Source organism: Podarcis gaigeae (genome assembly GCF_964106915.1).
Source record: "Podarcis gaigeae genome assembly, chromosome: 2".
In the NCBI taxonomy this organism is placed as follows: Eukaryota; Metazoa; Chordata; class Lepidosauria; order Squamata; family Lacertidae; genus Podarcis; species Podarcis gaigeae.
In genome coordinates this window covers 56,702,219-56,818,112 of record NC_139679.1, presented here as the reverse complement: position 1 = coordinate 56,818,112, position 115,894 = coordinate 56,702,219, and the positions used below count along the sequence as shown (strand labels likewise).

The 115,894-nt window shown below is 40.8% G+C and overlaps 4 protein-coding genes across 9 annotated transcripts; 2 read left to right on the top strand and 2 right to left on the bottom strand.

Annotated features, from left to right (window-relative positions):
- The first annotated feature begins 9,652 nt into the window (after positions 1 to 9,652).
- GDF9 (growth differentiation factor 9) lies at positions 9,653 to 30,770 on the top strand. 3 transcript variants are annotated; one of them, XR_014561549.1, is made up of 4 exons: positions 9,653 to 10,975; positions 12,613 to 13,206; positions 14,790 to 14,851; positions 30,736 to 30,770. XR_014561549.1 is itself a non-coding variant. In XM_083728291.1 (2 exons), exons 1-2 carry the CDS (start codon positions 10,573 to 10,575, stop codon positions 13,551 to 13,553), a joined length of 1,344 nt encoding a protein of 447 aa, XP_083584417.1. In that variant the 5' UTR covers positions 9,653 to 10,572; the 3' UTR covers positions 13,554 to 14,727. The 3 variants fall into 3 exon arrangements, 1 of the variants encoding a protein (XP_083584417.1); XR_014561550.1 differs by lacking the exon at positions 30,736 to 30,770 and adding an exon at positions 30,564 to 30,675; XM_083728291.1 differs by lacking the exons at positions 14,790 to 14,851; positions 30,736 to 30,770 and having other exon boundaries at positions 12,613 to 14,727.
- Positions 30,771 to 30,795: 25 nt separating this feature from the next.
- Positions 30,796 to 36,318, top strand: LEAP2 (liver enriched antimicrobial peptide 2). The gene is made up of 3 exons (XM_083728341.1): positions 30,796 to 30,936; positions 31,531 to 31,667; positions 32,259 to 36,318. Exons 1-3 carry the CDS (start codon positions 30,877 to 30,879, stop codon positions 32,293 to 32,295), a joined length of 234 nt encoding a protein of 77 aa, XP_083584467.1. The 5' UTR covers positions 30,796 to 30,876; the 3' UTR covers positions 32,296 to 36,318.
- AFF4 (ALF transcription elongation factor 4) lies at positions 33,027 to 85,502 on the bottom strand. Of its 3 annotated transcripts, none has more exons than XM_083728220.1 (23): positions 85,103 to 85,502; positions 72,596 to 72,683; positions 72,048 to 72,174; positions 67,560 to 68,348; positions 66,145 to 66,189; positions 64,806 to 64,892; positions 61,686 to 61,722; positions 59,609 to 59,657; positions 58,009 to 58,029; positions 57,088 to 57,142; positions 56,472 to 56,509; positions 56,029 to 56,191; positions 53,864 to 54,787; positions 47,754 to 47,842; positions 46,736 to 46,970; positions 43,587 to 43,684; positions 42,696 to 42,759; positions 42,401 to 42,537; positions 42,085 to 42,156; positions 41,503 to 41,596; positions 41,173 to 41,216; positions 40,042 to 40,262; positions 33,027 to 38,630 (listed from the first exon to the last, which is right to left on the bottom strand). In XM_083728220.1, the coding sequence occupies exons 2-23, from the start codon at positions 72,598 to 72,600 to the stop codon at positions 38,512 to 38,514; spliced, it is 3,513 nt and encodes a 1,170-aa protein (XP_083584346.1). In that variant the 5' UTR covers positions 72,601 to 72,683; positions 85,103 to 85,502; the 3' UTR covers positions 33,027 to 38,511. The 3 variants fall into 3 exon arrangements, with proteins under 3 accessions (XP_083584346.1, XP_083584345.1, XP_083584347.1); XM_083728219.1 differs by having other exon boundaries at positions 85,033 to 85,438; XM_083728221.1 differs by lacking the exon at positions 72,596 to 72,683.
- Positions 85,503 to 90,819: 5,317 nt separating this feature from the next.
- On the bottom strand, positions 90,820 to 106,080 carry ZCCHC10 (zinc finger CCHC-type containing 10). 2 transcript variants are annotated; one of them, XM_083728333.1, is made up of 4 exons: positions 105,943 to 106,080; positions 98,310 to 98,468; positions 94,564 to 94,605; positions 90,820 to 92,993 (listed from the first exon to the last, which is right to left on the bottom strand). In XM_083728333.1, the coding sequence occupies exons 1-4, from the start codon at positions 105,981 to 105,983 to the stop codon at positions 92,708 to 92,710; spliced, it is 528 nt and encodes a 175-aa protein (XP_083584459.1). In that variant the 5' UTR covers positions 105,984 to 106,080; the 3' UTR covers positions 90,820 to 92,707. The 2 variants fall into 2 exon arrangements, with proteins under 2 accessions (XP_083584459.1, XP_083584460.1); XM_083728334.1 differs by lacking the exon at positions 105,943 to 106,080 and adding an exon at positions 99,283 to 99,348.
- Between the last annotated feature and the right edge of the window lie 9,814 nt (positions 106,081 to 115,894).

Below are 115,894 nucleotides of genomic sequence, written 5' to 3'. Positions count from 1 at the left end.
TTATCATTAAGGAAATTGTATCTAATTTAATATTGTCATATTGCTTTTCTGCCAAAACACAACCAATACGTTTTTCTACAATAGCACAAATTACATCAAAAATATGTCAGATACCTTGAAACAGAACAAAATTTTAAAACACAATAAAAATAAGCAGCACTATATAAAACATTAAAGCCTTAAAACAGACGACAACAACAACAAGAACAACAACAACAAAAGCATTAACAGAGTGAGGTTCTAATTCTAAACCTTATCTGGAAGCATGTCTCAGTGAACTCCATGGGACATAGTTCTTAAACTGACAGGTATAATAATTGCACTGTAAAACACAGTTCATACTTTTAAAGCTGACTGGAATAAATGGAGTACCGTATCTGCCTCCAGTTTAAAAAAGAGGAAGTCTGGCAGAGTTTCACAAGCAAGCAGCTCCACAAACCTGATCAAGGGTCAGCAAACTTTTTCAGCAGGTGGCCAATCCACTGTCCCTCAGACCTTGTGGGGGTCGGACTATATTTTTTGGGGGGGAATGAATGAATTCCTATGCCCCACAAATAACCCAGAGATGCATTTTGAATAAAAGCACACATTCTACTCATGTAAAAACACCAGGCAGGTCCCACAAATAACCCAGAGGTGTTTTTTTAAATAAAATGACACATTCTACTCATGTAAAAACACGCTGATTCCCGAACCATCCACGGGCCAGATTTAGAAGGCAATTGGGCCAGATCTCCCCCCCCCCCCCCGTGATTTAAAAGAGCCTTGCAGCCTTAGGTTACTCGTAGCCACTGTGTTAAGGATAATACCAAACACAGAGAATAAAAATCCACATTAAAAAAAAAGTGTAGTACACTAAACAAATCAAATAAGGGGCTGATGCTGGTGAGTGCACCTAGTGAGTTTTCTAGGTTGATGTGAGAATACAGAGTAAGCTAACGTGTACAGCTTAATACATTTTGAGAAACACTGACGCAGTGAGGTTACTATAACATCCTAAACACTTCGCCCACAGGGCCAAAAAGTGTTGTTGCATTTGCCAGTGAATGCACACCCTCTCTTAACATAAACATCTGCAAGGACACCAGCAAGTGGATTGGGTTATATGTTTTAATCTCTGGATTTGATTATAACCATGGCCTGTGTTTATATATTTTAATCTTTGGATTTTATTATCTTTCCATTGTGGTTTGAGGATTTAACTAATACATGCCACCCTCCTAGAACAACCTCTAATGTCAGTATAATGCTGCATGGTTCAAAGAATACAGCTTGAGAACTTTTGTCTAAAGATTTTGAAACTACAGATCATCTTCTAAACCAAATCCTCACGTAGGGCATGCCCCAATTTTCCTTGTAGTAATGGGCATCTTTGCAGGCAGAATCACAAACTGCCTGTCCCCACTAGACTTTTCCACTGAGTTGCATATGACTTGAAGTTGCAGGAAGGAATGTTTAGTGATAAGAATCAAACCTTCACCACTCAATGAGTATTACGGCAAGCAGGCTCTGCTGACAGCCTGGCATATGAATGGACTATTTCTTGTCTAGGGAGAGCTCAGCAAATCCCTGGCTTAAGTGGCTCAGAATTTGACTCAAAGGAAAGGATGCAACAGGTGGCATTATCACTGCTAACCTTGCCTGCCCCCACTTTCTTACCTGTTGCAACAGTGTCTTTTGGTTCTTCCATAGGGCACACCTATGACCCTTCTTAAGTGCCCTAACAAGAAAGTAAATTACTGCCTTGTGCAGATTGCCCATAAAGCCTTGCAGGTAGGAGGGGGGGGGAATGAAAAGCTATTTTTGCAACAGTGCCATTCCCTTTCATTAGCAAAAGAAAGCAGATCTCATGAGGTCTGTGGAATGTTAAGGAATGCAGTAACTAATGGGAAGGAAAGCGCTCAACAGATAACATTTGCAGCAGTTTGAATTTTCATAAGACGACCCTGTGAACTAGTATTTCAGAGGCTTACCTATGAAGAGAAAGAAAATATGGGGGGGGGCAGCAAGTTCTGTTAAGTTGTGGGTTGACATAGCAGACGACACAGCGATTTCTCCAAAGCAGCTCTTTATTTGTAAGCTGGAACAGAACTGAACTGAAGGCCTCAGTCAGCCTGCTTATATAGAGATCCAGTACCTTGTTACTGTAACAACTTTCTAAAACTATCCAATCACTGAACATCACTTTCGATCCTTCATTTGCATACAAACTATCCAATCACTGAACGTCACTTTCGATCCTTCATTTGCATAACTATCTACAGTATCCCCCTGCTGGCCCAGGGTGAGAACTTCAATACATAACAAGTTCCACTCTCCTTAACAAATTCAAAAAGGTAGAGCTAAAGGAAAACGCTCAATTCTGGGTTACCAAAACATAAAAATAACATTTTAATATTCTAATAGATAAAATATATGCTACAGATAAATATTTGGCCAATGCAAAAGGACAAAAGAAGTGCAGAACTTCCTCTTCTCACCTCGTTGCTTTAGGGATCCCTTAGGCTGTGATTGGTTTAGAGCCATAGACACATCCCTTCCTGGGTGTGTGTAGCATCAGTCCTGTGCTATCTCGCTATGGAAAGGTCAGGGACACACTGCTTCCCTGCAGTCTAGATCTGCCTGACACGGCTTGTTCACACTTCTGCTTGCCTAGAAAGCATGAGGCTGAGAGGTTTCCCCCTTGCTCTGCTCTTTCCCAAGGAAAGCCCACTCTTTAGCTCTACATTGGAACAAACGTAAATCTGTAGAAAACCTGGTGTGTTCGCTTCATCTGAGCACTGAAGAGCAGTTTTCCCTTGGCAAAAACCGTGGGACAAGAGGAAGAATGGGTCAGTCCAGTCTATCCCTCTCCCCATCTCCATCTGCTCCACTAGACTGACACCCCCTTTGAGTCGCACCAGTCACTTTGCCTTAGAAAAAAATGGTCAGTGAACTTTACTAGCCCACAGCCTGGTCACCAACCTTGCCCCTATGCTCAGGCTCCTGACCAACATCTGCAGATAGTTCAGTTACTGGAAACAAATAAGGATGACCAGAGTCTGTTACTATAATCAGTAAAGCTGTTTATCCCTTGACAGCTTTGACTACATAACACAGCACAGTCACTAAGCAATCCAGTAATCGCAAAGACAAAGTTTGTCTCCAGGTTTTCTGGAGTTTCATATAGTGAGTGTTCGCATACCTGTGTGTATTAGGAAAATTTGGTTTGCAGTAAGGTGCTGGAGGATTTTCAGGAGGATTTTTTAAAAAAGAACCCAAATTCCCAATGAAACCATGTGGAAATGGGGAGGACTGACTTTAAGATTTGAATAGTGAGATACCGAAATGGACAGATTCACACATCCCTATACTGAAGTCAGAACAGCCATGTTAGGGTAGCAACTATCAACCTTCCAGAAAGCAGAACTAGGGAGAAAAATGTTTCGGTATGAGAAATTGGGCTGACAGCTGTTGCTTTATTACACACAAATTTTCAAATACAGAAGCAATACCCTTTTCCAGGTTTCCTAATTAAATCAGCTGTTAAAAAAATCCATAGATAGAAGTTATTCTGCCACCTTTTGAGGGGTTGCAGGGGCATTAAATTTGCCAAATGTAATCCAGAGCTTAAATTGAAGAAAGTAGGAAAAACAACTGGGCCAGTACGAGACAATCTAAATCAAATCCCTTATGAATACACAATGGAAGTGAGGAACAGGTTTAAGGATTTAGATTTGGTGGACAGAGTGCCTGAAGAACTATGGATGGAGGCTCGCAACATACATGAGGCAGCAACGAAAACCATCCCAATGAAAAGGAAATGGAAGAAAGCAAAGTGGCTGTCCAACGAGGCCTTACAAATAGCGGGGGAGATAAGGCAAGCAAAATGCAAGGGAGATAGTGTAAGATACAGGAAACTGAATGCAGATTTCCAAAGAATAGCAAGGAGAGAGAAGAGGGCCTTTGCAATGCAAAGAAATAGAGGAAAACAATAGAATGGGAAAAACCAGAGTTCTGTTCAAGAAAACTGGAGATATGAAAGGAACTTTTCGTACAAAGATTACCATAATAAAGGACAAAAGTGGTAAGGACCTAACAGAAGCAGAAGACATCAAGAAGAGGTGGCAAGAATACACAGAGGAATTCTACCAGAAAGATATGGATGTCTCGTACACCCCAGGTAGTGTGGTTGCTGACCCTGAGCCAGACATCCTGGAGAGTGAAGTCAAATGGGCCTTAGAAAGCACTGCTAATAACAAGGCCAGTGGAAGTGATGATATTCCAGCCGAACTATTTAAAATTTTAAAAGATGATGCTGTTAAGGTGCTACACTCAATATGCCAGCAAGTTTGGAAAACTCAGCAGTGGCCAGAAGACTGGAGATCAGTCTATATCCCAATCCCAAAGAGGGGCAATGCCAAAGAATGCTTTAACTACAACACAGTTGTGCTCATTTCACATGCTAGCAAGGTTATGCTTAAAATTCTATAAGGCAGGCTTAAGCAGTATGTGGACCAAGAACTCCCAGAAGAGCAAGCTGGATTTCGAAGGGGCAGAGAAACCAGAGACCAAATTGCAAACATGCGCTGGATTATGGAGAAAGCTAGAGAGTTCCAGAAAGACATCTACTTCTGCTTCATTGACTATGCAAAAGCCTTTGACCACAGCAAACTATGGGAAGTTCTTAAAGAAATAGGAGTGCCTGATCACCTCATCTGTCTCCTGAGAAATCTCTATGTGGGACAAGAAGCTACAGTTGGAACTGGATATGGAGCAACTGATTGGTTCAAAATTGGGAAAGAAGTACGACAAGGCTGTATATTGTCCCCCTGCTTATTTAACTTATATGCAGAATTCATCATGCAAAAGGCGGGACTGGATGAATCCCTAGCTGGAAGGACAGATCCTGAAGCTGAGGCTCCAATACTTTGGCCACCTCATGAGAAGAGAAGACTCCCTGGAAAAGACCCTGATGTTGGGAAAGATGGAGGGCACAAGGAGAAGGGGATGACAGAGGATGAGATGGTTGGACAGTGTTCTCAAAGCTACCAGCATGAGTTTGACCAAACGGCGGGAGGCAGTGGAAGACAGGAGTGCCTGGTGTGGTCTGGTCCATGGGGTCACAAAGAGTTGGACACAACTAAATGACTAAACAACAACCACAACAACAACAGTAATTAAGCCATCCCAGAACACAAGCCTCTTTCTTGGAAATAACGAGGGAAGAAACTTAGGAAAGGGGTGACATTTTTAGCAAGTTACAACTGACAAGGAAAGGGGGTTATTTTATGTATTATTCTGCTGAAGCAAAACGGGGAGGAGGGAAATGTAAATTAATTCCTGGCTTGTCTTTCAGGGCACACTGCCCTCACAAGACAGCCTATAAAAGGAAATTTTAAAAGTCATAAAGCATCAGAAGCACAATAAAAACAACAGATTACTGTTCAAAACCATTAATTTAAACCACCAGCAGCCAAATGCTTTCAAGCATAGCACATTAATGAAATGTGAGCTGGGATAAAAGCATCCTCAAAATTCTCCTGAAAACCAACAGTGACGAGGCCATACACATCTCCTTGGGGAGGCAGTTCCAAAGATGGGGTTCTGCCAGTGAAGAGACTCATCACGGGTAGACTGCATGGTCTTACTTAGCAGACCAGAGGGCAGGGTGGGAAGAATAGCTTTTCTCCAGGCTTTTCAAAACAGCTCCCTTCTTTTTCCATTCAGAAATCATACAGTTGGGTCGAGATGTCAATCCTTGAAAAGCACTTCTGTTGTTAAACTTCATGCAGCACTCTGGACATGGCCCAGGGTATTTTGGGGTAAGTGATAGAGAAATTTAGAAAATGTAATAATAATTCCCAGCAGGTACTTAAATGTCATTGTATTGTCTCCAGGAGAATGCAGTTCCTCATGATCACCACCACTAGCAAGTCCTTAGTAATTATGCAAGAACAGGGATGTGTTTGTGGGTGTACCTGGGTACCGCGGGTGGCGCTGTGGTCTAAACCACTGAGCCTCTTGAGCTTGCCAGTCAGAAGGTCAGTGGTTCAAATCCCCATGATGTGGTGAGCTCCTGTTGCTTTGTCCCAGCTCCTGCCAACCTCGCAGTTCGAAAACACACCAGTGCAAGTAGATAAATAGGTACCACTGCGGCAGGAAGGTAAACAGTGTTTCTGTGCGCTCTGGTTTCAGTCATGGTATTCCGTTGTGCCAGAAGCAGTTTGGTCATGCTGGCCACATGACCCAGAAAGCTGTCTGTGGACAAACGCCGGCTCCCTCGGCCTAAAGTCACATGAATGCTGCAGCCCCATAGTCGCTTTTGACTGGACTTAACCAGTCATTACTAGGGCATTTGTACCTTTAAGGAGCCTTCCAATTAAAAGTGAACTGAGATCATACTCTTCATATTTTGGTTTAATCCACAAAGGGTCTAGACTTTCTTCATGGTGGCAAATGTTCAATTTGCATGTGCCCAGACTCTCCCAGCTTCTTCTTACACTATTATTAGAAGGCCATTTTAAGTAGCAGTTCACTGCAGGCTGCAATTCATGAACAGTTTTTATTTATTGTTTTTGCATATGGTGGATCTATTAACTACAAAGCTAGACATCTGTATTCCACCCTGCCTCACTTCGTTGCCGGTCAAACTCTCCTGGTGGAATTCAAATTTCAATGTGATCCAAATTCTGAAAGCAGCTGTACTTTTTCAAAGTCTGAAAACAGCTGGAGTTTTTTGGTTTGGTGTGTATGTTTGCCAATAGAGAAATTTCACTGGTGCATCCTCAAGAAGAGCCTCATATAATTTGTTAGTTACAGTCATGCCTGGGATGCCAATAAGAAAGTAAAGGAACCTGGCAATGGGCGCTCACCCTGTCGCACTCTGTCCCAGCTCCTGCCAACCTAGCAGTTCAAAAGCACACCAGTGCAAGTAGATAAATAGGTACTGCTATGGCGGGAAGGGAAATGACATTTCCATGCGCTCTGGTTTTTGTCACGGTGCCCCGTTGTGCCAGACGCGGTTTAGTCATGCTGGCCACATGACTCGGAAAGCTGTCTGAGGTCAAATACTGTCTCCCTCGGCCTGAAAGCGAGATGAGCACAGCAACCCCCTAGACTCCTTTGACTGGACTTAACCATCCAGGGGTCCTTTACCTTTTTACCTTTACCTGGGTAGCATCTGTGAGTAACAGTACTCCCTCTTCTCATGCCCACTCCATGTTGCAGTCTTTAAAATGTTTTTAGTTTATTTCTGTTTTCAAACATATTTATAGATCTAACACCACCCTGAAAAAGAAAAGGGGGAGCATTAAAAAAAAAAGTGGCGACATTCAATAGAACTACCATTTCTCACTCCTCCACCAGAACAGTGCCCTGCCATTTTAAAAAATCTTCTTTCTTCTATTTATCTTTAGGATTCATATTAGTAAAAGAAGAGAAGTGATCCCCCTTGCTACTGCATCTCCCCCATTTTAAAGCATTGTATATCTGTTACCCTGCAGCAAAGCAATCCATCCTTCAGACGTTACTCAGGCTAACCTACTTGTGGATCTTTGTGAACACAAGCACTGTATTTATGAACAAAGTGAAAAATTTAAACATTTCCTGGAAAGGTCCTCCGAAACAAAACAGAGGGTTGGGGAAAATGTTATATTTGCAACAGAACTACCTTGATGAATTTCTCTGGATCCTCTTTAATAAACGGGTAATTTACAGATATTTGTAATGCATCAGAATATCCAGAAAAGCCCTTAAGTTTGCAGCATCCTTAGAAACACTTTGTATTTGCATTCCAAAGTGAACGTTCCTACAGTTACTACAGCGTCCCCTGGTGGCAAGAAGGTGCACCTGCACAATGCAGGATCTGTGTTCAGTAGGTTTGGACTAGATGAACCCCAAGATCCTTTCTAGCTCTATAATTCTGTTATCCCTGCAATGATTAATGCTACATTGGCATAAGTATATTCATATCAACAAACTGCACTGAAGTCATTTATGGCACAATGATCAACAACATAGGCAAAGCTATTTAATGCTAGCACTACAACTATTATGTGAAAATCTAATTCTGCCAATATCTTCAGTAACAATGAGAAAGAAATTTGTTTTGTTTTGTTTTGCAGCTCAGTGCAAACCTATCTATTTATTTCACACCTTCCAAAACAATGCTTAGGCTGAAATAGTTATTCTTTGAAATTCACATTTCTTGAATTTTGCAGTGCAGTTCTCTAATCAAAAACATGTTCAAAAATATTTATACTGAGGGATGGTGTTTATAAAAATGTGCATATATATATATGAAAATAACACACAAAAATGTATAATGTTACAGAAAATTGATTGCAAACATGTATTTTAGTCAAGACCGCATACTGAAACATTAGGGTACAAAGATCATTTTAACAAAACAAAACAAAACACAAACCTGCAAACTGATATGGAAATGTGGCAAACTGAATTATAGACAGGAAAAATGAGAAACAGAGATAAGCCAAAACTGACCGATTTGTCCAAACCTAATCTGCAGGTCTGCTTCAGAAATCAGTGGTTGAAATCTGTGGTCCCTTCTCACCTGGAGAACTCAAGCAACCTCTTTCAGAGGAGGCACACAAAGAAAAGCTTGCAGATTGTAAAAATATTATTCAAATTCATTAAAAAAATTAAATAAGGTTTCAGATGACAAAACCAGGGTTCATGTAGATTAATACAGGAAGCAGCAGTTCTTGGAAGTATTGGTGTTCTTGGTTGCATAAGGCTTTATGAATCAAGTGATCCAACTCAGAGGTTGCAATCCTATGAACAATTACTTTTGAACAAGTCCCACAGAATACAATGTGGCTGACTTCTGATTGGACAGACATGAATTCAAGCTGCACAGCTCCAATCCAGGTTTGTTTGTTTTTAATACTTTCACTGTGCTTCTACTCAGTGCTTTTTTCCCTAGAAAAATAGGTGCCGGTACTCACCATGAAGTTGTTACAGTAAGTGCCACACTTTTTAACAACAAAAAAGAGGTGCCAGTACTGTGTATCCTTGAGCACCCCTGAAAAAACCCCACTGCTTTTACTCATATATTCGAATCAACATTTGATAATGGCTACAAACCAATAAAAACAAACTATATAAATACTTTCAGCAAAACAGAATAATAAGCAGTCATAAAATCCCCAAACTAATCTGATGCACAATTACTTGTAAGCACCGTAGAACACATTGGGAACTACACTAGAGTAAAGATGACTTTATATGCGGTGGCTTTCTGCTCAAACTTCACAAGAAACCTCTGAATGTCAGAGGGTCTTCAAGAGCAGCGTCCCATACAGTGGTTCAGTTAAGTAATTTTGGGCCCTGAAATGAATTGTATCACAGCTTCCCCCCAACCCCTAAGATGGGAATGAATGCACCTGACTTCAAAATGTAGCAAGCCAGCACTCTCATACTTGAGAAGCCCTCACACTCCTTCTGCTGATGAAGCCTGGGATTTCTGCTTCAAAGCCTCCCCCCCACACACACATATCTGAAACCCAATCAACGTTATATGGATTAGTCAATATTTTCTTCATTCCGGGTGAGAGAAATCTCTTTGATGACATCCTCCTGGCATTTATTTTGGTTTACATATGCTTAGTTGATGTTTTTTTTAAAAAGTTGTAGTTTTATTACAGGCAGTATTAATCCCTAAAATTTTAAGAATTAAAAAAAGGGCTACTTTCCTGATTCCTTTTATTCCCTTTACGTGAAAAGCAAAATCAAATAGTTAAGATCCCTTGGTTTCCAACCTCTCTCACGTTTCATGATGTCCTACGCATATCATTGTCTTGTAAGATGATGGGGTAAAATTCAGGTCAAAGACCAGCAACCATATGTGACGGTGTTGTGCACAACTATACAGTGGTACCTCGGGTTACATACGCTTCAGGTTACAGACTCTGCTAACCCAGAAGTAGTACCTCGGGTTAAGAACTTTGCTTCAGGATGAGAACAGAAATCGCGTGGCGTGGCGACAGCAGGAGGCCCCATTAGCTAAAGTGGTGCTTCAGGTTAAGAACAGTTTCAGGTTAAGAATGGACCTCCGGAACGAATTAAGTACTTAACCCGAGGTACCACTGTACAATGAAATGTTGCAACTACAGTACTAAAACTAAGCACATTTCCAGAATGAGGTACAATTTAGTTAATTTGGGGCAAGCAAAACAGTACAATCTATGCGAGTCTACTTTGTAGTAATCCTTATTTAGTTCAACTGAGGTTACTTCCAGCTAAGTATATATAGGGCCTGCAGCCTTATTTCCAGGTAGTTGTGCTTGGGTTTACAGCATTTGCTATACTTACCTAGTTAGCTTAGTTAAGCCTTGGAGTGGAGAAGACCTGGCTTAGCAATCAATTTCACAAGCAGAGACACACGGTGGAGTATTAAGATGATCAGTAAACTGGATTATCTCATCAGGTATATGTTTTTTCCTTTAATGCCTTGTTAGAAAGGAATTACACCTGGATATTATTTAAGAAACCAGAACTGACCAGACCAGAACTGACTGACCAGAACTGCATGTGGAAAGGGTGGTTTCTTTGCTTCGACAAATCCCCATCATGAAGATTTTTGGGGAAGTACTTGTTTGTCTGTGGTCTCTAAGGCTACTTTTTTATGGTGTCTTGTGTTCCCCCAGTCCCAAGGATGAAGGGGGATCTCAGACATTGCTGGTGTCAGAAGTCTCTGAGCTGCCTCCAGTGTTGTTATTTTGTCCAGATGCAGAAAATGGCTACGGCCAGTTGCCTACTCCTTCCAAGTTATTGTCTGACCACCATCAGCAGGAGTTGGAAGATTGTGTGCCAGGACCACGACTGGATTCCAAAGCCCTGAGATACATGAAGAGGCTTTATAAAAGATCTACTACCAAAGAAGGATCCCCAAAGATAAACCATCTCTATAACACAGTCCGACTCTTAACTCCATGTGCTGAAGGCAAGCACCTCACCATAGGACAAACAAAAGGTCAGTGAAGAGATATTTGATGACAATGCCCCCCCCCAAAAAAAAACCCCTCACATATACACACTTGGTGTTTTGGGGTTGAATTATTATCCCATCTGTAGATTTGTTATTATTATCCCATCCTATACTGTTCTTCTTATAAAGGTACAAAAAAATTACAATTTATTGGTCCTGTATTTGTGTCTGTGCAAGTATGCAACCTTTAGAGGTCAATAAGCTCTCTGGTCAAGTTCACATGGATCTTCTCTGAGTAGTTCATGTTCCCAAGCATGCAGGAATGGGAATTTATCCTTTTCTAATGTGTATCTTCATGCTGGATTTCTATTACGGGATTTCTAATGTTACTATTGGGTGTATATCCAAAACTGTATAAGAGCTTTGTTTAATTATTTGTGGGATAGGCCAAGTGGGGATTGTAATAAAGCCAATCTTAATTTTGGCACAAAACTCGGAATGGGTCTGGTCATCTGGCCACAGTTTGGATTACTGTAATGTGCTCTTCACAGAGCCGCCTTTGAAAAGTGCTTAGAAACTGCAACTTGCTCAGAGCTGTAGCCAGACTGGTGACATGCTGGTTATAGGGAGCATATGGCTGCTTCTGGGCACAATTCAAAGTGCTGGTTGTCACATATCAAGTCCTATGTGGATTCAGTCCAGGCTAACCAAAAGACCATATTTCTCAAGAGAACCTGCCTGAGCTCTTAGATCTTCAGGGGAGGCCCTTCTCTTGGTCCCACCATCCTCGCAGGCATGCTTGGGACACAAGAAGAGGGCCTTCTTGGTGGCTGCTCCCAAACTTTACAACTCCCTTCCTAGAGAAATTAGACTGGCTCCTTCCTTGTTGTCCTTATGCTGGCAGGTGAAGGCTTTTTTGTTGCAAGAGGCTTTTGGGAACTGCCCATTTTTAATAAAAGGGATTGAGCTGTGGTGTTTTTATTGGAATGATATGTATGTTTTATTAGATTGTGTGTGCATTCAATTGTTTAATGATTGCTTTTTCCCCTATGTTTTTAGCTGTTTATACTTTAGCTGTAAGCTGCCTTGAGTCCCTGTTAGTGGAAAAAGGAGGGATATAAATAAATATAATAATAATTTTGGTGGCATTTATATAGATCTGTTTAACACTGTGTGTGAGCACTGTTTAGATTTAATAACTTGTAACAATTGAGCCCTAGTTAGGATCCAAGCCTATTAGTCGTACCTTGGATCCGAACACCTTGCAAGCTGAACATTTGGATCTGAACACCTTGCAAGCTGAACATTTTGGCCCCCGAACGCCACAAACCTGAAAGTTAGTGTTCTGGTTTGTAAACGTTCTTTGGAACCCAAACATCCGATGTGGCTTCTCATTGGCTGCAAGAGCTTCCTGCAGCCAATTGGAAGCTGCGTCTTGGTTTCTGAACTTTTTGGAAGTCGAACAGACCTGGAAAGTCAAGAGAAAGAAATGCAAGTTTTTGGCCCCTCTAAAACATTCTGGGGTTGCTCTAGCAATAAACTGCATCTTTAAAGTAAGGCACACAATTGAAATCTTCCTTGATACTTATAATGCTATGGGAAAGCTGGAGTTGCTGCTTAAATAACATATTACAAATAAATTGCTATCATTGATACAAAGTGTTTTTTCTTTCTTTTGGCAGGAGACCTTCGTTCACCAGACTTCCTCTTCAGCTTGGACCGTGTTACTGCTTTGGAGAACTTAGTCAAGTCGGTCTTACTCTACTCATTTGATAAACCATTTCCTAGATCGTGGGCTGTTATGTGTACAGGTAATCTAGTTGTAAAGGCGGATGGTGCCTCTGGTCACGCACACCCCAATATTGAACATGCCACGGCTTTCCATTTTGAACTTGGACGCAAACAGGCTGAGATTGATGTGACCTCTTTTATCTGGCCTCTGATAGCCTCTAACAATAGAAGCGTTTACATGGCTGTGAATATTGTTTGCCCGAATGACCAGCCCTCCAACTCCAAACAGGATCCCTTTAATATGACACGGGCATCGCTTTCTCTTCTCCTGTACCTCAATGACACCAGTGAGCAAGCTCACCCTACATGGGATTTTCTCAAGCACAAGAGAAGGAACTCCATGCGAGCCAGGCTGGAAAGGGGTCCTTTCGCAGGTCTCGGAGGAGAGGCAGGAAGAGACCTCAAACAGAGCGCAAGAAAGCCTCGTCTCCGAAGAGATGGAGATGGGCAAGAGGAAAGCAAACCAGTTTCCATAGACAACTTACGTAAGTACTACGAACGGTTTCTTTTCCCACAAAATGACTGTAAGCTTCACAACTTCAGGCTGAAATTCAGCCAGCTGGGCTGGGACAGTTGGATAATTGCACCACACAGATACAATCCTCGCTATTGCAAAGGTGACTGTCCAAGAGTACTTAGGCATCGCTATAGCTCTCCTATGCACTCGATGATACAGAACTTCATACATGAAAAAATAAACCCCTCTGTCCCCAGGCCCTCCTGCATTCCTGCTGAATACAGCCCCCTGAGTGTCTTGGAGGTAGAGCCTGATGGATCAATTCTGTACAAAGAATATGCAGATATGATTGCTACCAAGTGCACTTGCCAATAAAGCCAGTGCTGATTTATTAATAATGTGATATTTTCCCTTAACAATAGAAGGAAAGTAACCTGTTGGTTTAAAAAAAAGAGAGAGACTTAGAATGGAGTACTGAGGCAGGTATTTTCAGGACAGCATTTCATTAGCCCCCTCTGATTTGAAAGAGGCAAAGTATGGGCATAAGGAGGTTTCCTTGTTATCTTTTTTCTTTCTTCAAAGTGGAGGGGGGAGAGACATGAATTGTGAAATGTTTTGGCTAGGGGGAGAGTGGAAGCACTGTTTCTCTAGATAAGCAAAAAAGTAGAATGCCTGTCCTTTCATGGCACTTTTGTAGTGTTCTTCTTTAATCATGTTGAAAATATTTTTTATTTTGAAGAAATTTTATGACAAGTGTTTGGGCGCAGAAGGTTTTATTATTGCTAACTGCTCAATCACTTAGTTTTAATAAGTACTTTTAGTGATTGAAACTGGTTGTCTGAGACAGCTCCTGTTCTTTATTATGATGACTACCAGATGTAAAGGTTCGTTTAAAGCAATGAATAACCTTTTGTTTAACTTTGAAGGCTCTCATGTTACAAAAGAATGTAATTGTAAAAAAAAAAATGTCCTAGTTGTGTGTCTAGGAAATACCTTACTAGGGTGGCTAAACACATGACAAAATCCAGTGTGATGACACGTCTGAGTGGGCAGTAACCTGTAACCTGCATGCAGATCATACATGCAGCTTTCTACATGGAACACAGGCATGACTTCATGCAAGTTTCTTGCTAAGTTCTACACAGAAGTGCTTTCAAACAGATTGGGGTGGGAAGTGGCCCACATTACTGTCAATTGAATGGAGGGTGCTGGGAAGGAATCTGTTGAACTTGTCCATGAGCCTACATCAGACTGGATTGATGAGCTCTGTTAAATATGGCATTCAGAAATGTTCAAATGCTTGCTGTCTTCTATTCTGGTTGGTTTATGAACAGGAAACAAAATTCCCCTAAATACAAATTAAAACACAAAGTTACATTCTAGTGCAATAGTTAAGCATGTCTGTAAATGAAAAGTAGGTGGGTTTTCCAGTGATAAGCTAGCTCAAAGCATTTTAATGATTCCTTTCTTCTGTTGAGGAACTGAAATTCTGTCTGAATGTATTTGTAAAACCTGAACACTTGCTGGAAATAAATGTGAAGCAGTTATAGCTTGGCTTGTTTGTTTGCTCTTTCCAGGGAATAATTGTGATTCACTCATTTTATTTAACAGGCCACTGACAACCCAAGTTCACGATCTCAGTTAAAGGGGAAATGCCGCCACACCAAAACAAGGTAGTGATTTCTAAACCCTTGGGTGGGACTCTCCAGACATGTGAACTAACTAGCTAACTAAAAACAGAACACAAATAACTTATGGGATATTTAAAGAGAGATGTTGTTGTTGTTTAGTCGTTTAGTCGTGTCCGACTCTTCGTGACCCCATGGACCAGAGAACGCCAGGCACCTCTGTCCTCCACTGCCTCCCGCAGTTTGGTCAGACTCATGCTGGTAACCTCGAAAACACTATCCAACCATCTCGTCCTCTGCCGTCCTCTTCTCCTTGTGCCCTCCATCTTTCCCAACATCAGGGTCTTCTCCAGGGAGTCTTCTCTTCTCATGAGGTGGCCAAAGTACTGGAGCCTCAGCTTCAGGATCTGTCCTTCCAGTGAGCACTCAGGGTTGATTTCCTTCAGTATGGAGAGGTTTGATCTTCTTGCAGTCCATGGGACTCTCAAGAGTCTCCTCCAGCACCAAAATTCAAAAGCATCAATTCTTCAGCGATCAGCCTTCTTTATGGTCCAGCTCTCACTTCCATACATCACTACTGGGAAAACCATAGCTTTAACTATACGAACCTTTGTTGGCAAGGTGATGTCTCTACTTCTCAAGATGCTGTCTAGGCCTGTCATTGCCCTTCTCCCAAGAAGCAGGCGTCTTTTAATTTCGTGGCTGCTGTCACCATCTGCAGTGATCATTGAGCCCAAGAAAGTAAAATCTGTCACTACCTCCATTTCTTCCCCTTCTATTTGCCAGGAGGTGATGGGACCAGTGGCCATGATCTTCGTTTTTTTGATGTTGAGCTTCAGACCATATTTTGCGCTCTCCTCTTTCACCCTCATTAAAAGGTTCTTTAATTCTTCCTCACTTTCTGCCATCAAGGTTGTGTCATCTGCATATCTGAGGTTGTTGATATTTCTTCCGGTAATCTTAATTCCGGCTAGGGATTCATCCAGCCCAGCCTTTCGCATGATGAATTCTGCATATAAGTTAAATAAGCAGGGAGACAAAATACAGCCTTGTCGTACTCCTTTCCCAATTTTGAACCAATCAGTTGTTCCATATCCAGTTCTAACTGTAGCTTCTTGTCCCACATAGAAGCTACATTTCTTAAAGAGAGGTAAGAAACCTCTATAACTCATCAGCTACATGGAGAGGAAACTTTGGGGTTCCTGCTGAACACCAAATCCCCCTCTTTGCTCTCCCTTTGTTTAGGGAGGCAGCAGGTGGGGGGGACAAAGAGGACACATTGCTGCCCAGTCGCAGCTAAACTAAAATCCTGGATTTCGCTATTGTTTTCTATAGACAGTTCTCACTGCCAGGGGGGGTTCTAAAGGAACTGGAAGTTCAGATTGACTACTATAGCCTTGTTCGCATGTACAAAAAATGGTGTGAGAGCTTAACTGCAAAGGGAAAGTTGGAACACTATGACAATGCATGGTCCTTTGAATTCATGTTCTTTTGAATGCATGCATAGGGCTTGTGCATTGAGCAATTAAATCTGTGGTTGGGGAAGCTGAAACATGGAATGCTGGTGGTTTGGGGGGTGAACAGGAAAATGGAAGCAAAGAGAGGTAAGGCATGCTTAAGCCCCGTAACTGTTCAAGATCTGGGAGGTGCACATTATGAAGTTCAGTGCTCCTGCCCATGCTAAAGAAACAAAAAGTGCTAATTTTTTAAAAAGTAGGTCTTTGTTGACTACCTAAGATTTTTGCAGTGAACACCATAGGCAGGCCTCTGTGAGAATGGAGGTGGGCGCTGTGACAAGAGATGGTTAATTACCCGTATTTTTTGCTCTATAAGACACACCAGACCACAAGACACACCTAGTTTTTGTTTTTGTTTTTTTTATAAATTTTTATTAAGAATTTTTTAATACAATAGAGAAAAGATAGAGCAAACAAATAATAGACAGAAAGAAACAACAAACATAAAATTTAACATCTTGTCATACCCATCTTTTCTTCATCCTTTGGACTTCCTCACATCTCCCGCTCTTACGTTCCACATTTATAAAACTTTAGCCAGCAACTTATCACCTTGTTTCAATTCTTATAATACATATTTCCAATATTTTGTCCCTAACTTTGAATATTTTTATCTAGGTCTTAAAGCCTAATTTTAACACAATAATTATTCAAAATATATTTTTCTCATAAAGTTCACTCATTCTCATAATCTTGTCAACTAACTTTATGGGCCCTGTTATTTTCAAATCTCTCATCCTTCTTAACACTCATATAGTTTACAATGTTTTTGTACATAGTCCTTAAATTTCTCCCAATCCTCTTCCACATCTTGCTCTCCCAGGTCTCGGATTCTGCCAGTCATTTCTGCAAGTTCCATATAGTCCATCAGTTGCATCTGCCATTCTTCCAGCGTGGGCAAATCTTGATTTTTCCAATACTTGGCAACGAGTATCCTTGCTGCTGTAAGACACACCTAGTTTTTGGAGGAGGAAAACAAGAAAAAAAATATTCTGAATCTCAGAAGCCAAAACAACAAGAGGGACTGCTGTGCAGTGAAAGCAGCAATCCCTCTTGCTGTTCTGGCTTCTGTGATAGCTGTGCAGCCTGCATTCGCTCCATAAGGCGCGCACACATTTCCCCATACTTTTTAGGAGGGAAAAAGTGAGTCTTATAGAGCAAAAAATACGGTAGTTCTTAGCTGTGTTCCTTACTAAACAGTAGGTACATACGTTGTTTCTGCTGCTATTCTGAAGAACTTGCTTCCAATATGACCTCACCAGACTTCATCTCTCTAAAAAGCCAATAAGCAAATCATTATTATACAGCACATTGTGTACGTACAGAAGCTTGACACATAGAATATTACTTTGAACAATGTATTTTTTATCTCCAGTCCTCTAAAACCTGCCTACCAGATCACCGATCCATTCTGCAACTTCTTTATATAGTGCTCCCCCTTAAGAGAACTGTCAGTTTGATAATTTAATGTCGCTTTCAAAGTTTTTGTGGTAGCTCAGTCTCGGAGACATGAATTACTTTTCCGTGTTTTCTCATATAAAATAGTGAGGGCATACAGATCTGTATGTTTTTCATCTTAGACATTATATTTAATGTAGTTAAATATATACCTGGGTCTAGGTCTAGCTTCATTTCATATGTTTGTCCAATTAACCCCAACACCATTCTCCAATATTTGGCTGCCTTTTACATACCGACCACATATGAAACAAGCCGCCTTTTTGTTGCTTAAAGCATCCAATGCTTTCCTTCCCGTTACAGATTTCCCAAGTTTGCCATTGGCTTGGACACATTTGCGTACTCATTTCATAATTCTCTTTATGCTGTGTGGCTATAGAAAACCCAGATTCTTTTGTATACCAGTGTACCAAACAAAATGGGGCCCAGGCTCCAATTAGCTGACTGGAGTGACTGCATAATTTCAAAGTGCCTTTTTGAAGTTGTTGCCTGATGTCATAATGATGTCAGCTGATCAACAGGTAGGCAGCCCCACCCCTTAACAAAAGGGGCCTGCAGGGCATGGACTAGTCCTACATCTGGCTGAAAAAGTTTATCCACTCAAGTTATATATTCCATTTGATTAATTCTCCTTGTTAGATTTTTCCCTAGCTATGTATAAATAAAGCATTTAATTTCAGAACTGGCAGCCAACCTCAAACCTAAGCCCTTTTTCATTGATGTAGCCCAGTGTGGGAAGGTTTCAGGCTGATGGGAAATATAAAGGGAATTCTCTCAGAGCTTTAACTCCTGTTTCATGTTGGTGGCTGGGGATATACTGACACACTTTTTTGCGGTCCTTTTAATTCTAAATACTGTAGTCTTATTCTAAAAGTGAAGTTCTTTACATGCTTGCTCAGTCATGCTATGGTGCTGGGGCTGCAAACCAGTGTTGGGCTGATTCCTCACCTTTGCACTCCACTAATGGCTGCAGGTGGCCATGATCCTGACTGCTAAATCTGTCTCCATCTAAATGGTTTTTTTTTAATCCCAAATGTGTAGAATAGCAATATGTAAACAAGTACCAGTTCTCTATGCAGAATAGTACAACTCTTGCAGCTGAGAAGATGTACAGTGACCATGAGGACACTGGCGAAGGAAGAGAGGTTCAGGAGGAGTGTACTGCCCCCGGCAGCGCAATCCCAGTGGGGTGCCATTGCGGCTGTCCCCACACACACACACACACACTGCCAGCCCCCCCCCCGCCCCCCCCTACCCCAGTGCCGGAGCATGAAGCTCCACCACTGCATGGGGCACCCAAGCTAAAATAGTACCGAAGGTGTGTGCGCACACACACATATTTGGCTCTTTTTGGACATGCATGTGCCTCAAAGATTAGTTAACACATAACATGCTAAAAAAAGGTGCCTTCATGCTACTGTGCTGCACACAAATTTTAATGCAGGATAGGAAAATGGCAAAGATAAATGAAATGCCCATTCTCGTCTGCAGCTGTAAAGTTCCTTTAAACATATGTGAGTAAAGGATAACAAGTTGTTGCACAGACAGAAAAATAATAGTAGTGGAACAGCTTATGGAACACAGCATAGCACTCAGTGATGCAAACAGGGCCAGATTTAGGTTTGATGAGGCAATACGCTACTGAAGGTAATGGGGCCCTTTATATGTCCAGCTGTCCTTTGTCAACAACAAATTGTTGCTGTTTCTGGTGTTGAATATATGCTATATGGTAATTTTTGGACCTAATAGCCATTTGCTACTGTTGCTGTATGTAGGTTTTATTTTGTTTTTTATCTTATAATTTGGAAATGTACATCCAGGGGTTTTTTTCCTTTAATTTTTGGGGGGCCCCAAGAGAGTGGGGCCTTAAGCTATAGCTTGTTTAGCTTATACATAAATCCAGCACTGGGCAAAGCATATGATAGTATGCCTCTGATCTGTATATGGGATAAATGCCCACTGTCCACATTCATGATAGGAGCACCAGAAGCTGCTTTGCAGAGAGTCACACCAGTAGTCCATCAGTGTTTTCTACACTAACTGGCAGCAGTTTTCCAGTGTTTCAAATAGGCATTCATTTTCGCACCTACCTGGTTCGTGTTCTGGCTCAGCCAGAAGGGGTTTTTTTGGGGGGGGTATAGAAATGTAATAAGCCAACTCTCCCCCCTCCTCGTCTTTCCCGCCGCCCCAAACAAAACGAGGAGACATTGGATGCCCCTGCTTGCTGATGCTGGTGGGTTGGGTTGGTGTGAGTTTTGCCCTGCGCATTTGAGGGTGAGGGTCCCACCAGTCGAGCGTGCGCGACTCTTTCCCTTAAGGTTGGGACTTACTTGCCACACCTGAGGGGAAGCTGTCAAAGTGCTGGTAGGGGCGAGGGGGGGTGGCGGCGATAAGTATCCTTTCCACTCTCTACCTGGAGCCATTCAAGGGCATTGGATATGGAAGAGGGTGGAAAAAGACGGCTGAGAGGGCTCGGCCCCCCTTAGGCATGTAAATGTGGGGTTCCCGCCTTTACCGCTGGAGTCCTGCAGAGGGAGCACCGAGCCCACGTCGCCTCCCTGGCAGCCGATCCGGCGCGCGAGGGGGGCGCCCGGGCTGCTCACCCTGCAAGAAACAGCGGCCTGAGGGCGCGGGCGCCTTGGGAGCGCTGCTGCAACGCGCGCCTCGCCCAGCCCAGTCCGTTTAATTTCTGAGAAACTTCTAAGAATAAAGGCTGGGACAGGCAAAAAGTCCGCAGCAGGCTTATAACAATGACGGAGGCTTAGCCTGTTTGTGGTGTTTTGGCACCGTCAAAGGCTAACAGATTGCTAATGGCCTCCTAAATGCGTCACTCTTTAAAGGGCCGCAAGACTATTGAAAATGGCCATGGAGCTGACGCGACCTGTGACTTTACCGCCCGCGATTGCTCTTGTTCTAAGGAGTTTGCTTACAGGCAGACAGGAGCATTGCTTGACTGGTTATAACACGTTTGTACAAGACTTAAAGACACACACCCGTCACTTTTGCACCTTAAGGCCTTTTTTTGAGTATATCTGCGTGCCAAACACATATTTTGCTGAAACCTCTAATGGCTTCACCCCAAAGAATCCTGGGAAATGTAGTTTGCTGAGAGTGCCCTGCTCTTGTTTCTAATTTCTCTGGTTGCTGGAGGAGAGGGATATGACTATGAAACTCAGGCAGGCACGACTCCATCTTATTCATGTTCCCTTGGAAGTTTAGTCCCAAGTAAGCCTTGGCAGGATTCCAGCTGTAATTCTCTGCTGCTGCCACTATTCTGCAAGTTTTGAGTCAAAAACTGCCACGGCTCTGCCCAGCAAAATTTACCAGTACATTTCCATTTCCAACTTTTAGATCGGTTTGTTGTTTCCTCCCTACAATGTAAAATACAATCTTAAAATACAAACACCGCACTTCAACTGTCTTGCTTATCAATATAACACCACACAAATAAATTCAGTGGGTGAGACAATGCACTATTAAGTGTGTGAATTCAGAGTTTCTTTAGGGTGGGGAACCTGTGGTCTTCCAGATAACCGTGGTCTCTCCAACTTCCATCCTTTGGACCACTTTGGCCATATTGACTGGGTCTGATGAGAGTTGGGGTCCAATGACACCCAGAAAGTCACAGGTTGCTCACCCATCCCTGAATTAAGGGCTTAAGCCTATTCAACAGGCTTTAACATTCAACATTTTCCTGCTTCCTCCCCTCTCCCTCTGTGCTGCACTTCCAGTGGCTTTTTTGAAGCTCCTCTAAGCTTGCTACGCAGCACAGGTGACTGCAGTTTCGTTTTGCCTCGAGTCTGTAAACTACCATAAACTGCTTGGAGGTTTTAGTCCAATCAAGTGGTATATAAATTTTGTTAAATAAAAATAGAATACCGGGCATGCACAATTAGATGTGCATTTCTCTGAATTGTGACCATAGCACACATTGTGGAATAAAAGCTGCAGAGAATGAATCTTTATTTGCATCAGCCATCGGCCATAGCAATAAAACAACAAGGAATAGAAATAAAAAGTCAATTATGTAAAATACATTTTAGGGTTTTGAATCAATTGTCAAACAGTGGATCTTATTCTGATTGGACCAGCTAAAAACCTTGCAACCTTTGCTGTCACCTGCTCATCTTGATCTGCCAAGAGAAAGGACACTGGCAGTGGTTGGGTGACCAGGAATGGACAATAAGAGGGGTGATAATCTCATTCCTCAAGCTGCAGAGACCTTTTTGTCCAAGAGCATTAGAAGGGGGGTGAAGCATGTAATTAAAAGTAGAGTTAGCAAGAGAAAGGAAGTATGTTGTTGGGGCTAAGGGGGAGGCACAAGATTGGTAAAGGCTGATTAAAGCCAGCGTGTTTGTTTCTGGAGTACTATCTGGAATGCTGATACTAGCTAATGACAAATGGCCTGTCTCCATTATGCAGAGTCTCCTGGGATCCTAAATCCATAGCTCATCCATCTGCCGAGATGACTGGCTGAAGCTGACCAGTCAAGGCAAGCTGTAGATAAGCTCTTTTCCATATGCCACACATCCTGCTGTTCCTCCAAAGAGGGCCATAGCAGACTACGTACAGTCTCTCATACAAATAGATGCTTAACTTACTTCAGTGCAGTGATATAATTTCAATGTGTGCCTTCAAACCCTTTGACAGGAGAGATGCTTGATTTTTGAAGTCTGCTCTCCCAAGTTTGCTATGAGACTTTGGTGGGCTGGTGAAAGAAGTCAGTTTCAGCAACCATGCTAGTTCCTTTTTCTTCTTCCTTTGGTAAGGTGAGCACACCCACACCTATTTGCTGCTGCAGCATGTATTATACTTGTTGGGGGGTTTTTTAAAGTGGTGGTAGGGTACCTTTGGCTCTCCAGATATTATTAAACTTCATCTCCCATCAGCCCCAGGCACTGTAGCCAATGGTCAGGAGTGATGGGACCTGTAGTGCAGCAATGGCTGGAGGCATAGGTTTCTGCAGGAGTTTTTCCTGGGCGTTGGAGAAAAGCAGTTGGGGAGAATGAGGGAGCAGGCTCATTTCTAGCAGCAATAATGTGTGTACATTTCCCCACATAGTTCAAGTAGCTAGAAATTTCAAAAAAATTAAGCTGGGAATTTGGGGGTTATGATTCATTGATGTGAGCTTTCCCCTATTCCTCCTCTCCACTCACCCACAGATGGTTCATACATGTTGGGTAGATATTTCAGTATTGTCTATGCATCATTCTGGACATTAGGTCTCCCTCCATCTCTTTCTCAGGATCAAATGTCAAAAGAACATGCTTTGAAATGATTGCCTAGATCAGTGTTTTTCAACCACTGTTCCGCGGCACACTAGTGTGCCGCAAGATGTTGCCTGGTGTGCCGTGGGAAAAATTGAAAAATTCGAAAGATTTTTTTAAAAAAATTCAAATTTTCAGCCACTAGGCGGGCGCCGGACTGTGTCCTGGGTATGGGGGGGAGGTTTGACCCCACCCTCGGCCAGCAGGGGCGCCGATTGGCACTCCTCAGGGGGACACCCTCCACTTTTCTGATGTCCGGGCTGTGATTGGTCCAGACTCCAGCCTGGACCTATCACAGTAGGACATCATCTTCCGACTTCCTTCCCGCCCGAGCACAGTGTGCGCAGCAGTGGAGAGAAGAAGACGTTGCAACTCGAGTCACCAGGAGGACCAGAGAAGTTGTCATTTTATTTTTCTTCAGTCTCCACTGAATGCCTTGACTGGGTTAGGGACCCTTATAGCTCAGCATCAGTTGGTGGAAAGGACATGACTTTACAGGAGCAGGAGGAACTAACTGAACTGAGACAAAATCGTGGTTTCAAGCTAAGAATTGCTGATCTACCTTTGGACAGTTTTTGGTTGGATACTGCCAAGGAGTTCCCCCTTCTGGCAAACAAAGATATTTTGACATTGCTCCCATTTTCCACTACATATCTGTGTGAGATGAGCTTTTCAAGCATGATTGCTATAAAAACTAAATACAGAGAGAGACTGAGAGCTGTTGACGAAGAGCCACGTGTGTGTCTTTCTTCGATTCCAGCCAGAATATCAGCTTTGTGTTCAGCCAAACAGGCCCAGGTTGCGCACTGAATAAAGTATTTTATAATTTTTCATATTTCTGTTTACTTACTATTTCATAATAAAGTAATTATAAATTACTTTCTTTGTGTTTATTTGATTCCTATTCAAGAGAATTACTTTATATATATAGTCAATATAGGCACAGAGTTAATTTTTTTAACATTTTCTAATGGTGGTGTGCCTCGTGATTTTTTTCATTAAACAAGTGTGCCTTTGCCCAAAAAAGGTTGAAAAACACTGGCCTAGATGACACTATAGATAAAAAAACCAGTGCATTTAAAACTGAAGCTGAGATATTAAGCTGATCTGTATTAGCTTGAAAGCAGCCTGGATAAAAATGAGCTCCATTATCATGACAAGTCAATCTATCATCTTGCATTCTAATTCTGATTCACTTCTCTCAGTGCCATTGCTTATGTAGTCAAAATTGCAATAGACACGAGGAATTAGCAAGCTTGAGGCAACTTCAGGGTTTGCAGTAAAAACAATGTTTAGAGTGGGGGGGACAAAGGGGGAGGAAACCCCCTAAAACAACCCAATGAAATCATGCTCAAGTGCCCACAGAAAGCTGGCTGACTGCTGAGAGTGGGGGAGACAGAAAATTTCAGATAGTCTGCAGGGGGAGGAGCAGCCCTCCCATAAAACAGCCCAAAGAAGACGTGAGTAAAGTCAGTGGAGGATTGCTAAATCTTTAGGTGAGGTGGGGTCAAGGGAAGAGATGGGGAATGGTATGGACTGGAAGAGTACAGAGTACTAGCCCAGCCAGCCACAAACAGGAACACTCCACACTGCAGCACTTAGCTGCAGATCTCACTTGTATTTACAAGTAATCATCCTCTGATCACCCTGTTCCGTGTAATTTTAAACATAGGCTTTGCCAAGTGTGCTAATGTTCATTCACCTTGCAAATGGACAAACAACTATAATTCAGGCTAGTTCCCCTTTGTGCTGCCTTGTGCCTGTGGCTATTTTGAGAACAACAAGTCTTAGACTGATTCCGTTAGACCGTGGGTAGGCAAACTAAGGTGCGGGGGTTGGATGTGGCCCAATCGCCTTCTAAATCCAGCCCACGGATGGTCTGGGAATCAGCGTGTTTTTACATGAGTAGAATGTGCCCTTTTATTTAAAATGCATCTCTGGGTTATTTGTGGGGCATAGGAATTCGATCATTCCCCCCCCAAAAAAAAAATATAGTCCGGCCCCCCACAAGGTCTGAGGGGCAGTGGACCGGCCCCCTGCTGAAAAAGTTTGCTGACCCCTGCATTAGACCCTTTGTTGTTGCTGAGATCTTCTGCCTCACCCTCCATGAGATGCTCACATCTCTAACCACTTTCTTTTGGATACCTACAGAACATTGTGCATTTTCAGCAGAATACTTTTCCACAGTGCCACTTGAACTTCAGCAGAACCTAGCACTTTTTTCAAAATGGAGCCACTGCTTCCTAAGCTGTTGCCTGATCCAGCCCAAGCAATTTTTATCTCCACCCTCCCAAGACATCCTCCCTGGGTCATAAAATCAAATATTTGATAGGGTGATAGGCCCCTTCCTCATATGACCTGCATGGACCAGCTGAGATGGAGAAGCTGTGTGCCTCTGTTTGTGTGTCTGCAAGACGTGTGGGCAAATGTGGTGTGGCCACACCCACCACTGCCATGTGATCCCTGTAAGGTGGGACAAAGATCAATGTGGCCGTCAGACCGAAAAAAGGTAGCCACATCACATCGGCTGTAAAGCAAGGGATGAACCATTAACTGTACTACTTAAGCTTCTGGCATTGCTGAACAACTATGTTGCCATTTGCACTATCTCAATTTCCTTGGTAATCGGAGGCATAAAATACTTGCGCATCCTTTGCTTGAATAGCTTCATGGGAGCAGCCGTTTACAAACCTTTCTTGATCTGTCTGCTTGCTGCTGAATGATAAATGTAAAAAGCAACCCAAAAGGTAAAGGTATCTGTGCTGGCCCGTAAGAAAAATTCCGAAAGCCATATTAGAGCAGTGTGCTAGCTTTCAAGTTCTACAGAACTCTTTTTCAGACTAGCAGGGGGAGACCATGGTTACAAGTGGTTTTCAGTTATTGACACACAACCGTTGTGTGTTCCACCTTCCCAGCATCTCTACGGGCAACCGGAAACCAGCACCTTAAAACAGGCTCACTTGAATGTATGTCAGCTCCTCTATGATCCCATCTAAAGCCTTTGAAAAGATGCAGAATCCATAACATCACTATAAGCTGCTTTCTCCCCACGCTCCGCCCTGCCCCGCCCCCCGGCCTTTCTCTGTTTACCATCCTACAACAGGGGTAGCAAACTCTGTGCCCTCCACATGTTGCTGGACTACAAACCTGCATTATCTCCGATCACTGTTTATATGGGTTGGGGCTAATGGGAGTTGTGCCCAGTTGCCTACTTCTGAGCCAGATGAAGTGTTTGGAGAACTGGAAACTTTCACACTATTTTCTTATATCTTTGTTGGCTTAATGAAGTTATCACCCTAATAGGGATTTTAAAAGCAAGTGTCTTTTCTTTGTTTCATGAGGAAGAACTTCCAAAGTGCTTAAAATTTGCAGTTGGATTTGTGCACAGAGGCAATGGTGAATCTTTGATACAAACATATATGTGCCATATGTCTGGATTTTCCCGGACATTGCCAGGATTCCAAAGGTTAAAACGACGTCCAAGGGGAATTTCCAAAATATGGCAACCCTACACAAACACATAGCCATTTCTGGTAACTTCTTGGAAGTCGGAGCAAAGTGTGATTCATTTTAACTACATTGATATGCTGCCTTTGTACCAAAGAACTCAAAAATCATAGAATCATAGAACTGTAGAGCCGGAAGGGACCCCAAGGGTCATCTAGTCCAACCCCCTGCAATGCAGGAATCTCAGCTAAAGCATCCATGACAGATAGCCATCCAACCTCTGCTTTAAAACCTCCAAGGAAGGAGAGTTCACCCCATCCTGAGAGGTGTTACTATTTTAAAACCATGGCATTCAAGCAAATATGCACACTATGCCCCCCCCATACCCCTGTACTACAAGGTATAGGAAATTACTTTGACTTCAAAAAGACTGATCAACATTGGTCAGATTTCCACCATCGCTTCCACAGAAATGCTGGAATGCTCTGGAGGAAGGGATGCTTTGAATCTTATACAGTGGTATCTCAGGTTAAGTACTTAATTTGTTCCAGAGGTCTGTACTTAACCTGAAACTGTTCTTAACCTGAAGCACCACTTTAGCTAATGGGCCTCCTCCTGCTGCTGCTGCACCGCCGGAGCACAATTTCTGTTCTCACCCTGAAGCAAAGTTCTTAACCTGAGGTATTATTTCTGGGTTAGTGGAGTATGTAACCTGAAGTGTATGTAACCTGAAGCATATGTAACCTGAGGTACCACTGTATACTGGATTCCTCAGCTTTTATTTGCCAGTCACAAAATAAATGCCCAAATATTTGAAAGACATTTATTTCAGTGGTTGTCTGTCCGCGCTCTGTTCAAATTGGGGTGAAATACATCTGAAGCCCAGTCGATTGAACAGGCAAGGAAACAAGAGAGATGGAAAACAGTGAAGGGCAGAGAGAGAGAGAGAGAGAGAGAGAGAGAGTTCTGCCAAAATAGTATTTTACACAAAACATTATCTATAGCAATGGGCTGCTGTATGTGAGGTATTGTGTATGCTCACCCACCGAATAGATGGCTGATGCATGGCTAGAGGAGGGCGCAGAAAGTTGAGAAGGAGGGGCTCAAGTTGAAAAAGAAACCTTGAATGCTGCTGTGGGGGGGTGGGAAGGACAACTTAAAATAAAACAGGCCTGAAAGGGAGCAAACAGGCAGTGAGCTGCATGTCGGGAGAATGCTGAAGTGGTGCCTGGCTGACCCCAGCTGAATGGGGACACCAGTGGGCAAAGAACAGGTTGTGGCGGAATCTGGCTGTGACGTGGCGTTATCTTATCTAAATTAAGCACTCACTTGGCACTGTTCAGTATCTCTCTCCTGAGTAATTCTAGGAAACCGATAACCTCTCCGTTTTAAAACTGGGTTGAGTTTGCTGTCTGAGGAAAAGGACAAAATGGCGCCTCCCCCTTTGAAATGCAGAAGTTGATTAGACTGGCAGCTGAATCTTCAACACTACCAATAGGATGGAGTTCCCCACCAAACCTTGAAGCGTAGTGGTTGTGTGACAAACCGGCCAGAGGGCACAGGAGGAACAGCTCGAGGGCTGCTAGCCCACAGCATCAGTCACCTCGGGCTGTTGCTTCACTGTGTCTAATTGTAGGTTCAGCCCTGTGAGGTTTTGCTTAATGGGATGCACAGGAAGTAATTTAATTATTTCCCTACAAACCTGCTGCTAGGGGAGCAGAAAAGGTACATCTCCTTTTTATCCTGCTTGCCTGGGAGGTTTCACTGCTGAGGTGAAAGGAAGACATGACAAATGGGTTTGTGGAGACAGGTGCACACACACCCTTATTGCAACCACATCAGAAAAATAATAATGAAGAGAGCAATAAAACCCCCGTTTTACAGATGAGCTTGCAAGGCTTTTAGCACATGCTACAAAGCTAAGATTCATCAATTTTCTGAGCTACCGGCATCAGATTTTGATGTTACAAGTTACAAAGTGCATTTTTTATGTACCATCTTGTGTTTTGGACACTAGAGTACAAAAAGTATTCCCTGTTTTATGTTAGCTGTACAATCTTTTAGAACTCGCTGAGTATAATTTCCTGAACCTAATACAGTTTCACCATCATTTGTCTATTCAGGAGGCAGTACTGTCCCAGTACTTTGGCACTTAATACAATTGCTGTGTGTGTACTCTCACCAGAATTCTTGTCTTTCAGTAAGAGGGTTCAAGCCCTCAAGCCCAAGTGAGACCCAAAAACGGTTTATCTTTGTTAGAACTAAGTTACCAAAAATTAAAGAGCCACATATGAATCATTAGAAGCTTCAGTATGCACTGTGGAGCAGAGAGAGGGTTTTCAAAATGTAAGAAAATTGGGGGGACATTGCTCACCCCTGCCTCATCCTGAATAGACAAATCCTACAGACCTATCCCCTACCAGCACCTGTGGTGGCTAAAAAAGCTTGATTTAGAAAGTCTGGATGAATAGTTTGGATAAAGCAACACCAAACAAAGCTTTGCTGTGTTTTCTTCCCTGAAAATGTTAAGCCAGTATGTTGCACTTGAGAGTCCTGTTTGCCAAGGGACAGCACTATTTCTATCTACAGTATTTTCAAACAAGCCAAGATTAGCTTCCTAGAGATTTAATTAATAACCATACTTGGAAACACGTGGACAGAACACATGAAACAGAGTGGACACAATGCTGGAGTCGGAGCTTGCAATTTTGGGGGATGAGGCGGGGGCCATAGGGGAAGTGAAACATTAAATGTTTGTGAACATTTGCAGTTCAGTGGAACTAGGAGAGCCAACACCCAAACCACTGAAAATGTGGCTAGGCATTTGTTGGCATCTTTTGGAGCGCCTGGGTGGGTAAAGTTAGACATATTGTCGCTTATTCATAGTAAATATATTGTATGGGAGACCTCATGAGCATATATGCAGTATGTATATAGGTGCAATATATGCAATTAGGGGTTTTTGCCTAGATATGCATCACTTTGCAGTTGTTTACAATGAACTGTATTTGCCATTTTACTGCCGATTCATTCAGGAGAAATCCTTCTGCAGCAATTCACAATCCCTTTAAAAAGCCCACCTTGAACAGTTAAGTATCATCAGCAAACTTGACTACTTCACTAACTTCATATCAGTTGTGAACAAATAAAAAGCACAGGCCTCAAAACTGATAATTGGGGGACTGCTGTCTACATCCCTCCACTGGAGAACTGCCCATTTATTCCTACTCTCTGCTTCTTGTTACTTCACCAATACCTGATCCACAAGAGGACCTCTTATTCCATGACTGCTAAGCTTACTAAAAAGTCTTCGGTGGGGTACTAAAAAGGTGGTGGAGATGAAGAGCCCTTCATCTGCACTTGACTCTGCACACTCCCACTGCCTGGTCTGGAAAACTGATTTGCGCAGAAGAATCACGGCTGCAAGGAAGGGCCTTGCCACAAATGCAATGATTCCAGGTTTTGCAGCTCTTGCAGATAAGGCAGTTTGATCTTATCTCCATTTTCCAGGCAGGGAGAGAGGGCTGAGATGAGAGACAATGGCTTGTCTTGGGGTACTTCTAATGAGTTAATGGTTGGAGATTTCCAACCAGGGATTCATTCCCTTCACCACTGTGCTATGCTTCTAGGTTAAGGTTTCCTGAACTTGGGTCTCCAGTTGTTTTTGGGCTACAACTCCCATCATCCCATCATAGCTAGCAGGACCAGTGGTCAGCGATGATGAGAACTGTGATCCCAAAACAGCTGGAGACCCAAGTTTGGAAAATGCTGCTCTATGTGCTCTGCTAGAAGAGGTTTGTTGCACAGTGTTGCTGCTTATTCAGAAGTTATTCCCTATTCAGGCATTGTAGGTTTATATTTTGAAAATCAAATAAAAAATATATTATTTTTTTAAAAAGGACTGTAGCCCTTTGGATGGGCATCCAGAGACTGTAAAAAGACACCACCCTCTGGTAAAACCAAATTGCTTGAATCCTCTCTCTTACCATCACCCCACTTCTTTTCAATTAACCCCAAGGAACTGTGTGTAAAAAAAGCTTTCTGCTCTGACCATTGACCCTTTTGCAGGTACACCGTGAAACATTGGATGAGATCTAGGTTTTAAAAAAGGAGCTGTTGGCATGTTTGATATATCGGTCAAAGTACAAGTGCTGGAAAAGTAAATATATTTAGCCTCCAGGACAGACCTTGGACTATCAGTTTAGTAGACATTAACTTATGAAATCCCTTTGCCTCTCAGGGTGATCTTTGCTCCTTTGATAAACTGATGCAATGCCAATTTGCATCTATAAAAGTCCAAGCAGAACAGCTGGGCAAGTATGTCTGAAAGAGACTTAACATCATTCGGGAAACACAATTGTCGCAGGACAGCTATCCAAAGATGATGCAGTGTTTGAAAGTTGTGGCAGTCATCTTCGCTTGTTCAGTCCTGCTGTCTCAGGTAAGAACACTTCTGGTATTTCAATTCCAAAGAGGAAGGAGATGCTAGCTTATTTGCATGGCATGCATTTCAGGTGTCTTTATGCTTGGCTATGCCAAGTTAAGAGACCAGCATTACCAGCCGTATCAAGAGAGCACGACTACTAGCTGTTATTAGCATTCTGCTCATAATTATGCCATGTGTGTTTGGAAGGAGGGTTTGGCTATTGCAAGAACTTGGAGCAGACATGTTTTGCTGCCACACAGGTTGTGTGTGTTAACTGGGCCAGGCAAAGGCCTGTTTTGCCCTTACTGCAACAGAGCCCAAGCTCTACTTTTGTCCCATAGAAATGAATCTTTCCAGTACAAGTTACTGGTTGAGAAAGTAAAACGGTGTACTTAATGACTCCAGTGAGTTGTGTATTTTTGGATGTAGGAAGTGTTAGGTTTTGACATTCCTACTGATCTGGAGAACGGTTGTGCAGAAACACCAATAAACAATAGCTTCCATATAGAAATGTCAGACTTCAGTCAAATTCTGCAGAGAAACAGGAGGGCTTAATAGCTAAATGGACCTCAACAAAATAGATAACAGCTGTCTAAAATTCTGTTTCAGACACACTGTGCCTCTCTGCATCCACAAAACTCTCAGCTATTAAGGCCGAAGAGAATGACACCCTTCTGGAGAGGGATCTCAAGACCAATTGGAGCAGCGTGCCGGGATAACAGTGAATGTGCCACAAGACTATGCAGGTAATTTCTATCTCACTCCTTGAAATGAATTCCATGATGCCATTTGAGTCATCCTGAACAGAAATGAGGAACTTTGAGCTTCCAAATCCCACAAAAAAATAAATTTAAAAAAATCAGAATGATAGGAATTGCAAATTTAGATTGTCCCATTTTAAAATGAATAAACTTTAAACTACACTGAGCCTTTAATACAGTCTAGATTATCTGGAACATTTTAAATATTGCCAGATGAATTACCATAGAGATGTCAACTGTGAAAATAGTTTAGGATCAAGACAGTAAAACACAGACTAGTCAATAAAGCTATTTATATTTATGCTAGTGATTAGACTATTCCCTGAAAATATAAATCAACTCAGCACCAAAAACTAAAAGAAAAAAATATTTTTGGTGTGCTGTTCTAAAAGCAAAATTACTCTGTGCTAATGAAATGTTTGCTGGTGACACTATTTGCTCTCCCCTTAAGACAAATACCAGACACCAAACAGTTTTTTTAAAATAAAAAAATCACATTTAACTTTGCTTTCATATTACAGAGCTTGTATTAAAGTATATTAATTCCTCTCTGTATATTGCTTTTTTCTTTTTCAGAAACAAACACTGTTCTTTAAGAGTATCGCAGGAGTGATTGTTCACTAAGGTGAAGAAACTGCTGCTGCTGCTTTTGATAATGCTCCTCCCTGTTTATTTATTATCACCTCTCCTGAGATCATGTGCTTAAAGATTTTCAATGAAAGCTTCTGTTGTATGGACAGCTACAAAGGACTTCAACGTGTCAGAAGCACATTTTAATTTAGGCTACATCTTTCCATCATCAGCCCTTTAGAGGAAGCTCAAGTAGCTTAAACCTATCTTGTTTTTTGTACTGTTTATCATGTTTTTCTATGCAAGACATTAAATAGCTGTTAAGCAAACACACTTTGCTATGTGCCTTGTATGCCAGCCAAAAGGAAAAGCCAGTCTGGGAAGATACCCCGGAAGTACCCTGAGCAAAGCTGAACTATAGACCTTTACCATTCTACAGGAGCTAAGGGAATGATATAGGTTTTCCCCCATTAAAATCCTCAAGCTGGTAAATCAAAAAAAGCATAAGAGCAATAAGCACCTTGGTACCACAATTGATGCCATCTCTTTTACAATGTTTGCCTTTCAAACTTTAATTGTGTGGTGAGAAATGATGTAACTGGCTTAATAGTAAGGAATGGGTAATTATGTGCATACTGGAAACATAAAATGGAGTTTTCCCCACTTGGAACATATGGGAGCAGCATACCACTCTGCCCACTCATCCTCAAACAGAACAATTCTTTCTGAACCAATGTGTAATGCTCTTGTAGAAAGGCCCATACAAAAGGATTAATTCAAGCACAGTGCTTATAAAGTTTAATACAGAAAATCTATTTGATATTTATTAAACTTAGTTTCTCCAGTTACAGTTTTGCATTGTACAAAGCATTTTAATGACACAGTAGTTAAAAAGATCTTTACAAATTGAAATGTGATACCCTTTTCTCCAAATATTTAATTGCCATAAATTTGTTTAAAAATACACATTAAACGCATATTTCAGACACTAAACTTTCTATAATCTCAATACCACAAAATACATAGATATACTATACAGATGTGGGGGGGAAATCTAGTTAGTATATAATACTTTGCTCACCATTAACATACGTGAAATGCACATACTGACTTAGAAATCCTAATTTGGAGCCCCAAAGTACCCTTTTGAAATTTCAAATATATTGCAAAGTAAAGGGGGGGATCACAGTTTTGTTTTAAAAGTTTAGTTTTGGTTGAAAACAGATGACTAATACATTGATAAGTAACAAAATGTATAAGACATGGACATGTCATGTACAAAGCATACAACAGAGAGCCATCCTGCCAATCATGTTCAGTACCAAGCTGCATGCTCAAGAAGGGATTTTTTTATATTTTTCAATTGATAAGCCAAAGGTTAAAAACAACTTCCCCCCTCCCAACACATTTGCCCCCAAAAGGAAAAGAAAAGCCACCTTTACCAAGTAATTTCAAATATGATAAAGGATCTTTAATAAATATATAAGCACTTTATCCTCCATATACAAAACTTCTTAAAACCATTTAAAAATGGAACCAGATACATATGCCAGCAACTGTGCTTGCAGAGGCTTTTGGCCTGGCTCATGAAGCCAAGTTCTATGTTATTTTAGTGCAACCATCTTGGAATGTTGGCTGCCAATACTGATGTGATCTATGAACCAGGAGAAGGAAAACGTCTGAGCCCAATTTGCCGGCACCAGTTCTGTTCAGTTACATTACCAGAAACAAATGTGTGGTCAATACATTTACACATGGAATTGGGAAGACAAGCCAAAATTAGATCCACTTTGACAATTAATCTGAGCGGGAAGCAACAAAAGGTCTTCGGCTGAGTTTGCTTAAAGCCTCGATGAATCGGGAGAAGCCATTTTGTAAAAACACTCGGGTTTCTACAAAAGTTTCAACTCCAGTGAGAATGTTATAATCAACCCATTTCCCATAACTGCTATTTTTAAAATGCCATAAGCACCCCAGTACCCACCCAAAATAATGAAACTGATTTCTCATACTCTGTACAGTTAACCTGCATTTTCTAGGTCTTGGGGGAAAGTTGCTGAATAGAGCACACTAGTAAAAGCTTTGGCTACACTCTGTTGAAAGATCTCCAACATTAACTTAGCTACCAAAAACCCAAACTTCCCACAATACTGATTTCCACTCAATTTAACGTCATTCTGTCCTTGACGCAAATATTTATGAAATATTTGCCATTCTGGACTCTGCCATTTGGTCTGGTTGTTGCTTATTTCTTGTATGGGTAAAATGTATTCAGACTTGATTTGCTCAGGTCCATCGAAACCCCCTCAATAAAAAATACTGCAAAGTTTACAGTGCAGGGAAATGTTACTATATATAGCAAAAGTAGTCTTTCCCGATATTTGCCAGATTTGGCAAGCTTTGTGGTTATCTGCCTACAGCTATGTCTTACTTGCCTTTGGCAATCCCTCCATTATATCCAGACTCCCTACCTGCTGTGGCTGCTCATAACACACACTACAGGGTTTCTCGTGTATAAAATCACAGCAATCAAGCTTCAATAATCTAAAAGAAACTGATAGCACTCCAGCATAATATGCAAAGTTTATCACCATCACCAAAATGAGGATGGCTCAGCACTCAATAAATATATTGATATAGTCAGCTGTACTATAACCTAACACAAGTATAACAAACTTTGGACAGACTTGAGTTCATTCATTTATATATGTATGTAGATATATGTATTAGAAACATGTATATTACAAATTGCATACTGCTGTCAAAGGTCAAGAGCCACTTGCTCTGCTTTACAGCCAAGAGATTTAAATCATATTGAACTGAACACGCTGGGTCATCTTAGTCTGGTACCCTGAATGTTCATTTAAGATACAAAATGAAGTAGCTAAGTGTCGACAAGGTCAGTGTTTCCTAGGCATTTTATTAAGGGGATCTGCCATCAGAACTGATCTATAGTTTGGGGACGTGCTAGTCAGAATCGACTGATGAAGTGAAACGTTTGTAGCTTCTAATGCTACAGTGTCTCACCCACTCACTGCCAGCAGGCTGGTGAAACACCTAAAGAATTCCACTGGTGGATCTCGTGCCACCATTCATGAATTGCTCTCCTATGACCCTGCAACTTTTGAGAGAAAATTCAGAATTACTTGAACACCTGAGCAAGCCTAGTCCGACTATTAAGCAGTTCTAAAAGGCTCATCACTGGGATACACAGCAACATTGATATGTGTAAATACACAACCATAAAACCCCTTATTCTAGAGTTTCCACACAAAGACAACAGCACAATGCCAGTGCTCAAAATATACACATAATGCATCTTAAGGGCAGATGTTAAGCTTGCTTTTGCTCTTTGAGAAGAGAAGGAAAAGCTCATGATGTGTTTGCATTTAACAATTAACTTTGGCAAATTACTCATGCACTTCAGAGACAAAGGAATTCCAAGTTCGATGGCCTTTTGAAATTTTGTCTACTCCTAATTTAACTGGTTGGAAACTGCTAAACAGTTTGCAATCATGAAGGAAAAGAACTGCGCTTATTTAGGAAATACAAATAATACCTCTGGGAGGCATATATTACAAAAGATAATGCTTGCTAGCTTAGGTATACATTTAAAACTACAGAGGCCTTGCTAAATTATTAAACATACAAATGTCTAGGATTCATCTGAAGAAGCTTCTTTTAAAAAAATCCAATCTGATATAGAGTATTCTACTTCTGAAAACAATGTTTTTTAAAAAAAACAAGAGAGATTTTCCCACTGGCAGTTATGGTAACTGGGTACAAAACCAAGCCAAATCACCCTGCTGATCACTGCAGCACTACACAGCAAGTGAGCTTGTAATCCAACTCCTGCTAACAGTGTAGAGGCTTCGGTATGGTAAGTGTGCCAGGCACTTCTGAATGTTAAGGAAAAACCTACCCATTGGATCTGAGTTAGCATCTTTGCTGTACCTCTTAGGACCAAAGCACATGAAAACGTGCCTGCTTTAAAACTGCTTCACGAGACTGGTACCGCTACACAAGCAGCTCACATGAAATGGACCACAGAAACCATTTCTTTTTATTTTTAAAAAAATAATCTGAAACTCTCTTAGTCTGTGTGCCGGGCACATACACAATAAACTGCTTGCCAAGGAAGCGGTTTAAAGAAGGTTCCATATGACAGCAGTTGTATTTGCACTGGCCAAACAGCGACACCAAAAGAATATGTAGCCATTTAATACATCATCACCCATTACTGCTTAACTGAAATTCAGTTTGCCCACAGCAAATCATCCTAGGCTGCATCATTTTCTCAAATATTGTTTGATTTATCATCTTTTGTATGCATGGGTGCGACTTCATATTTTTCCCTCCACTCTTACAATGCATTCTTGTGGATAAGAGTGCAACAGTAAACAGCATTAATGATTGTGAATACAGAACCAAGGGATAGTTGATTTCATCAGAAATAATTCAAAGTATCAAGGTAAGAGAACCTGTGCATTCCTTGAAGTACAAAACATCCGAACACAAGGCTCCGTTGACTATGCAAGCTATAGTTTAGTGACTATAATTTATGAAGTTTCTCAACGTCCCAAGGACACACTGCAGTACTAATCAATGTAGAATTCTATTCCTTCTTTCAACGTTCGCCATCATTTTGGCACATAGCTATACAGCTAGACATAAATTTAGTGCAATCATTTTCTTGAACATGCACATTTACATCTGGGGTAGGGTTCAGGGACAAGGGCAGGTAAAGCAGCATTCCACAACCCCACACTGAGAGGGGTTCAGAGTTTGACTCTAACAAACAACCAATGTGTGTATTCTCAACAAATGACAGCCACTAGTTATCAGGAAAAGGAAGTGGAATTTTACCAAAGTACTGCAGGAGACCAACTGGATACAGCATACCAGGTCCTAAGTGTAAAACCTCTTGTAAACAGTATTCAAAATCTTCGTCTAAAAAGGCATAAGGCACACCAGACATGTTAGGGATGCTAAGCAGTATTCTTTTCGTCAGGCAGGCACCTTCTATGAAAAGGTGCTCTGGTTAGTAACCTTAAAGCAGTCACTTAGAATTCCACGCATGATTTTTGCTGATCACAGTTATTTCCTTGAAAATTAAAGATTCTGTTCCCATCACAAACACTTAACATTAAGGAAGGTGTCATAAAATGGGGTAAAAGCAAGATTTTAAATCAACTGGACGTTAACAGTTTAAAATGTCCCTGTAATCATAGGTCTACTCTCAACCCCATGTTGCCCACTGCGTACACCTAACCATGAGAAACCCAAGGGTGTTTAGTTACTGCTCACATTTTCTGATTTACCACTGGAAATGGACAAGCATCACTTCCATGTAGGAGTGAGTTAGTGGCTTCAGTGAGTTAGTGGCTTCTAATAAAGACAAGCAAGGAAACAGGCTGCACCAAAGCACAAGATTGTCCATTTGAAACCATTTCTGGTCTACACCTGCAGACTGAAACTCAATTGTGAGACCCACATCACTTTGATATTGCATTAAATGCAACTTCCTGGAAGGTTTTCATATTATTAGTGTTAAGACATGTGTTTTGAAGCTAAGTGTCCATAGAGATCTTTTTTTTTTTTTACATCTCACTTAAATAAAATGGCTTAATGTATAGAACAACATCCTTGGAACTTAGTACAATAATAAACCTGTGGCTGTCATTTAGGGGTTTAACTGAGATATTCATGAAAATATATCCCTACACTTTAGAATCTATCAACCCTGACTTTCTCTTACAAGCTCTACCACCACAAGACATTACAGAATAACAAAGCTCACAAAATACTTAAATAAAGTGTCTACATTTTATCTTCACTAAGTACTTGATCAGGTAAAATTTATAGGAAAAACTGCTAAATCTTAAAAAAGCCCAAAAATAGAGCTTTCAAAAACAAATTAAAATAAATATGTTTTAAAACAGATTTGTTAGGCATAATTACTAGAATTCCAATCCAATTGCAGCTCAATGAATCCATCTTACATTAAAACATTGCAGAGTTTAAACTATTTTTTAAATACCTTAAAAATGGAACAACTGAAAAAGTTCATTAACATGATGGTTGGGAGGTTCTCAAACACATGATGCTGGGAGACACATGAAAGCATTCCTTAATCTCAGTGTCCACTAAGCAATGCATTATGGCAGTCTTCCTTATTTTTTTATGACACAGTGTTGAAAAAAAATCAGAGGCAGCAAGAAAAGTATCTTCTATGCTTCAGATTTCTTCAGTCCAGTTATCACTTGGCATCCAAACGCAACCAATGCAGTCCCTGTCTTGTGTAACGTACTAGGTCTGTCATGACACTTGCATTAAAGATCAGAGGGCCCATCACTTTATCCAGTTCAGCAAAGAATTCTGCAGAAAAGAAGAAGCAACCAGATTGAAATACACCTGTACACAACATATTCCCCAAGATTAAAACGATGGAAAATTCACATTAAAATTGTATTTTTTCTGACTGCAATGCTAAACAAAATAAAAAAGCATGGAATGGGAACTTTGATTCTCTGAATCTCTTAACTACTCTTGCAGGGATCACGCTCAGTCAGAGAACCTTTCCGGGCTCTGAGCAACTGATAACTGATTTGTATGCTGGCGTATCTAAATCAGATGTTTATTTAGTGATAGTAGGGTAGAAATCTTTCAAGTGCAGATAACTGAAGGTTTGTATAATAAGTGTTCACAGAGTGGGATCTTAGTGTACTTTAGATATAACAAAGTGCTCAAAGTTTCATATAACATTCAAACAATACATTCTAATATTGGTCAATTTTCTCTATGCCTCAGAACATTTCATATACCTATACAGAAAAAAATATTGATATGTGTGCATGCATGTGTGTGCGCGCGCACACACACACACACACACACACACACACCCTTTCAACTGAAGATCTCAGGACAGTTCACAAGATAAAACTATAGGATAAAAGCACAAATAAAAGGTTAGAATACAAAACTATAAAACCCCCTCCCACAAACATATTTAAAAGGCCATAGAATATTAATCAGCCAAAGGCCTGGTTGAAGTGGAATGTTTTCACCTGGTGTCTAATATATGTCTAATATATATATATAAATAAAGATAGATATTTTCAGCTGTCTGCAGTGGCTCCCCATTCGTAGAATGCTCTCTCCATTATAATGATGGTGCTGACAAAACTCCCTAGGGAGAGCATTCTACGAATGGGGTGCCACTGCAGACAGCTGAATACATGAGCTGTAACAATGGGGATGGAGCTGTCTCTTAACATCCACTGGCCTTACAGGCTGGTCCTCCAGACAAGTGAGAGTCTGAAGAGGGTTTCAACTGAGTGAGCTTGGAAACACTCCCTGTGATCTGACAAGACAGGGTTCCTGCTTGTAGGAGGGTTTCCAAGTGTGTTCTACTGAATGAGCTTAAAACCCACTTCTGATCTTTGTACATCTGAAGAGTAGCTTGCACGCTTTGGGATGAAGCTTGACTGGCACCAGCCCCCATTTTGCAGCTCAAGTGCTCCTGAGGATGGCTTCTTAGGGGCTCAGTGTTATTGATTTCAGTTATTTAATTTTCCTCCTTCTTTCCCCCCTTTTAAAGTGTATGGGCTGGGGAGAGGCACGGGTCTCTTGAGGTCATGGAATATACCAACGAAAGTACAGACATTTTACAGTCTTAAGTGAACCAGTACCAGTAATAATTTAAGTACTGATTTTTTAAAAAAAAAACTTTAAATGTCATGGTCTATGTGACTAGACCTGATGGTAGATTAACGCAGCCAAGTCTTACCCTTTTGCTCTCTAGCAAGCTGATCAGCTTGGTCCCAAATTTCAGTGGCATACAGAAAATTGGATGTAACCTGGACATAGCTGGCTGCCATCTGGTGTATCCGTTGTGGAATAGTAACTGAAGATGTGCTCCCTGAAGGGTTGGTTGACCCTGAAGAGTAATTTCCTGAATTTCCCGGAGACAACTTCGGAGAGACTGGAGACGGCATGCTGACTGGTTTGCTAATAATTAAAAAGATCACACACATTTGTTTGCCACCATCAACATTAAGCCAAACATTAAGAGAAGGTATGTGATACTGACAAAGTTATGTAATATTAAAACTATATTCTGACATTCACTCTATAGGGACAATTAGAACTATTAAAATTGACGTCACCCATTACTTATAGATCTAATTCAGCACATATCACATTGTGCACAGTCCAGGATGCTAGATATGGGATTAACCACCCATATAGCATCCATTTGCATTCATATAAGCTGACGCAGAGGGGGCTAAATTTTTCTGGAGGTTTATGTAACACTACATACAAAAATATTGCCAATATGTTATTGCTACTAAACCCAAGTGTGCAAACTCTTATTTAAACCATGTAGCACTTCCAGTAAGTGCTACGAGTAATATTAATGTTGTGATAATCTTGTCAGTTAATTAGTAGTGTGTTTCCCTCTCAATTTGTGGGAGACTGAATACAGTCCTTTGAGAAATGGAAATAAATCATGAAGATCTGCATGTTTTTCTAGAAGGAAAAAAGTCTATCACATTAAAGCCTCAGAATGCAACAGTGCCAAGACCCTTAGAGAAAATGAAGGAATATCAGAGAACACAGAAACCACCACTTATCTGATGATGATCCAAGTATCAACAGCTAGATTTCTCATTTTGGTTGTATCCAGCAGTGCTGTTCAACTGACTGGGAGGATAGTAATTTTCAGTGTTTCCTCCTGCTGCTGCACCAAACCCCAAATCTGCTCCAGAAGCTTGTGTGGCTTTCCAGAGACGACTATGGAGCACAGAATGGAGGAGTAATTGCTGAAAAATGCTTTCCTCCCTGTTCTGCTGACGGAAGCCTTTCTGAATGGCATCATTGGATACAACCCAGTATTGTGTATAAAAGAAACACTTACCTTCCCATACCAGGTGATGGTGCTTGAGAATTGTTATAGGAATTCTGTTGAGGAAAAACAACCCATTCAATAAATTGTACAATAAAATCTGGAAAATACAGCAGTCATCAAGTATGTTGATGCCAGATGTCAGGGATAATGGGAATTATTCTTCATTCAATTTATTAGTCACCTAATACAAAATGTCTTTCTTACACAATTCATCAAGTTTAACTATACCGCCCCCCCCCCACAAAAAAAACCATTCCTGCGTAGAGAAGCATGATCACAATGAATAACCCTTTGGGTTAGGCAATTTCTTTCCAAAGCTACAATGAACATGTTTTTTACCTTTAGATGTTCAGTCAATGTCTTGGAATACTTCAGGGCACTCTCCTTCTTCAGTTTGAAAAGTCTTAAGTATAACAGGGACTGGCATCTAAGACTAGTAAAAGAAATAACACCATCACTTTAATTATTATATATATAATTTTCTTGTTATGAAATTGTGCAAACAAATAATAAAACACGACATGACTAACCAAAAATCGGTCTGGGGGGTGTAAAATACTAAATGTATTATTTTATAGTACATAATAATGAGGTGACTACAGTAAGCTAATTATTACTTTGGAATATTGCCAATGGCAGTACAAATAATAACAGCTATGTGATGGGAAATGTACAGTGCACTTCTGTAACATAACCAGGAGTATTAGAACAGTTGAATTCAAATAAGATTAAAGTGATACTAAATCCCAAGTAGAAGTGTGGACTTCTCCTTGACATCTTGAAGAGCTGTTACTAGTCAAGAACAAAAAGTATTTGGCTAGATAGTAAGCTTTGGGTTTTTTCCTTATCATAAAATGTATATTATACAGGTATAGTCTGCCTTCAAAGCTATTTAACTGTAATTGCTCAAACTGTACATACCACAGCACTGCTAGCCTTTTGTCTGCTGCAGTAGCATCTGGTGCTGAGTAATTCTTCAGTTTCATAGTGTACCTGCAACCAAAAAATAATGTAAGCAACTGTTAGGTCAAAACATTCAGTTCTTATTCACAATTCTTTAATGAACAAATGTGAGGTTTGTGCTTTATTCTTTGTGCCAAAAAATCTGCAGTTAACCCCAAGTTGAAAAATACCAAGAGTGGAATATTTTTGTTCAATGTTTTACTAAGGCACTCACGCCACAGCTCCTAATCCCCATTTTGATGACAATGCTTGTTGCATGTTCTGTATCACTTACTTGATCAGCTCCACAGTTTCCGAATACATAGGGAACGGGGACTTTGATTCCTGAGCATTTTTCTCCAATGCATTCCCACATTCAATGAACGACACGACGGCATCAAGGTAGTACACAGCTTTCTCAAACCTGTCAGACTAAAGAAATATAAAGCCTTTTGACAATCAACTCATAAAAGTGAGGGTTACTACTACAGTGTCAGGCAAAATAGTCGGGGGGGGGGGGGAGAGAATCATGCCAACCTAGGACAATAAGCAATGCCTCTAAGTAAACAACAGTTTAGCATTTTCCTTACCAATGCATCGGCATTGTGCTTTAATTTCTTTGCTTCTTGCAAGTAGTGATCTGCTGAGTAAGTCCTGCAACATAAAATAAAAACCTATGAGACTGATAATATCAGAGCAGTCTTATCCTTTGGTGCCTCTCCCATTTATGAAGGGTTATCTAAGAGCTCTAAGCTGCTCTAGCAGCATGCAGGATACAGTGTGAGAAGCCCTAATTTCCTGGCCTGACAATGCTCACAACACACCCCTCCTGCACTGGCACAATGCATTGCATCCACACAGTGGCACTTTGGCTTGCAATGTGTTCTCACTGTACTGAAGCAAAGGAATGACGTTTGGTTTGGTACTGGTTTGGGTCTGTGTTACTAGCTTTGCACAGCAGATACGTAGTACTGGCCTTCAATTCCAGAACAAAACATGTTTGGACTGGTGGGCATGGTTTAAGGGAAATGGCCTTGTGGACCAAAGTGGATCTTCTGGCAGGCCAAGACTGGGCTGCAGGCTGGTGGTCCCAGTCCCTGATTTATAACGACTGGCAGCAGCTCTCCAGGGTTTCAGGCAGGAATCTTTCTCAGCCCTCCCTAAAGGAAATGTCTGGGATTGAACCTGGGACCCTTCTCATGCAAAGCATATGCTGTGCCCCTTCTCAGGAGAACAGTGTCTTTTTGGGAGGAGAGGGGAACTAATTCAGCTCAGAGAAGATCTGCAGGTTTGCAGAAATAGACGGCATCATGCTGCATTTCACTCCTGGCAGCTATAACTCCTTGCAACAGATGAGCGCAAAGGTACCCAAACTATCATGTCAGAAAGACAGAGCAAAAAGACTAAAATGTCAGTATAAATATTCATCACACATTCTTGGTAACATAGAGACCAACTGCCTGACTTCTATCTGTTCTCACCTGTCATCAAACACTAGCTTTGCTCTCCGGGACTTCGAGTTATCTGTAGTCATGGTGGAGGCAGAAGGGCAGTTTGAAGAATTATTTAAAAGCTTCTCCTTGAAAGAAGACAGACCACAATTAGTTAAAACACTGATTTTTGGCGAACAAATATTCACTGCTTATGCTTCACTTGCTGAGCTCAGGCTAGCTAAATGCAATCCAGATGTGTACCGTCATTCATGTTTACCACATATACAGCTTGACCGACACAGATGTTGCCATATGGACTCCAACAGATTCAAAACACAACACGGGCACTTTTCAATTAGGAACCTAATTGCTATTGTTTGCATATAATTAATTAATACAATTTATTAGGCATTTTCTAATGCTCACATATATACAGCTTTGTTAGGTCTCGTTCTCAGTGCTGTTCCAACCTATGCTGCAGTAGAACTATGCAGGAAGGATCAAATTACAGTCAGATGCCGGAGCAACGGCTGAATATTGCCATTATGTAACAGTGCAGCATACAACCAAAGATATTCTACTTTCCAGACGAAGTGCAATACTTTTTTCCAAAGAAAGCTACAAGTTCCAGGGTGGCCAAAGTTCTGAAATCTAATAACTACAGCAAACTTTTCAGATGCCCACCATTCTTATCACTGCTCCCACGTCCCCAACAGTTCTCCGTAATCACTGTTATGTCTCGCTCCTTCTTCCAACCCTCCAACAGCTGTTTCCCCTATTGAACTTGAACTTAAAATACATCACAGTAAGGCAGAGGTGCAATGTGCCAACCCCGCTCCTAGGGCTTTTAGCACCTCTCTGTTCCTCCCGTACTTTTGTGCTTGTGAGTAGAGGCGGCAGCAGAGAAGCAGTCTTTCTAGCTGTCAATCTGCCCGGGAAGGGAGGGGCCCAGCTGGGAGGCTGGGGGGTGTCAAGGGCTTTGAGGGCGCTGACCTGTCCCACCCTGTCAGGGTTAAAGAGCCACAAGCAGCCAGCGGGGTGGGTCTTAAAGCTCACCAACAGCAAGAGACTCTGGAGGGAAGTGGAAGCAAAAAGAAGGAAACCCAGCAGAACAAACAACTGTGTGTGCTTGTAGGCACAGAGAGAGGGAAAAGGAAGGGGGGGGAATGGGCTGATTGGCTGCTGAGAGAAGCAGCAGGGAGAGAGCTTGTAAGTGAGAAATGTAGAGAAAAACAGCTAGAGGCAGAGAAAGGTATTGAGTGTGAAAGCACGCAAATCGAAAGGTTACAAGGAATGAAACAGAGAGAGAGAAACCTTGTGTGTGCACGTGAACCTGCGAGTCTGCGTGAAGTCACGAGGAAAGTGAGAGTTAGAAGGTGTAAAAGGAAGGGAAGGAGCTTCATACAACACAAGTTTAACTGGCTTGTACTTCCTCCATGAGAGGGGGAAAACCAAGGCAGGGGGTTTAAAAAGATCTCTAGTGTTAATAACGCCAATAGCACTGATAAACCAAGGAAACAGAGAAGCATGATGACGGAAAAAAGAAAAACCCTCTAGCGTGAGACTCCTAAGGGTTCACCTGGAACCGGGTTCACAGGGGACATGGGGAGCAAGAAGCATCACACTGCCCTTTTAATATATGAAGGGAGTCTACAGTCTTCTTTCTATTCAACTTTAGTTTTTCTTTCAATCATCATCTGTATGTTAAATCTGTTTACAAAACAGATAAACCAAATTCTGCTTCAATAATGAAACTCAGCCAACTAGGCTAATGCATTAATAGAACACATCAATGCTACCCTAGCAGGAGAATTATTAAAGCCCAGCAGAACTATGAGGGGATACTAATTACCCTAATTTTAAATTGGTCCAGACATGACTCAGTGTAGGCTTAAAAGAAGGGTGCCAAAAAATCTATTAAAAACCAACTCCTGCCACATACACAAGCTCTTTGGAATTTCCCCCGTGAAAGCACTGTTTAGTCCAACTCTACTTGGCTCAAAAAATCAAGACTTTTGCAGCTACATTCCTTGGTGAAATATTTAGACACTTGTTTACTTTCTGAGGTCCTCCCATTGTCCTAGATTCTACAAGGCTCTAGTTTTGCTTGAGGCATAAGCAAATTTACTTTCACTTACTAGTTTATCTACTACTATGTTCCTATTAATGAAACACTGACCACTCATGAACAGAAAACCTCTAATTCAGAGAAACATTTGCAGTCTAGGAACTACCGGCATGCAACATATCAACTTTGTTGTCTACTTAAAGGTGTGCTCATGTCCACAAAGGTTCCTCTATCACAGGGTGGTACAACTTTTCATATCAAGTTTACTTCAGCATACAATCCACGGGCTGCACACTGCCTTGTTACTGCGGTGGGGGGAAACAAGGCCAAAATCTGAACCCCCTGCCCAACCAGCCCTTGTGCAGCCTTCCCAAATCCCAGTAAAAGGGCGCTGCACTTTGGGAAGGAGCTGTGAGGCTCTGGCAGGGTCCTAGAGTCCTCCTACCTCATTCCCAAAGCTGAGAAAGCACTAACTAGGATTTGGAAAGGAGATAAGAAGAAAGACTCTAAAAACCCTGTCAGAGCCCTCACACCTTCTCCTTTGCAGGGGACATCAAATGTTGCCGGGGGAACACCAAAAGGCATTGCGGGTCATATACACCCCCCTGGGCCACACATTGGACCACCCTGCTCTAACAGGTATCTTATAAACTCCAAGCTGTCGTGTCTCAATTAGAGAACTCAAAAGCTGTGAAATTCTAGCCTTAGCCAGACAAAACAGTCAAATACTCCTACAATGTCTGAGTGGAAAACAAGCCCCTCCCTCTGATGTCTAAAAGCATATAGCATGAATGTCTGCAAAGAGGAACCCTTTGTGCTTACAGCTGTACTAGCAAAGGCATCCATGCAACCTGAAATTCTACTGGTTCCAGATTACATGGATGCCTTTGCTGGTACAAGAGTACACAGGAAGGTAACCTCCTTGCAAACGTTTGTGATGTAGGCATGGACAAGAGGGCAGGCCAAGCTAGCATGCGTATATCAGGTCAGTCAATGCAGCCCTGCTCCCATTTTTTGTTCAACATGTAAGGGTTTCTTCTGAAGAGGGCTTATTTGCTTGGTTTTACAAAAAGTGCAAACGAAAGGTTATGGACAAGGGAAAACTATGATGGAAGTATAATCTTTTTACCTTTGCTTCCTTGGTATTACTTGAGGCCTTCCCTTCAGTCTTCTTTTGTTTAGAAGAGCTACCTTTGCTGCTGCTACTCTCCTTGTTATTGTTACTGCTCGATTTCAAGGAAGATGACTGACTGACGGTTCTCTTCCGAGACCCATGCTCTTGCTTGGAATCTTTCTGGGTGGCTGGGGTTGTGGCTGGAGACGGAAGAAGATCCTTCTCCTTAACAGCACTCTGCTTTGATGATCTGCCCCACAGGGAAGGGAAAAAAATATTAACCAATGCAAGTTACTGCAACCATGAACCTATGGAAACCTATTCCATGCTTCAAGTGCCACTAGCAAAAATATCCCATGTAAGAATGAAGAAAATATGGCAGCTCGAAAAGTACAACATTAAACAGAAAAACCAACCAATCGGAGCTTGTGACACCCCTGTTCCCAGATGTTGTTTGATGCAAATGGTTAGAGATGATGGGGGTTGTAGTGCAGCAACATTTGGAGGGCTACAGGTGCCCCCTGCCCCCACTTTACAGCAACGGTGGTCAACAACGGCCATTTTGGGACAGGTGCCCAAAGCATTCTCAAAATTCAAATATGCCCACTGTTTGGAAAAGGATGGTGACCCCTGGTCTAAAAAGGTAGAGATGATGAGCTATGATCCAGAAAGGTGCCCACTCACAAAAAAATTGGAGCTCTTATAAGCTGTCTCTTCAGAATGGACAAATTGCAATTTAAACTACCAAATGTTATATGTGTGGTGGGGCATTTGACATGGCAGCTTTTTTATAAGAAATACTTGCTAAAAGCAGGTATACATTTCCCCCCTAACTTTACCTTTGAACAAGTGCTGTGTCAACCCAAAATTGAGATTTCTTTTAAAGAAAGCAATCTGACAATTCTGCAGGGGTAACTGATCAAACAAAAACTGGAACTTTGTGTGCAAATGGACCACTTTTAAAACTGTGTGCTCTGAGCAAACCTTCTGCTTCATGCATTTTGGATCTTACATAGTGTAAACAGGCACTCACTCTCTGTTACTGGAAGTTTTGTGCGCTGAAGGAGCCTTTTCTTCTAGTTTAGTTTTCTTGCTTTCAACACCTCGGCTTTCCTCTGCATTCTAAAATGAAACAACCACAAAGTTTGATGATCTCACATTAAATAAGTGCAGCTATCTTTCACAGACCACCACAATGATTTAACAAGCCACTTACAGGATTAAGATAATAATACAGCAAGTAATAAAAACATTCCCTGCAGGAACAGTACAAGATAATGTCAATAAACCTTACTGACAAAATGAACATAAGGCTGAAGTATTGTAGATGTCATACTCCTGCAATACAAGGAGATCTAAGTGTGGCTTTAATAGTTTCATGCATGCAAAAATGTGACAGCTCAGTTTACTCCCACTATAGACTGTCAAAACAGCAACTGGTCTTGTCATGCTGACACAAGAGTCTCTATACTGGATCTCACCAGCGAAAATTTATTCCTATTTACTATGCTAAGAAATGTGCAATTTAAAGGCTTACTTTAATATTTAGCAAAATACACATTTACTATTTGTAAACTGCTCCTTGTAAATGCACATTTTAAACCTTTCATAGCAGAAATAAATGAAACATTAAATTACTTTTTAAGGGTGTTCATTAATATGGTAATAATATAAATGAAATAATATAAATGTACGAGGTACTGTGCCCCTGCTCACTCCGCTTACCAAGCCCCTGCCATTCCCCCCCATTAAGACCCTAGAGCTTCCCCTTCCCCTGTATTTTGCAGAACCTTTCATTTCCTTGCTTTCACCTTTAACCCCATGCCTATGCTTCCTATTACCTCCTTTTTGCCACCGCATTTTCACATTCACTCCTTTTCCCCCTTTACTCTTCCCCATTTTTCAGCTCTCTCTTAAACACAGATCACTCAATTTCTGCAGCTCCCTTGGAGCACACATCCCATAATGATACATGCTACTGCATCTTTTAGATTAACAGAATCGTAAGGAACTAGCCTGTCAGCTTGTTTAGTGAGGGAAAGTTAAATTCAGTTGAAGGATGTTGTCCAAATATTGGTGTATCTTCGAAATTACTATATTGAATATGGAACTTCAATAAGGCAACATGTGGTACCAAGAGTGAAATGCTTTGTGGGAAGGTACTGTGGAATACTTGAGGGATCTATATCACATGAGGCAGCCAAGGAATGAAAGAGGAAGAAGGTTAAAGCAGCCATTCCTCCCCCCCCCCCCATTGCTTCTCTCTTCTTGCTGTACTCAAACAACGGCAGAAATTTAAAGTAAAGCAGGAATAGAGGGACACTGAAATGAAGTTTTAAACAACATCAGAGGTTTAAGTCAATCAGGAAGAAGGGCACACTGAGGTGTTTAAAAAAACCCAACCCCTAATAGTTTTAACATGGAGAAATAGCAGGTAAGGAAAATAGAGAAGAAAACACCAAAAAGTTAATGCAACAGAACCTTTCCCAGTTTCATTTTTACTGTACTCAAAACGTTTTAAACTGCCACTTTCCCATCTTAGTGTTACTCCCTGTTCACTCTACTCAAATCTCTGCCACTGTTTAAAATCACCACTTCCCCCTCTCAGTTTGGTTCCATCTCTGCTTTACTCAAACCTCTGCTGTTGTTAAAGCTTCCATTTTCCTGTGTGTCCATCTTCTACTTTCTTTTTTGCTCCTTTCCTCTATCCTGATTTCATGCAAATCCAGGATAGTGATTTCATGCAAATCGCCCCACAGGGGTTATTATTTGACTTCATGCAAATAAAGGGTTGTGATGCAGCACTACAAGTCTTCTAAGATATGTAATATATATAGATTTCAAGTCTGGCATGCAAAACTGGAAAATAAGCCAGAATATGCATGAGCTGGTTTAAAGTTGGCTTTTGAATCCTGTTTATTTGGATGCCATGGCTCTCCGTTCACATAAAATTGAAAACTATGATTAACTGCTTGTCTGAAGGAAGAAGTCAAGAGGCAACAAAAGAGAGAAATTGCCAATGCACCAAGCTGATACATGTCCTGACTTATTAATCCAGGATTTGGTCATTGCAAACACAGCCACTGTAAGCGGGATGTGCCTGCTAATTTGCTATCTGACCTAACTTGCCCCACTGGCTCTTAATTGATTTAAATTACTCTTAAGATCTCTGCTGTTTGCTATTCACGAAACTTTAGGGAGACTGGTGGAACCTCTGGTAATTCCCAGTCACCTCCGAGCATGGGCAATGAAAGCTGAGTACTCCCTGAAGGCAAAGGGAATGCTAGCCAAGAATTGGTCCAATGTGAGTTGAGGGCTCTGGAAACACTGGCAAAGACAGAATACAGGGAGACAGGAGAAAGAAGAGTTTCTGGGAACACTGCAGCATGTATGTTCTGTTTTGTAACCACCACCACCACCGCGAAAAAGTGGAGGGTATCTGGTGGGCCAGTGAAAAAAGGCTTGGCAGGCTGGTTATGTGACACTAGTTCTAGTCCCCTCTGCCACTTTAAAAATTACTGTTGTCTGAATTACTGTTGTTTTCAACAAATTATTAAGGTGTAGAGATATAGGAAGATGGCCACATCATAAAGTATTGGGAAATAGCAGCGATCCCTTAGGGGCTGAGCTTGATGATTTCAACATCTTTCTCTCTCTTGCTGTTTCTGGCCTGCACTGGTGCTTAGTCCCATGTAGTATTAGAAGACTACGAAGAATCTTTTGTAGTGAGAAACAGTTGGAAGTTAGGAAGTGTTTGAACTGGAAAGCAGCAATGTTCTCCTGCCTCCTTTGTTTATACCTTGGCTTATTACTCTGACATATGATGTGTCTATTAACGTCATTTTGTGATAAAACATGGCTTCTAAAAATACATACATATAATAGTATTGCTGTTAGACTGGGCTTCACAAATGACTAACAGAAAGGAATGATGCCAGTCAGTTTGTAAATTCCTGATTTTGAAAATTTTCGAGACATGCCTTAAACACTCTATAAAGATCTTATTAATCCTAATTACCCTTTAATGCAAGATTGTGCATATAGTTGCTGAGAGGATTTTGGCAACAGCTGTGACACAACTGATCCAGTTTAAATTTAGTATACCCCACCATCAGTCACAATAACAAGAATAACTAGAATTATTTAATGAAGCCTTTTACACAAGAAAAATGGGGGGGTTTACTGTTAGAATTCATATATATGAGAAGTGGAGTGTGAACATTTTGCGCACTCATTCAGGTAATATTTTGCCCCACTTTTAAAATTAAAGGCAAAAGAACTAAGTGTACTTAAATTGCGGGAAGACAGTCAGAACAAACAACTGGCAATAGCCAGTGTTCAATATTCCCCAGGTGTGCTTTGCTACTGGCATGGGTCCAATTACACCTACAAGGATATTCCTGGGCACCAGGTTGGCGACCACAGTTTAAAAACATGTGCCTTAGTCCACAGTTAATATCATTTCCATTTCTACTGTGTGTGTTTCTCCTTCTTGCATACTGGGACAAGTGAATTGTTGTAAGGACAGGCTACAGTCAAGCAATGCAGTTAAGATCATAGCATCGTAGCACTGAAAGGGACTAGAGTTAAATAGTCCAACTCCCTGGCGAATAGACATTCCACTACAGTGACAGCAAGCTAGATTTAAGACACCATTTGGTGCCTAGCTAATACACCTGAGTTTCTTACACTGATCATAGGCATCACTGCACAGTGGTCATTTACTTATTTGGCGGGACTTCCCATTACTCCTGCAGCCTTCCCCCAGGTCCCTCCCAATTTGCTCCACAGGATCCCCCAACCCCCTGGAAAAGATTATGGAGGGATGCAGAAGATGTAGGGAAGGAGAATCTGGGACTTCTTCTGCCAACAGTGCCTGCTCTGCTGTTGGACAGATGCCACTGGATTTCACCCAAGCCTCTCAATCCTTACTGTGCTGTTTTTTCCTTCCCAACTTTTAAGACACTTTGAGTCCTCGGAACAATAGCTAACTTAGCTGTGGATCAACTATCAAGAGGGAATGGTTGAAATGAATGCCATTAATTCCAAACAGATGGCCATGTATTTGTTCCAAATTCAGCATAGTTTTTAACATGTATAACTTTCCTAAGCCACCACCAACTCATTGGCTGTGTAGCTGCTTTACTATAGCCACTGCACAGTGACAAACTCCCAAAGTCTTATCTTGGGTCTGCAAAACATTCACAGAAGAAGAATAACCAAAGAAATTTTCAACCCAAGCCTACAAGTGTGATTAAGGCTCCTTTGCGTAACTTTCAGGCGGACACTTTTATCCATGTAAACAGGGCATCTACTGGCATGATGCCATAAAGTTGCAAAACTCTATAATGCAAGAAATTGATAAGATCACACAAGCCCATTTTCTTACCAACGCAGGACTACATGTAACAATTAACTCTTCTCAGCATGTATCTATAAACAATGTATGGGGTGTAGTTTGCCATATTTCACTACTGTACCTTCTAAACCGATTAGCTTCCAGTTTAGCACATAGATTATTGACTAATAGTTATGTTGCTCCATTCACATTAAAGATCAAGCAAATACCAACATACATTTTAGTCAGACTACTTACTGACTGAAGTACTACTGGCAACATTTATAACCAACCACAGAAATTTGAGGTGAACTTAAATGCAAAATCACATTGCAATGGCCCAGTTTGCATATTATAGTAAACAATATTTAGTGGTTTGGATCATTTGCTCAGTATTACAGTGGTGCCCCGCAAGACGAATGCCTCGCAAGACGGAAAACCCGCAAGACGAAAGGGTTTTCCGTTTGCGAGTTGCTTCGCAAGACGAATTTCCCTATGGGCTTGCTTCACAAGAAGAAAGCTCATAGGGAAATCTCCGGGGACCTCTTTTAAATGCTGGCGGTGGGGAGCAAAGCCTTCCCCCCCCCCTCCGGCCTTCAGAAGAGGTCCAGGAAGGCCAGCGGGGGCCGAAAGGCTTTGCTCCCCACCGCCAGCATTTTAAAAGCAGTCCGGGATAGCAGGGAAGCGCTTCTCCGCTGTCCCAGGGCGATCTTAAAATGCTGGTGAGCGGCAGCGAACCCTTCGCTGCCACCCGCCAGCATTTTAAAATCGCCCCGGGACAGCAGAGGACTTCTCCGCTGTCCCGGGGCGATTTAAAAGCCCCCGGGAAGGCAGGCAGGGGGATCAAAGACTTTCGCCCCCCGCCAGCCTTCAGAAGAGGTCCTGGACCTCTTCTGAAGGCCGGCGGGGGGCGAAAGTCTTTGCTCCCCCCCCCCCGCCTGCCTTCAAAAGCCGTCCGGGATAGCGGAGAAACACGCTGCGTTTCTCCACTCTCCCGGGAAGGCAGGCAGGGGGGAGCAAAGACTTTCGCGGCAGCGAAGGATTCGCTGCCGCCCGCCAGCATTTTAAGATCGCCCCGGACAGCGCAGAAGTCCTCCGCTGTCCCGGGTTTTTTAAAAATGCTGGGGGTGGGAAGAAAAGCCCTTGTCGTCGTCCCCAGCCTTCAGAAGAGGTCGGGGGACAGACTGTCCCCGGACCTGGTCTGAAGGCGGTTTCCATAGGAACGCATTGATTGATTTTCAATGCATTCCTATGGGAAACCATGCTTCGCAAGACGAAAAACTCGCAAGAAGAAAAAACTTGCGGAACAAATTAATTTCGTCTTGCGAGGCACCACTGTACATCCAAACAAGGAGATCATAGTAAATCAAGAACAAACCTTGGCTTCACAATATGAAACACTAAGCCAAGGACTATGGTTTGTAGCTCCCACTAAAAAGAACAAAGAGGAAGCCATATGCATCCTCCTGGCAAACTTTTAATTATGGTTAAACAACAGGGAAAGCCAGATATTGCTGGACTACAGTTCCAATCAACCCTGACTACTGGCCATGCTGGTTGAGGTATGAGTTACACCTATTGCTAGTTTACAGCAATATGCAAATATTGCAACTGAATTATAATGTTTTCTTATTCTTTTGTTTAACTTTTTTCTTTTCTTCATGGAAGTGACCTTAAAACTAAAATTAAAAATGCTAAATCAGTTCACTACACATCTTTGATTGCACAGAGGATACTAGGTTTTGAAAGACTACTCCCTTAACCCTCCATTTAGATGACACTAAAACGACATACTGAAAACTGACCTGACATAACTTATGCTTCCGCTTGCCCTTGGTGGAACCTTTGTCGGAGGATGTTTTCTGGGGCTCCCTTGGATGCTTCTCGGACACATTCTTCCTCTCAACTTTTGATGGGTCTGTGTCTTTGTAAGGCTTCCCTGGTATTCTGGTTAAGAGGCTCAAGTCAATCTTCACAATAAGGGGATACCTTTCATCAGGATCACTGAGTGGTGAAAGGAGTTCCTTCTCTTCCATAGGAGAGAACATTCGTTGCCGTAAAAAGCTGTCATCCTCCTCCATGGAGGGTTTAACAGGAGTCCTATTGCTCTCAGAATATTTGGGGGTTTGTGATGAAGGAGGCAAGCTCTCATTCTCATCAGAATCAGAGGATGAGGTATCTGTTTCTATGAATTCCTTGGATTTCTGGGAGGATTTGTTTGCAACCTTGCACTTCTTTTTCTCGGTTGTAGGCCGAGGTGAAGATTTGGGCTCCTTCTTTATGTTGGGCTTTCTAGAGCCTTTTGTGGCTGCCTTGTGTCTGTTAGAGGGTATATTTGTTGTCATGTCCACTGGAGTTTCACTTTCTATTTTCAGCCCCCCTCTGGGCTCTTCCACAGATGGTTTGTCTGTCTTTTTGGGCTGTTTTTTACCTACAGTCCTCCTTTGGGTCATGCTGTCACTCTGAGCAGGTGACTTTTGTCTGCCCCGATTGCTCTCTGATCCTTTCTGGCTGGTTTTTGAATCTCTCCCAGGAGTGGAAGAAATTGATTCTTTAGATCCACTCTGATCTGCATATCCACCCCCTGTGCTCTGATCTCTACCCTCATTTTTGTAGCCTTGTGTTGATGGGATGTTACTGTCCACAGAAGAAGCTGGTGATACTTTATGCGGATTCACCTTGTTCAGCCAGTTGTCCAGCTGCCACTTGTTCGTTGGAGGTGGTTCCGGCTAAAGACAGAAAACAGGGAATCTTAAAAGTCAATACCTACATTCCCTCCATTTCCCGAGTGGCTAACAAGTTGAACCAAAGAATATATAATAAACATTTTATTCCAAGCTTGCAAATTTGGAATGTGGCCATCCATTATGCAGCTTACACCTCTGTTGCTATAGAAAATTGAGGAAACTGCTGATTTAAGTATGTACTCTCTCCAGCCTTGCCATGTCACAACAGGAGAGGGGGGCTGCCACAAGGTGCTAGGTTTTCTTCATCAAGTTGCAGCAGGGGCAGCGTGCCACTTATCTACTAATCTGGGATCAATTGCTCCCCTGCTCAGGGCAGCAGATTACTGTCAAGCTGCATGGCTGACTTAGTTAACTGTAAAACAAACAAGTAGGCCCTGCAGCAAAATGTTAAAAGGATATCCCACTCCCTGGGAATCACATTAGCAGGAGCCTTAAATAGGAATACTATGGAGGCCCCAGCCAGCATAGAGCAGAAGCCATGTTCAGGCTGGCTGACAGTTTTATTGCTCTATATATGTGGTAGTGGTGCCTAGAGAGTGGGAAAGGGGAAATTCATATTTTCATCTCCTTCTGCCTGAAACAAACCTGCATATGTCAGTGAAGGGAATTTTTTAACCTCATGGCACACATGCTCCCCAACACTAATCCCCCTCTCCAATATACTTTTAAGCTGCTAGGCATGAGCCCTTTGCCTTACATTTCTCTCCAATGTAATATTCCATGTCTTGACTGCAGACTAAATCATCATCATCATTTTTAATTTGTATTAAATGATTCACAGCCTGCCTAACGTCTGGTCCACTTGGCCCCTTTTTGTCCCATTCCCAAGGACAGAAGCAATAAACTGCTCACAGAAAAACAATGGTGATTTGCTTCATTGTGATAGGCCAGCAAGGTGGAAACAAGAACAGGCGTTCAGTGTGAACTCAGATGATCTCCCTATAGACAATGCACTAAGCATTCCACAAGTCCCAGAAGCTCAGAGGCCATGCTGGATTGTGTTTCTATGTATACTTCTGAACACATAGGAAGTCCTGTTCCACCTTAATTCTTGGATATGATTGCTTCTAAAATGAAAGAAAATCAATGAACATTAATAAGCTGGGTATAAACAGTGCATAGTCTCTAACATTCATATTCCCCCTTTTGTCACATTACTGCTGTGCTATAGACACATATGGGAAATATGAAGACCACATGCAAGGGAGGGGGAAAAATCGTACCTCAGGAGACGCACTCTGGGATGGCTCATTTGCCTCACTGTCACTTGAGCTACTTTCACTTTCAGAGTCGGAACCAGAACTGCTCTCAGATCCGCTATGGCTGCTTGAGTCATCTCTAGAATTATCGGCTCCTTCACTTGTATGCTGGGAAGGTTCAGAATTACTGGGGGGGGGGGGGGAGGTAGAACAAAAATCAAAGGAAGCTATAGGATTTTATCCGTAGTTACTTTCAAACTATTGATAAAATAGTTTATGCATAAGACTATTAAGAAATATTTTAATGTTTAACCCAACCAGTTGAAGACCCATGGCAATTCAATTGAAGATGAAATCCTAATTGGCTCTTGCTTTAAACAGATATCTTAATTCCCCACAGTTAAATTGTTACAGCACTACCAGTTCAACATAGCTTTATAATGCCAGGTGTATCAACCAATATTTACCTTCCAGGTGTACCTCTTGGCACAGTCTTATCAGAATCCTATAATTGAAATAAAAGATCCAAACTAGAATTACTGTCCTTGTAACAGGTATAACACACTCAACAAGGGTACTGGAAAAACATATTTTGCTGTCTTTCACTGACATGAACATTATCCATCTATAAGAATGAAAACTAGGGGAAATATTGCATAATTGGCCAAAGTTTACAAGCAACCTATGGACAAACATAATATGAGATCCATCAGCCATCCTAGCAGGGTTATACTATTTCAAATGTTGTTTGACAGGTTTTGAATGTCAATTGGCATGTTCATTTGCAAGTATTTTTCTCCCTTTCACTTGCAAAGCAGCCCAGCTAGCCCTTCCTACACTCTCAAAACTGAGAGCCAGCGTGATGTAGTTGTCTAGAGAATTGGACTAGGAACTGGGAGCCCCGGGTTCAAATTCCCACACTATTTTAAAACAGTGTATTAGTTGCTTGTTTCTATTCATTTTCAGTTTTTGCCTTTTTAAATGTTGTGCTTTGTATTACTTTATTTTGATGGTGCTGTCAGCTCCCGTGTAGCTTGGTAGAAAGGCAGGACAGAATTTTTTTTAAAAAAACACAAAACTAACCTGCTCAACATCACTGTCTTCGCTGCTGCTGATTTTCAAGTCATTTATAAGAACGCTAGAAACAAACAGAAAAAGGAATGGTTTGGTGTGTGTTTTTTTACCAAATAATACTGTACTATCCTAACAATTTAACCTAATTTCTGATGATTGCCATTAATTTTCCTCCCTTTACATAATGGATTGACTGAAAATCCTGAAGTGCTTACACCATTACAAGGGCAACAGAAGAAATTAAGACACTTAACATCCTTGTGGTGGGTGACAAAATGCAAAGAGCCGATAGGCTCAAAAGAGCTGTGGTATTAAGTAGCATAGTTGTCCTGCTGGAACGAGGAAAACACACAAGACATTGAATCACTGTAGGAACACTGAGAGGGACACCATGCAAGTCACATATAGGCAGAGAAAAAGGAGAACGCTGTGGGCCTGAATTAAGCAGAATCCTATCCCAATTAACAAGGTTAGGGAATTCATAGGCATCAGTGCAATGCTGCTGCAACCACCACCACCCATTAATACTATACTGAAAATGCAGTCATCAAGTGCAAAGGCCAGTACATCACAGACAAAATGTACTTTGAAAAAAGCTAAGACTAAACTTTTAAGAGCATATACTGTGCGTGACCACACAACACCAAAAAGGTAGGAGACAGGGAAACTAAATACAGAGTAGGCTTCATAAATTCTGACATAAATTAATGGTAAGTCATTTTTAGTTTTACCATTTGCTTAAGAATCACTGCTATATTTTTAAAACATAATTCAAGGATATTAACTTGAACTCTTTCATGCTTTACTATGAACTCTCCAAGAGCTGGGCTGTGAATTAACATTCTGCATATAACGAAGTACAAATAAAATTCTTGCATTAGCAAGAATTTAAAAGCAACACTTGACATCAGTAACAACATAGCATCTTACTTTGTCTGGTTTGATTCACACCTGGGGGGAAACAGAAATATGGTTAACATTATTCAACCTTCTGGGTAGTTCTGCAGTAAAATAAAAGTTGCTTGGCAATGTTAGCTTGCTATATCTAGTTTACGACTATTCATGCAGCTGAATGATGTTCATCTAAGGTATTGGTTCCCAAACTGGACGGTACTGCCCCCTAAAGGGCAGTGGGATTACCAAGGGGGCACTAGGAGAAAGTTGGGCACTCCAGGTGAGTCTCTCAAAAAATGCTGATTGCTTATTATTTAATGAAATGAATTTGCAGTTGCAAGGAAATGAGGTCAGTTTTATTAAGACCAAATATGCCATCTCTATGTTTATTTCGAATACAGGGTTTTTCTAGATTGTAAGCTCCTTGAGCAAGGACTTGCCCTCTTATTCCCTGCATAGTGCTGGGTACATGGATAGTATTACCAAGAAAAACTAACTATTAGACATTATTTCCCAAGTTAAGTTGCTGAATAAATTCAAGGGAGGGAGGTGTGCTAACTCTCAATACTTCTGAAGGTCAGTTAGGAGGTCTGACATTCTGCTCAGCATGCTTTTCATCACCCTCTGAGCAAACGTGACAATAGAGGTCCCAGCATAGAACTAGAGAGGAACTGGGGTTCATCCTCAAGCTTAGAAGCACAAGACAAAAATTGAGGTGATCTTTCAGAAGAAGACTGGGGTTATACTTTTGGTGCTGGGATACCAAAGTCCTTAGTATATCTCAACAGCCCAGTGCCAAATCAATTCTATGTTCTCCCTCAGCTTCAGGTTTGGAGCAAAATTGGGGACAGACTGACTGCACAATTGTTCTGGGCTGCCAAGGTGATCTAACTGTTTTCAAATCCCAGTGCAATTGTGGGAATACTCAATATGCCATCTATGCTCGGCCTCCATAGCTCAACGCAGTAAGGCTTCTGAATACCAGTTGTTGGGAACCATAGGAGGAAGAGTGTTCTTGTGCTCAGATCCTATTTGTTTCCCACAGGCTTCTGGTTAGCCATAGCTGGATTAGATGAGCCATTGGCCTGGGCCAGCAGGCTATTCTTATGGAAACAACCTCTGGGCTATTCTCCAGCTCCAAATCTGAAGCTGGATTGGAGGAGATGGTCTTTGACAGTGAACAAAGCAATGTCATGAACAAAGGACAGATGGGGAGGGCCTGGAGATCACAAAGTTAGGCTTTGATACTCAAGCTAAGCAAAAATTGTGTAGCCTTGACCATAATAGTCCCCCTTCGTCAAGTGTAAACCACGTTCTTTTATGGCTGTGAAGTACTGAGAATTAAGTGCACCTGGGTATATAAAGTTCAAGTGAAAGTGATGGCCTTGTGCAGTAAATAATCAAGAAGCAGCACTCAAGATTTCATGTTGAATTACTAACCTGATTAAGAAATCCCATCACTCATAAACATATATTGAAAGTGAGCATATTAAAAGTAAAGAGATGTACTATGCAACTATATAGATTTTCTGTCTGTAGCAGTTCCATCTCTATGAATCAATATGGCCATTTCCATCATATATATTTTCAGAATATTACTGTAAATATTGCAAAGAAAATTATAGGACATACTTACGATTTAGACTGGTGGACATTAGATGTTTTTGATGAAGAATTGTATCTTTCTGGAGGTGAGAAAGATAAAATAATTGCTGAACACTGTTACAAAAACATATACATCACCCAAATGATATATATGGAGGCAAGTATGACTCAGACTGCAAGAGTGGGCTAACCCACTGCATTCAGTAGCCCTTTCTTTTCTGACTTACATGCTAAACTTACTACTGTACTCTAGCTATGTCTTTACCTGGTTTCTAAAAAACAGGAGAATGAAAGACTAACAGTAAATCAACTACTGAATTCACAGACTTGGAAGTGATTCAATAGTTTGACTTGTTTGTTTTACAAATATAAACAAGTTCTTCCCTTAACATAAAGTAGATATTGTTCCAGACAAAAATGTGCTGTTTATTATTTCACACAGCTACTTAATGATTTGGCTAGTAATGCTGTTATCTTAGCAGCAGTTTCATTATCACCCCTGCTTGCAGAAGGTGAGCAATGAACCTTTTGTTCTCAAAGGCAAAAGTAATACGCAACATTTCAAAATACCTCATCCTATCATGTTTCCTAAAGTTAAAATATCACATGCTTCAGACCTAGTAACTATCATCACAAGCCTAACAATGTCTTTTCAGAAGTAAATCCTATTTTAATCAAGGGGGTTTACTTCTAGGGAAACGGGGTTAGGACTGCAGCCTAATGTAACTTGTTTTGAACTTCTTTGCTATCTCAATGAGAAAATGTTTACACTTTGGGAATGTTGAGTCATGCAATGGTTTGAAGAACTTGGACAATGTTAGCAATTCATTGGTCAATGCAGCAACTGTGTTGCCACCAGAAGAAGGCCTACCATTTTCAGGAATCACTTAAGTAGATGGAAGCAACTGACAACAGACCATATAAACAGAGTGGTGCTTTTTGAGAGGGAGGAGAAACAAGATACACTTGTTATATGGATCAGGAAACAATGCACACATTTGTTGGAGGTTCTGATGCAAGATACAAATACTAGGTTGGGGCCCAGTGACCTTTTCAAGTTCACTTTTCCAATAAAATTCTTCTAATAAAACAAGAAGAGCAGCAAGAGAGGCAAGACTTGAAACTGGTGCTTGAAAATGGAAATAATCAAATGTTGATCATCTGCCATTCTAACTGCTGGTATAAAGGCCAGTTAATCTTAGAAATAACCAATCTGTCTGATTCAGATGTCATTCACATGTAATAAAGCAACAATTATCTCATACTATAGAACCCTGTGAGGAAGGAGGGGAAGTAGTTCACAAGCTTACAGACGTGTGCCCAAATGCCAAACTAATGATTTGACAATCAGCTCTGTGCCATCTAAATGGAGTCACAGTATATGAATAACTACTTATGCTTTTACAACTTAATCAATTAGTTATCCTAGTTACAGAAGACATTAAGTCAGATGTTGTGAATTAAATGGTGCAGTCCCGTTTCATTCACAGTGACTGCATTCCTAGTCATAATTATTATTTTGGAGAAAGCCAGTTCTTAAAAAGAACGGCCTTTGTTTAAAGAATGGAAGCACTCCAAGGGCAGAGAATAATAGAAATTGGCACAGTCTCACACAAGCTACAGAGACAGGCAAGGACTGCTCTGAGTTATGTCCCAATAAGGGAAACACAAGTAAGCTAGAAGTGAAGCTGTTCTGTTACTTATCCTTCTCACCTAGAGATTACTTTAAGCTCATTCTCCAGGGTGCCTTAACCAGCTGAACTTCCTTAATTCTCACAGACTGGAGTTATGAAAGCATTCAGAGCATAATGGCAAAGATTTCTCAAAATGTGCTACAACTTTCAAAGGGAACAAAAATAACAAACACTAATTCTCAAATCAAACCTTCCTAGTACAGTAAGCACACACACAAAAATAGATAAAATGAGAACACATTAACATTCTGATTCAGGTCTTTTATAGGGCCAGGCATCCTACCCACAAGACCAGAAAAACTATCAATAGAACTTTTCTTCAAGTAAAGCATCCAAAAGAGAATTTTACTGTAAATTCTTTAAAAAAAAAAACACAGAGAAATAATTCAGTACATAATATAAACACACACTTACTTTGTTCTCCAGTGCCAAAATTAGATTGCTGAGCTTCCTGTAAAAATACAAAAAGGTTACTTATCTGTTTAACAGAGACTACTAAAAGAGGAAGTGCTTTAGTTGTGCTTGTGCTTGATTATTTAAATTTTAGGAAAAAACTACAATTCCTTTGAAGTGTTATCCAAGCCTATCTGAATCTTCCCCAGACTTTAGAGCCAAGAGAATCCTAAAAGCTGATGCCTTCTTTCCTATGGTTTAAAGCACTGATCACATGGTAAAGTTTCTCAACCCTTTTTCTCTTTTTTAATGAACACACACAGTGGTGTCCCCCAAACATGTTTTTAAGTGCAACCCACTGAATATGAATAAAATTTAAAGTGATGATAGTTGTCTACTGGAAAGGAAAAAGGAATGCCTACTTTGCACATTAGGCTAGGGATTCTCCTGGATCAAGCTTCCACTTCTAAATTCTGAGGTTACCACTTTTGTGCTACATGACTCATGCCATGCAGTCATTTATACAAGCTAACATTTATATAATGCAAATTTACAACTACATATGACAATTTACAACTATTGCACATAAGATAAATATCTACACTGGGCATCCACATCAGTCCTGGGCCTAGGAGTTCTCTACAGAGGTCAGCTGCAGCCAGATGTGAAGGAGCAGCAAGAGATAATCAGAGGAATATCTGGAGAGCTAACGCTGCAACACCAGCCTATCCCATCTCCCAATATTTGATGTTCTCCTAAGGATGAGTAAACTGCAGTATGGAGATGTGCAACTGCCACCATCAAAGAAGTGGTGGTGCAGTCCAGAGTGTACCAAGATTTGTCAGCTTCTAGTGGGGAGTAAGAAGACCTCATCCATACCAGCTTAAGCCCGACACTGTGTGAGTTCCAGAATGGCCGAATACAAGTTACAGGCACAATTTATATGAAGGAAACAAAGAAGAACTGAGTTGCTTTCTCCATTACATTTTCCAAGAGTTGTCCAGCACTGTTGTTCTGACTAGTGACTAGACAACTGAAGTCCAGTTCAGATGAAAGGCCACAAACTGCAACAAATTCGGATACCACTGACTACGTGGGGCAGAGTAGGAGACACAACGTCAGTGTTTTTTCACTCCAACCCACAGGGTTGATTCCAGAAGGTGGTTTGGGGAGATGGGACTTCTGCATGAGTCCAAGGAAGTTGATCCATGCAGTCCTGAAGGGTTTCTTTATATCCTAGGTAGTATCTAACATAAAAATGAAGCTGCTGGGTGAGGCACTCAAGGCAACTGTAATAAACTGAATCCAGGTAAGATGAAGATGCTATGATCGGACAGTTCTAAGGCCTAGGAATTAGGTGTTTTGGATAAGGTTGCAGGCCTCTTCAAAAGAGCAGGTCCTGCTTCTAGGATATTCCTTGATTACACTTTACCACTTGAGTCCCAAGTGTCTACAGTGGTGTGGAGTGCATTTTTCCGCTCAGATTACTTTTCCACAAAGGATCTCTTCAGCATTCTACCATCATCGTGGGGGCAGGCCTTTTCTGTTGTGCACCCCAGCTTTAGAACTCCCTGCCCTTTCCAATTCAGCTTCTATGCTTCTGTCACTCAAAACCTGGCTGCTGGCATAGACTTTTGGTAACTGATTGGTAGCATATGTTCAGCTGAAAGATGCAAAAAAAAAGGCTGTGCTTTTTGTTACTTTGTTATGGTTGTTCTACTGAATAACTATTATCCATCCTGAGCTCTTTGAATTAAAAAAAAACATTAAAATATACTTAAAAATAGCCAACAAACATGTACTAGTCTTGTGTGTTCCAACAGATGCCTATGTTAATCAAGTATGGTAAGTAAATGGCATGAAAGAAATAAAGTAATGCAACACACACTTTCTTCTAAATAGTCTCTCTATTTAGAAGTTTCCATGCCTGGAAGTAATTCATATTTGTCATAATCATGTAGGTACTACATACTGTGTTTATGCTTGATTACATGGAACCAATGAACCTAGGAGTTTCCTTTTCAAGAACAGTAGAAAGAATGCAATCACAAAACTAAGCTATTGCCATTGGTAACCGTCTAAGATGACTTTGAGAAATTCACTACTGCCAGCGCTTCATGTAGTTATATGAAAAGTTGAAGTTGAATATCAGAGTCTATTAAGGACTAACGAACACTAGGTTTATGAAATAACATATTTATGTAAGTAATAAACCTTTGCCCTAGGCACCACCAGAAACCATGTGCCAAGAATGATACGATTGTATCATGTTTGTCTCTTCAGGATACGTTAAAACATGATACTGAAAATAATACATGCTATATAATCTTTTGATGAGTTGTCAGAAAGTATTTCAAGCAAAGAATATTAAAGTTTTCCCACATGATCTCTCTTAACATGGAGAGATCACTCCACAAACTAATATTTGAACTAAATAAAAATGAAAGCAAATAGCACGGCAACATTTTTTTAAAAATAAATGCTACAAAACAGGAGCATTTTAAAGAAGTCCTGCCTTCTTTGGATAAATTTAAAGTCCTCTTGTTTGATAATTTCTGTACATTTCTAGCCTCCAATATGCATATACTGTAGACAGCTACTGGGGTATTCGTAGGAGACAAGAGTTTACCTAGGAAAAGGGTTTCTTAAGCATCAACTCAAGTCACCTGCTCAATACAAATTGCTGTTGATAAACCTCACAAATCAACCCAGGATCACTATTGTTGAAGTGGCTGCACCAGATTTTAAGATGTCTAAAAGAACACAAAGTATTGTGTATGGAAACAGCATCGCTGGAGCTTCCTGACAGGAAGAGAATTTGAACAATTCATATGACCTAATGTTCTGAATGCATGAAATAACATGCCTGTTAAAAAGGGTATGTAAATTTGTTCTAGATGAAAGAACAGGACACAATTATAATAAGTTCAATATGAAAGGCAAACAGAGTTAAGGAAAAATAAAGCCAAAGCAGAAGTTTCAAGCAAACAATATAACATGAAGCCAATAAAAACAAAGAGTGAACAATGCTGTAATAATTATAATTAAATGATGAAAATCTTGATCCACAAAAGGTAGCTTCCTTATTTTAGAATCAGCCAACTGCCGTGTGCAATCATGATCTTTCTGTTATCCACTGACCTTTGTTGGGAATGGAAACTTTGAAGGTTCAGTTTTGCAAGGTGTGTGAATAGCTGTCAATGGCGGTGGCCAAATATGGGTCATCTCCTGTTCGGAACACAAACCAAAGATTCCAGAAACCATTATACCTTTAACATAATGCAAACCAAAAAGCACAGCTTACATGTGTTTTAAATTAAAATAATGGGGAAAGATGCCAATTCATGTAATAAGATTTACTCTTCTCCTGCCCCCTGCAGTCTCCTGTCCCCTACTGATTGACTGGAAGGTTCCCCAAATGCTCCAAAGTAGATTTTACAGGGCTGCAGGGGGCTGCAGCGGAAAAGAGAAGGGGGGGGTGTCCTTGCACAAGCCGAAGTATTTGCTTTACTACAACACTATCAATGACCAATCCCAACAAAACATTGTGATCAGAGAACTAAAAAATAATCGTTAGCCTTGTGAACAGGGATAAATTGAACCAACTATGGGTGGAATCCAATGGATGTTGTTCTACTGACAAAATCCATCAGGAAAAAAGAGATGGAGACATTTTTAGCAATCGTTCCTTGCATTCTCCCTTGGTCCCATCTAACCATGACAGTCGTCACTCGTCATCACCCCGCCCCCACCCAAAATGGGGGACTTCAAAGGAGAGAATGAATTGTCTCCCTTACTGTCCTGCTGGTATATGTCATTCTTCAGAATAGTAACACTCATGGGATTCCACTTCATTTGTATTAAGAGTCTTAAATGAAACTGCTATATTTACCAAATAACCTAAAAGCTTTAGGTTTATCAGAGAGAAATGGAAGGAATAAGTGGAGAGGAAGTTACAACATAATCTTCTTTCAAGACTGACTGTGATTAGTCTTTCAGAATTACGTCAATGTCATTTTCATGCAGGATACACAAAAATTATTTGATTGACTTAAGGAAACCTTCCAAGGAAAACAAAACATCTGTTTATTTAATCCATCAGTTTTATTGCCAATTTAATATATTGATATGCTTTTCCACTATGCATATTCAATCAATGGGGGGGGGGGTCAATAACCTTTTTATTTAATTTCTGAAGAGAAAATACAATAACATACTGATTTGCATATACAGGAAAATATTCTTTTAAAATATTTTAAGACTTTACCAAAGGAGACTTTAGAAAAATAATCCAAAAGTATTATTAAAAATAGAGAACAAACTGGTGGATACCAATGGTACACAGAAGAGAAAAAAAGGATAATCGGTTTTTAATGAAATGTTAAGCAATATACGTGGGCAATTGATTTTGGATTTTTTCAAAAAATTCAACACATTTAAGCAAGAAAATCTCAAAAGCCAGAATAAGAGAACAACTTACTTTTAGAATTTCATCCACACTACTCATGTCACTGGATGCTGATGCCTACAAATGAATGATCAGAACTTAACTGGCATATTTGTAATTCAATGTTATAAAACTTCTAGAAAATTCAATTATTACAAAATTATTTAAAATGGGATTCAAATTCAGTATTAAGGTACAAAGAGCAGCTTTCATACTGCAGATGAAAAGAGACTCTACAAACATCTTTTCATAACTTGTTCACACCTTTGTATTTCTCATCAAGGTTTCCTAAAATGCATGCAGCTGAGGGAAACTATTGTTAACTTTTTAAATTCCTGAGAAAAATGATAATCTAAGCAATATAATTTTAACATTCCTGTTTCATGAATGCTTCACTTACGGACTCATTGTTAAAACCGTGTTTATGGAAGACAATCTTACTCGGCTACGAGTGATCGCCAAAGAAGAAGAAGAAGGTAGAACCCAGTTTCTCATATCCATTTCTTTTTGCACTGTCAGATCCAGCACAAAAAAAGAAAAAGGAAACAGTAATCTATGAATAATTAAATGCCCATATGAATACTGTTTCATACTTGAAATTAAATATCAGATGGCATTTTAATTATATTTTAAAGTGCAAGACATTGCACAACAATGACAGTACACATTCTCTCACTTTTTCTTTTCAAACAGGGTGTTATGTCCAAGTCATATTCACAGTTGACCCACTGAAATCAATCTATTCCAATTAACCTGTAATAGTTCAATTACATTGTTTTCAATTATTCTACTGAGTATGACCAAGTAGGAGGGTTGTATCCAATACTGTCTGTGTGAGCAGAATGGACTTTTGCTTGTGCAATGGGACTTCATTTGCCCCTGCAGTCTCCTGGACTTCCCTCAAAGCCTGGAAAGCCTCCAGAACAGTTTTAGGTACCGGAGGGGGCGGGGCTTGCAGAGGAAGGAAAGGAAGGGAAAGTCCTGTTGTGCAAATCCATTCATGAAGCAATGAATTCCAACCAGTCATTTGTGACTGGGAAGTAGATGAGGCTGCTATACGCTTGTTAATAAAACACCGTTATTAAAAGTCAATATTTAGCATAATTTTATCTTCCACTATGACAGAGCAGATGCTCAACTGAGTTGTAAATAAAATAATAATAATGTCACATTAGTGTTTATTTAAAGCTGAAACATCCAAGTAAAAACATGTGCCGGGCCAGACCAGCATAAATGCCCAGTTATTAGAAGCATGGCAGACCAGAAAGCTGTAAATCCTTCAATTGTCAAAGAAATTGAAATTAAAAGAAAATATTGCATTTTAGTTAGGTGTGTTCCTTACATACAACTCAGATGTCAATAAAAGTATTTTTCTAAGCAGTCTCTCTTATCTATGGAATAAGCACAAATGAGCTTTATTTTATTTTAATTTTTTTAAGGCAACTTACGTCAAGCGGCTGAGACGGAATTTTCAGCTTTGTTAGATGTGCTTTACCAGGTTTCAGTTCATTCATATTGTTGCTGTGTGTCTGGCTACTGTAGTGTTCAGAAGATAGCTTTGGTTCCATGGACTCCTGACCATCCATAGGCCTTACATAGGCAGTAGGCTTCTGCAACATTGTGTTAGATTTAGACATAAGTGAAGGAGGGAAAGCCTGACTACCACTAGAAAAGGAAGGGACACGGGAGGGTGAGTCCCAGTTGGCATCAGGGTCTCGCGGAGATTTGGAGCGCTGATGTTCCTTGCTGTGATGATCATTTCCATGAGACCTGGAATGACTGGAGCTCAGAGAAGAAACAGCAGGTGGTTTTCCAGGGCTGGAAGAACGGGACTTTGAATGTTCAGATCCATGCTGGGCTTTTTTACGGCTACTGCTGCTCCCACTACTGCTATACGAGTCACGGTCGTGCCTTTGCCCACTACTGCTAGTGTTATTGCCACTGTTGCGCTGGCCACCATGTCCACTCTGTAAACCTATGGAACGCTTCTGCGACTGGGAAGAAGTGCTAGGTGCTGGACCTACAGGCGTCCATTTGCTGCTCTGATGAGAGCCAGTACTGTGCCTCTGATCACCAAAGAAACTTTGGTTTGATTTTTCATCTGTTGTTGATGGTACTGTTGGTTTAGGAATTTCAACAAGCTTCTGGAGGGACCGGTCACCTATAAAATCCTTCATTTCATCATAGTTTCCAAGCATACTTTGGATACGGCTAGATAATTTATCTTCTTTGCTGGTCTGTGTAAGGAACAAAAACATGATGCAGAAGTTTATTTTAAAATACACTCCTTCTACAATTAAACTTTTGGGTCAGCTGAATGTCCTTTATAACATATATTTGAAATTTACCTACAGAATAAAGCGCTCAGTCTTTATTTTGCACCGAAAATAAAATTAACTTGGGAACCACTTAATCTGCCATCCACAATGGCTATTGCTTACTGATTTCACCAAAATTCATTTTATCATGAATATACTAATAGTACTGTGCACTTTTATTGATTAATTGCCACTAGTAAACTAAAGTTTAATTAACTAAAACCAATATAAATTATATCTAGCTCTTGAATCATATTGAATCATATTGTTTCTTACTAGAAGATGGAATATTCCATGACAAAAATATTCAAGATCCAGCAATTACTGGTTACTTGTTTATTAAAATGCAATTTATTCTACTCCTGTGAAAGTGTCCTTTCCTTTAGAAAGCTCAAAAGAAGCCTCATTTCAGATGTGCAGTATAAATGATATATTAGAAACATCTCTTTTCTAAAACAGAAGAACATTTTCATATCATACTGACATCCTATACAGCAAGGGTGGCAGACTGTTTTCCGCAGCAGTCTAGATCAGTATCTGCTGTACCCCCCACAAGCTAAATCTGAGCTGTGGGTGGGGCTACCCATCTGTCAGTCAAAGGTGATCCCCTCTGAATATGTGCTCCCAGTACGCTTTCAAAGGGGCTTGATTTAGGAGCAGGAAGCAGTTTCAACTAACACCACTGCTTAAAGTCTCCCATTTAAGCTGTGGTTTCAATGCAAACTACTTGACGATCCTGGAGCATGTCTTGTTCCAGCAAAGGCACAAGAGGGAACTCACTTTAAGGTTCCAATTGTTCCTTTGACACCACAATGATACCTGGGCCCACATTTGATATCACATATGGCATATGGGCCAGAGGTTCCTCACCCCTACTGTACAGAAACAAAACTTGCAGTTAAGGAATCCAACAGCATAGTCATTAGGAAATATCCAACACTGCACCAGTGAAATTCCCCTTTCTCTTGTTCTCCCCTGCAGCCTTAGTGCCCTCCAATGTACTGGAGGGTTCCTCAACCCTCTAGAGCAGACCTGGGGGGCATGCTGGAGGAGGAGGAGGAGGAGGAGGAGGAGGAGGAGGAGGAGGAGGAGGGAAGTCACACTGTTCTTGCAGAAATATGTTCCACTTGTGAATTGGCACCATTGGATATCACCCATTATATTTATCATTCCAGAAATGAACAAATGATTCTCTGTAAAACCCTAACCAGATTTTTCTTCTAACTCTACCATTCACCAAACAAAGTGGCCATGACAAGCGGTCCCTCTACATGTCTCTCAACCAGAACATATAAGGGTCTTTCCTGGTTTTGCTAAGTAACTGTTCAAAGGACCAAAAGGCGAAATCTCCATTTACGGAGGCTTTCAGGATGCTTTCTTAGGAATTCCCATTAGGATTTGTATGGTTCTGGGAGAAAATGAGAAAGGCTCTAAAAGCTTCTTATGCTAGAAGAAACAGTTTGAAAACTGGTTTTTGCACATTAATAAACCAATCAGATTTTTAAACGTAGTAAAGCTCAAGCAACAAAGATAAATAGATAATTTAAAAAATCCTCTTAAATAACTGAAACTCATTTATTATTATAATCTCTACTCACATGCCTTTCAGGTAGTTTAAGCTGCACTCCTCTTACTTAGTATTTCAGTACACTGTATCTACCTCTTTCCATCATGCATGTACTTTTAAAAAACAAGACTAAAAACATAAATGACTACTTTCCCTTCTTTCAGCTTCTTCCACTCCTATGAATATTTTTAAAGGATAGAAGAAGTAAGATTTCAGTTTTTCTTTCTTTCTAGTGACTGTTAGTCAAAATCAGCACTGGTCAATCTTATAGCTGAGGGTGAATTCAGCCCTTCTAGAACTGCCCCCGTTGCCCAGGCCAATCCATATATAACATGGCTAAAAGCCTATACTAGAGCAGTGTTATAGATATCTTAAGTGGCATTTTTAAATGTAAGGTGGCTGAAGGAGGAACAAGATCAGACAGACAGGTCATTGTGCCCTCCTTCCGTCGTGTTTCATGTATTATTATTTAAGAAATTTAGACCACACTTTTTACTATGTATCACAAAGCTGCTTACAAAAATAAGTAATGAAGCATGAAACCGAAAAAAATTAAAACATAGATTAAAATACAAGAGAGCAGAAAACAGCACCCATAATGCAAAGGCCTCCTGAAAGAAAACCATTTTAACCTGATGTACACAAAAATGGGAAAGGAGACAATGGGTCTCCTTACTCCCACCTCACCATGGATAGATACATACATTGCAATGTATTCTGTAGGCTGCCTGATATCAAACGTTTACTAATAATAATAATAATAATAATAATAATAATAATAATAATAATTTATTATTTATACCCCGCCCATCTGGCTGGGCCTCCCCAGCCACTCTGGGCAGCTTCCATAAAAACCAAAAATACAATAAAATATCACACGTTAAAAACTTCCCTGAACAGGGCTGCCTTAAGATGTCTTCTGAATGTCACCATATGTATTTTTTGTAATAAACAGCACAACTTTGAGACAAGCACCTTGAAGGAGTTGCTAACTACTAAAAATCACAGACCAAAATAATTAGATGGTATTGGTTGTCCAGTAACCACATCTTGAAGAACACAGAGAAGGAATATGGTATTGAGAAGGAAGGGAAACATGTACCCAAGTTAACTTTAAATTCAGAGATATGAAGAAAATATGTCACTGTTAATGAAATGAACATGCTAAATGACACACAACTTAAAAAAATTAACCTTTAACCATTCTGTTGCCAGAAAGAGAGGTGTACGGGGATACATTTGCAGCCTCACAAAAACAAGTCAGTATTTAAAACAAAACAAAACAAAACAAAACCCAAATTTCTCAAACTGACAGTATTTCATAACCCAGTCTTCGTTGTAGTTTGGTTTCAATCTTACTCACAACAGGCTACAATTAGATTTAACTGCATGAACAAAGCAGTATTAACTAGTGAACCTTACACATAAAGAGCCAGACTAAAAACATCAAGCTCCAACAATTACTTGTAATTAATAGACAATTGTCTACAAAGTCAAAAATGTTAATATGCTGTATTACTCTTTTACTACAAAGGCAAGAGTACTTTATAACAATTATCTGTTCAAATACTTTAGGGCTCTAATTCACATTTATCATTTCTATCATTTCAAATTTAGGCTGTTCAACTGCAAGCTAGTTCAAGTGTGGATAGTTAATGATACTAGTGTAATGAGATATTTAATTCTTTCTTTTTTAAAAAAATGTTGATACAATGTCCTTGTGTTAAAACCAGAGCAGTCATAAAATTCTAGTAATCTTATATTTCAGCAACGTTACTTTAAAAATGTTCAAATCATAACAATACAACTTCCAGGTTTCTTTATTTTTTCTAGATCTAGAGCAACAGGTCTTAATCTCTTCCACAGTAGACTCTTGCCTACATCACAGGAATTTTGAGGATGTAAGACTTGGAACCACTATATAAATGACATTTATTCATATTTTAATGAAACCATATGATACTGAAGTTGTATTACAGGGAGAAAAACTCAAACCATTTTAATTTGGAGTGAGATAAAAACTGCATTTTTAAAAAACCTCATGCACTTACAACTTTATATGGTTCAGCAAAGAGAGGAGAGTTAGGTGGAAAGGCTTCTTCACCCTGCTGAATTTCTTGATTACGTCTCTCTCTTTCTTTGATACGCAGCGCATTCCGGTCTTCACGGTTCATGTTGCTATGAACAAAAACAATTTGATTACCTAAATGGGTACAGAGGTAAAAGAACTGATGATGTTTTGCCCCCTGGACAGTCTTATGAACCCCCCTCCCCTTTAACACCATCCGGTGCATTCCTTTTAAGATAGGGAATGCCTCAACACTACAACTTGCCTTACAGATATGACACCGGTATAACTTTATGCAATTACTTTGATATGTAAAACTGCAAAGCATTATTTAAACGAACTCCTACTCTTAGATCATGTTACCTGCATAATTAGAATAGGCCAATCGAGAAGAGAATCAAAGGTTTTTATCAAATTAAACACGTTATTAATTCAGCTTTCTATTTTTTATGGTTATTCAAATCACCTCCCACCAGCCAGCCTATGAACACACATTCCCATATACAACATTGCCATCTACGATTGATCTACCTCATTTTTCTTTCTTTCTGTCCCCAACAGAGCCTCCTTGGTGTCCATCCTCCGTAGCATGCTCTCAGCTTTGCTGTTTCTAGGTTCCCTAAAAATGACATTTCTACTCTAAATACACATTTCAGTAAACATCTCCAAATTTACAACAACCTCTAAAAATGTCTACACTTCCTCCCTGAATAGGACCTTCTGATCCTTGTGGGTTAAGAACTTGGAAGGTTTCCCTTATAAAACAGGCTTACTGACATCTGACGTAACAGAACACTGCTTTAATTTGACCTACTGCTCTAAATATATGCCATAAATCTAAAAGGATTCCCCTTAAGCTCAAGGAAGCATCTAAGTTAAGAACAAGATTCTACTTACAAGAAAGTTTGTGAACACGGTGTGCTGAGTGCAAAGTCACACTAAGAGTGTTTCATGTCCAGAACACTAACTTACTTTCAATTAGGGCTGAGTTTTAGTTTGGATTTCCAAGGTGAGGGCAGGGTAGACAACAAATTTGGAAGGGGGGGTTAATTCATAGCGGCCACCACTTTTCTTTCCCAAAAGTCATCTAGAGCGATACCATGTGCAACCTGCCTCCATCTGATTTTTGGTAATTCCCCCTCCCACTGCGGCCCATGTCACATACTGTACTGGGCCTTTCCTGAGTCCTGCAAACTTCAGTAGAGGCTTCTTGAGGATGCATGGGCTGCAGTGGAGAAATGGTGGCAGGAAAACCTCATTAAATGAGTACACTTCTGATCATAAAGCTGGATATCCTCTTAGGTCAACTTCAATTAACACTGTTTTCACAATAATTTGACTTCTACCTAGGCTGTCAGTCTATTACAAGCAAAAGGAAGTTAAGTTGTGGAATCTCCATGAAATTCACTTACTTTATATAGTGTGGGTGGGGAACTGTCTCACCCTTGGCATTCATCCTGAGCAAGTCTCTCTCCCCAGTCTACACCCCTCCCCAGGCCTGTTCTGTACCCACATTGAGTGCTTCTGTCTGAATGGAATATGTCCTTGACCTCTAACAATGATTCTTGGTAACCTAGATGGAGGGAGTGGGTGTGTGGGTATAGAACCTCTGACTTTTGTGTGACTGGATAGTAGCCTAGTATAGAAGGCAAGAGTCACAATCCATTTTTGCCTCTGGCCTCATCCATCAGTGGCATGAAGCCCCCGAAGTTCTTCCATGAGAGAATGTAGCCCTCAGTTCCCCACTCCTGTTATAAAAAGAGATTATTTAATGTGCAGTATCTTCTAAACACATAGGTATGCGGTCGCCCCAAGATTTCCAGAGCAATAAGTTTAACTGCCACTAATAACCACTTGATGGGGCACAGTGAAGAGCTTCTTCACAAGGAACATCTGGCTGATGACTTATTGCACAGAACATTTATAGCCAATCCACTCCTCCCAGTCACAGAGTGAGCTGAGTAAACTCTCAAAGGTTCTGGAAAGCTCGCAAAGGTTCATTGCAAAACTGAATCTTACCTAACCGTTAACAGCTAGTGGAAGAAATCTCACTTTCCGTATTTTGCATAATCCATTGCCTTCTCAGTAACACCCTCCTTTATAAACTAGAATGGAAGTACAGTCATACCTCATGTTACGTTTGCTTCACGTTGCAGCTATTCAGGTTATGAATGCGGCAAACCCGGAAGTTCAGTGCATGCACAGAAGCAATCTGTGTGCTTTGCGCACGCGCAGTATCAACACTCTACTTACAGACTTTTTGGGGTGCGGATGGCACCCTGAAACGGATCACATTCATAAGTTGAGGCACCACTGTAATGGATTATATCTAATGCTAAGTGTGACTTATGGGTCTTGCAACCCTCTAGAGCAGATGTGGAGGGTATGCCAGGGCTGCAGGGAGGAGAGAAGGGGGAAATTTTGTTGTGCAAGTGGAAGTCTGTTGCACTAGCGGAATAGCAGTGTTGGATACTACCCAACATTTTAAAACAGAATGCACCATTTTTCCAGAATGAGAAATATTACTATGAATATTAAAGACAGAATGCATTAGGAAATCATGAAATTGCTCTAGTTATGATGTTTAGCTTTTATATTAAAAAGTATTATTTGAAACATGCCTAGAAGGCAAACAATTAACTTAGTAACTTTAATTAACCTTTAAGCAGGCAAAACAGCAACAGTTATTTACTAAATTAGAAGCTTTATAACAAAAGCAAAAGCAAACTTCAATCAGTAATTATCTTTAAAAACCAACATTGCAGGTGACTTTTCAAACCTTAAGCTTGTCCTCAGGCAAATATACTTGGAAGGTAGAAGGATAAACACCACTGAAGATCAAATGAAGTGACATACTAAGTGTTAAAACCAGAGTTAAATACATTCTTTCACTTCCATCAACTATCTATGAAAGGGTGATTTTGAAAAATTAAACTCTACTTATTTATTTTAAATCTGCAAGACGATCCAGGAATCAGCACATTTTTACATGAGTAGAATGTGTCCTTTTATTTAAAATGCACCTCTGGGTTATTTGTGGGGCATAGGAATTCGTTCATTCCCCCCTCCCCACCCACAAAAAAATATAGTCCGGCCCACCACATGGTCTGAGGGACGGTGGACCGGCCCATGGCTGAAAAACGTTGCTGACCCCTGTTCTATGACAATAAGAACATTTATTCTGAAACACTTAGCATTTTGCCCAAAGGCAGAAGTTTACATATCAATCTTTAAAGGTCATTCTACCTTCATTTGACAAAACAAAACAAAACACATCACACATACTAGGAAATTGGTAGGATAAAGGATGTCAAGATGTCAAAGGATGTCACCATTTTTGGATGTGGTTTCATTTCCTCCTACTTACCCCTGTCATTACCTAATACGTTCTAAACTACAGTAATGTCCTCTTAAGAACATGCAAAATTGCTATACTGAGTGATACCATTGGCCCATGTAGTTCAATACCATTCACACCGATTGGCAGTGGCTCTCCAGGGTTTAACACTTTCAGGCAGTCTTTCCCAGATCTATGTCAAGATGTCAGATTTAACCTGGAACTTTTGGGATGCAAAGCATATGCAGTATCACTGAGATACAGTGCAGATTCAATTCAAATGAATGTACTGTATAGCCGACTGCCATGTTTCATGCCCAAAACACAAATACAAGCATTTACGCATTTATGTATAAGGCTTTTTGAAAAACAAGATTTAAAAAATCTATTAAAGAATGTTAGTGAGTTTTGAAGTATCTCCTTGAGAAGAAATCACCATTTCAGTGGTCTTGAGGGCTTTTGAATGGTTTGTTGTTTAAATGCTTTCATAAGCAAAAGCACATTCAGTGCCAGTGAACTAGACATGATGCAACATGAGCTATGTTTGCCAATATTTGGCTATGAATGATAAATAAGCTCCAGCACAGTTATAAATAACTAGGTCTTTGTTATTCTACAGGATGCCTATCCACCTAACTACCACCAGAAATAGTTAGAAGTACAGCAGATCTAAGAAATCATTTCAAAATACCAAGTAAATGCTGAGCTAATGCAGTTCTACACAAACTTGTATAATCTAAAATGAGAAAAATTATTTATTTCATTTATCAGTTACTTTTTACAATAAAGTCTCAAAGTGACCTGACAAAAGTATGTAAAAGACAATTTAAAACCAGAAAAAAACTAAAACAACTAACAATACAAAATCCACAATATATTATTAAGGACTAAGTTCTACCCTCCACTCTAAAATATGAGCACCACCCTAGGAGGCAACATTAATTAACTGAAGGCCTTTGGGTCATTTCTGATATAATATATGCTTCTGAAAGCTAAGAGTAAATACATTTGCTCAGTAAGAAATTCAAAAAGTCTTGAAATAAGTGATGCAATATACCCATTGTGCACAAGAATGTGTCCCTATCTTTCAAAGGCAGGTATCTTTTAGTTTAGTATCCAATGGTTGGCTTTGATGCACAGCAAACTTGTATCAATGCATGTATCTGATATATACAGGCATTCATGTCAGCGTCAGTTACAGACTGCCTCACTCATAGCAATAATGTTGGCATAGGGCTGTTATAATCTTGCACATAAAAGGGGCTTTTAAAAATCGTATTTCAGCTGAAACTGTCAGGAATTTAATAATGTAGAATAAACGTATGAGGGCATAGTTTGCAAAGTTCGCAATTAAATGCCATAATCTGTGATGTTTATTTCTCTCACCTTTAATATCAGGTCTGAAGCTCTGTCACTTTAATAAATATCAGTTTTTGATAGCAAGATAAAATATGGCTTCATGTGACATTCTTTGTCAAATAACAATATAATGAATTAAAATAATTAAGTCTCAATATTATGAGTGTATCAGAGATGACAGTTTCTCTATAATTGGAACCTCATTGTTCCAAAGGAAGCATAAAAATGCTGCCAACTTGCTTGGTTGCAGTTACGAGATTCCCCAGTTATGATAAGCCCTGCTGACTGAAGTTAGTAAAGTTATAGTTGCACTTGTCTATTTCCAAAAGTGTTTCTACTTCATTCAAAATACACAGGATTATTCTAGCCTGGCTGTTCCTTGTTTCACCAACAAAGCAAAAAGCAAGCTAAAAGACAACAAAACAACATTCAAAGCTGGCTTCATCCACTTCCATTCTGAAAGCTCTAATAAACCTTTATCAGCTTTGTCTATCATTGAAATAAAACAAACTGTCTTTGGTTTCAACAGTTTCCTGTTCAGTTATCCTTATACCAGTGGATGACTTGAGCTTCACTTAATTCATAGAACCTACAATATTCAGGACAAAAGCCACAAGACAAAGAAATTAACATATCAACACTATTTGGAGAAAAGCTGGATATTATTTCAGAGAATTTGATATTTAGGGTCATATCCAGTGTTAGTCATACTCAGAATGTATTTAAGTTATACAAGTTCACTGATTTCAACGGCGCTAATCTGAGTATGACGTACTTAGATATCACTCTTAGTTCTTGTAGTTACAGCAGAATGATTAGCACGCAGAGTTTTTGTGGGGCATGCTTTTACATGCCCAAGTACATGGCTCTGACAGTTCCTGATGTATTGTCTTATTTCCATAATTAGTTAAACTCAAAAATATATGTGAACCAATAGTATGTAGGTATTCATCATTTCTCTGTAAATTCAAATACACAGTCTGTACATTACTATCCACTATAGCTTATTCACTGCCTGAATGTAACATTAGTCATATAATCAAATCATCAGGTTAAGACTATTTGATATATGTCAGGTGACTGAGAAACCAACTATGGCAAGAAGTGGAAGTACTGTCGAAACACAATGGAATTAACAGCTCTCTCATTGCTCAGGAATTTGATGCCTACAAAGGTATCATCACCTTCTTAACTGAGCAGAACTTCTTATGAATACATCAACAATTTTAGTATCTTCTCCAATGTATTATCTCACTTAACTGCAAAAAAGAACAAGAATTTGGCTCAACTCTCTTGAAGCAGAAACTTTTCCAAAGTCATATGGCCACAAGCTTAAGTCTTAACATATTGTCACAATTACACTCTGCTAACACTTCGGATGGTGACCCTCTATGCCTTTCTGTTGCCATTTGATGTTCCCATCCCCTTTCCTCACTGTCCAATTTCCTTCAAACCTCAGCCCCAAAATTTGTCTCTTCTATAAGGCTTTGGGCTTGAAACTGCATTCCAGTACACATTTAGCTGCAAAGAACTCTCACTGAAAGCAATGAGACTTACTTTTGAGTAACATAGGATCGCACTAACCTTAGCCCACATTCCCAACTAAAATTAAGCCATGTGCATGTAGCTTCATTTGTTTGCATTCATTCTTCACTACCTGAGCCTCTCCATTTCCCCCAGTCTAACATTTTTACTATAACTATTAAGAATAGGAACCCATCTTCTGCTTCAGTAATGATGAGCGTGTGCATGGTTGTGTGTCAATTGGATGAATGTAAAATGGTTGCTTCCAGTACACGGTTATTCAATTAGATTTTAATGTTAACCATCCTGAGATTTTTCGATTAAGGGTGCTACATATAGTTTGTGTGTGCGCGTGCACACACCCACCCACCTGCTTCTTCTGGCAGTCTGCTCAGTTTTATGTTGTATAGGAGGGAACTTTGCCTCCTCCTCACCTAGAACTGAAATCAAGGAGTCTGTCAGTGGAAGGTTGGGTTGCTATGATAGTCTGCTAAGCTTCTGTTCTGGGCACACAGAGAAGAGTGCTTTGCTCCTTGTGTGGCTCAACAAAGAAACATAATGAGCTGATGAAGTGACACAGGGACCCACACCTTCACTTACAAGCCTTCTATGCTCAGCAACCAGGCAGTGAAGCCCCTTTCTGCACATCCAGCACAGAAACCAGGTGAGGAGAGAACAAGGCAGGGAACATTCTATGTGCCCTCCACTAGTCAGCTTCATTTAAAATGTTTTCCTCACCTACTCATAAGAAAGGTTAGAAAGATCTACCAACTCCTCTTGTAAGTACAAGGCAGGTACTGTACGTTGGTTGGTTGGTTGGTTGGTTGGTTGGTTGGTTATTTATTTATTTATTGGCTAGTAACTTTGATGGGTAATTCAGAAGGCTGGTACACACACTGCCTTACTTCCACTTCTTTATGAATTACCCAGTAAATCTTATACAAATCCTTCAATTCCTCAATCCATTTCTGCCCAAGTGGCTGCATTTCTTTTGCCCAGACACTTATAAGTATGAAGCTTATGCACCTCCCATAACATGGTATCTATGGTCTGTGCCAAACAGAACATGCCTATTGACTCAAACGATTTAATCATACCAGCAGATGTCTTCTAGCAAACCATACCTGTTACTGCAATAAAATGCAAAAGCAAAGCATAAATTAAGCAGGCTTTTCATCAAACCACTGTGACCTGAAGGAAAAATCTAAGACTGAGCAAAAAACCATGACTACATGAACACATTCCAGTTGTTGACAAATAACACTTAACTACTTCACCACAACGTTATTCCTTCCTACTTGCCAATATTGCCATCTTATCTGAAAGCAGAATAAGGATGGGAAGCATATATTCAATACTGCTTCAAAAATAAGACAAAAAGTCTCATTTATATATAGGACTATGTGAGCTATTATATATATTCACTATGTAAAATATGAGGAGGATATAAATAGGTACCAGCTTTTCAGAATTTTATATATAGTTTTATATTCACAGTGGATTGTGTCCAGTGGTGTCACTCAGCTGACAGTAAGACGTCAATCTGTGGTACTGGGAGGAAAGAAATTTCACCCCCAAAATGTATTTATTAAAGCAGTGGTTCTCAAACTTTTTCTCTGTACCAGAGAAAATTTGCTCGTGCTTAATTTATAACACAGAATACAACTATTTTATAATATGATCGTGGGACATCCAGAAAGTGTAAAACAATGCAGCTACATGAGAACTTGAATAACTCCCAAAATATAATTATAAATGACAACTAGGATTGTCCTCAATATTCTTGATGCTCTTGCTCTCATTTTGAAAAAATATTTATCCATATTCTGAAAATAAATACATATTATGATCCTATACTACATTGAAATGTTTAAATGTGTCTTTGATTATCCTTGAATCTTCCCACTATACTTGATGTCAAATGCCACACCATTTGAGAATCACTGTATTAAAGGTTTTTTTAAAATAAAACAATTCAAATCCAATAGTCAGTGTGATTTAAAAGATGATGATGATGATAATGATAATGATAATGATGATAATAATAATAATAATAATAATAATAATAATAATAATAATTTATTTATACCCCGCCCATCTGGTTGGCTTCCAACAGAACACTACAATACAATAACCTATTAAACATTAAAAGCTCCCCTAAAGAAAGCTGCCTTCGGATGTCTTCTAAAAGTCTGGTAGTTGTTTTTCTCTTTGACATCTGGTGGGAGGGCGTTCCACAGGGCGGGCGCCACTACCAAGAAGGCCCTCTGCCTGGTTCCCTGTAACTTCGCTTCTCACAGTGAGGGAACCACCAGAAGGCCCTCGGCACTGGAGCCCAGTGTCTGGGCAGAACAACAGGGGTGGAGACGCTCCTTCAGGTATACTGGACCGAGGCCATTTAGGGCTTTAAAGGTCAGCACCAACACTTTGAATTGTGCTCGGAAATGTACTGGGAACCAGTGTAGGTCTTTCAAGACCAGTGTTATATGGTCTCGGCGGCCGCTCCCAGTCACCAGTCTAGCTGCTGCATTCTGGATAAGTTGTAGTTTCCAGGTTACCTTCAAAGGTAGCCCCACATAGAGCGCATTGCAGTAGTCCAAGCAAGAGATAACTAGAGCATGCACCACTCTGGTGAGACAGTCTGCGGGCAGGTAGGGTCTCAGCCTGCGTACCAGATGGAGCTGATAAACAGCTGCCCTGGACACAGAATTGACCTGCATCTCCATGGACAGCTGTGAGTCCAGAATGACTCCCAGGCTGCACACCTGGTCCTTCAGGGGCACAGTTACCCCATTCAGGACCAGGGATATACAAATGCAAAATATATTTTCCTGTTACAATACAGTGATCACTAAGCAACACAATGAACAGGTAATTTCATATCCATGTAACTCCACATTGTCATATGGAGCAGTGGATGAAGGTGAGTTATTCATGTAACTTATAAAATAGGGCCAGACCTTATCAAACCTGTCATGTTTCACAGTGCTGATACCTAGATCTCCTTTCCACATCTCCCAAAGACCTCTTGCATTACCCATTGATTCGTCAATAAGCAGTTTGTAATTTACAAAGGCAGACCCTCTCAGTTGCTTGCTTGACAGACTGGAGGATCCTCTAGAGCAGGGGTGTCCAACAGGTCGATCGAGATCAACTGTTTGATCCCTGGAGGGTTCCAGTTGATCTCGGTCTCCTTTTCCTTTGCATTGTCATCAGAGCATCCAGCCCCACCCCCTCGGCCTGTCCTCCATTTTCGCATGATAGCTGTAACGGAAGATGGACTTTTCGCTGTGAGACAGATTGTTTTCATAGCGATCTTTTGGTGAGTTTTTCCCTTTCCTCAATTTTGTCCCTAAACGAAGCTCAACAACTTTGACCTGAACACCCCAAAAACGGGGTAGATCACTGCCAGTTTTTTATTCTGTGAGTGGATCGCAGTCTCTTGGGAGTTGGGCGCCCCTGCTCTAGAGCAATCATGGGGGGGGGGGGGAATACAGAGGGAGGTTTTCCTCCCTTAGCCTCAGATGAAAGTCTTACTGTCAGCAGAGTGCCACTAAATTTGCTGCACCATGGTTTCTGGTCAAAGCTCATTTCAGAAATTTGGTATTAGTTTAGTATTTATTAGGATATTATTTAAACACTTTAATAGTGGCAGTTCATGTCCTTAGCATTTCCAAACATTACTAAATGAGAAACAGCTGTTGATTATGCATATAGTTCATTTTCAGTTGCATGTTCAAACTATGATCATCTGATTCTTTAAACAGAAGAGATAAATACTGTTGATTATGTATACAATATCAGTGAATATAGTGCCTTGCAGACAAACAATCATAAAAGGGCAGGGTACATTCTATAGGAAATATTATGAGAACCAGGGTGCTTCAGAAAATAAAATGTTAGAACTGGACTAGGGAGGCCTATGTCTATTCACTGACCTCTTTCATGGGCTTGCCACTTGCTACTGGGAAGTCACATATTTTAACATGACAATGATTGCAATCTACCTTAGAATAACTAAACAGTGAGAACACAGCAAGACACAAGCACTGGCAGGGATCTCCTGTCAGGAAGTATATAGACCCTTCATCCAAGTTTTAGCCTAACCAAGACAACTCCCTGTCTCCCAAAAAATGCATTTGACAAAGATCTAAGGACAGGTTTTAGTTCACCATACCATCAGTTTAGAACTGAAGATGAGGATAAATTCATTAAATGGATTCCCTGCTGCATACCAGTTAAACTACAATTTAACAGGTCATTTCCCCTAGAAAGCATATATACTTTACAAATTAAGAATCACACACATTATACGTAAGGAGAGGAGAAATAGTTTTCTAATTCAAAATTACTCAGAAAACTTACATCAACTGGTGCTGGCTACCTGACCTGGCTATCAATATACTGATGAAAACTGTCAACTCCTGGTGAAGCAGTGTCATCTCTCTATTCGTCTGAGGTCAGTGTTAGAGAAGATGAGGGTGAATAAACTTAAGTTCCATTCAGGTAAAAAAATAAACCTATATATGGCATGTGAGTTCCATGACATCTTTAAGGAGGAGGGCAATTTGGACTTGCAACCCTTTGCCCCTGTGCTGAAGGCCAAATTTAAATTTGCTCCAACCTAGAGGCTATTATGTGCAGAGAGGAAAACATATGGGCTTAAGAGCTTAAACCAGAAATCAGCCCCCACTTGTGCCTACAGCAGCTTTGAGACAAGATTTAAGTCAGGAGGAAATCATAACTTTATTGACAATAAACAGTGTAAGTATTGGTGGAGTCTTTGTTAAACTTCTGTTCTGGTACATCCCATAGTAATAGTCAAGTGCATACAAAGTAAGCTAAGAGGTTCTTTAGCCTTAATTTTGTGATATATAGAAAATTTAGTCCAAACAAATTGTGGGGCTTAGGTTATGAACTCACCGTCACTTAAAGCAAAGTATTTAGATTTAAACTAGCTTAATCCTATTATCGTCAATAGGATTCAACAGATTTAAATCCAAATGTCCCCATTAAATTATCAGCCTGATAAACAACAGTCATTTGCTGAAGGTAACAGGCACAGTAATAAACCAAGGAAAGAAGTGTGATACTTGTCTGAGAAGTATTTTCCTTGGAACACTACTCTTTGCTGAATGACTTTCGTTCCTCTCACTCTCAACACCATACATTTCAAATCACAGTGCAGGGATACTGTCCTGATTCCTTAAGGCAATACAGTAAATTGTAAAATGTTTCTTTTTCACATTTCTCAGAGTCAAGCTCTTTCAACAGATGATAAGGAACTAAGTCTGAGTCATTAACATCTCATTCCTGCCTAGAAAGAGATCAACACAATTGAAAGCTTCTTCTCTCAACACTGTTGGCCCAGAGCTGTATCATCCAAGGCTTTCTGGATCCCATCCAAACTATAGCTACCATTCCATACTTATACACAAGCAGTTCAAATACATTTTTGCACAAGTAATTATGATTGTTCTTACTCAGGTGTACATACAGTACTGAGATCAACACAACACATGAACTGTGCCAGCAGGAGTTCCAGTGATAGTAGACCTTTGAGGAAGGACTGCTCTGTTCACAATTACCCAATTCACATGTTATATTTGTTAATACTCATTGTTAAGGACAGTTGGGATGTCCCACAAATACAGAACTAGTATTATGTAAACCTGCCCTCAGTGTTAGTTAAAGAGATAATAGCTATACAGTTAAGATGTATCTTATCTGTGTTACACTGGATAAGACATTTCAAATTCAGATTCTGTGTGGAGTAACAGGAGATCAAGACAGTCCTTCCTTCAAATGGTGAGACTACTGCAGCTTTGGGTACAGTAACAAAAGAGATGGTGAAATCCCCATATCACTTTTAGAGGAACTTCTGCTGACATAAGACAGATAAGATCTGCCAGAAAACTCACTCAAAAAGCAATCTACAGAACTACAATCGCTTTGCCTGATCTGTCCTAAGAGCTACTCAGTATTTCAACAACATAACAAACAGCTGACTGATCACTGGAGTGAGTGGGATTAAAACCCAACTATTGCCATAGAGGAGGTGGTGGTGCTTTAGTTAGCAAAACCATCCAAGAACAAACTCAGATGCACATTTATCTCAAGCTACGGGCACTTCTGGGAAAGAAAGGCAGTGCCATCCCATCTCTGCTTCCATCCTTCGAACACACAATGTATCATCAGAAGCCCTCACGTGTGTGCATTTATGTGATACGGCATATATATGGGGGGGGGGGAGAGAGAGAGAGAAATAGAAGCGCTAGTAACCAGGTGTGCTAGCAGTCATTCTGGGGATACCCTATCCTAGCAGTCATTCTGGGGATACCTCGCTTAAGGATGAAGTACGGAGAGCAGTAAGCGACAGATTAGGAAAGGGATCCAAGGGAGAGGAGCTCCCCTGAATTTCGAAGGAGGGAGGACGGGGAGAATCCGGGGCGTGGGAGAAGCGAAGAAAGGAAGCCCATTCCAAAGTAGAGAGGGAGGAGCGGAAGCAGAAAATGCCTACCCATCCACCACCACCACCCCCCTCCCGGAAGAAGAGGGAAAGAGCGGGGGAGATACATCCTGAGGCGACTTTCGACGCTTTCTATGGGAGGGGGGGTTGCCTGGGACGGGGGTGTAATAACAGCCTCAGCCTCAGCAGCGAGGAGGGAGGGGTCGTCTCACCCACCCCCAGGGAGGGCTCCTTCTTCCCGCTACCTGAGGGGGGGGGGTGAAGCGGGGCCTACCTTACCTTGCCTCGCCCCAGCCCAAGTGCCACCGACAGCGGCGCCAGCTCCGCCCCGAGCCGCCCGGCCACTCACCTCCGTGGGCTCCGTCGCTACACCCCGACCATTTCCCGGTTGCCGCCACCGCCGGGCGGGCGTGAGGAGAGCCAGGAAGGCCCCAGAAGAAGTAGCAGCAGCCGCCGCCGCCGCCACAGGCGAGAGGAGGGGCAGGCCGAGGGAGATCACCGCGGAGAGAAAGGCGCGGAGGCGGAGTTCCATCTCCGGCTCCCCCGCCGCTCCATGTCTGGGGGCCGCCGAGCCGGGGCTGCGCTGAAACGCGAGAGGGCGGCGGTGTCAAGGCCTCCCCGACGACGCCAGTCTCCGCCGCCGCCTCCCTCCTTCTCTTTCCCTCTCTGGAGTCGGATTACCCAGCAGCCCCCGCGGCAAGCACAGCCCCACCGCCCCAAAGCCCAGCAGCTGAGAGGAGGGGCCTAAGGCCTCACCACGTGATCCCCCGGCGGAAAGCAGCCAACGCCGCCGGGAGAAGGCGAGCACCGCCCTCGCCCAGAAAGGAAGCGCAGGAGGATTCGGGCACGTCACGTGACCAGGGATCTCTTTTTCTCTTTTTTTGAAGTCGATGATTACAAAAAACCGTTGCTCTCCCGCGCCCTCTACAGGGGAAAGTCGGAGCAGCAACGTGGGCGCCTGTGCTGTGGTCGATCCGGGCGGATGCGGCGAAGTAGGGTCCGGGTTTGCATAGGAGTCTGGGAGTCCCCCTCGGAGCATCCGAGGGATGGAGTCCTGCAAAGCTCAAATGCCGAGTTAAGGGGGTTAAACGCATGCCTAGCCGCCATTGAGAAATGGATTCAAATCGGGTATGGTGCGCAATTCTTCCACGCAAATGCACAAGGAGGTCACTGCTTTCTGCGGGAGGGCTTCCCCTTCAGATTCCCTGCAATATCAGAAGCCTCCTCCTCGTTCTCCGCAGTCATTTGCCTGCCCGTTTTGAGAAACGGCATTCCTGTTGAGATCCGACAGGCGCCCACTAACTTAAAATGTGGTTTTTTATATATATATATGTATACTTAAAAGTGATTTTATTCACCCAGGTAACATATTATTAGCCAAGAAAGCTATCTAAAGCCTTCATATGTTACCAATTGTATTGTATCCTTACTAAGTTTGCGAATAACATAGTTGCAGGTTCTGACAGGGGGGAAAACACTCCTCGCTGCTGCTGACAATTCCTTCCAAAGAAAGAGAGAGCCCCTAGACAACATTTTATAGGTGCAACGGGCTCAAATCTCAAGAAAGAGAAAGTTGGTAACAATATCCAGCTTAAAGAACAGAAGTAAACATGGGTTTATCTCTTCGTTTCTGGGTGTTCTAAAACCATTTCTGAAGAGAGGACACTTTGCATGCAGTGCACTGACAGGATGGACAGGAATAACAAGATCCTCCTTCATAGACCTAAAAGGACAGTTGCCTCACCCTGCTGCCTATTATCAGACTCAAATGCCTCAAAAAAGAGAGGTAATGTGTGGTCATACAACAATGGAATTTCACATTAAGAGTCCACTAACACAATAGCATAAATCCAGAGGTGGTGACTAGAAATCTATAATAAACCAGAATAATTTGATAACAGTCAGTAAATGCAAACAGCCAGATAAGAGCAAAACAACACAGAGAATTTATTGTTCTGTACTACACACACACACACACACACACAAACTTATGACGGGGTGAGCTCCCGTTGCTCAGTCCCTGCTCCTGCCATCCTAGCAGTTCGAAAGCACATCAAAGTGCAAGTAGATAAATAGGTACCGCTCCGGTGGGAAGGTAAATGGCGTTTCCGTGTGCTGCTCTGGTTCGCCAGAAGTGGCTTAGTCATGCTGGCCGCATGACCCAGAAGTTGTACGCCGGCTCCCTTGGCCAATAAAGCAAGATGAGCGCCACAACCCCAGAGTCAGACATGACTGGACCTAATGGTCAGGGGTCCCTTGACCTTTATGTGAACAACAGAGGATGATATTTTCCCTCTATGAATGTCCATAAGAAATAAAACTCTCTTCAACAGAGACTGCTGCTTCTATATTTTATCACAGTTCCAAAGACTGAATATGTTTGTCAGAAAGGCTTCATCAATTAATGTTCTAAAAGCAGGAAGTGATCTTTTACTCCCTACCACATGGTTCCCATTTAATGCCCACATTTCTCTGAAACTCTAGCTACTGGAAATATAGCGACCACAAACAGTTGGTAGACATAGGAAAATATCTGCACACACAAAATTGCTTTTCTTGTGGTATATAGAAAACAAATTACACCAGTTGTTATATTTATTTCAGATGAGGGGAATCAACCAAATATGTACATAATTCAAGAAGTAAAAGAATCTTTTCATGCAGCAGACCGTGTTTTATGACAGTAGAGATGCAAAATACAAGGAGAAGACAATGTCACTTTGATTCACAGCGTGGAATCCACCCCCCTTTCTCTAAAGAGCCTGGTATTCAAATGACCCCCTGCTGTTAGTCATAGCAAGACAGAGCTTGATAGAGACCCCAAAGGAGTTAACAGGACTCCACATTCTGTCAACATCTGTGCATACCATGCGCTGGTCTCAACTGCCCTAGGTTAGATTAGGATATTAATTGCCCTTGACAGAGACAACAACACCAGCTTATGGATTGCTTTCATTTCCCCCCCTTTGATGTTCTTTGTCCTCTCCTGTAATTAATTATTGAAACCAATTCAAATTGTTTGTATAATATATCACTCATTCCCAGGCTGAAAAACAACAATAAAAGGTTCAAAAACAAGATACAGGTCAAGTAATTTTAAACCGCTCTGTAATGACTTTAACAAATCAAGAGGTATGTTTAAAAGGGTTCTGAATACATATTCTAAGAATAAAAACATGCAAACCATGCCTCAGAAGACTTCGCGAGAAGGAAAGCCTCTACGGTAGGTTCCAGTGTACATTCTTCAAAGTGTCTGTGAAGCTGTATGATGCTCAGTGTTGAACACTAAAATAAATGCCTCCAAGTCTCCAAATGGCTATCAATAACCCATAAAATCAGTGCAATAATATCTATTCATCAAATAATCAAATGATCTATTCATCATTTTCTCAGTGGAATGAGTAAGGTTGAATAAATTAAAGTTCAATTAACAACATCTCTATAACATGGTCAACTTAAGTACACAGGACTTCATTCACAGATAATTAAAACATCATAAAGGAGTGTCCTTAAATATTGCCCCAAATCTATGGTTGTAGATTTTTTGTCGTTCCAAAATATTACATACTTCACTTTTCAATAAAGCTCTTAGCAGCTTACGTGCTTTTACTCACAAAGTTGTCAATTTTTCCATGCAAACCATGTCCCTTATCTCTTAACAACCAATCCATAACAGGGGGAAGATTCAACATTTTCCGGTTATAGATTATAGCTATTTTAGCTGTTGTTGAAAAGAAAGATAACCAATTCCAAGTCCTTGAACAAATTTATCTAAGGTTTTAGATAAATTTCTCAAATTAAATCTGTTTCTAAAAAATTCACTTTTTTGACATTATTGAAAGATACCTGCTCCAGAGTTTCTATGTCTTCAGCAAACCTTGTTGAAACCCATATGAGATAATCTATCTGGTAAGGAATATATATTTTAGGTAACATGAATAGCTGGAAGTCTCTTTTGCACATAAGCAGGAAAAGCCACATCAACATTACCATTACAATGATGTATGTTTATCTGTTTAGGCAGGAAAATCAGATCTGTGAGAATCTCTCCCATTTGCAGCCCAGGCACCCTTGCGTATTACCTTGAGGAAAAGGGTCAGTTAAAACAGTTTCATGCTTCACATTTAACTCTGTGGTTGATGCCTAATCTTCACTGGGATAATTTACAGCAGGTTTGATTACACTGACAAAGTTGGCATGAAACCTGAATAAGCCACTTAAAACCAACCTATACATTTGGGGAAAGCATATAGCACCATCATCTCCAGGCAGTGGCAGTTCAAAATGAAGCATGACTGAATGGTTTGTCATGTAAAAATCATTGTCCACCAAAAAATACTAGGCTCTTTTTCCATGACATAGTTTTCGATAAACAGCAAACTACTAGAAGACCAGCAATATACCACATCAACATGTAATCTGGCGTGGTAGAGAAGGGATGGTGCACCTTTTGAGTGGGGCCAGAAGCAAAAGTGGGTGAATCAATGGATGTACCTTTTGCCTTTGTACAGTAGGCTACTTTCTAAACACACACACACACACACACACACACACACACACACACACTCCTCTGTCCTCCAGTCAAGCAAGACAGAGGCATCACCAGAGTTCAAGGACGTATTCCAGTCAGGCAAAAGCACACTCCGGGAGGGGACAAAGTAGGGCTAGTGAAAGCTGTGGCCTATGCCAAGTTCCAAGGGCCAAGAGCAAAGCCTGAAGAGCCACATTTGGCCCTGAAACTGAGGTTCCCCTCCCCTATGGTACATTATCAGAAAGACTCTGTCTTGTGCTTTTAAAAAAAAAAAACACATGTAGATTGGCCCCTAATCTAAGATGGTAACATGCTCAATAAATACCTTAATGAGCTAACTATGGCCCAGTTTGCATGCAGTGGTAAAGAACAGTTAGAAGCAAACAATGGCTTACTGGGAATGAAGGTATGGTGCATGGTGCTTGGTTTCACTTAATCTGTCTTGCCTGCTTCCAGGAGAAGGACCGCGAACTTGGCTTCGCATTACATGCAAAGCACCACTCACAGCTTGGTTCCCTCCAAACCATGAGCAGAAGCCATGTTTGTCTGGAGAGCTACAAACCACAAGTGCTAGTCTACATGTAACACTAAACCAATTGCCATGGTTTTCTTCCGGAGGAAGCAGGGCAGAACGAGTGTGATTAAGCAGCATGAACCACACCCTGCTCATTCACAACAAGCCGTAATTAGTTTCTGACTATCGTCTGCCATCAGGCACCAACAAGGCCATTAACGGCTCTTACCCATTTCAATCTAATCCATACAATCTCATCAATGTTTTCTTAAGGTTTACATTTCATTTCAATTTTGATAGCTATTCTTTTTCTTCTCCTACCAGATCTTTGTTGTTCTTCATTCCACATTAGAGAGTTTTCTTAGCAAGATCTCATGCTTATGAAATAAGAGACAAGAGTCCTGGCTGGAGCAGATGAAAATTCAATTAGCCTGGAATTTTGACATGAAGCAAAAGCCCTAACGCTGCTGTATTGCAGCTACTCAATTGCCTTTGAACTAATATTAAGTAGCATATTGCATACAAAACATTAGAGCAAGCAGCCATAGAATAACTGTAATGAGTCTCCTCGATATAATCTCCATACCACTCTTGCTCCTCTCATTCTCTTTTGTAAGTGATTAGCCAACAGTAGGTCCCCACCACCTCTTAAGATATTATCTTCATTATTGTCCATGGCTTCAAGTCCTTAAGACTAGAATCAGCTAAGGAAACCAACTGCAAAACAGTGGTACTTTGGTTTTCGAACGGCTTGGCTCCCAAACAAATCGGCTCCCAAATGCCACAAACCTGGAAGTGAGTGTTCTGGTTTGTGAATGTTTTTTGGAAGCCAAATGTCTGACACAGCTTCTGCAGCTTCCTATTGAGTGCAGGAAGTTCCTACAGCCAATTGTAAGCCGCACCTTGGTTTTCAAATGGTTCCAGGAGTCGAACGAACTCCCGGAACGGATTCAGTTTGACAACCAAGTTACCACTGTATTGGCACTGAATCTGCATTCTGTTAAAATAAACAATAAAGCCATTTATTTGCATTTAATAATTTATTAATCTTTCCTCTTAAATGATACATTCTTTAGCATGACTTTCAAATAGTTTTCTTGTACTTTTAGATTTACAGTATCTGAGTTCTGCAAAACATAGAAATGGTTACAGACTAAAATGCACAACTTACATAAACATTTAAATAGAACATTTGTATTCAAAAGGCATTCTACACACTACATTTTCATAAAAATATAAAAAATAGTTCAATAGTTAATTCATATTTTAACTAGACTAGGATATTTAAGATCTTCCCCCACATGTTCCCTCTTAAAAAGACTCCCATCAATAAGAAACTAAAAGGAGACTGTATCACAAATTAAGTGACAACTGCCAATTGCTAAAATTTATCACAATAGCAAGTTAGTTCACTTCTGTAACTAGCAAGAAATGTACTGCAATATGATTTTTGCTATTATGTACCCTCCATTTCAAAGTTCATACAATTATATATAACTTGTGCTATGCAAAAAAGAAATAATTCTAAATAAGTGATTGTAAATTAGAATACAATGAAAGTTGCTATATGACCAAAATAAATCAAATTTATCTTACAGTTAAGAATTACTATGCAAAAATAGCACAAGGGGAAATATTTAAAGATACTTTATTTTTTTAAAATCGGGCTCCAATGAAAATAAATGGTTTTTTTTTCTTTTTTCCTCATTGAAAATACAACATTTGTATGTTATTACAATTTCTCTAGCCTCCCAAATTAGATTATGGAAGATAAAACGAAGACTTAAAACTCTCCTCATTTTAACACCCTCATTGGGGAACATTTAATTTTATGAAAAGGCACAAAGATGAAACACTTCAGTTGCAACAGTTAACACTACTCTCCATGCGCAGTGCAAATGCAGCTTAAGGGATGGCCTTTAAGCTCTGAACGGGTCTTGTTAAAAAAATTAAAGCATTTGACCCTGGTCCAGGAATTGTGGTACATGCTGGAGAGAGGCATGTATGTAGTTGCATGGAAGGATCTCCACTGATAAACAGATGGTAGGCATTGTTAACATTTGACAGTGCTGTTTACTTGGGAGTGGGGGGCAGAGAGGTTTCTGGCAATCATTTACCCTCTAACCCAGATGGAGTGACTGCGACTTTTCTATACTGAGAATATGAACCAACCCCTATGGGGGGGGGGGGCGGAGATCCTTAAGTGTAGTACCATGTGTGATGCCCACTACCATGTTAGGGTCACTGCATATCATTTTGCATATGCAGGACCACATTCAGAAGGGCAGTCTATGCACAGAAGCCTCTTTCAACAGGCTGAAGCAACCCCACTGGACTGACATGAGTGTATGGTCCTGATCTCCAAAATTCAGCAATATGATATTGCAACAAATATTTGAGCAGCTACTGGCAGAAAAGGGAGATCTGTTTCACTTGTGCTGAAGGCAGTATCACCCACCCACCCCTTTTAACTGTTAGTGGAGATTGAATATGGCTTTGACATATCAGCCAACTGAAATAAAACTTTGCACCCTTTATCTTCCTATCTTGCTTTTCACATGAAGTACATTGGTATGGACATTGATTGCTTATAACATAACAGGATGGTTCAAATAAATGCGTTTTGCTTGCTGGCATGTAAACATCAGGGTGACTGGACCTTAGTTCATATAAACATTTGATAGATTTCTTTAAAAACTAAGAAAAAAAAGTAGCATTTCCTATTAAACAATAATCCACAAAAATACTCTTTCAATAAGCGTTACTTGCCATTTAACGGTTTATGTCCTATCAACTACTATGTAAAACACACCAAAAAAAAGAAAAGAAAGAAATTGTAAAAATTGACCTGTTAGTTTCGTTTGGCCATTAAGCATTTTAGATGCTAATCGTTCATCAACACCAGAGTCCTAACACTGCACCAGATTACTTTTCTTCTTCTTTTTCTTTGGCGGCTCATCATCCGTGCTGCTGTCTGTGCTGCTGCTGCTGCTACTGCTGGAGGAACTAGAATCTGTCTCAAAGTCAGAAGAACTGGAAGAACTACTTGAAGAGGGGGATGATGAGGAAGAGGAAGTGCTTTCATCACTGTCACTGTCATCCGAAGAGGAGGATGAGGAATCTTCGCTCTCAGATGATGACTCACTGGCTGAGCTGGCGCTGCTGCTACTGCTGGAACTTGTGACACTTTTAGACCTGCACAAGAGTTTTAAGATGACCAGCAGATATTATTCAATGGCACTGCACGATTCTGTGACTAGCAAAGCCTTGTAAAGCAATCTCAATCATAGAACAGCATTCATGTGTTTCCTAAAATATTCTTAGGATGAAAAACAATTCCCCCCCCCTTATTTTGTATAGCAAGGATTTGCGGGATGGGGGGAGCTTGGTTCTCTCTTTATAGATGTTTGGCTGCTATTTAAAGTAGCTGAAAACAAAAGCAAGGAATATGGGAGTTTCACGTTGGTATACAAGTTACCATGAATATTAAAATTAAGCGTTAGGTGAGCATTAGTCCCCAACAATTATCAAAAACTGCTTTTTTTCTAAAAAAAAAATGTTTAGGGGTACTCTCATTTTGACTCAAGAAAATCACCATTCTATAGTTCAAATCTGGAAAAATAAATACAGTAAATGGACAAAAGTACAAAGATTCACAAAATGTTTAGGGGTATGCATACCCCTGCATCCCCGCAGAAACAAAGCACTGATCAAAACCATTCCTAGTTTTGAATTCTGTAGATGTGCCACTATCAACAAAACATTGTTTTAGCAAAAAGATTCATATAATCAATGATCTCCCTGACTGGGTTCTAGGCTCAGTCCTACTTGAGGGAATAGCAAGGCTATGGTTTCCTGCTATATGGATGAGCTGCAGTAAGGCTTGGGCCCATATGCTACTCCTATATTTCAAGCACTCAGGGATAAGAGTGGAAGATTTTGCTTCCAGTTTCTGCATCTGCCAGAATGGGAAACTGGTTTATTCCACCCAGAAGCAAAAGAGGCCTGCAGCCTCTAAGCTGCGAGCAGGGGGCGGTATTTTGAAGCCTCCACAAAGTTCTTAAAATTACATTATTTTGTAAAAATTGGCAGCATTAAGAAAAGTAGTTTATCATTAGTTGAATTCTGTATTTCCTTCAGCACAAAAGAAAAGCTGTGTGAAACTATAGTTACTATAAATGGGAAGATCCCAGTTTTCCAAAGTACATTGAAGTTTATTTTGTCAGTGTTTATCTGTTTGTTTCTAGAGAATCCAAAAATCAGCAGATATATAGCAGAGGGCCACTTACAAGTTCAAGAGGCCTATGGTTTTCAGAGAGACTTGGAAATTAAAATATTGGATATATCTTAGTATGAGAAACTACCACAGACTAGGAAGCACAGTTTTGCAGTTGAAACTCTGTAGGGAAACGTTTTTTCCTTCTATCCCTTGGTTTTGACAGCTACTTCTAATAAAACCATCTCACGTTATCTGTCAAGTGATACACCTGTGCTTACCACTAAAGACAGGAAGAGGTAGAGCAAATGGAACAAAAAATAAATAAACTGGAATAGAACACACTATGCATAATATTAAAAGGCTACTAGAATTAAGTAAATCCCAAATTGGAAAGTAGGTCCCACAGACACTTACTTCTCCATGTCCATAATTAGCACTGCAGCCGACAACATGCATGTCTAGTTCATTAGCCAAGCTACATCATTTATCACAGAATATAGGCATTAGACAGGGGCAATTGGCTGAGTTTCAGGTTTTCTCACATACCTCTTCTTCTTGCTCTTCCTGTCTGTAGTGCATTCTCCAGAGCTGGTTGAAAGTAAGGGCAAGAGAAGAGAAACAATTGTTTTAATTAATATGCTGGATTTAAAATAATTATATATAGAGAGAGAGAGAGAGAGAGAGAGCGCGCGCACAGTTAGAACTTAAACTTAAGATGAGCAAAAGGGGTAAGTGGCAATGATACAGGTATTAATAAATTACTTTATTGAATGCTAGTGGCAGAGGTGTTTATGCAAACTGCCCAGGGAAGACGTTGAAAGCCAGTATATATATTAGTGAAATCCAATATCATGCAAGCAGAGAAAAAGGACTTCCCTTCCCTTCCCTTTCCCATCTGCCCATTGCACCCATACCTCCCCTATCACTTGCACAGCCCCACCTCCACTTTCTAGAGCAGATTTAGGGGTGCAGGGGGTGTTGCAAGGCAAAGTTTTATTTCACAAGGATGGAAATCCATCCGCTCACACATGGACAGAACTGCATACAAGCATTAGTACACAAACTAATGTACTTCCCTTGTGCTTGATCCAGAAGCTGCAGTTAGTAAAAATGGGGTAGCAAGATTGCTGATTGGAGCGAGGGCCTTATCCACATATAACAACTGTGCTCAGAGATATGCACTGGTTACTGATTTGCTACCAGGCCACGTTTAAGATGCCACAAACTCGTAGTTTACCTACGAGACCACCTTACCCCACCTGTGCCCTTCGGTTGGCAGAACTGGAATTACAGGTGCCACATAATTCACATTCTGCATTGGTAAGCACTTGATTGTTTAGTGTGGCCCCACCTGCCCTTTGGAACTCGCTGCCTATTGAGATCAAGCAGGTGCCTTCATTGTTCTCTTTTCAGTGCCTGCTAAAAACATTCTTGTTTAGGTAAGCCTACCCAGATGCTTTAAAAGTTTAGGTAATTTTAATCTGTTTTAGTATTTTTACTTTAGTATGTTTTAAAGCAGGGTTGTGACCCTTTCCTGATTTTCTTGCTTTATCTTTTAGCAAGCTGCTTTGAGGTTTCTTACAATCAAGCAGTGCAAATTTTTTATGAAATCAATAAATAAGAAGCAAAACTGAGAAAAACCATGTGCTGGCCTCTCTCGCAAGTTGTCCCACTTAAAGGAAATAAGAAACCCGGTAGCGTGGTAACAGCATTACTGAATTTTTCTTCGTTAGATATAGTTGCCTTTCAACATATCACACAGCTTGATTTCACAAGGCTCATCAAATTTGCTAAAAAGAACAGGGATGTAAATGGGTATATTATATGTAGTGTAATTTGCCCGAGCTTTTATGGTGAATTTGTAATACCAGACGACGGATGCATCGATAAAGAGAAAGCGTGGGCAATTGTTTTGAAACTGTATCAGCTAGCCGTAGCGAACCTACTTATCCATGTATCTCAGTCTCAAGAGTCTGCAATTTATTCTATACATCCATTATTATTTGATTTGGTGTTGCTTAAAAAGAGGGCGAATTTGCAGTCTTGGTTTTTACACAGTTAAACTGCTTTGAAAATATAAGCATGGAAAAATAGTTGGTTCAGTCATTTATCAGAATTACACAAGAATAATAATTTTCAGGCACGGATGTTTAGGAAATTATTCAGAGTTCAGCAATACTGCAGGAATAGCTAGTATATTAAAATGCCAGTGCTGTCAAAACATAATGCAGCTCAGATGCCAGCTGTTTAAGTAAATAGCAGCACTAGTAATTCTGGGTGAATATAATATGGATGGCTGCTTTGCTGCTCTTGGCTAACATTTATATCTTCAACAGAAAATGGTGAGGCTGTATCTTTACTATAAACAGGAAACCAGCATCATCTTCATCATGCCCATTGTAGTTTAATACATGTCTCACTGCATCCATTTATTCCTATTATGATACTATAGCTCCTATTTCTTAGTTTACATATGATGCGATGAAATGGCTAAGAATGTAAGCAGGATACCCCTTGGCTCAAGTATCACTTCAGCTGCAAACTCACCTGTTGGCCTTGGAAAGCTACTATTGCCTCAAACTCAGCAAATTATCTTTAGTGTGGAGATAATGACTTGCTTTACAAGGCTGTTTTAAGGAGTACTGAAATACTCTAAAATTTGCTGGGAGAGTGGGAAAATATGTACTAAAGATAATGATATGAGGAAATGTTAGGTTGAGAGTTAAATGTGTGCTTGCAAAACGAAAAACAAAACAAAAACCTCTTGGTTATTTTTTTAAGCCCCTTGGCTGGCAGACAATAGCAACAATGTTAGCTTTATTACACTGCCAACTATGTTTTGTTAAATAAATATCTAAATCTGCAATAGTAGTAATTTAAAATACACAAATCCATTGATTTTAAACTGCATAGGAGTGGGCTACATAAATATTCACTAAGCATTGTACTCAATGGGTTAAGATGCAACATCATTCAAGTGGACTTTCCAGTCTTCTGTTTCCCCTGCAACCCCATGCCCTCCAGAAAAAAATCTGTTCTGGAAGGCTGGGGGACCCTCCAGAGCAGATTTCGTGGAGGTGAGCACTACATTTGCAACCCCTGCTTTAAAAGCTTTCTCGCATTTAATTGCTGTATGGCAATTGTAGTGAACAACTCTGTCTTAAGGCTTAAGAGCGAAAGGATATACTAAAAAGGAAAGGAGGAATTTTAGAGGTAAAAAAACAACAGGACAAAAAGCATGTTTTCAAATGCTTAAAGAGCAGACAGAAGTGAGAGGTGCAGAGATTCTGAGGCAAGACATTCCAGGGAAAAGGGGCAACAAGACAAGGTGGAAACATGCAAAAGTAGTATGGCAAGGTTTAGCTAATAAGAAAGTATCAACATAACAAAGGCAACAAGAAACCAAGTACAGTGGTACCTCGGTCCTCGAACGTAATCCATTCCGGAAGACCGTTCCGAGTTCCGAAACGTTCGAAAACCGAGGCATAAGGAGCTCCCTGCAAATTCAATTGAGAAAATGGAAAAATATGCAGCGGAAGCTGTACTACTTCCAAGGCGCGTCCAAAAACGGAAGCATTTACTTCCAGGTTTTCGACGTTCGGGTTCCGAAACGTTCATCGATGGAGACGTTCGAGAACCGAGGTACCACTATAAAAAGAAGCAAGCAAAAAGGACAGACAGGAGGGAGGGCATAAATATTATTAGGTTGGGGTCAGGGAGTAATAAAAAAAATGAAAGGGAGTGTTATGAAAAGAGAAGCTTGGTCAACGTGAGATGCAGAAAGGGGCAAATTCTAAACTAGCAGCAGAGTTAAGACTGGAGGAAAGATGAGGCAAACCAGAAAGAAGAACACTACAATGTTTAAGCTGGGGGGGGGGGGCGAATAAGAGAACAGGTCATCCCATGTCAAGTTGCAAGATAACACCACAGTTGCATCACATGGGCAGTAGCCCTTGTTCCCAGAACATGCTTATCTTTCCCACTGAAATCAACCAATGGATTCAAGTTACAAGAAATGATATTCTGACTAAACATCAGGAAGAACTTTCAGTGAAATAGACTCACATGAGAGGTGGTGGACTCTCCTTCCGGGGAGGTTTTTGAGCAGAGTTTGGATGCCCCTCTGCCATGGATGCTTTAGTTGAGATTCCTGCACTGCTGGGGGTTGGACTAGATGACCCTTGGGCACCTTCCAACTCTACAATTGTATGATTCAAGGGCTCTTAAACTACAGCTTGATCACATGCACTTTTCTGCAAATGGTGTACAGTCTCCTTCCCCTGTGATCTTACCTCTGTTGTAATAGTTGCTTCTCTTTTTCCTGAAGTGCTTTTTTAAACTCTGTTGTCCTTGATGGTCTATGCAGATATTTTCTTTTCCCTGTACATTCATAGGTCCAGTGTCCAAATTCCAAACACTTCTGACATCTCACATGCTGCTTGTTTGCTTCCCTATGGAAATATCCAAGAGTATTTGAAAGCATATGTCTTTGATTTAAAAGCTGACTATTAACCACAGCTAAGATCAACATTCTAGTAAATAGATGGCAATTCCAACATAAAAACTACCAACTTTGGGTCCCTAGTAGGGGATTATATTTGTAATTTGATGAGAACAGACTGTGGCTGAACAAGAAGCTTATGACAACTGTGTAGTATAATCCACTGATAACCTTACAAGTTAGAGGCTGGGTTCAACTTCCAGCAAAAATATCTCCTATCTAAGATATCCCTCACATCACAGCTAAGGTCATTCTAGTTCACTTGTTCCCTTAGTTCCCTTACCAGCCCAAATCCTGTACTCAATTACATGAAGAAGCTTTGTGCTCCTTTGATTTGCTCTGGTGTGTGCTTTGATTTTTAAAAGTCACAAATGAAATTAGATCCAATTTAGAATGAGCATGCACTAATCTCTCTGCTTCAGTTCCTGGGTGGGCACAATGCCATCTAAATGCAAGCAACACTGAAATCCCACTGTTTCCTATGGGCAGCTCTTACTTCCACCCCAGTAGAAAGGGGAAAATATAGAGTTTAAAGGAATCAGAAAGTTCCATTTCCAGACAATAAGGTGGCAAGGTGTCACAAGGAGCTAGCTACTGTATTGAACCAATCTACTGATGAGGGTAATTTTAACACTTCCCAGCTTATGATCTCTGTCCTTAAATATTCATGAGTGTGCCATCCCTATTTACTCCAAAAAGGCAGTAAATTAGTAAAAGGGGGACAGTGCAAAGGAGGCTGAATGTCCAATGAAGTCATTCCACACCTGCTGCAGAAATCCTTTCATCTCTTCCCCCAACCCAGCATGAGACACAGATGTGTTACCAGCAGGAGCAGCTGTAACAAGAAAAAGGAACAGCTAGAACTACAGCATGTTCCAAAATAACATTTGAATGTTCTTTCCATTGTCATAGCAAAGATAGGTGAAAACTTAATCTAGACAGAAATGTATTTCTGTCCATATAATTATTTAATAGAAAAAAAATGTTTACATAGTTTTACAACACACAAAAAATGAAAAATCAAGGAACAGCTGTCAAACCCTCTTTCAGTTTCCTTGAGCTGCCTGCCAGAACATCAAGGTGGTATAAGATTCTGAAGTACATTCTTGAAAATAAGTTAATACACCCAAGAGCAAACTGGACAGCAAAGGCCAAGAGTATTTATACAAGATCAAATGACAGATCGTTGCTAGATCCTAATTTAAATTTTCCTATTCAGTTTATTACACCATATTAAACTCCTCCTTACCCTCTGCCTGACAATTGATTTGGGGGATGGTACGAAATACAGGTTCAGTACTGATGTGGATTCATAGCTTCATCTGCATTACAGCTCCCACTGGATCATGTTGGATATATAAGTTGGAGACTTGCCATGTTTGCACGGTTATCATAAGACAAACCAAGATAGACAAGATGCATAAAGTTATAGTTGTTTCCCATTATAGTTACTGGGATTTGGGGTGTGCTTCTGACTGCTCAGGAGACACTGCCTACATCTTCAACCCATGCTACTCAGTTGTGTCTAGGGAGAACTGGAGGGAAGTGTCAAAGGTAGTATGCCCCTGAATACTAGGTGCTGGGAATCACAGGTGGGCAAAGTGCTGTTGTGCTGATGTCCAGTTTGCAGACTTCCTACAGGAATCTGGTCAGCCACTGCAAGAACAGACTTGGACTAGATGGGCCACTGGCCTGATGCAGTAGGCTTGTCTTACATTCTTAAGATGCCCTGCTTCCCAGGAGAGAAAGAGGCACAGACTGGATGCTCCCTCATATCCACAATAGTAATCACCTACTGTCTTGAGAATTGTCCTTGTCTCAAGGTCAGAGGAAATGGAGAGGTAGTGACAACATCTCTGGTTTTGGAGGCAGGAGCTCCAAAGGCAGGGAGAGAGAACACTCTTGGATACTACACTACAAAGAAAAGTTGGTAAAGGAAATATGCTTAAGCTAAAATTATAGCTTCACTTAATGTATGCTTTGCTACTCACACCAATGACCTAACTGGAATTTAGGTGACTGATCCACAAGCCAGTTGAACCAGAGTACATGGATTACATCAATCCTCCAATGCAATCTAACTCCATCAAAAACATTTTTTAAATGATTGCGGTTTTACCATTGCCTCCAGTGGTTGCTGCATTACTAACTTTTCCTCCCTTGGGACAAATATGACTTACATTTAAGTACAGTACTCTTGTTTAGCTGGACTGAGGATTAATCTTCTAGAACTAAAGCAAGTGCTTTTGTTGTTGTTTCACAATTAAGGCACAAACTTTTGACAAATTTAATTCCCATATGGGAAACTGGTAAATATGGTTTCAAACTGTCCTGTTAGAATGCAAATAAGTGTGAGAAAGCTTAAGGAACTGTTACTATGATAAAAAACACCAGACAAAAGTAGGGAAAATGCAGCCAAGAGCTATTTTCACCTCACTAGCTGTGGAGCTAGCAGTTATTGATTTTCTCCTTCACCACCACTACACACACCCCTGCCTATCACATGCAATTCACAAGACTGGTGATAATATCCAAACTGGAATAACAGCTACGGTAAATACTAGTACATTTATTCACAGACTATTATTCGGTGATAATGATTACAGCTGTAAAGCAGCGACTGTATAAATTGGAGCAAATATATTAAAAATATAAGCTCTTCGTCATGAGCAGCAAGTTGAAAGTATTTCTGAAGATAAATATTGAGAATTCATCTGAAAAACAAATACATTCTACCCGGCCTGAGATTGTTCCTAGAAGGCACAGAGTATCTTTTTGGCTTTTTAAAACTAAAACCAGAGTCAGGAATCTGGGCTGCAGTCCAGAAGCTCTTTACATGAGAGTATCTTTTCTGACTTCAAATTGATTTCAATATTATAGCAATAGGCTCTACCCTTTGGTGCCTCACAGATCTACAAAAACTGAACCAGTAAATATCTGATATTCTACTACATTTCTATTGCTGAAACTAAGCAAGATTACCTGGGTGTCATGTGTACAAGTCTACATGTGGATGTCACACATCTAATAAATAAACAATAAATAAAAACAAAATAATAAATTGTTTCTAACTAGACAAAAGGTTTAAAAAGAAATGTAAGTATGAGTGAATTGAAGAGAGGTGTGCTAACTGAGGCTTTAGTTTTGTTTTCGTTAAGTAAATTTTAATGTTCTCAATTCCTGGAGTTGATTTACATAACATTACTTCTGTTGTAAGCAGTTATGAGCCATTAGAAAAAGTCAAGATACTTACACTTCTAAATGAGTAAATAAAAGCTACTATCATCTTTTTATATTTAGAAGATTTCTACACTATCCTTCAATTTAAATTTTTAGTGCATCTTATGGTAAAAAGTTTCTAAAACACAATGGAGAACAAAGGTCAGAACGTCAATAAATTCAGCAAAACAGATGAAACTACATCTAGAACCAATTTACATTATATATAGGAATACCATGAAACATTTGTGCTCACTCGGTGTCAGAATGACAATAGTTGACACCATGCAAGGTTTGATAATGAGGCACTCCATAAACTATATCTCAAATATATCCCCATAAAAACTTGAAGGGCCAATCACTATACCCCCATTGAAATTCTATGCACAGAAAGCTGTAACACAACTGCATTGCTGGGGAAGTGAGGCCTTGTCCACATTTAACACCTGTGCTCAGAGTCTGCACTGGTTCCCTGTCTGCTGCCGGGCAAAGTTCAAGGTGTTACTATGAATATATAAAGCCCTTAACAACTTGGGATCAGTTAACCTAGGAGATTGCTGTATCCCTTATGTGCCCACTTGACCAGCAGAATTGGCACTTTTACCAATGCCATATAACCCACACCACTTCTGCAAGAACTTGATCATTTAGTGTGGCAGCACCAACACAACAAGAAGTAAAAATTAAAAACTGCTCAGGAATGTAGAGAATATTCAACTTAAAAAGCAGAAAAGTATCCCATAGTTAACAGCTGCACTGCAGACATTTCTGCATGTTTGAAACTCCCTGCTTACTGATAGGTAAAGGTAAAGGTACCCCTGCCCGTACGGGCCAGTCTTGACAGACTCTGGGGTTGTGCGCCCATCTCACTCAAGAGGCCAGGGGCCAGCGCTGTCCGAAGACACTTCCAGGTCACGTGGCCAGCGTGACATCGCTGCTCTGGTGAGCCAGAGCCGCACACGGAAACGCCGTTTACCTTCCCGCTAGTAAGCGGTCCCTATTTATCTACTTGCACCCGGAGGTGCTTTCGAACTGCTAGGTTGGCAGGCGCTGGGACCGAGCAGCGGGAGCGCACCCCGCCGCAGGGATTCGAACCGCCGACCTTTCGATCGGCAAGTCCTAGGCGCTGAGGCTTTAACCCACAGCGCCACCTGCGTCCCCTGCTTACTGATAACAGGCAGGCAATTTCTGTGTATTCCTTTCAGTGCCTGCTGAATACATTCTTATTTAGATAAGCCTACGCAGATGTTTAGAAAGTTTGTAGGAGTTTTGATTTGTTTAGTCTAGCTTACTGCAGCTTTAACCTTCTGTGTGTTTCAAATTACAGACAATATTTTTTTAAGTAATAATTTTATTGGGATTGTGTAAGGGTTTTTTGTAAACCACTTTGAACTCTTTTCTACAATCAAGTGGTACATAAAGTTTCTTAAATAAATAATTATTTGAGTGTCCACATGATAAAAGTGAGGCTCCCTACAGGACAAATACACCAAGAAGACCTCTTCCCTTTGCAGGAGTAGTAAACAAATTAGAATAGTCCATCTTGGAAACAGAGTGAGCCACATTTCCTGACAATGTCTGGGACCTAATTAGGAAGGGCTGATGCTCATGTCAAAGTCATAGCAGTCATAGCTGCAGAAATGACTTGGGCTTCGAACATCACTCCCAAATGCCCATACCTATTAAACAGAGCACATTTAGATCTCTGTTATACTAGTGAACTGGGGACAATGAAGCAGACCTAACACTGGTTTGAACACAAGTTATGGGAATTTTGGGTCAATTCAACTGATTCCAATGAACAACTAATATTAAGAGCTACTCTGTACCAGTGACAGGAGTGAAGAATGAATACTTCACAACTGCTGAATCCCATGTTCAGTAAAACTTTGAATGGTTTGGGGCAGGTGTGGTGAACATGTGGTTCTCCAGATGTTGCCTAACTAGAAGTCCTGCCATCCCTGGCCAATGGGAGTTGTAGTTCAGCAACACCTGGAGGGCCAAAGGTTTCCCACACCTGGTTTGGGGTCTACAAGTTTACTTTTAAAAAGCCTCAGTAGTCTCCTGTGATTTATTTGCTAAGCACTTTAAGAATAAAATTGCTTGCACCTGCTTTGACCAAGACACCACTACTATTCCTGCAATCAGTGAATGTGTCCGTAGAAATAACTGGTAATAGTTTATCAGATGAATGCCAGTTGTTGAAGGTCAACATGCTTGCAAGGATGTGGCTTACTACACATTGCTGGACGCCTGATACTCATGGCTTCTAATGTCCAGTAAGAGATGGTTAACAAGCTGGCTCGAGGTGGGCATTTTGATAAGGAGTGGTTGTGGGTGTCCTGAAGGACAATATTGTGAAACCACTCCAAAAGAAATCCTCTTTAGACCTACAAGTGTTGTGTGCTTCACCCTGTTGTACTAAATCAAAGAGTATGACTATGATGGATTTTCCTCCAAGCATTTTTGAAGCCGTATGAGTGTATATGAAGCAGCTAAGAGTATGTGGTTTGTACCAAGTAATAAATAATAACTAGGAGATGGGTTAGATGGATACTTGTGTCTTTATTCAACTTGCCATTTTACTCACCCTTAGTAAAGGGAACAACATTTTTAAGGCATGGTACACTACTAATACGCACACCAAGATCTCATAAAAGGCCCTATACCGTTTCTGAGTAAATCATAAATCTTAATGAGGATTAAGAATCAACACTGTACAAGCCTTCTGCATGATAGAAATGAAAGGATATTACAACAGACCCTACAATCCATGCTGCAAGAGAAACTAGAAAAAATATAGGAAAACTGAATCGGTCAAACAGGGATAGAATTGTTTTATGCAGGCATCTTAATTTTTGAAACCAAAGAACATGCAACATTTTAAATTGTCCCTCTGATATTCTTTCTGTAAATGACCTTGACTAACTCACATAAGTATTACTACTTTACTGTATTAGTACAATAATGTGAAGCAGCATTTATGAGTACATAAAAAGCTTGTATGGGTAATTAAAAACAAGCATGAAGTCATGTCTCCTTTTCACATTTTCCTTTAAGCTTAGAGCCACCAAAAAGTGTGAGAATCATTTCTATATATACATTAATAGAATCATTTCTGTGAGAATTTCTATATATACATTAATAGAAATGTCACAGCAAGAAGTCAACTAGAAAGCTTTGGTTATTTCCAATTCAGTCTTATATCCACATATCCAGTCTACATGTGGAACCCTAGTGGAGGCACCAAGCCAAAGAAAATACCTTCAACCTTTGCTAAGCATTCACTCTGAGGGAATCAGCTACCAACTCTGTGTGCCTAGATAATCTTTTTTAAAACCACAGTCCTTTTCACCTTTACACAGAAGCCAGCCCTATTCAACTTAGCGGCGCTTACTTCCAAGCAGCTACACACAGCAACTTTTCCAGCTGCACTGCACCGAAGGCAACTTACCGCAAAGTCTGTATGAAAGCAGTGTGTCATTCTGTGCGAGAAGGAGGTGTGTGTGTGTGTGTGTGTGTGTGTGTGTGGCGAGGAAACAACCGTACGTCACAAAACACAAGACCACCTTCTACACAACAGTAGCTTTTGAACGGCTGGAAGCGCTATTGGGTGAGATAACATATCTTCGCAAACGAAAGACGACCAACGCCACTAAGATTCATTTGAATGTCTAACCATATTTTGCTAGCAGGCAAGATAAACAAGAAAAGGAGAAAGCAGCGCCCACCAGGCCACGGAGAGCCTCCCTTCGTGAACCTGAAGGGGATTTGAAGCCTTTCAAGACCCCCATCTATCGCCCGCCCACAACCCTGGCGCTTCCCATAGCTGGACATTCAGAGGCAGGTGCGAGGTAGAAGCCCGGGTGGCACATCCCCGCGTGGACACCAAGGGACGGTCCCGCCTGGCAAAGAACCAGGCGCCCCCCCCCCCGCCTCCTCTCGCGCTCTCATTCCATTTCTATTTCGCTTTCAGGCCGCGCGGGCTCCTGCCCAGCTCCCAGAGCTCGCGCTCGTCCTCGCGGCTGACAGCTAGCAGAAACCTGGGAGCTTCTTCGGCTGCACGCGACTCCCCAGCAGGACGCCGCTCCCCGCGACTGGTCTCTAGAGGCGCCGCCTCCCCCTTCCCCCCCACCGCCGCCTCTTTCCCCGCAGCGCGACCCCCGACCCTCGCCCGCCGCAGCAGCAGCCCCTCGCACACTTACGCCTGTCTCCGAGCGATAAGGCGGTGCATGGGAGTCGCCATCTTAGCCACCGGCCGGGCACTAGCGCACGCTGCATGCCGGGAACGCCGCCCTCCCTTTATCCGCCCTATTGGACGAGCCGGGCTCAGGCAGCCCGTCGAGCGAACGCCGGGAGGGTGGAGGAGGGCGGTACCATTAGGGGCTGGGGGGAGGGCCGAAGACGGTCTCACTCCTCCTCCACTCACCCCCATCCCCGCGTCTTCGCTGTACGGAGCCGGACCTGCTTTACAGTCCTCTTCTCCCAGCTTCCCTTCTCAATCTCGAAATGACGGCTGCAAGTTATGTTCTTGGCGCTTTAGAAAGCTCTACGGTTTCTAAAAGACATGGGATTGGGCCGCTTTCGTTTTCCCTTACGTTAAGAGAAGAACTCCCTGCAAGTGGAAATCTAGCACAGCAGGGAGGACCCGAAGTAGTTTGCTTTCTTGCAAGCGATGTTGTTGTGTGGTGTCATAAATGTGCGGCCCACCTGCAGACTTGAGTTGGACAGTCCGCTTTACAACCGCTGAATGACAACAACGGAGTGTGCTGTTTCAGACTGCAGGTGGTGTTCCATATAATGTCTGATTACGCCACGTTTAAACAAATTGCGAGAGGAAAACTACCTCATCAAAGAGAAACATTTGCCATGCCCCTTTCCCTGCTGTCTAGTTTTCTACTTACAGTGCACCCTGTTTTGTTTTAATGTCAGACAGCATCTGCAGTACTAAGTGATCCATTCCATTCATTCACTTCAGAACTCTTTCCTCTAATTTCTGACCTCTGCTGCATGTGTGGATCCAACCTGTAATATGAGAAATCTATAAAAACCCAAGCAAAGCATCACTTTAATTGATAGAATGCTGCTCACAGCGTAAGATACAAACCTTGGTACCTAACAAACACCATAGATAAGGTGTCCTGTTCAAGTGTTGGGCTAGGACTCGAGATTCCTGCTCAAATCCCCACTCTGCCATGAAGCTCACAGGGAGATCGGGTCCCACTATCTCAACTTGCCTCTGTTACAAGATGGTTGTGAGGATGAAATTGGAAGAGGGGAGGAATGAATAATGTATGATGTCCTGAGCTCCTTGGGGGAAAGGTGGACAAAAATAAAATATTTAACAAGTAGGTTTATGTGACATACATGCAAATACTGTAAACAGTGCCAAGCTATTTTGCACCCTTGGCACATCTAAGGGCTTCCTCCACCCACTTCAAATTGCTAATTACAGTTTTCAAAAACAGATGTCTAGTATAAATGATAAAATTCTTCAAAATATAAAATAAAAGTCAAATATTACCAGAAGTTTGTAAGATATACCAAAAACCAATCTGAATAAAACTGTGCCCCTCAAAGGTCAGTACTCTGCACCCCTCTGAAGTATGCACCCTAGGCAGTCGGCCTAACGACAGCACCAGCCCTGACTGTAAGCCATACATTCTGGGCTTCGTTTGTGTTCACACCCCCTACAGACTAAACCTCTGCTGCACAAGAAGTTAACTGAAAGTAGACTTCCGTAAGATTGCACCTCTGTGCATTGCAACCTCTGCCATCCTATCTTGCTACTACAGAATTATACAGCTTTCTTTTGCTCAGATATATTCGGCTCACTGACACAAACACGGCTTGCAATCCAGCTCACAGATTAGATACAATCACAGTTTACAAGTGTAATTGGCGTCATAGGACACAGAATATCCCTTCTTGCTCGTGTTAAACTTTAGCCACTAATTTAAGCTACTACGTATCTTCAAGTTGATATGGTACTGTGTTTATCTGTATCTATCAGACTTACATACTGTACTACCTTTTGTCCAAAATCTCAGGGCGGTTGCAAGTATAAAGACAAGTGAAAATCATACAAAATGTAAAAGTTAGACATGTCTGTTTATTTAATGGGTTAGTTTAAAAGGGTTGTACAAACAGATATTCGGCTGGCCCTTAAAGTTATGCAGTGTTGGCACCAGTTTAACCTTCAGAGAGAGACATTTGGTACATCTGTAGAGATCCCAAGTCTCCATTTCTCTCTTGTCCAGTAAAACTTCTGTACTTCTCAGTGCTTGGGGAAGTGAGGCATGATTAACAATACAGTACTAAGTATATGTGTGTAGTATTTGGGGAATTTTTGTTCCCGCTCATATAGTGCCATTTGGACAAAAAAAAGTTTGTTTCCAACAAGGTGTCCTCTGGCAGATTAAAGTTTAGGCATTAACAGCCTCACTATTGTATTGATGCTCTAGTTTCCCTTCTGTATGCACGTCAGTGATAAGCCTGATCAATAGAAACTCTTGAGTCTCTTATGAGCATTCCACTTTTAACCATTCATTTCAGCCTACGGAATTATGCTGTGCAAATTAGCTTGACTAAAGTGATAATTGTCTGTTCTATTACTGCTCATGACACAATGCCAGTCATGAGAAGTGCAAACTGAACAAGCCAGCACCAATACATTTTGTTGCCTGAGGCAAAGGACAAGCTGGTGTCTCCCCCCCATTCCCCACCACCAATCCATGTATGAAAACTGGGATCTTACATCAACTCTGGCAGTGGGATAAATGCCCTCCGCTACACCTGAGGGCAGCAGGCTAGCTTAGCCTTAGAGGATACAGGACAGGTGAGATGGCTCTGTCTTCAAACACCTCACCACTACTCCCTGACACACACCCTCCTCCATGTTTGCTACTTGAGTTGGCTGCCTTCCAGTAGGGCAGGCCTGAAAGCTCACTTTGGACTCTGGTGGAGACAACCAAGGGAGGAGACAGAAGAGGGAATGGAGAGGCAAAAGTAACAGGAGACGTATTGCATTAATATGGAGGAGTGAAGGTCAAAGGTAAGGACAAAATGGAAACTATGAAAAATAGCATGGTGCAAAGTCACTGAGAGCTTTAAAGGTAAGGGATGAACGCATTTGTGCTGAATTCATAAATGGGCAAGGATTTAACAATATATGTAATGAGCCACATAAATAGATTTTTAAAAGCAGCTACACTGCATTTAAAAATACTGCCAGTCTTAATGTGCTACCACTAGATATTTCGTACAAAGAAATAACTGTAGTATGACAACCAGTTAGGATGTGTGCTGCAACAGCCTAACATAAAAGCATTGATATAAGAAGCTGAGATGATTCCTTATGCTAATCTGAACAATCATTTCCATGAAATGAAATTCTATGAACGGCACATATGACCATAGCTTACAACAAACATTTTGGGGAAACTTGCTTTCCAACGCTATCAGAAACTGAAGTTGGGGCAGAATTTAATGACCCACTTAAAAGCTGGATAAGAACTGATGTCACAAATGTTACACCTGTATACACGGGTCTGCTCTGACTTCTTAGGCTTTCCAACATGGGCCAATTTCAGGACTCATTTTGTGCCATGAATCTAATGCATATTTGTCAGGACTGCCGCTAGGTCCCAGCTCACAGAGGACCAACGCCCAGTGGATGTTATATACAAAAGTCTTTATTAAAGTTTAGTTTCCATTTCCAAGCTCTGGGCGCGCAGACCCACGTCTCGACGCTAGACCGGCTAAGTCCCCTCTGACTCACTGCTCCACCCACACCAATTTAAGATTCTAGCCCGGCTCCACCTCTTGCACTGTTCTTTCCTTCGCTGGGTCCTTCTGCCCTCTGGGGTTCCCTCCTTCCTGGACTCCTCTGACGCTGAGCCTCCTGAGTCTTGCCCCTCCCTCCGGCGGGCTTTAGGACCTGGCTCCCTTCCCGGGCTCCCCGCTGTGCCGCGCTCCTGTACATTTGAACTTGGCGCGCGCGCCCAGCCGGTGACTTTCCTTCTGACCGTTTCCCCGCTTCCTGATGTGGGCGTTGCCAAACCTGACTCCTCTCCTCCCTCTGGTGGTGAGGACACTGGTCCCGACTCCTGGGACTCCCCCTCCCCACTGCGCTCTGGTGGAGACGCTGGTCCTGATCTCCAACTGCTGCTCAGGGACTCCCCGCTGGCCCCTTCCTCCTGGGGCTTCCCCCCTGGAGCCCCCCTCGCTCTGGCCACCAGCGCTCCCTTCTGTGAGTCCTCCGATTCTCTAGAGAGGCTTGTGGAATAACTCTGGCCACTGTCACTGCCTGCGCCCCCCTCGTACTCCTCCTCCTCACTCTCCATTTGCTCCCCCTCCTGTGTCTCTCCTTCTGAACCCCTGACAATATTCTAATATGCTCAGAACTGAATATATATTGCTTTTGCCTAAGAAATACTAAGTACCGTAATTGTTACTGATGTTCAAACATTGACTCAGTAAAACTATCACTTACCTGTTTCACATCAGGAATTTCTGAAGGCTTGCCATATATAAAAATGCTTTATTAATTTTTTTTTAAGGAAAGAAAATACATCCCCTTGCCTCACCTGCCATTTAAACTAATCAAGATTTTGATTTGATATTCAGGCCTCTAAATTATCACTGTTAATTACTTCATGACTCATGACTGAATCCCAAAGCAACTCCCATTTCTGAACATTTTAATTGTAATGTTGAATAACTGCTTGTGTGCTTGCACTCTTAATGGTGCTGCTTGATAGTTCTGCTCCTTTTCAGTTTTACTGCTTGATTGTTCTACTCGTTGTCTATATGATACCATGCACTTATATATTTTTTTAAATAAATTTTTATTGAAGTTTCCACAGATTTTTAACACATCAACCAAGCACAATAACAAACAAAAAAGAAAAAAAAGACATTATAAATGATATAAACAATAAACACGTATAAATTCAATTTACACTTTCTTGTGGCTTACTTTCCTGACTTCCTCATACCTTCCCTTTCTGTATTCTAATTTCTGATAAGGTTATCAGCAAATCCTTCCCTTACTTTTACCTTAATTTCAATTATTTATTTTCTTTAAATTATCCCATACCGCTGTTAACCTCTTATTTTATAATCCAGCGTCATTCTAACATTCCTTAATTTTACAGTGTTTCTTTAAATAGTCCTTGAATTTTCTCCAATCTTCTTCCGCCGTTTCTCTTCCCTGGTTTCGGATTCTGCTCGTCATCTCTGCCAGTCCCATATAGTCTGTCACCTTCATCTGCCATTCTTCCACGGTGGGTAGGTCTTGCATCTTCCAGTACTTTGCGATGAGTATTCTTGCTGCTGTTGTAGCATACATAAAAAATGTTCTATCCTTCTTTAGCACCAATTGGCCAACTATGCCCAGGAGGAAGGCCTCTGGTTTCTTAGGGAAAGTGTACTTAAGTACCTTTTTCAATTCATTATAGATCATTTCCTAGAAAGCCTTAATCCTTGGGCACGTCCACCAAAGGTGAAAGAATGTTCCTTCAGATTCTTTACATTTCCAGCATTTATTAGCGGGCAAATGGTAAATTTTTGCAAGCTTGACTGGGGTCATGTACCACCTATAAATCATTTTCATAATGCTCTCTCACAGGGCATTACATGCCGTGAAATTCATACCGGTGGTCCATAACCTTTCCCAGTCAGCAAACAAAATATTATGACCAATGTCCTGTGCCCACTTAATCATTGCAGATTTAACCATTTCGTCTTGTGTATTCCATTCCAACAGCAAGCTATACATTCTTGCCAAATTCTTAGTACTGGGTTCTAACAGTTCAGTCTCTAATTTCAATTTTTCCACCTGGAAGCCAATTTTCCTGTCCATTTTAAAAACTTACGTTATTTGATAATAATGAAGCCAGTCTCTCACTTTCCCTTTTAATTTCTCAAAACTTTGCAATTTCAATCTGTCCCCTTCTTGTTCCAAAATTTCTCCATATCTCGGCCATTTGGCCTCCATATTAAGTTTTTTTGAGGCCTTTGCCTCCATTGGCGACAAGTACCTTGGAGTTTTACTTTCCAGTAAATCTTTGTATCTAGTCCAGACATTATATAATGCCTTCCTGACAATATGATTTTTAAAACCTTTATGAGCTTTTACCTTGTCGTACCATAAATATGCATGCCACCCAAAAATATTGTTAAATCCTTCTAAGTCCAAAATGTCAGTGTTCTCAAGAAGTAGCCAATCTTTCAACCAGCAGAAAGCTGCTGATTCATAATAAAGTTTAAGGTCTGGCAGGGCAAATCCACCCCTTTCTTTTGTATCAGTTAATATCTTAAATTTTATTCTCGGCTTCTTGCCCTGCCAGACAAATTTAGAAATATCCTTCTGCCACTTCTTGAAACAATCCATCTTGTCCAATATTTGCAATGTTTGAAACAAAAACAACATTCTAGGCAACACATTCATATTTATAACAGCAATTCGACCCAACAAGGAAAGCTTAATATTTGACCAAATTTCTAAATATTTTTTGACTTCAATCCAAACTTTCTCATAATTATCTTTAAATAAATTCACATTTTTTGATGTCATATTTATCCCCAAATATTTCACTTTCTTAACCACAGTTAACTCTGTCTCATTCTGAAACCTTTCTTTTTCAAATGTTGTTAAATTTTTCTCCAATACTTTCGTTTTTTATTTATTCAATTTAAATCCTGCTACCTGGCCAAACTCTTGAATTAATTCTAAAACTCTTTTTGTACTAGATTCAGGCTCTTGTAATGTAAGTACCAAGTCGTCTGCAAATGCTCTCAGTTTATACTGTTTCGCTCCGACCTGCACTCCTTTAACCAACTGGTCCTTCCTAATCATATTTAACAGAACCTCCAGGACCGATATAAAAAGTAGTGGAGAGATTGGGCACCCCTGACGTGTCCCTTTTTCTATCTTAAATTCTTCTGTAACCACGTTATTCACAATAAGTTTTGCTTTTTGTTCAGAATATATCACACCTATACCATTTTCAAACCCTTGGCCTACCCCCATCCCCTGGAGATTCTTCATCATAAAACTCCAAGAAATATTGTCAAAGGCTTTCTCGGCGTCCACAAATATCAAAACTGCTTTAGTGTTAATGTTCACTTCCAGCATTTCCAAGATATCTACTATGTTCCTTATGTTGTCTGATAAATGTCTTCTCGGGAGAAAGCCTGCCTGATCCCTATGAATCTCCTCCATCAAAACTATTTTCAGCCTTTTTGCTAAAATTTCAGCAAAAATTTTGTAATCCACATTCAATAAGGAAATAGGACGGTAGTTTTTAAGTTGAGTCTTTTCCATCTCTTTCTTCGGTATAAGTGTGATGAATGCCTCTTTCCATGTGTCTGGTGCCTTTTTTCCCTCCATAATTTCATTGCAGACTTCCTTCAAAGGTTGTATTAACCACTCCTTCAAAACCTTGTAATATCTGGAAGTTAGTCCATCCGGTCCTGGGGATTTGCCCAATGTCATATTTTGAATGGCACCTTCTATTTCTTGCTCTGTTATTCTCTGATTCAGAATTCTTTTACTTTCCTGTGAAATCTTTCTCAGTCCATTTTTTTCCAGAAACAGTTCCATCTCTGTATCTTTCTGAGGACCTTGTGTATACAGTTGTCTGAAATATTTCTGGAAACAATCCCTAATTTCTGTTGGTTTATAGATGTTCTTTCCTTCCATTTCTAAATGTGTAACCGTGTTCAATTTTTGTCTCTTCTTTATTTGCCAAGCCAGCAATTTTCCACATTTATCTGCCGATTCAAAGGTCTTTTGTTTCATTTGCTTAATTTTCCATTCTATTTCTTGGTTCGTCAAATCCATATATTGTGTCTGATATAATTTAATTTCTTTCAGTATGTCCTGTGATTTTGGTTTTGATCTTAATTTCCTTTCTCCCTCTTTTATTTTCTCCAAAAAAATTTCTTTCCTTTCATTCTGGCTTCTCTTTCTAATTGCATTCTGTTGTATCAAGAATCCTCTCATAACTGCTTTGCTTGCGTCCCAGATTCTTTTTTCTACACTGGTCCTCATGTTAATTTCAAAATAGTCTTTTAAAGTTTTCTGGGCCTTTTTACAGAATTCTTCATCCCTAAATAAGGTGTCATTCATCCTCCATCTGAAGGTGCCAGTTGTTGTTAGATTCATCCCCATCTTTACTGCATTATGGTCGGAACAAGTTTTGGGGCAGATTTCCACTTTTTTTATCCTTGGTGCCATTCCTCTAGTAATCCAAATTTGGTCAATTCTAGTCCATGTCATTTTGGCTTCAGAAAAGAAGGTTCCCTCTCTTTCAAGCGGGTGTTTTATCCTCCAAATGTCAATCAAGTCCATATTGTCAGTCAATTCAAAAAAGGTTTTTGGTAGTCTTCCATCTTTAGTAACTGTCTGTCTTTGACATTTATCCATATTTGTTGATACAACTCCATTCATGTCTCCCATCAGAATTAAATTTATATCCATATGGTCCATCAAAGTCTCATGTAACTTCTTTAAAAATTCTGCTTTCCCCTCATTAGGTGCATAAATTCCCACAATCAAAAATTTCTCTCCTTGAACTTGAATTTCAATTGCCAAATATCTTCCTTGGTCATCTTTAAATACTAATTTTGGTTGCAATTTTTCCTTTGCATAAATCACCACTCCTCTTTTCTTTACTCTGTCTGAAGAAATAAATTCTTGACCCAGTCTTTTGTTAATAAGTAATTTCCTATGTGACCTTGTCACATGTGTCTCTTGTAAACAAATCAAGTCCAATTGCTCTTTTTTTAATATGTGAAAAACACTTTTTCTTTTTTGGGGAATGTTCAAACCGTTACAATTCCAACTTAATAGTTGCAGAGCCATGATGGGATTATTTATCTTCTCCTCCTACCGCTCCGAGTAGCTCTTCTTCTCCCGTCAGTGGTGTCCTTTTGTATAGTAGCTTGTCTTTGTCCAAACTTCCTCCTCCTGGCTGGTCTTGTCCTGATTCCGTCCCTTTGTACAGGTCCTCTTCGTGTTGCTCTAGAAACTTATCTTTCTCCTCCACAGTCTTTATTTTCCTTTTTCCCCCTTTGTACTTAAAAGATAGGCCTTGAGGGTATTCCCACCTGAAAGGTACACTGTTCTTCTTCAGTAGTACCACTAGATCTTTGTACTGACTTCTTGCATCCAAGATATGTTTCGGGATGTCTTTAAAAATTTCCACGAAGGAATCTTCAATTCGTAAAGTTCTTTGGTAGTGCAGATTCAAAATTTTATCTCTCTCTTCTCTTGATCTTAATGTTACTAAACAGTCTCTTACCTTATTTTTTCTTTGTCTTGCACCCAATCTAAATGCACTCTCTATCTTGAATTCTTCCTGCTCCAACTCCTGTTTCCAAAAATCCGAAACTCTTTTGTTAGAAAGTCCACCAGGTTGTCTCCTTCACTCTCAGGTATTGCCCAGATCCTAAGATTCCTCTCCTTCCTCTGCATTTCAATCATAGACAATGCCAAATCATGTTCTCCCAATTTCCTAATAACCGGTGGGAATTTTTTGTCAGTAGCAATTGCAATTTCCTTCGCCTCCTCAGCAATCTTTCGAGTAGTAGATGTTTCCTCTAATAGTTTTCCAATAGATTATGTGTTAGAGTTTACTTTATTTCCTAAATCAATTATACTTTTGGTATTTAAGTCAATTTTCCCTGAAATCTCTGCAACTGTCTTGTTTGTTTCAGCAGCTTGTTTACTTGTTTCTGCACCTTGCTTTTTTAACTGGTCCAGAGATTCATTAATTTTACCCAAGAGTTTCGAAAGTGCCTCTTCAGACATGACTTTTGTCTTTTCCTGTGGAGTAGCACCTGCTCCAGAAGGTCCAGATGTAGAGGCCCTTCTTTTCATAAAGGAGTCAATTTTATATTGTCTGCCAGATCTCAAGGTTTTTTCCTGTGGCTCTCCTTTGTCTTGGTCATTTGCCATAACACTATCTTATAGTCAAGGTCATTCCCACACTCCAAGTTCTCTTTTCCCAGTCCTTCAGTAAACTAAACTTGTTGCTGAAACTAACCAAGTCTCCTCCAGGGGGCGAAATATCTGTTATTGTCTATGCAGTTTTAATATGGAGGTATTCTTATTTATAAAAGTAGTCCCACAAGCTTCTAAATGTTGCA

Coding starts and splice junctions, on each gene's coding strand:
- ZCCHC10 (XM_083728333.1), bottom strand. CDS start 105,983: ATGGCGACTCCCATGCACCGCCTTATCGCTCGGAGACAGGC. Junction 98,469..105,942: donor CTTATCGCTCGGAGACAGGC/GTAAGTGTGCGA, acceptor ATATTTCCATAG/GGAAGCAAACAAGCAGCATG. Junction 92,994..94,563: donor AGGAAGAGCAAGAAGAAGAG/GTATGTGAGAAA, acceptor ACTCTTGTGCAG/GTCTAAAAGTGTCACAAGTT.
- LEAP2 (XM_083728341.1), top strand. CDS start 30,877: ATGATGCAGTGTTTGAAAGTTGTGGCAGTCATCTTCGCTTGTTCAGTC. Junction 30,937..31,530: donor GTTCAGTCCTGCTGTCTCAG/GTAAGAACACTT, acceptor ATTCTGTTTCAG/ACACACTGTGCCTCTCTGCA. Junction 31,668..32,258: donor TGTGCCACAAGACTATGCAG/GTAATTTCTATC, acceptor TTTCTTTTTCAG/AAACAAACACTGTTCTTTAA.
- AFF4 (XM_083728219.1), bottom strand. CDS start 85,285: ATGGAACTCCGCCTCCGCGCCTTTCTCTCCGCGGTGATCTCCCTCGGC. Junction 66,190..67,559: donor TTCCGTCTCAGCCGCTTGAC/GTAAGTTGCCTT, acceptor ATTCATTTGTAG/GCATCAGCATCCAGTGACAT. Junction 41,597..42,084: donor AAAAGGCTAGCAGTGCTGTG/GTATGTACAGTT, acceptor TTCTTTTACTAG/TCTTAGATGCCAGTCCCTGT.
- GDF9 (XM_083728291.1), top strand. CDS start 10,573: ATGAAGATTTTTGGGGAAGTACTTGTTTGTCTGTGGTCTCTAAGGCTA. Junction 10,976..12,612: donor CACCATAGGACAAACAAAAG/GTCAGTGAAGAG, acceptor TTCTTTTGGCAG/GAGACCTTCGTTCACCAGAC.